At 36.2% G+C, this 144,179-nt stretch overlaps 2 protein-coding genes and 1 long non-coding RNA gene across 4 annotated transcripts in view; all 3 read left to right on the top strand.

Moving 5' to 3' along the window:
- The first annotated feature begins 28,298 nt into the window (after positions 1-28,298).
- LOC149796775 (allene oxide synthase-lipoxygenase protein-like) lies at positions 28,299-92,774 on the top strand. Its single transcript, XM_089960644.1, has 13 exons — positions 28,299-28,763; positions 60,106-60,203; positions 61,667-61,799; positions 70,393-70,488; positions 72,073-72,169; positions 74,093-74,210; positions 75,418-75,510; positions 76,900-76,960; positions 82,174-82,279; positions 87,257-87,348; positions 90,431-90,607; positions 91,502-91,665; positions 92,359-92,774. The coding sequence occupies exons 1-13, from the start codon at positions 28,299-28,301 to the stop codon at positions 92,471-92,473; spliced, it is 1,815 nt and encodes a 604-aa protein (XP_089816770.1). The 3' UTR covers positions 92,474-92,774.
- A 31,566-nt stretch (positions 92,775-124,340) lies between these two features.
- LOC149796774 (uncharacterized) lies at positions 124,341-127,415 on the top strand. The gene is made up of 3 exons (XR_016421456.1): positions 124,341-125,236; positions 126,690-126,863; positions 127,299-127,415. It is a non-coding gene; the product is annotated as an uncharacterized LOC149796774 (long non-coding RNA).
- Positions 127,416-140,556: 13,141 nt separating this feature from the next.
- Positions 140,557-144,179, top strand: part of LOC149796773 (uncharacterized) — a 6,346-nt gene continuing 2,723 nt past the window's right edge. Inside the window, exons 1-2 of one of the 2 annotated variants that reach the window (XM_089961426.1) lie at positions 140,557-140,715; positions 141,852-142,254. In XM_089961426.1, the coding sequence (XP_089817552.1) occupies positions 140,584-140,715; positions 141,852-142,254 (535 nt within the window). In that variant the 5' untranslated portion in view covers positions 140,557-140,583. Of the gene's footprint in view, positions 140,716-141,851; positions 143,094-144,179 lie in introns of those variants that run through there. The other variant, XM_089961425.1, reaches the window with a different exon arrangement.

The following is a 144,179-nucleotide window of genomic DNA, read 5'->3' as shown; positions in this document are numbered from 1 at the left end:
TAAACAGTTTCCCCCACAGATCTCACCTATATGCTCTTGTTTTGATTTGACTAAATATTATTAAATGATTTGATGACTGTTCTATTATTTCATTGTGATATTACAATCTAATTAATTAATGTACACCATATATTGACGTTTTCATTTTCATTTTAATATTTGATATTACATACTTTTCGCACATTAAAATGTATATAATAATTTAATTGATGCTATATCAGTTCTTTGTAATTAGCATTACTTTGCACAAGCTGGTAAAATTAATATGCTTGCAAAACCTTTTAATTAGTGTTACTTTGTACAAGATTGTAAAATTAATATGCTTGCAAAACCTTTTAATTAGTGTTACCTTGCACAAGCTTGTAAAATTAATATGCTTGCAAAACCTTTTAATTAGTGTTACCTTGCACAAGCTGGTAAAATTAATATGCTTGCAAAACATTATAATTAATGTTACCTTGCACAAGCTTGTAAAAATAATATGCTTGCAAAACCATTAAATTAGTGTTACTTTGCACAAGCTGGTAAAATTAATATGCTTGCAAAACCTTGTAATTAGTGTTACTTTGCACAAGCTGGTATAATTAATATGCTTGCAAAACCTTTTAATTAGTGTTACCTTGCACAAGCTTGGAAAATTAATATGCTTGCAAAACCTTTAAATTAGTGTTACTTTGCACAAGCTGGTAAAATTAATATGCTTGCAAAACCTTTTAATTAGTGTTACTTTGCACAAGCTTGTAAAGTATGCTTGCAAAACCTTTTAATTAGTGTTACCTTGCGCAAGCTTGTAAAATTAATATGCTTGCATAAGCTTGTAAAATTAATATGCTTGCACAAGCTTAAAATGAATTAGGCATGCTTTTGCAAGCTTGCCACAATCTTAAAATAAGTTTGGAATTTTGTTTTGTGGAGACCAACAATTTAAATGTTTTGGTATTAATTGTTACTGCATTGTTCAAGGTCTTTTTAGAAGCTCTCATATACTGTATATTTTTAATTGATCTCAAACTGAGCAAGCAAGCACTTCCTCCTAATGCTGAACAAAAAACCTACTGCTTAAAAACTACGAGACTTTTGAATACATCTCAAGTCCCACTAAAGAACTCCTTCCTCAGAAATATTGGAAAGTACTCTTGAGGCATTCAAAACCCATCCATAGGAAAATTTAATCTGAAAATATGCTGGCTGAATGTGTTTACTTTTATATTAATTCCTTTGTTTTTTGTTCTGGATGAAACTAGTAGACACAAAGGGATTTATTTCAATTTTCTGGGAGAGTTGGACCCACCAGAGTGTTCGAAAGCTCCAGAAAAGTTTTGGAATACAATGCCTGCAAAGTTACTTAGTGGTGAAAGGGTTAAATGTGAAATTCAATAATAAAAATGAAGGTTACGAGTGGTTATCAGTCGGTGATATTGTGAAGAAAACTATAAATTCTAGTGGGTTTCATTTTAAAAAAATTCTTTGCAATAAACTAGGATAAATGCAACTCTTACATTTTCATTTCATTGATAATATGCCAGCTTGTATTAATTATTCTTGCAATAGTTTCTGTTTTGTTATAGCATGAGAGAATGCATATCACAGAAAATGCACTTGTCTTTTCGATCCCCTAAACAAATACATGCTGATAAAAAAATCTAATGATTCAGATGCCAGTCTACTGATCATTGTATGCAAATCTAATGGTTCAGATGCAGTCTACTGATAAATGTATGCAAATCTGATGATTCAGATGCCAGTCTACTGATCAATGTATGCAAATCTATGATTCAGATGCCAGTCTACTGATCAATGTATGCAAATCTTCTGATTTAATCTGTTTCTGTTATATATTTCTATGCCTGTCTCAAACATTACAAAATTAGGCTAAAATATATTATTAAAGCAGAGAATATCTCAACATACAGTATTGTAAAAAAAACTTTCAAAACAACACCATCTCAATATATTGCAAACTATTTTTAGAAGCACATATAAGGTGAATGCACTTTGTATTCCTAATGGAAAGTTTAAAAACTAATATTAGATTCTTTTAAAGACTAATCCAAACTTGCAACTGAAGGACTGACCAAAATTTTGTACATAATCTTGCAAATCCCTTCATTTGTACAATATCATAATCACATCCGCATTAAAAACAATTTGACAATTCTAGAACTTATCTAAGGCAGCTAATTTATTTGTTTTTTCTTCCCTCTAAATTTTTTGTTTCTATGCAGGTCAAGTTGGAGGCTTTGCAATGAATTCCTTCAGTTTGAGAGCTGAAGTATTGAATCCTCCCTGAAATGTCTTGTCTGCAGTGTATCACAAGCAAGATGTGGAGTTTTAATAGCCTATCCCTATTCAAACCAATCCACTTGCAAAACCCATTTTATCTGTATCAACCTTGGAGTTTGAAAACCATTTCATAGAAACAACTAGCAATATGACAGCACAGACATTGGTGAATTTACTGAAGAATGATCGAACTTACTCCCTTACTAAATTGATCTTTTCATTTTGTTATTGTGGCTTTTCTTAAGGTATTTTTACAAATTTCTCAGATTTAAAAAACAATCTATGACCAAAAGTTAACTGTATAAACGTTTCCACAAAAGTTGCTTGTCTGCTGATATTTTGGTTTGCTTGTCGCATATCTCCACATGAGACCAACATGAAAATCTGACCAGACTGAATGTGGAAAAGGCATCTTTAAATCCTACCCCCAAATTCAACTGGACATTTTGATGGACTTAAAATCACCCGTTTGTAATATATATTCATTTATAATAAAAAAATTGCAACCCCTAAATATGACTCTTCAAATAGGAGCAGCAAACACAAGTTTATCCCTATTATTTTCGATCCATTTTTAGACAAGTTTTTTCTTTCTTAGCAAAATCTATTTATAGTCTTTCTGTCAATGATCACTATCGCCACATCTGCACTATTGTGAATCTACTCGCTTAAAGCTCATCAGTCAAGTGAAAAAGTTCTCTTGCTGTGTTGTTATGTACATCAGTTTCAACTTAGTTTCCACTTCCTCAACACCTACAAGGTTTGTTCTCTAAGTTCAAGAGGCTAAACACTCAGCCTGCACTGCAGAATTGTTTCAACAAATTTGGGGTGTGAAAATCTGCACTGCATTCCATGCTTGACACTGGCAGTACTTGAAGTTTTTAATGAAGCACATTAGGGTATTGTCCTTTCACTGACTGCATTCCATGCTTGACACTGGCAGTACTTGTGAAATTTGTAATGACACACATTAGGGTATTGTCCTTTCACTGGAACTGTCCATATTTCAGCTGCTGTTGTCCACTATTATTCTTTAACGCAATGTACTTGAGAATCATTCACTCATTCCTTTGTCGGCACAGATGATTCCATCAATGTTGTTTCCTGGTTAACCATAATCAACAATGAAGTGTCAACATAGCGATTTTAGGCTCACAGTGAAAGCATTAAATTTAAATTACAAGGTCCTGGAATCTGTCACGTACACTTGCATGAATAATCTACATAAACTGCACTGCTCTGACAAGGCTGTCAACAAACACTTCAGTTCTAAATCTTTGACGTGACTTTCTGTCACACTGGACCGGAAGAAACACTGCAGGAGCCTAAATTATGGTTCATCTCCCAAAAGCACAGCATCCCATGACATAAAAAATCCATCAATGTGTTGCATCATGATAATGTACTGTACAGTGAATCTCATCTGACTACAAACAATGGTCCAGAATTACATTTCTCTTGGTATGCTTATGCCTTGAATTGAGTATGATCTCTGAAGCAGCAGACCTGATACATATATTTATTATAGACTAATTGTGGCATATATATGACTACCAATTTTAAAAAAAAATTAAAATAATGAATGCAGCAACTAATCTTTAAATATACTGCACTATTACTGACTGAAGTGCTTGGCCGTGATCATGGGTCCCAAAAGTGTTACATATATGCCAAAAATTAAATTAAACATTTTGTATGCACTGGTTATATATCTCAGAACTTATATTTAATGAATATTTATAAAACTGACCTCAGAGATTCATATTTTGACTTAAATCACATACTGAAAAAGTTAGGCATTTAACTTGGATGTTGATTTTTGCACAAATTACAAGTGGGTATATTGGCACAAACAATCATACTAATACACAATATCTCATTTCACAGCATCTTTAACTGAAGCTTTCTGTGCAATTTGACATAAAGGGGTAACGTGACATATAATGAACATATATAATTGGATATTGTTATCTGCAAAACATACACAAGATGAACATTTTCCTATTCAAATCTTCTGAAGTTCTTTTGCCAGTGATCTGTGGTCAGGTATATGTTTTTTAACCATATTTTGTTTAAAAACTACATTTCTTGCGCATATAACTTGGACACCAAAATCCCAACTAAGATGGCAAATAATCAATAAATTTTCAAATAAATTTAAATAAAACATATCTGATGTTGGAAAATGCTTAACTTTTTTATAAAAAAAAAGTAAATAGAGGCAAAATAAATACATGGATGAAGAAATATATGTATTTATGTCAAATGGTTCTGCACATAACAGGAGATAAGAGAGATAATGTATCTTTGTCTTGGTTATGAGCGTTACCAAAAACGATAATGCTGCATTGACTGTATCTTCTGGACTAAGTACAAGTACCAAAGCCATTACTAAAATCCAAGTTAAATGCAGCTCTTATAATGCTGATGTAAGAAAATGGCGGTATAAAAATAGCAAAATATTAAGATTTATTTTATCCTCATCAACGCATGCAAAAATTATGATAGCCAATTCATGCTGGAGGTATTTTAATTATTACTGCAATTTTATACCTAAGTCGGGCTGCTCTAATATAAACTTTATTATAATTTTTTCACTTTAAATTGAGTAGCAGAGCAAGGTGCCGCTGATCTCGGCCAAGCACTATAGAATTAACATGACCTTTTCTTATCCCATTTAACCGTATGAAAGCAGTACAACCAAATGGTAAACAATCTAGTCATTTATATCTCTGATGACTAACAAAGAAACTATGTAAAACAAGATCTAGCAACTTGAGAATTTAGTCAGCGACCTTTACTGATTGTCCAAGAAGAAAAATGATTTGTAAACAAGACAATTATAGTGACATCTGATTTTTACTTCATTTGGGTTTATTTGAAAGTGTAATGGATAAACAAATCAAAGACAATGTTTAATAATATAATATTTGGGATATCCTATGACTGATGTCAGGTTGCTCTGACTATGTAGCAGTCAAAACCTTCAAAATGTCCGGAACACAGAAATTCAAGTGTGTGTGTGCGTATGTGTGTGTGTGTGTGTGTGTGTGTGTGTGTGTGTGTGTGTATCCTTATCAGCAATTAATTAATTTGCAGGCCTAATATGCATACAGTATCCTTCAATGAGGCATTTGTACTATACTACATTATTTTTTAACATGATAGTGTACACAAGACTGACTTCAAACGACTGCGCCAAAACCAAACGTTTCGCATGAAGTTCCTTTGTTTCTGCCTTTTTACAAACTGAGCGCTAGCTGACATTCAACTGTATTACAATCAGAATGAGCTGTTATTCCAGTCATAGTGTATTCAATGGGACTGATGCATTCATGCCATCCCCTGGAGAAGCAAAATCCAAGTGGACGAAAAGATTAATCCAAGCAGAAAGAGTAATCCATGTATAACATTCTAAAAATTCAATGACCATTTGTACCAAGTGATTTATTTGGTCTTTTAACCTCATTTACCGATTCAAGTTTTCATATGTAGATGGCAACAGACTGTCATGCCGCAGTTCAAAACACTCTGTACCAGCTGCTACCATGAATGTTTTGCACACCACTAAGCACTGGGTTATAGAATCTGGATCTGAATTCAGTTTTATTTTTCTTAATACTGAACAATCTTTTACAGTCGGCACTAAAATGATAAAGAAGCTATATTCCTTTCATAACCTGACATCTTCCAACTGTGACTGGGTCTTTTAGCTGGGAAATAAGGTGCCATTGCACATCAACTTTGTCTGCGTGAAGTACATTGTCAGGTAGAATGCCAACTTGATACTTCTGAAATTCTCCTTCCAGATGATCCAAGGTAGACATTAGGGTGGCAACAGAAAGGGATATATATCTCTTTACAAAGAATCCTCACTTTATTGACTGTCTAATTTACATGTGCACCTGTAGCACTTAAAAACACTTCATCTCCATATAGGAATTTATGGAGCACTGTAACCACAGACCGTAGAATGATAATCTCTAACACCTTCACAGCAAGAGTAGAATTGTGTTCAGTGAGTTCTCTTGCTTCTGTACGAATAGCAATATCATTTTGGCTTACATGAGAGTCTATATCAGTTAAAAGCTTGGCTCATGATAATATTTGCTGCATCAAACAATGAAACGGCACTCTTCATAAACAAGCAATACAGCTTTGTAACTGGATCATTGTCAACATTTTTGAAAACCATTTCACTTTTCTTGCAAAGAGTGAACAGATTTTGTTTCTTTTGTGTGACATCTTAGTATCCATTTTGCTAGTTTTGAACTTGAAGAATGAGAAGATCCAGCATGCTTCTTACTAACTATATTGGTACTAAACATATCCTGTGAAGATCCAGCATGCTTCTTACTAACTACATTGGTACTAAACATATCCTGTGAAGATCCAGCATGCTTCTTACTAACTGCATTGATAATAAACGTATCCTGTGAAGAACCAGATCCAGCTGGTTCATTTAGTTTACTAACAGATTGGAGTTTTATGGAAGGAAATAGACTTCTCAAATAAATATACCATGAACGTAATTTCTTCCTTCCTGATGAATCAATCCTGTTTATTGTTAGTATTTCTACCTATACGTTCATTATGGTTCACTGTCCTAAACGGTCTGATGTACACTAGGTTCAATAAACTGACAATCTTATATTTATCAATATCTGTCCATTATCCGGCATTCTTGCAGTGACATGAACACTTCTAAACTTTAAAAAATACTACAGCATGCACTGAGATTGTGCATGATGATTATAATACAAGCAGCTATCATAAACTCTTACTTATGGCAAAAATGCCAACCCTCAAGTTGTGCAGACTTCGGGTTAATCTTCTGAAACTTGAATAAAATTCTTGCTTTCAAATGTTTGGATGATTTAATATATTTTACTCACAATAAATACAATATTAGATATTCATAATTATTAGTCTCAAAAATTTAAACCTCGTCATTATCTTAGCACAAATTTGTAGATGCGCCAGTGCCAAACAATGAAATGAGCTACCTATTCACTTTAGAGCAAAATTTTAATTCATTCAGACCAATACTTCCACCCTGGAGTGGTAAGAACTGCAGAATGCAATATTTGCAAATAATATACCTCACCCCCTCCATTCATAACAAGAAGTATTGATTGTGCTACCATTGTTTTTCATATCTTTGTCCCGTGTTCTATCAAGTGCCTTACTGTTAGCGTTAAAAAAATGCTAGTCCTACTAAGTAAGATACATCACCCGATATTTTTGTTCCGGCAATAAAACAAAACCAACATGTGCTATGTCTTACACTGTAGGACTAAAAGTATTGCATATGCTGTATCAGAGCATGCGGTTTAAATTTAAATTGTGGTTTTAATTTATTCAGATTCTTAATTTAATTTTAATCACTGCCTTTTAATATGCTTTGCTTGCTCATGTTTAAACTTGTGTGCTCTGTGTTTTATCCAGATGTGTTTTATAACAAACTAATCAGTGCTCATCTTGAGTTGTTGTTTTAAACCATGCCTACTTCAAATCTGGTCTTGTTCCGTACAAAAGCGAAATTTCATGTTCGAAAACTAATTCTCATATATATATATATACAGGTATATCGAATAAAGAACTTGATTTGAGTACAAGTAAACGACAGTAAATTTTGTACGCGTTGAATTCGAACCTGTTTCTTGCATTCTGGGCACTTTTTCACAAGAGTTCTATCGAATCTTCGCCGCACAATCTTTCCCATTTTTTCACACGTCAAAGATTCATACTCAACGCATTTTGGTATAATAGTTTCAGCAAATAAAACAACCGAAGGCAAATTTCAAGGGAGATTAAAAAAATGTAAAATAAACAAGGTATTAACTACGAGCTAATGAACTGTGCGGAATCAGAGGACGCGGAGCATATATTTCACTGAGGCTTCAAAGTCGAATTAACGTCAGGACATATTTTTTAAATTCCTTCAAATGTCATAAACATAAAATGAATACTTGCACAAAATACATTTACTACAAAAATCAGCATCATAATTACAGAAATTTAGATAAAATGACCATTGAAATGTTGATGCTTTTATAAATAGCTCACCTCCCATTTATTTGTACCCTCTTTGTACCCTCTTTGCTTTTAAAAACACAAATTCATAAAGGACATTTTTTAAAATGCACAAAACGTAGTCATTTCATTCACTGATTTGTAATTTCTAACTGATTGTCGCCACGAAGTCGCCAAACTGTCGAACTATTGGCTTTTCAACGCAAACTGAAGCTCCCGATATAACAAAATAAATAAACAAAAATAACAAAAAATAAACAATCCCGCTATCAATTTCCGGTTTCTGGAATTGTCACTTTCAGTAAAACCTGCGTCGACTGCGTCAATTATCTATGATGTCCAGTTGTAATATTTCTAAAATAAATGAAATAAGAGGAACTATTGTATGCATATGGTCAAAGATATCTGAATCCAAATTTTACGGAATTATCGAGATTTTCCAAGACGGTGAACGACATATGTTACTTGGAAAGATAGACTGGCCCAAGCAAACATGGCGATTGTGTTGCTAAATAATCCCGTCCGAATCGAAACGCCAAATATTTGAGAGTTTGCTGGAACCCCCCTTTAAAAATAAAAAAACAAGCAATTACAGCATGACTAAAGATGCATTAATTAGGATTCCATAATTAGGTATTACAAAATTTGGCTTTAAAATGACAGGAGTGTTCGTTTGTTTTTATATTCATGCTTTCACACAAACATACAATCGCACACAAGGAAAGGAATTGCTTATAGACTCACCACTATACTCTCTCATTCACGCAAGCATAATACCACACAGAAGTGACAAGGGGTGAAAAAGGTATCAAAATGTAAATTATTAACAATAAAGACACAGAATTACGTGCACAAAGTTTCAGCAAATATGGTTATTATCTCTGCTTCAATACTTCTGAGTGATACCGAAAGGCCCGTTAGGGTTCGATCACAAAAGGCGATAACATAAGTGTCTTCGCTTCACTGATTTTTGCCTCTTTGGATCGAGTTTCGTCAACCAGCAGAAATAACAAGTTTAACATCACCGATGGAAAAGTGAATCTTCACATGCCCCACCTTTCACATCACACAGGCAGCGGACCACGTAGAAAAGTGTAATTAGTGGCCGGAATTTGCATTTCTAAGCTCAGTATTGTTCAAAGTAACTACTTACAAGACTATACGTGCTTAGCCCGTACCATAGTCGTGGAGCGAACATATGCAGAAAACAACGAGACCGCACAATTGTGTGCAAAGCATCATGGGAGGCCAGTATAGAAGGCTAAAATCTGTGGCTAACAGCTAGGACTAAGATGCGAAACTATCATCCTAGGGTGACAACGATAGTAGCTTTAAAAATGAATCCAGTTTGTAACAATAACGATTGACATTTTCAGAACACGTTGATTACACTATGCAAAACAATTGTTTTCCTGGGTAGTAAGCGTTATTTCGTAATTGCTTATGCCTAAAAAGAATGGAAAATGGTATTATTCCCCACAAACTTTGCTTTTGTGATCAGGACAGTAATATTTTGAAGTTTACATATTTTCAATGAGAAAACGGGCAATTTTGTGTCTTTTCGTTCACATAAAGTCAGAAAAAGCAATATATGAATACAAATTGACATGTATTTATACTAAAGTAAAACAAAAATAACCAAAACAAGATTTAGAAGTGAGTAGTTTTTCGAGATTTGCGATTATACTGTAGATCAATTTCAGGAATCAGCCCCAAAATGTAGTCTCCCATCAGGTTCTCGTTATACTGTCCATGGCTGCGGCGTTCAAAGTCAAATGTATCCTGGTGGAAGCGCTTGCCTTGCTCCACTAAGTACGCTCATATGTTCTCCTTGAATTTATCAAGATGAGCATCAATGATATGGACTTTGAGGGACATCTTGCAGCTCATTTTGCCGTAGTTCTTCAGAGCCAATCAGCTCCAGGTAGTTTTTGGCCTTGTGATTGCCCAGGAAGCCCCGAACCACTGCGTCAAAGATGTTCCAAGCCGCTTTCTCCTTACCAGTGAGCTTCTTATGGAATTCATAGCACTCCATGATCTTCTTAATATGTGGTCCGACGAAGACACAGGCGAAACAGACCAAATTAACTTCTGCCCAGATTAAACCCGGGTATAGTTTGGCCCAGGCCAGAGTATACGCCGATGGAAAAAGTATCCTAGGCTAAACTATGCCCGGGGGTGTAAAATAGCCTGGGCCAGACCATACCCCTTCAGGCCAGAATATGCCCCACTTGTATATTAAATTAATATTTACTTTTCAATTGTCAACCATGGAAGAATGCCAAGTCTCATTTCATGTCTACGTAGGCATCCAAAACTGATATTCGTAACCGTGCCTTTTCTTCTACTTTAATTTTTTGGGGGGTTGGGGTGTTTGGGGTTTTTGCTTTGGGTTTTATTGTTGGGGGTGGGGCATCTTTGCTAATATTCGGATGATTGTTTAATGTAAGTGCAAAATAGCAAAAACAGAAGTTTCTTCAACTAAACTCTTTAGAAAAAATATGAGACTTTAGCAATATTATGTTGTTACTTCTTGGGTGTTACCATCTGAAGATATACATGTTTTGCCATTAACGGGCACTACCGTCAAAAGATAAAATTTTTTTGCCACTAACTAGATACGACCGTCAGAAGTTATAAATGTTTTGCCACTAACTGAGGATATAAATATTTTGCAGCTGATGTTGTACTTCTGCAAATAAATACACACTTCTATTTATGTGAAATATCTTATTCATTCATTTAGCTACGCAGGATAATAAAAGTTTGATTTTTTCAAATTAATTGATAATAGTATACAACTAGCGTGTGTAAATTCACCGATGACACTTTGCATGCATTGTGGGTATGTTAATTAAGTGAAGACATTAAGTATACAACGTGTGAACATGCAGATTGACAAAGATACTATGTAGGCGATCTGGGACTGTAAATTAAAAGAAGATATTGTGTGGTCGATGTAGGTACGTAAAATAGGTGAGGACATTATGCGGGCGATGTAGGTATGTCCAATAGTAAGGACATTATGTGGGTAATGTAGGTATTTTCTATAAATGAGGACAATATGTAAGCGATGTATGTTTGTAAAACAAGTAAGGACATCACGTAGGCGATAATCCATACGAGCAGCTAGTGTCAACCCTTACACTCGGGGAAGTAACCGGTTAGGGGCTAAAACACTGGGGAGGGTATCAAAACATGTAGGCCCAGGAATACGTAATTTTATTGCAGTTTTCGGTATATTATTGCAGGTAATTTCTTATCGTTCTGGTCTTTACCTGTAGCAGGAAAACATGAACAACAATTATCACCGCCTTTTCTGAGTTTATTGAAGCATGTTTTAGCTTCAGCTTAATAAATAAGAATACCATTGTGATTTAAGAACTAGAACATATTGTTGGGAGTGTTGGAAATATAACAGTTAATCAATATAATTGGACTGGAAGAATGTGAGGTATATATTTATTAGGACAGAACTTTTAAGTAAAAGTATTACGATTGAAATTTATTCTAAATTGTATTAAAAGTAATTTTTCATTAATTTGCATTGAAAATAATTTTGCACTAAAATATATGGAGATAAAATTGATATGTCTGTGTAATATAACTGTATGCTATTTTATAAAGATTGCACTTTACAAGCAGGTGTAGAAACCCATACAATAATACAATACATTTCGCTCGTAACTAAATATCAACAAATTGTCAGCACAAAATATACAATACATTTCGCTCGTAACTAAATTTCAACATTTATTAGCACAAAGTACATTTTGCTCGTAACTAAAATTCAACAATTGTCAGCACAAAATATATTTCGCTCGTATCTAAATATCATCAATTTAGATTTGGAGGGAAGCTGCAGAACATACAAATTATTATTATATCAATATTGGATGCATTGAGCAGATGGTTCACACGATCGCCATGGAAACGTTCAAAGGGGCATGTTCTCACTAAGACTGAGCAAACGAAAAACTATAAATAGCGAATCAGGCTTTCGAAGAATTAATTCGTTGCTCGAATCAGAACAGTTCTGTCATTTCCTTACATCGATTCCTTACCTCATTCCCCAAGATGTAGTCTTATCTTCACGATTATTGGTGACACCCTTGTTATGATACAACACATATCATAACAGTTGGTGGAGAAGAAACAAAAGAATAGTGAAGATTATCACGAATAAGGGTGTCACTTCTCATAATTATAATCTACGGAACAGACTCACACCGAAACTCTTGCAACCATCAGACTTCACACCGCCGCCCAGCTATGCTGCTGCATCAACTCCGGAGCGACTGGACAACTCTTCTGTCATTTTCGTTCATTTTGCCCACAAGAAGGGTCTATTCTGAAACATCAACACCAGGTACATCAGAATTACTTAGACGATTTCCAGGATAAAATTTATACATCGCCGGTGATAATTCTTCTTGCAGTAACACCTGAAATTCCCAACATATCGTATGCATACTATTCCTAGTCCAGCCCCGAATTCGAGCTACCTACAACCCAGGGTGAAATACATATATCCATGCAAAAAATAGATTTCCATGGGTCCAACAGCTACATCTACGCCAGGCCCCAAGTCAACGACAGCCGCATTGACAGTTTTCTCCCCAGTAATAGTGACTTTAACTTTTACCCATTGTACTCTTTCTATATTACAGACAATACGTGTATTGTTTACTGTCCATTAACATATAATTCGTTTCTTAGGAAGAATATTTCTGGGCTGTGGTTATTTTCACATAGGTATGTTTTTGTATCATCATATTTTGTTTCTTGAAATGTAAAATTACAAGGTTAGTGCGTTAAGTTCAAAATATTTCCAAAAGCGTATCTACTATATGCTGTATTTAATTTGTTATTTAGTATTAATAACATTTTTTATACCTACTTCAGTAACATTTATCGCGTTTGCTAAGGTTTCTACTACAATGAGTGTACATGAACCCACTTTTTTAACACGCATTCCATAGACAAAGCTTTTACATCAAACCTGTTCGTACTGAAATTTAAAACCAGTGTATACATATTTCGCTGCATAAACACATGACAAGGTCGTACCGTATTTGCCTATCTTATGGAGAATTGTAATTTCCGCAAAGCCGTCTCAAACATATTGATGCAGATGTTTATTTTGTCAGCCCAGTTGGGTTCGATAATGTTATTGAGGTTTCTTTCTCATGTTTTCATACGAATCGTATGAATGTGTACCTTATGGTAATGTGTCTTGGCGATACCGCCATAGAAATGGCTCGAATGTCTTCAAACCAGTCGGAAGAGGTGCTTCCTTCCCTGGCTTGGCAACATCGAATGATGTTGTCGTGTTGTTCATTATATATGTAGATATGTATGTTAAAATGCTAAATTAGTCAAAGTGCCGAAGTGGTTGCTCGAAACCGAGTTTTCCGCGTTGCATAGCTCTCATAAGACATGAGCAGCTATTGGCCTAGGGGGCCCCGAGTGGCCGATTTTCTAAAGCGTACTCCGTTACGGATCACTGCCATCTCATCTCTGTCTGCGTAGGTTCGAGTCTCGGATTCGGCCAATGTGGGTATGTGAGAAAGCTTGTCAGTAGCTTCTCGAGGGTCAGTGGTTCTTTCAGGGGTTTTTCCGGGTTCTTCCTCCACCATTAATACTGGTCGCCATGTATAGCCTTTCGTGTGCTGAAAAATGGCGTTAAACCCTACAACAACAACTACAAAAGCTATTGGCCTACATACGGACAGTTTCTAAGGCAAATTTATTTGAAACGATAACGGCGATACATTCTCTTTCATACGTCACAGGTAACGTCGGTAATGTAAGTCCATTTCAAAGTTGCACTGGACCTCACCGAACCAGTGTTACGATTATAATGATATGTTCACTTATTACTCTTCGGTTGGTTTAAATGTGATTTCTATTTCATGCACGCGCAGGTCCAGGTTTGATTGCAAGTGAACAGAGGTCATTGTTATTAGGGTAGGACTAACACAACACTCACATTTTCACTTTCCTTACTCTTGGTTAATATCAAACGGTTAATACACTCAAATTTTCACTTTCCTTAATATTGGTTAATAACAAATTCTTACGCCATTCTGTTCGCAAACATTTTACTTCAATGTCGCTGGTATCTCATTGTTAATAGTATGTATGCATTAGGACGATAAATTCAATATCGGTTCACTAGTAATACCCAGAAGAATGAGAATTCATTTCACAACACGTGGCTGAAGCAAAAATAATTACAGCAGTCACCCATAAATATGTTCTGCTGATGTGACACAAGTAAAAATGATAATAACAACAACAAAAACGAGTAAACTAAAATATAAAAAGAAAAATAAAGAAAACAAGAACTGCATATTAATATTAGTTTAATAATTATTTAACAAGACAAAGTCGTAATGTAAATAACAGAATTTTATTGTAATATTTAAAACTTTCTTTTGTTGTCATTGTATCTTTTCAATTTTTATTTCTGTCGTGCCATGCTTTTTTGCTTGTAATTTTGAATTTTATTGAATGTCGTGAAGTGTCTTTTCCATTCTATTTTTATTTGAATTTTACTAAATACTTTGCAATGTACTTTTCAATATATCTATTTTCTTCTTTTTTGGTTGCATTACAATGAGTATTTTGTAGCTTTCTCGTTTTATTTCTGAACTTCACTAAATGTCTGGCAATGTTTTTTCCATTGTATATTTTGGATTTTACCGACTGTTTCAAATATTATTGTATATTTGATCTTTCACCTTTTTGAATATAATTTATTTTTCCTCTGTCGAGCCTCGAGGACTCGGCTCAGACCCTGAAGGTATTATTAGGACAGAACTTTTAAGTAAAAGTAATACGATTGAAATTTATTCTAAATTGTATTAAAAGTAATTTTTCATTAATTTATATTGAAAATAATTTTGCACTAAAATATATGGAGATAAAATTTATATATCTGTGTAATATAACTGTATGCTATTTTATAAAGATTGCACTTTACAAGCAGGTGTAGAAACCCATACAATAATACAATACATTTCGCTCGTAACTAAATATCAACAAATTGTCAGCACAAAATATACAATACATTTCGCTCGTAACTAAATGTCAACATTTATTAGCACAAAGTACATTTTGCTCGTAACTAAAATTCAACAATTGTCAGCACAAAATATATTTCGCTCGTATCTAAATGTCATCAATTTAGATTTGGAGGGAAGCTGCAGAACATACAAATTATTATGATATCAATAATGGATGCGTTACGCAGATGGTTCACACGATCGCCATGGAAACGTTCAAAGGGGCATGTTCTCACTAAGACTGAGCCAACGAGAAAACTATATAAATAGCGAATCAGGCTTACGAAGAATTAATTCGTTGCTCCAGTCAGAAAAGCTATGTCTTTTCTTACAGCGATTCCTTACCTAATTGCTCAAGATGTAGTCGTATCTTCACGGTTATTGGTGACACCCTTGTTAGAGAGTCTGAATTCCTTCTCTCTCTCTCTATCTCTCTCTCTCTCTCTCTCTCTCTCTCTCTCTCTGAACGTGGTCAAAGACATGTCTTATCTTATGAGTAAGCCCTTCTCATAGCAAGAGATGAGAAGAAGGTTATGATGAAAATCATATTATAACATATCGTATCATGATTCTTGATTCCTTCTTCATGTTATGTATGTATGTATGTATGATCATTCCTTCTTTAAAGTTTCCGCGAATATCGATAAATGGCTATGTATTGACACTACCTTACCGTGTGCCACATGATTAACCCTGTCTCTGGACATGAAGAGTATATATATATATATATCCGTGCATGCCTCAACCAAGTGCACTCCATTTGAGGTCATGTATGGACGGAAGGCCAAGCTTCCTATAGACCTCAAACCTTCAGAAGATGACAATGTTGGCTCCATGCTCCTTTCAGATGATGCCTTCACTGATGCTTGCTACGTTGACAACCATCCATAAAAGCTCCGTTCAACAGTCAGTACCAACATCCTCTCTGCCCAGGAACACCATAAGCGTGCCTTTGATCGCTTACACAACAGAACAAAGACTTCACTGCTGGTTCCACTATTTATATCAAGAATCAGCGCCGTATTTATCGCATGTGTTCAAAGATGGAACCACCCACTGTGGAATCCTTGAGCAAGAGACGAGTAAAATTTAAGAACAATAAGACTGACAAGATACTGAGCAACACCTACCACGCCAGCAACCTTAATATTTACCAGTATGAACAGGCTTCTCCACCACTCCAGTGCCCCGATGATTGTCCGAGTGGCCCTGCCAATGACTGCCCAAAGCAAAAGACACTCAAAAGACCACTTGAAGAACCAGACAATGATGACATCTATATCTCACTGAAACACAAGCAGACCAAGACTTTCAACCCACTACCAAGTTCAGGAAGAAAGTATCTTAGCACCACTCTTGGCCTTACGCTTGGTAAGGTTGTGTACTATGGACGAACAAGGGACTTTTGACAACCACGGCGTATATACAAAAAAAGGTGATGGCAACTGCTACTTCCGGGCCATCAACTACATCTTAACAGGATCAGAAAAGAACCACTCCCTTGTCAGAGATAAAGTCATCCACCACATGAACACAGACTTGACAAAGAACTACAGGAATACTTGAACCACAATGTGAATGAATATGTAAATACCTCTGGCATCTCTCGTGATGGAGTCTGGGAAACAAATGCATAGGATCATGGCCACAGCGAATCTATTGAGTTGCGACATCGTCATCCACACAAAAGTCGGCAACTCCATGGATTGGTTGACTGATCCCGCAAGATTCAATCTGCAGTCAACAACAGAACATGCACTTAAACAAGCATGATCATTTTGATGTTGTTATCAGTGTTTAACTTTGAACATTTATAATATAGCGAGGACTTGCCAGTCTTAGTAGTTGAAGTTTCAGGACGTCATGACTTTTATTATATTATGAATAGTCAAATTAATTGAGCACTATGTTACAATTGCATTATAATATTTTAGATATGTGATTTTATTTTAATGTGTAAACACTACTGAGAAGTGTGGTAGTAATCTTTGATCTTTGTGGAAGTCTAATATTTTTTACTGATTAAAGTTTTTCTGGTTGACGTAGTAAAAGTCTGTGTGTAGAGTTATACGATTTTAGTTCAGTTAGCTTTCTCACTTAACTTATCTGACAAAGCGGAATCCTTGTGTATATCGCTCAACACTATTGATATCATGGGGGTATAATTTGGCCTGAGGGTATGAATTGGCCTAGGCCATAATATACCCCAGGGGTATATATTGGCCCAGGCCATACTATACCCGGGTATAATCTAGCCCAGGACGCTTTAACCCCAGGTATACTCCTGACTGGGGGTGTATACTATTGCATGTTACACTGGCTTTGACTTTTGCCCAGACAGCTTTGTGAAGAAGTCTCGAAAGTACTTGAAATCTGCCGGCTCCTTATCTAGAGTTCTGACCAATTGTTTCATAAGGCCCCGTCTGGTGTAAAGTGGTGGCACTGCCCCTTACATGGGTCCATCAGTGTCATCCATTGGACTTTGTTCCTCCCCATATATAACTCGGTCCGCTGTGGCCAGTTCCGCCTGTGGTAGTGCGCCTTGGTGTCACTGCTATCCCAAAGGAAAATATATCAGGGAAACTTGGTAAAACCGAATTGGAGACCCATCAAGAATGGCACCATTTTGAAGTCTCCGATGATCTCCCAGCCGTAGGCATCATACTTGAAGGCGTACAGCAAATTCTTGATGTTGTTGTAATCCTCCTTGAGGTGCACCGAGTGAGTCAGGGGAAGGGATGGGTACTTGTTTCTATTATGGAGCAGCACGGCGTTGAGGCTCCTGGATGAGCTGTCAGTGAAGAAGCGCCACTCATTCTGGTTACAGACGATTCCAATTGCTTCGAACATACTGGTCATATTGTGGCAGAAGCAGAGCCCATCTTGATGGGTGAAGAAGCTGAAAAAACCTTTGTGACCCTTCCTCTGATCTGCTACTTGCACACTTTCATCCTACAAGTTCCACTGTCTGAGCCTAGACGTCAAAAGCTCGGTATTGGACTAGGTGAGACCAAGATCTCTGATCAAGTCGTTGAGGTCTTTTTGGTTGGGATAGTATGAATTTCTCTCCTCTAGCTCCACCGCTGAAACTGTCACCTAGATCTACAACATATTCCTCGCTCTCTGACTTGCTGGTCTTTTTTAAAGACGACTGTTCTCTCTCCGGAGGAATGGGTACGGGGAGCTCAGGGCAGTGTGGCGCCGGGGAAATGGACGATGGAAGGTCCGGAAACTTGATAGCAGTGCATTTTTTCCAGTCCGATGTTTGGAAGGGTCCACTATGCAGAAGTAGCAGTTGCTTGAGTGGTCAGTGGGTTCCCGCCAAATTTTTGGGATAGCGAACTTCATGGTTCTCTTTTCCCCTCTGTACCATCCTACAAAAATACATTTATTTCACCCATGGCTAACGTGTAAGAGATTCTCGTAAAAATTTTCATATATGATATATTTTTTCAATAACAGTGAAAATTGCAAAACATTTCAAATTTAAAATCTTTTACAATTGTAAAGTTTTAACAAATTTTATAACATAAAATTCCGAGCAACAATTGTCAATCTTACCTTCCAGAGTTTTTGCAGTGCTCGCAGGCAGGTGAAATGAGGTGCCCAGGGTTTTCTTGATCCTGGACTGGCATGCCAAAATATGCCTTTTAGGCTTCAAACATCTTAGCAGATGTCTCCACGGAGTACTTTTTCACTCTTGTCTTGATAAACTGGCCACAGACATAGCAAATTGTGTCTGCCGGATGCTTGAAGCCACTTAATGTTATATGAGGAAAATGCATCTATGTATCCACTTATGCAGCTGGAACTAAACTGAACTGGTTGGCTTAAGGCCCTTGCATTTATACTACTGGAATGTTCTAGAAAGTTCTGGAAGTTACCCCAAGTTTACTCAGCACTGAATCTATCTGGAATGTTCTGGAAAATAGGTGAATTTCAAAATATCACTGTCCTTGTTACAAAAGCAAAATATGTGGGTATTAATAGCCATTTTCTATAATTTTGAGGCATAAGCAATTAAGAAATAATACTAACTACCCAAGTAAAACAATGTTACAAGGTATCATTATTATTATTATTATTATTATTATTATTATTATTATTATTAAACAACGTTTCGTCAGATGACGTCATAATATTGGAATGTAAGCATGATGTTTTCCTCCCAATGTAGGTATTGTATACATTTTTGTTGTCGTTGAGTTTAATTATAGTGACGTGCGCACAATTGTGCATGTGCCACTTTTTTCTGACTGCACCACAGCATGCTAGTTGTTCCTGGGGAATGGAATGGTGTCACCTCCCCCAGGCTTTTATGGGTTCAAGGAACCCTGATAGTTTGGCCTCAATATGTGGGTCCATAAAGATCCCTTACAGTTGAATGGTTGGCTGTCATTAGTGGGAAGGAGAGCTAGGGAACGGTCCTGGTTGCTTCAAATCGTTGGTTTCTTGTTGCATTTGCCTGATGTTTTTTGCGTTTTTTATGTACTATTTTTCTTTCTTTTTTTTCTATTCTTAAAATGTTCTAAAAAGGGGGTGGGTGGTGTTTTATGCTGTGTATAGAGGTTGTTAGTATAAATCATGTCTGAAGATAGATTTTCAAGGTCATTGTGGTATTACTAATCGAGGTGTTTAGTGTGTGCTTCCTACGTTATGTTATGTATAAGTTTTTAGATATTGCCTCATTAAGTTAGTTATTTATTAAAGTTATTAGAGATTGAATGTTATTTATACTTTATTTAGCAAGAGACCGGAGTCGTTAAGGACATCTAGGACCGGAGTCCTAGCTGATTACTTGGTTCGTTAAGGACATCTAGGACACCCGATTTTGCGGTTTTCTTAGTTTCTGATAGCTGCCTCGTAAGTGAATTATTTATTAATCTTTTTATAAAATTGAATGATATGTTTTGGGTTTTTATGTGGGGGCTTCTAAATTTATTTAGCTAGTTACTGGGGGTCTTTTGGTTTTGTGGGGATAGTAATTATATTTTGTTCCTAAGTCCTGCTGAGTCTATGAATTTATTTATATTTTTATATGCTGATTGTTTATTTTTTTATTAGAGTCCATAACTAGATCTGGGTATGTGTGTTGTGATCCAACATAGTCCGGGTATTTTTGGTTGATTTCGTTTGCCAGTACAGGTTTTAGTACGTTTTCTTGTCCTTTTTTATTGCCTAATTCGGTAGCTTCAATGTTAATCCTTGTTGGTTTTTGTAACCATGGTGATTTGTTCTTGTCTGTATTGTTTCTTACTTGTTTTTTTAGTAGAGGTATCTTTTATCTTAGTTCAAGGATTACATTGCCACTTGGTGTGATGGGTATGATTTTGGGTTAGAAGACATCTTTACACTTGTTTATAGCTATTTTGGTGGGATGGTTGTCTGGGTGGGTATCTAATCGAATGGAGTATCGGAGGAGTAGTTCTTGCCTACGTAATTTTAAGGTTAGATATCCTGTTAGTGTTTGTAGTTCTTCTAATGATGTTGAGGGGAGTGTTCCTGTGCATAATAGTAAGGCTTTTCTCTGGATAGTGTCAAGATTTTGTAATACAGCTTGCTTAGCAGAGTTACATGTTTGGCAACCGTAATCCAGTTTTGATCTAATTAGGCTTTTATATATCGTGAGGAGGGTTTCCTGGTTGGATCCCCAGTCAGTCCCTGTGACGTTCCTAAGTAAATTGAGATCTTTGTTACAATTCTGGATGAGTTCTTCAATGTGCTGTTTCTATGTGAGGTGGTTGTCAAAGAACATTCATAGGAATTGTTGTAATACTGTTACGTATTTGATTAATTGATTTTGTATATAGAAGTTTGGATAGACTAGGTTGTTATTTCGTTTGGGGGTGAATATGATTTCACAGTTTTTTCATGAGATATTTTGAAACCCCATTTGTCCGCCCATCTCCCTATGTTGTCTAGGCTCTGCTGGATTTCTTTAACTACTGTTTTATTGGCAGGATTTCCATTCCTCCATATGCCACTATCATCTGCAATTTGTGACAAGTTTGTTTTATGTGGAGGCTGCATTGAGGTCAAGGTCGTTTACCATTAGGTTAAATAGTAGGAGACGTATTATACTGCCTTGCGGTGTTCCATTGTCAAGTGAAAATTCTTCCGAATGGGTGTTGCCTATTCTTGTGGTAATTTTCCGGCCTGTGAGGAAATCGCCTATCCAGTTGAACAAGCGTCCAGTTATTCCATTAGTCCATTGGTCCATACTAGGTCGAACGCTTTTTCTAGGTCTAGAAAAACCGCTATGATATTGCGATCGGTTTTCCTATGTGCGTTAAAAGCGAGTTTGATATATGTTTCCAATCTGAGAAGTTGGTCAGTGGTGGACCGTTTGTTCCGAAAGCCACATTGATTTATGGAGACTAGGTTATTGGTTTCTAGGTGGTGTTTTAACCTCTTTGCGATTATTGTCTCCATTATTTTGCAAATATTGTTCGTAAGGGAGATGGGTCGGTACGAATTTATGTTGTTGGGATCTCTACCTAGCTTTGGGATTGGTATTACTATGGCCTGTTTCCATTTGGTGGGTAGTTGGCCTTTATCCCATATCGTATTAAAGAGTTTGATTATGGCTATTGTTATATCGATAGGTATTTTTTATATAGATAATGTAACCATCCCTTACCACGGGATGTTTCGTTTTTGGATCGTAGGGCTATCTCCCATTCGTGTACTGTGATGTCGCTATTTAGGTGAGATTCTTTTGTTCCTTGGTTTTGAAACATTTGAGGTTGGGTTCCCTCCATTAGTTTTTTGTGTTCTTGAAAGTTTTTGGTGTGGTTATTGTTGCTACTCATGTTCGAAAAATGCTTCGCTAGGATGTCTGCCTTATCTTTATTTGTTATGGTATTTTTAATTTTTGGGGCTGAGGTAGTTGCTTTCCTTTTTATGGCTTCTATCTTGTCCCATATTTGTTTTGAATTTGATTTTAGACTCAGTTTAGAGCAAAAGGTTTGCCTTAGATTAATTTTAGCAGTTTTTATAGTTTGTTTTAGTGCTTTTTCTTTATCTTTATCTTGCTGGAAGTAGATAGAATTTTTGGTGCGTTTATATTTATTTTAGGCCCTTTTTTGTCTTTATGTGCTATAGTGCACTGTTTAGTCCACCATGGTACAGGGTTTTTAATTTGGATATTAGTTGTCTTTGGGATGCATCGGTTTGCTGCCTCGATAATTGTGTATGTTATGTTATCATAATACAAGTCAATATTTGGGCTTTCTAAGTTATCTGGATTTACTCTAGCTAGTAATAACTGGAATTGGCCCCAGTCTGCCTGTTGGTACCTCCATTTAGGTGGGGTTTCGTTTGAAATGTGTTGAGTCTTTGTTTGAATATTGATTGTGATGGGGAAATAGTCACTTCCTAACGCATCTTTTTGATCCACCCACCAATTTGTGATTTGAGCAATTTTTGGGGTAGTGATGGTTAGGTCTATGGCTGAGAGAGTGCCATCCTCAGGGTTTAATCTAGTGTTAGACCCGTCATTTAAGATGACCAGATTATTCTCAGTTATCCATATTTGAATCATTTTCCATCTTTGTGCTTTCTTTTCACCTCCCCATAATTCACTGTGTGCGTTGAAGTCGCCACAGATAATTAGATTGTTGTTGTGATTGCCTTTACTGAGATTGCGTTGGTAGGGCAGTTATTATTTCATAGTAGATTAGTGTATCTATAAAATAAATTGCTAGTCCACCCCCTTTCTGCCCCTTGGGTCTGTTTTTAAAGATTCCCTGGATATAGACTTGTTGTTTGGGCAGGCATTTGTGTTCTTGTGTTATGAGGGTTTCCTGTAGGCAGATTACGTCTGGTTTTACGGCCGTATTATTCAGTTTGTTCTGCAGTTCTGATAGGTTTTTAAAGATTCCTCTGCAGTTCCGTTGCCAGATGGTGTTTTTATTATTTTTTGTACTATCCATTTTTGAAGTTGTCTTTATCTGTTAGTCTTGTGGTCCAGTCAGCTAGTATGGTGAAAATGGTTTTGAGAGTTTTCATTATGCTATTGAGATCTTGTATTAGGGTTCCTGTTGTTAGGTTCATTACTTCCTGTATTAATTCTGTGTTGGGGTGTGTGTTAGGTTTGGGGATGTTTGGGGTGACAGTTTTGTTTGTATCAGGAGTGTTATCAGGGTGGTCTTGGTTTGTTACAATGTGGGTTGTAGTTTTTGGTTCTTTTGTTTCCTGATTAGAGGGTATGTTTTGTGGTGCACTTTTTTCGCTTCTGATTCTAAGTGGAGAGTTTTTATGCTTATTAATTATTTCAGAAGTAGATTTTGGTGTGTTGGGGTTGTTTTTACAAATAATGTTTTTTGGCAGAATGGTAGGTGAGGTGCTTACATCTTGGTTTGAATCTACATCTGAGGGCATAGTGCAGGCATTTGGTGCAAAATCTTGGCCTATTTATGTAGTTTTCCAGTTGATGGTACACTCCTGACTGTCCTAGTGTTATTATTGAGTGTATTGGTTCGGTAGCCTCTATAACTGCTTTGTTTGTTTCTTCTCCCTTGTGATCTTTAAGACGATAGACTTTGGTGGTCTGTGTTCCATTTGCCGTGAGTTTCTGAAGTAGGAGTTCATTGCTTATGTCCTTGTTGTATCTGTTTAGTGCTATTACTTTTTTAAAGATATTGGTTTTAGTGGGTTCAGCCAGATTAGTTGTGGTTTCACTGTGTTTGGAGTTCGAAGTGACTCGTGTTTTCCTTTGAGTGCTATGTTGTCTCTCTACTTTGATCTTTATTGGGCCTATAGTTTCAATTTGGATAAATGTTTCCACCTGTTGAATTGTGATGCATTAGGCAATCAGGTAGTTTCGCCTTGGTCTTATCAGTTTGAATTATCCAGTGTGAATGTTGGCCAGTGCTGTCATAATGCTATTGGTACTTAGACTAGTAATTATGTTGCACCTTCTGCTTATGTATATGATGTGTTCGATGGAATGATAATTGTGAATTTTATTTTGGGGGTTCTGTTGTTGTTTTATTTCCTGTTTTGAGTTTGCCTTACTTGTGGGGTTTTGGTTTGGTTGTTTTGGGGGTTTTAGCCGGCCCTTGCCTTTACATGGGTATGTGTTTTGGTGGTTTTGGGTTGTTTGGGGTCTTTGGGTTGCCTTATTAGTGATGATGCTGGGTAGTTTGGTAGTGTCTAATTCATTGGATCTGTTCCCATAGGTTGGTGGTTCCCTTGCTGTTATTATCCCAGATGGTCCAGGAGATTGGCTTGAGTGTATAGTTTCTTTCCTTATGTTTTGATTTATTGTTGTTTGCTTGATTTCCTGTTGTTGGTTTGTTTGCATGTTTCTAGAATTGGTTATTTCATTTTTGGTGAATTTTGGGGTGCTGGTTATGGTTATGTGGTCTAATTGTGGGGAGTTTAAGGTAAGTAGGTTACTATCAAATTCATTTGTTAGGTTTGGAATAGTGGTGTTCATATCTTCATTTGTGTGTGGTTTTTCCGCTTCCTTGAAGAGGATATGCGATAGTATTGGCATTGTATTTATATTGTTCCCTGGAGAGTAGTTTTGTATTTCTAGTAGTTTCTGTTGGTGGGGTGGGGGTGTTAGTTATGTCTGCTGGTTTGTGGTTTGTTTGGTCTGTGTTTGTGACCAGAATTTGGGGTCCCAGTGTGATGTTGGTTGAAGTGGAGTTTGCTGTTGTTGGTACAATGTGCTTTAATCTTGCTTGTTTTACATGATTTATTGATGCTGTCTGGAGTTGTGATACATCCATTATTTTTACTAACTTGATGATAGGGTTTGGTGGCTTGTGTGTTTGCGTGTTTGGATTGAATAGAGCCATTTGTTTGGACCTAGTTTGCATTCTTCTACTTAAATTGCGTCTAACATTGAATGATGACTTATCTTTTGTTTTTGTCCTAACGCCCAGTCTGCTGTTCCGCTCCATGTCTCTCCTTTGTTCCTTTGTTTTCTGTTGCGTGTTCCTATCGTTCTTTTGTATGAGAGTTCCTTTGTTCTGTGCAATTCCTTTGTTCACGGCTTGGCGGGTTGCAGATCGTTTCCTCTTCTTAATCTTATTTCTTTGCTCTTGTTTTCCTGTTCCTTTCTTCTATGTTAAGTGGTGGTGGTGGTGGCCGTACTCATTAGAACTTTTAAAATTATACATCAAGCCGGTTTTACACAGTAAACAAATCAAGCAAACTGAGAGATAGTTTTCAAACTTGATTGTATATATGGGTTATTCATCAAAACCTCTCAAGGTAGATGTTTAAGAAAGTCACGTGCTATAGCCTCTCAATGTCGATGGGTATTTATGTCATCGAAGACCTTTTGATGATGATATAGTTTTAAAAAATAAAAGTGCTTAGCGAGGATGAAAAATCAGTGCTACTAAATTTTTGTTGTTGTTGATAAAGCAATTTTGGTTTCAAAGATGTAATGGAAACATATTATGATTTCGGTTTCTGAACTTTTAAATGTAACTCTATAGCTAGTGGTCTTTACCCTCATACTTACCCAGAAACAACAACAATATATATATATATATATATATATATATATATATATATATATATATATATATATATATATATATATATATATATATATATATATATATATATATATATATATATATATATATATAAGCTGTACCTCGAAATGCCGGATAACTATGGCTAGAACTTCACCGCGAATTCATTTATTTGACAAAATTTTAGTTTAATACGTGATTTATGAGGATGCGTATAAAGTTCCAGCAAGAAATATTCACAATGGGCCAGGAAGCACACAACTTCCTGAGAAAGAAAAACAAAACCCACACATACAAGAGGAACACAAAAGGACAAATACAAGTCGAAATTATCTGGAACGTTTATTGCTGCGAATGATGAAGTACTTTTTTTAATACAATATGAAAACACTATCAGGTCATAAAAACGATCGATTTAACCGCCTATTTTTTATTGTTTAGCATATATATATATATATATATATATATATATATATATATATATGCGAATGATGAAGGACTATTTAAAAAATTACAATATGGAGAAACTATCAGGTCATAAAATTGATCGATTTAACAGCCTATTGTTAAATATATATGTACCTGTTTTTATTGTTATCCTTATTTTTAAGCTATGCACCAACTGTGGAAAATTATTACTTTGTTCTACCTATATTTACACAAGTGAAATAACTAAATGATTTCCACACTATTGTAGCTGTATTACATTTTTTTTTAAAGTCTAACTGAAATAATACTATCTTACTCTTGCATTCTCTTCTGGCCAAACATTTTACCGTTAAAAGGTAAATTCTACATTTGTTCCATTTTAGCAACCGGACCAGATTAAAGTCGCGCAGATCGTTGGAATTTAAAATTAAATATTATCGCAAATGACTATATGCTGAAAATTACACCGGCAAAGTTAACGAAATTCAGCGAATCGAGATCATTTGGAAACATAATAAATCTTCATATATTGTAGAATTTTCTAAGCCTGAATCTGTTTCAAAAGTGTCAGAAACACCCATCCTTTTTTAATATGATACATTAGTTTTCATTCTTTGGTTCATTTAAAATTTATATTTTAATACGAGGAAAAGCTATACAATCCAAATAAGGTAGAAGCAATAACAATAGAAAACGAATTGCTGGTGAGTTTATGAATTATATAATATTCTTAGATTATGATGAACATACTGGTGTCATGCATAATCATTGCTGATTGTGAAAACTGCGCATGGAGAAAATTAAGGTTTTGTGTTTGTTAAATGGCTAACAAGGTACGTAGAACTACGACTAAAAGATCAATAAACACGAGCGCGCTTGTGTGTGTGTGTATGTGTGTGTAATTTTGATTTTAACGTGGCTTTAACAATTTTACAGTCATAACGCTACGATGTCTTCAGTGTGGCAGTTTATAGTGTGTCTAGCACTGGGGTATCTTGCCGAAGACATGTAAGATGATGTCACACCCAGTAACATCTTCCTGACATGAGGCCGATCGGTCCTAACACTAATATCTTAAGGCTGAACGCCAAGCGAGGCAGATGCTAGTACCATTTTTAGAAGTCTTTGGTACAACTCGACCGAGGATGGAACCTCGCCCATCCGAGGCTAACGCCCTAACCACTTAGGCCACCGGGGCGGTCAATAGGGACGAGTTGAAACAGCTACAATCAGTACGTCATTTACTGGTCTTAATTACGGGGTTATTTAAACTAGACATTACTACAATATATGTACACGCTTCATTAAGTTTAGAACTGCACAACTAGAAGATTGGCTAATGAAGACTTTGTCAGTAGCAAGAAATAGGTGATGGATACCACTCTCTTCCATCGTGTTCTTATGCTTTAGACGAAATAAAACATTATACCTCATTTTCTTTTCAGGTGTAACGTTTATAAATATAATCAATTAACGAATACAGGTAACCCGCGATTCTTTAAAACAAGTCCTTCGATTATGTTTTTCGAATTTTGCTATCTCTGTTAAGCATTATGTAATGACAGTTCGCTCTATATACATGTTGTTTTTCTTATATAAGTGATATATTACAGCCAGAGTGTAATACATTTCGTCGTACATTTGATAACGATTGTGTATTCTTGTCATAAAAATAAATATAAAAGACACACACACACCCACAAAAACCCAACGTAAGTAGGCCATTATGTTATATGGACAGCATGTTATATATGCATGGTGTATTTAAATCTATGTTAGTCCACTATCGTCTGGCTGTTTACTCACATTCCCAAGGCTGTCTTCGCATTCCACTGTTTGACAATTCACTTTGTTGACGGTCTGTTGGCTTCTAGTTCAATTCGCGTTTAACCGTCTATGCGAATGACTTTACGTTGTCGTTCAAAACAGACCGGCGTAATTTATCTTGAAGTAGTGTTGAGATTGGTGCAGCCATCGAGTCATGGAGAAAGTCCAGTACAAGCTGTTTGTTAAAACTGGAGACAAGCTGTATAGCGGTACCGATGCGAACGTTTTCATCATTTTGTACGGGAAAAATGGAAAGAAGTCTGACACTGTTGCGTTAGATACGTTTTTACACAATGATTTCGAGCGAGGTCAGCTTGACGAATTTACAATTCAATGTGAAAACCTTGACGAAATTGGCATGATAGAGTTGTGGCGTGATGATGCGGGCATTGGCAGTAACTGGTACGTAGAGACGGTGAAGGTGGTCAACCAAAGGACAGATGAGGAGTTTATTTTTCCAATTCTTCGGTGGATAAAGGCTAACTATCATTACAAGATTGTGCATATTGATACAAGTCTTCCCGGGGATGACCCTTCTAAGGAGCAAAGAGAACAAGAACTGTTTGAGAAAAGAAAGGCATATATCTTCAAGGACGGATCATACCATCTTCCTTCTCAGGTACGTCAGCATATGATAGTTAGCGTTGAGTGCAGCATATACATTCTTGCTTTGAGAATAATTAGTGTCATTAAAGGGAATGTAAGGTATCTAGTACTGTGGGAAAGGCATTCCCTAACTTTTGTGCGCGTTCCCATTCCTTTTTTTTTTTTGCGATCGCCATTGTCCCCAACCCCGAACTGAGGAACATGCGTTCCCTCATTTCTTTATTGCGTTCTCTCACTTCTTTATTTAGCACTACACGGGGGAATGCTATCCTTTAACTATCTTGTAATATCAGGTGCTCATCTTATCTCCTTGCAGTGGCCACTGGTGTTTATAGGTCCCATGATTGAGTACTGACTATTCCGAATTAGGGAGAACTCGGCGTAAGTCTAAGTTAGGAACAACTCTGACTCAACCCCGACTCATCTCCGTTTCATGTGGTTTGATAAAGAACAACTGTGACCAATTTTTATAGACAAGTCAGACGAATATTTCGTAGACAATTCTGACAGAACAATATGGAGCCACAATATTATTAAATTACGTACCTTTGTTCAAAGGATTAATATCACGATGTTGATGAAAAAATATAGGAGGTAAGTACCTATTAAGACAAACCTGGCATATGTAATAAACTTCCTTGCGGCAGTGTACTTGTCACAATGTTTCGTATTTTATTTGGTTATATTGCAATTAGTTTTTATTTGGCTGCCATATCGCAGAGCGTAATTCAGTACAGCTCAAATGATTTTCCATTTCCCCATGCATCATTTCAGGGCAATTAATTCAGTAGCGTACTAACCAGGGAGGTGGGGGAAGGTGGCGGATGGGGCGGTTGCGCCAGAGGTCTTGGGGCTCCAAACTTCTTTGGGCCTCCATCATCGCTCCGGGCGCCTTTTTCCCTTAGTACGCCACTGAGTTAATCGCATCCATGTTTACTCATGGCAGAGTGTCACGTACGTGGAAAATAACCACCGCCACTTCACGTGCACATATTGAGCAACTCCACCGCTGAGGACATGTAAGACATTATCGATTGATATATGATTAGCTTAAAGCTTGATTTGTTTACTGTGTAAAACCGGCTTGGTGTATAATTTTAAAAGTTCTACTGAGTGCGGCCACCACCATCACCAATTAAAATAGAATAAAGGAACAGGAAAAAAAAGAACAAAGAAATAATACCAAGAAGAGGAAACGATTAGATAACCGCCAAGCCGTGAACAAAGTAATTGCACAGAACAAAGGAACTCTCAAACAAAGGAACGATAGGAACACGAGCAGCAGAGGGGGCGAATCCCACAACTTTTAGAAGCCTCCAAACGCCGAAATAAACCCTTTAAACGCGTTGACGCTGTAAACGTAATTGTCGCGGCGTTTTTATTGTCGTCGTCAGAAGGGGCGCCGCCTACAACTTCCAGACGCCGAAATAAAACCGCGAGGGTGCATCGTTGTAAACGTAATTGTCGCCGTTGTTGCTGCGTGCTGTTGTCGTCGCCCCCTCTGCTGCTGTGAATTAAAAATTTAAGTTAACAATAATGGCCAACATCGGAGAAGCACATTCCGCTAGACTAGCTCGAGAGCGACTAGAAGCAATAAAAAAATTTCTTCCTATGAGAGATTCTGTAAGACAAAAATTACAAGCGCGGCAAGAAGCACAAGTTGAATTTGCGACAGGTGTGGAACAGTTATTTAAACCCGTTACAACAGCTACTGAGAAAGCTGCGGCGGTCACTGAAAGAGCTTTACTGGGAGATGCTAGCGATGAAACAAAAGGTATTCTTCCAGTGCTAAAACAAACTGTCGCGCAGACAAAAAATTGCTAGAAGAACTAAAAAAAAAAACAAAAAAAAAACTTTTACAAGACCTTCCAGCTGACATAGCTGCAGCTCAACCCAGCGAAGAAATACTTGAAGGTATTGAACAAATTCGTACTGAACTCGCGTCTAAACCAATAAAGGAAAATACTGTACTGATTGCAAAATTTAAGAAGAATTTTATTGAAGATATTAAAAATACTAAAAGAGAAGAATTGCCTGAAAAAATATTAATTAGTATATTTGATAAATCTAATATTTAAAACCCGGTTCAGAAAAAGTATCCGACGACAATATTATTAAGTGGATATATCGCATATATAAAAACGAAAAACAGGCCAGAGATGATGATTTAGAATACAAAATTCTTGATGAAGAAATAAAGAGCCTTTAAAAAAGAAACACTGAAACAAATAGCACCCTAGCAGGAACCTTCATATCAGATTCCTCCACCTCTGCAACAGATAGAACAACAACAGTCTTCTTCGCCGGAACTTAGAAAAGAGGAGTTTCTTAAAAAAGCAAGATCCTTATCTAAGAAAAGCACAGCAGAAGAAGGAGCAACTGGCAGTGGTTTGGGAATTTGGTAAATTCGCGATATCCTGTTTACAGTGCATATTATGGAGATGGACTTGGAAATATTATTCAAGGATTGTTTATAAGAATAGCTCCAAAGGCGGGGCCAATTGCAAAACAGTTATCATCAAAAGCTATTGATATTATTAAAGATAAAGCTCCTGGAGTAATCAGTGATGCTGCCGGCAAAGCGTTCTTGGCAATCAAAGAGAGACTAGCACGACTAATACGCAGAAAACCTCAGATGGTAAAATTACCAAGCACCGTGACATGCCCGCAGATGTTAGCAAAATAATAAACGAAAATGCAAATCGAAAACTAGCGTCGCTGATACCTTCCAAAGAAATAGTAAAAGATATAGCTTCAAGTTTAATAGCGGGAAGTGGTCTTCGTTTTAGATAATAACACATTACAATAAGATGTTTCAACGCGTATCCAACGTAGCATTTGATATGGATAAACCAGTGAGAATGGATGAATCCTTGCGCGATTATCAATATTATTCCTATGACGCAAAGACACCCAACGCGCAGGGGAGAATTGAATTTCAAATTCACGATGAACGCTGCTGGGGATGCAGTTGTGTCCATGAACGAAAATTTCAACTTGGGTTTTGCCGCGCGTCGAGCAATGCTGAACGGCAACGAAGAGTTTTCCTGTGCTATTCCACTATCTCATATTTTTGGATTTTGTAGAAATGTCCAAAGGGTTATATTTGGTGCCAAGCATACAGTAGTGCTCGTCAGAAAAAACTCTGATAATGATGCAATATGGCGAGCTGATGGAGTTGATCCTGGTAAAGTAGTGTTAACAAAACTATATGGATGCCAACAATGACTCCATTAGTCACTGAAGAACAACGGTTACTTTCTTTTATGGATCAAGGTGGAAAATCGTTGTTATCATGGTTAGCAATGACAACAGATAGCACTTCTATTAACTCTGCTGGATTGTTTACGTGGCAATTGGGATGACAACAGGGAATATCATCATATATTTATCGCGTTTCAGGCAAATTCTAGAATAAATAACCAAGAAGCAAGTCCAATGATATTTGACACATTTTGAGTTTCTGAAGTTTCATTAAGAATAAAGGGACATCAAGAACCTGCTGAGGACATTAATCTAAATTTTGAACAAAATGATGTTGTACGGGCATATTATCGATTGATGTCTTATGATGGGCGTGATCAAAACGTTGACACTGGGTTGCAGATATCTCAGCGTGATTTTACAACGTTGTATCCGATCTATTATTTTTCGCTGGAGCATTTGGATTTATTCAGAAAATCTGTCGTTGATATAGTTTATCGAGCTCGCCTGGCTCGAGTACCAAAAGCAGTAGTTGGTCCACCAGCAGTTCCTGGAGGTGCTAGAGCAATTGCGGTCATCCTCAGTGACAAAGCAATGTTACTTGAAGGTGCTGGTGGTCGAATGAGAGTCGTTGATGCACCAGTGGAAAACATGTAGACAATTTGATCAATCGCAAAGTTATAAGAAATGTCATACAGTCACGTTAATGTCACTCTGACTCCTGGTCAGGTCAAGAAATTACAATCGAAGAACGCGAGCACATGTGGGACAAAAATAACACTAAAACACGATCAAATCGCTAATGGTGGTCCAAACAAACTGTCATTAACTAAAACACAACTTCATCATTTCAATAAGGCAAAGCAAGCGAAAACTGGGAATAGCTGCTGCCGCCCCAGCTGTTGCCAAAGCCTCCGCGCTAGGAGCTGTTGGAACAGCTGCTGGAATGGCACTAAAGAAAGCCACTGGGAAAGGATACAAAGAAAGGGACGCTGGTTAAGACTTCCAGGAACTCCGCCGTCATGGTACCCAAAACGGTTCTAAGTGTTTTTACTCCGATGTCCAATTTTGATTTGCTCGATGCTGTTAAACAATTAAATATAAAAAAATTCAGAGGCGTCTTTATGCGAGATCAACTACCACGACAACCGAATAATCCAGAAACCGGAATTATTAATCTTGATAACAGCGATGGTCCAGGAACTCACTGGGTCGCTTACGCGATCGATCCACGTGGAATCATCTATTTTGATTCGTATGGGTTAGCACCGCCAGTTGAATTTCTCCGATATACAAAAGACGTCCCTGCGAAAGTGTGGTACTCAACTCTACCAACACAAACACTGACCGATCCTTCGATATGTGGCCAACAAGTATTGAATGTTCTTGATGCGATATCAGCGTCAACCAAACCACCTCACAAAGTTGTGCACGAGTATACCACGGGTCGATTTGAACAGTTTCCTATTAAATGATGGTTGATATCTACGGAAGATCTCTTCTCAACAGAAAAGTGAAGCGCGCTGATATAGATTTATCAAAATATGCGACCAAAGATGAAATGATAATCTTTTAAGTCTGACTGGGATAGACCCAGATGAGGTTGTTATTTTTCAGGACCGGCACGGAAAACTAAAAACCAGCGATATCAAATGACATGAAATAATTCGTAGGGTTATTGGAGCTACTCCGGGTAACATCCCTGTGTTCACTGATAGTGGAAAAATCAGAGATTCGCTGATATCAACCGCGGCGCTTCGAGATGATATGCAGAAAGTTGCAGTAAAAAAAAACGGTGATACAATGACAGGTGAACTCAGCATGAACGGAAACAAAATAATCGTTTTAAGAGATCCAACATCCCCGGAAGATGTTGCAAACAAACAATATGTTGACACAGGCGCTAGCGCCATTGACGATAAACTAACCACGTTGCGGACTGAGTATGATGTTCATGTAAACGCGTTTGCAAGACTTCAAAGAAACTTTCAAAAAACCGATGATGCCACGGATAAGTTCTTTGGAACTCCTCCCGTCATCGACATGAAGCTTTCTGATATCAAGACCAACATTGACACAATCAAACAAACACAGCAGGATATCGTAGCGGGGATTCCTGATATCGTTAACAAAACCAGTTTGATTAAAGTCCCCACTGGAGTTACTCCCGGGCATATTGCCAACATAGTATACATGATATCATCTGGATTTGCAACATGGTCTCGACAAAATAATACTATCAAATATACAGCAACAGTCACTGGAGTGTACAGACTGTCTGTGTTCAGTACCGCTAAATTTGAAATCTTCACAACATATCCCTGGAGACATTCCACTGACAAGTATTCCTGGGTTGTAACTATCATATTAAACAAGGGAGCCGAAGAAACATTTATACTGGAATCCGCCGACAAGAAATTAACCGCAACATCTTACTGGTGGTGTTTGGAATTTGTAGCTGAAACGCCTCAATTGGTTACTGCGTAAAATAATAAAATGGCATCGGATGCGCAACAATACAGATATGATCAAGTACGCGAATGGCAGTCAGAGTTACAAAATACTATTAACGAATGCACAGCAAAGGTAAAAAAATACAAACGGCGTGTAACCATGTTAGACACAATAGTATATTCGGTGTCAGTGTTAGTTGCATCCACAGGAGTATTATTGTCTGCGTTAACACCAGTGACAACTGCAATCGCGGTCACAATTACAGTTTCAGCATCAACGACAATTGCAGGAGTTGCTAATATTATCGCGAAAAAAAATATCCTCATGTGCGCTAACAAAATTGCACGAGTATGAAAAGTTAAACAGCGCGGCCACGAGCACCTATTCGAAATTGTCGTCGCTGATATCATCCAGTCTTGATGATACAACAATATCAGATTCCGAATTCGCGCAAATGGCAAGGATGTATGAAGACTACACTGGTCATCTGAAGCGACAGCAGATAAATAACAATGTCAACGGAATTACTTCAACAGATAGTCACAAATACAAGCCCGGCGCGAACATCTTTGTTAACAGTAACCTCAACTAAGCCAGAATTCAATATTAATTTTCCAACTGCGATTCCAGTAAGCGAGATCGCGTTAGCACAATTACGAGTATATCACAGTTGGCCCAATATCAGATCAAAGTCGTTTGGTGGATTGCCAGCGAATAATTCGTTTGTGTTTGCATATAAAAATAAACCCGATGGTACACCAGACTGGAACGTCATTGGGTTATCAACCGGGTCTTATCAAATCGGAGAAATCAATGAAGAATTACAACGTCGAATAAAAAATATTACAACAAAGGAGTCCAAAATGGCAATAACTGTTCATGAGCCAACGCTGTCTTCTGCCATTGAAATAAACACCCCAGACTACGCCGTGGATATATACAATAGTTCGATCAGAACAGTGTTAGGATGGCCTGAAGTTGCCGCACAGACACGACCAATACGATAAAGTCTGATTAAACAACGAACACACAATCATACCATGACATTACACCATCATACAAACAACGTCTGGATGGTATAAAAAATGCAGCGTTGGGTAGTGATTTTGGCTTCTACCGTAAGGACCATTTTCGGTGGATTTTTATTTATGAACAACTTCTCACAGGAGGAACTAAATCCGTTTTTATTGACCTAAGAGATATTATTGAATATTTTAAAACCATTAATCAAGAACATAAAACACAATTAGAGCGACTACGGCAGCGCTTCCAAGAACATCTTTTTGATATAACAAGTTCACGCAGCGAAATCATTACGCGGATTGAAATATTAAATCAGCCTGCCGCCGACATGGAATATATTAACCAGCGAGCAATTCAGGCAACAATTGATCACACTGATGACATAAATCGCTATAAACAACAATTTCTAGCCCATTATTCACTGACAGAAGCCACTCTGCCAAATTTTAAACTTCCCGGATATAACGTGCCCGAGTTAAGAAAATCCGTCACCGACCTCATCAATGAGTTCTTTGATGACATACTCGCACAACACAGAAAAACATTACCGGAGCCAACTATCCTCAGACACAATAATAATATTTCGGGTGACGGCCGGCATGTATCCCCGGGCATCGTAAATATAACCGAAGTGGTCGTGGTCAATCTTGTGTGTGATGTCATTGATGGCAGTTACAGCACGGACACGACAGTATCAAATCAAGCCCAGCAAGGATTTATTCTTTATTCATTTACTCCGAAAGATGTACCACCTGGATTTCTGATTGTGCAAGAGCCGATCAATCCAATCCGGTTTATCTGCGATGTCATAATCCGTGGCTGACCAGAATAAATTTCGCGCTGACAGACCAGCGTGGTCATCTTCTTGATTTTCGAGGTGAAACACTACATATTAGTCTGCTAGTAAAATGATTTTCAATCCTAGGGATTTTTCAGTGAAAAATTAATTTTATTTTATATTTTCTGCAACGCTGGCAAATTCACTGAAATTTATAGGGTAATTACTAGTAAAAATCACAGAAATCGTCCAATTTGCTAATTTGGAAAAGTAATTTACTAGTAAAATCACAGAAATCGTCCAATTTCTCGATTTTGATAGGGTGTTTACTAGTAAAAATCATGCGAATTTAGTCAAAAGCAAAAAAATATATATTTTTACTGAAAAATTGTTTACGATTTCACAATTATTTAAGCAAGTATTATATAATGTATCACCGCGTAAAATGTTTCATACATAACAAAGAACTTATTGATGAAGCTGTCAGCGGGGGGAAAGTTACCCCGGAAAAAATGAATACGGCAACGACGATTTTATACTGACTGATACACAACTACAGCAACTAGCAAAAGATCATATTGTGATCGCGCATTGCTGTATACATCAAATCCTCGAATATATACGCGTATTTAGATCTTAGATTTATGAATATGTACCACCACATAAATGTTTTCGTGTATGACAAACAAGCGATCGAGCAAGCAGTTAGGACTGCATTTGCACAATAAAAAATTAACGTTAAATTCATTATTGACGAATACGGAGACGAAGACTTATTACTAACACAGCAACAGTTAGATAGTCTCAGACGCGAGCATATTATTTCAATTGTATGCGACAGAGATCAAATTCTCAAGTATGCACACTCCTGCATTAAACCCCACCGACTAACGAAAATACTATCTCCTTGATGAAGTCAAGGCTGATGCAAGTAAAAAAAGTGATATTTTTTTTTTTACTTTCAATTTCATTTCCAAGTACGTGACTTCTAAGTAAATCAAAGTGAGATATTTACTTCCTTGATGCTTGACTTTGTCAAGGTGAGGTATTTACTTCCTTGATTTCGTCAGCGTTGATTTCATCAGCGGACATACAATCCTTTAATCTCCTTACACGAGTATTTATTATCTTTTTTATTTCATACTCTTGAGCTAATTTCAACCTAATCTTTTCAATTGCACGAGACAATGAAACAAATTCATTTATTTGTGCTTCTTCTGCTGTAGCCAGCGATTTATAGAAATTGTTCTGAATTCTTTTTATAAATCGATACTGAGCAGGAAGAATATAACGCCCTGCGCATTTAGCTTCATATAGTGATTCAAAATCAGACATACTTGTTTCAGGATTTAGTGATATATTAAATCCGCGCTCTTCTAATTTTTTAATAGCAACAATCACATCATTGATATTTCCGTAATTCATATATATAACATTATGTATTTCAAAGAAAAAAAATGGACACCACATCTCCTTGAGTCTCTGGCTTATCAAATGATAGGCTACCAAACTCAGGAGCGGAAACACGACACCCATGTGAGCCCCTAACCTGTCAAATAACAGTCTAGAGAGCCCAGAGGGTGTGTTTGCGAAAGACGAGACATTCGCCATGTGAGCCCCTAGCTTACCTAAATGATATGCTTGCAGGTTTATATAGGGACAGTACAACATATAGTATTTACACTATTATACATAATATTTACATTTGTAAACTCCTAAAGTGCAACAGCATTTTAGCAAGCTTACAGTAGGACAGTACAACATATAGTATTTACATGTACTTACAGTAGGATATTGTATAGTAACTAAGGACGGCACAGACAGATACGGGGTTATATTCTACGCCCAACAAAGTTGCACACCCTCCCCCAAAATCAATCCCGCTGAGTGGCAAAATGTCACCCGTTAGGGCGATAACGCAGAAAGTTGTGCAACTTTGATGGGTTTCGAAAACCCCTTACATAATTCGGACGCTATAGTATATAAACCGACTGATACTTGGAAGTTCAAAAATAGCTCACTCGGTTTTACGTACTTGTTTTCTTAAATATAATCGCAGAAAAAATACAGATGAACCATAAAACCAAACGAATGTAATAAAACAAGGATTTTATCCGTGAAAAAAATATTATTTATTATACGCCCGCCCGTGTTGACAGTTTTTGATAAAGTCACCTTGACGAAGTCAAAGGGGAAGTACTTGGAGACCGTATAGGTAACACGGAGAACCGTTTACCCGTTTGTAGTATATTATCGTTAACAAATTCTAAATTTTAACACAGAATTTGAAAAATACCTGTACTTGTAAACGCGGAAGTGTTATAGACTGTGACTTAATTGTTATGCCGCTCGGGTATTGCACAATCTCAAGGAGTGTTGCGCAATCACACTGACGAAGGGAGGCAACTAATTGCATGAGATATGCTTAACGGAGTTATCTTCCATTTTACATTAAAAATCCTCGGATTTTAGTGAAGTAAATAATGAAAAACAATCCTTTGTTTATATGCTTTTAAGATGGCAGACTTGTATCTTTTTTCTGCGACTTTTCGTACTGAGGGTTCACCAATATCAAAATATTTGCCGGCTGAGTTCATCGATTGAAATATTATTTCTTCATTCGTATCTAAGTTTATGGATACAACTCTCTTGGCGCTCTTATTACTACAGCCAGTATTACCAGACCTTCAATTTTGGCTTTGTGTGACAACCCTCAGATTGGATAAACTATTGTCGGTTGTCCCACCGTTGATGTGATCGATAACAAGATCGTCTTGGATCACTCCGTTAAATACCTCGAACACGAAGCGATGACAAAAATACTTCTTTTCCCCAACAGTAAATCTGAGATAACCAGTATTACTAACAGCACCAACTGGTTTTTTCAACTCGCAATGTCTGACTATTCCCTCACGATTTGCTTCGTAGTTATCAGTGATAGGATGTGAGACAAATTCTTGGCTCATTTATATAATAATATATTTGTCTAATTTATAATTTGTATGAAAACTTAGTTATATAATCGCGCTCGCATTTTAGCGCAACGTTGTTATTTTTTTTTTGTTATAATATCTTTCAAGTTCACGGTATCTCTTTCCTCTGAAACTTGCACATAACTGTGTTTTACCCTGACCCCAACACCACATCGCAGATACGGTATTGGTCCTAAACTTCCCCTTCGGACGCTTTGGGAATGTGTCCCGCAGAATTCTTTTCTGCAGAATTTATTACAAGGAATTACGGATCCGACTTGAAGCCACTTGCATTTATTCATTCTATATCTAATATTTTCTTATTTAAATGTTTGTCTTAAATATAATATGAAGGAGTTTGAAAGATTATCTGCCATTGGCACTAGGAAAGCTTCCAGATTCGATCTTGACAGACTAACCCCTGACTCGCGGAGACGAGCCCTGACTGATCTGTTTGATATTATCAGGAATGCCAAAAAAGAATTTCGTAACGACGGTGCATCTCACGTGTGGTCGTCATTTAAAATTATACCCAACATTGACGAAGTCAGTGTCGCTGACTCTGTCAAGGACGCTACAATGAATGATGCACGAGCGAAAACAGTTATTGATTATCTCTTTGATAATCAGAAATATTTTTTCAAAATAAAATTTATTGTGCAAGCAGAGTCCGATACTTGGATTATCCGTGACTAAAATGACCCTATCCTTGCTAGCGGAAAGACTGTTCTGTTAAGTAAAGATTCCAAACCAGGAATGCTGACTGGGATTGATAAACCATATTACGCTCGAGCGTATCCTGTGACCGCAGTCATTTACGGAATCTATCCGACAAAAAACCAAAAATCAATAAACTTACCCCAATGAGATTGTCAAGGCTGAATTGTGTAGCCGAGCGAGTAATGGAACATTTTAAAAATGCGATGCGCGGAAACGGTCTGACTGCGTTAAGACAGTCCAAGATATCAGCGTGGGCTGAGCGAGTGAAGGATATAGGAGCATCAATAAACGATGTTGCCGAGCTAGAAAAAGCTTTAAGATTTCCCATAACCGTAACAACGATAACAGAGGAAGTATTATACAAATCGAAATATAATCGATACCGAGCTCCAATAAATATCATTGATCATAACGCTCACGCTTGGACTAACGCAGTTACGATATTTCTGCGGGATCGTGTTGTGAAATATTATCAGGGGAATATATTTGATTTTATTAAACAGATAAGCAAAAACGACCCTGTGTCGATGTGGTTGTTTAAAAGTTCCGAAGATGGCGAGTATGATCAATTAGTAAAACCTAACGGTGACTCATTCCGGACGGAATCTCTGCAACAACAAATGAAAAAACTCGCAGAAAAATATATGAAAATCGAAGATTTTATAAACACTGAGCAGTTATTAACTAATTGTTTTACAGTTCCGAGTGTTGCCGCTCACACCGCCAGAGAAAGAAATTCGTGGAGACCAACCCGAAGTGAGTTTCTCGAAGACATACAATTGAGGTGTGTCGAGTATGGACATGGCGGTTTGTGGAATACCGAGTATGACTACAGCGAGATGATATCAGTTGATACGATTGCGTGTTATCCGGGAAGCTTTCTCGGGATGGGCGAGTGTAACGAATACTTTAAAAGATTTGGACATCACACGAACTCGGTGACACGAGTTGCTATAAACGGTCCTTTACGCGATTTTTCCCTGGCAGGATTTGCTCGTGTGACGTCGTTTGAATTTGCTAAAAAACTTCATCCATGCTGTTATGTTTGGTTTGGCAGACAGTTTAGTGAAAAGCGTTGGGCACCAATAGTGTTATTGCGATATATGCTTGACAGCCGAATACTGGTCTCGTTGACGGTCAGTGAAGCAATTATATCATATTGACCGCAGACTTCAGTTTGGTTGCCAACACCGGAGCGTATCAGTCTTGATGAAGTCATTGAAGAGTATGCACGAGAGAGCCCAAATACTCCCATGGGTGTTATTGTCGGTGAGGTTCCTAAAGTTCTTAAGATTAAACTCAGCAATAGTGAAAAAACAGCAAAAGATCTCGGGAGAAGAATAATCGGTAATTTTACCCAAGGTGGTGCATATGATGATAAACTACATCACTCACGATTGATTATCGATGACGCTGAATTAAATTTTATAATTGCTGATGCCACTGCGAGAAATATATTTTGTAATCCGGAGGACGCACTCTTGTCCGACGGGGGAAAGTTGGGCGCAATTGTAAGTTATATTAGCGGAGAGTCACCTCAATACACACATTTAAGATCTTCGATGCTGGCTTATGTTTCTATAAACTTGCATTCAATGATAAATCGATTTCCTGACACTGCAGTTAGAGTTGCAACGGATTCATTTTATATCAGTAAAAGATATTCAGAATCACTGACTCGTTTTACAAGCAATGATGAATCATGGAGTTCGTGGAGAATAAAAAAGGAGATGTTACATGGATATTGTGAATCCGCTGATGTTGAAATTAAGGATGATTATTGCAAATCAGAATTATCAGAAATGTCGAATGCACCATCTGTAAATGATCCAATCACTAGACACAAAACCGTTTATTTGAACGGAACGGGTGGTTCTGGTAAGACAACTCGAGCGATTGAATTATTTCGAAATTCAGATATGATTGTGCTAACACCAACACACAGACTTGCCAGGGAGATGAAACAACGAGGAGTCAATTCTTGCACTTATCACGGCTTTTTCAAATGCAGCGGTGGTGTATGGACTCCAGATCGAATGGGAACAAAATATATTCCTGGGAAAATAATTTGGGATGAGATATGCACAGTGTCGTTAGATATATTAAAATTGTTCCTGGATTGGCTGCTAACAAAAAATACAGCTGTGATAATGTGCGGCGATCACGGTCAGCCACCACCTTTTCTTGGTCCATCTTCGCATTTATGGTTAAAAGATTTTGTTGATTATTATGAAGAAGTGTCTGATGATCATAGAGCACTTGACGCAAAGTTGAAGGAATTTAAAACATTAATCAGATTACAACCGAATAAAATTTAATGTGAAATCATGCGCGAAATGATTCCTGAAACTTCAATGAGCGACTTTTGGAAAACATGGAAACCAGACGATTTGATAGTGGCAAGTAGAAAGATAGTCAGAGACACACTTCAAAAGCAGTTATTTCAATTACAGCTGGAGAAATTTCCAATGTTGCCAACGCCGCTGTGTCATAGACCAGCTGATACGCGGTTACAGAATATAGATGTTGATATTCCTGGAAACATGATAGAGTCAAGGGAACAGAATTTAGTATTGAATGATATTGTGCTAGTTGACATTGATGCTGTCAAAGAGGCACTAAAAATGAACAAATCCCCGTAGACGCTACGATACAAAATGACCATACATTCATCTCAATGACTGACTATCAGTGATACAACTGTCTGGATCGTTGATGATCGAATTGAGTGGTCAAACTTGGTTTACTTGGCTGTGTCCAGAGTCAGAAGAATATCTCAACTGCGAAGAATTGTCTTGGAAGAGTCAATAACTGATAGCGATGAGAACAACAGTGACATAATAAAAAAAAATTAGCCGGTTACAAACAGAGTGACAAAAAAAATTAATCGCGATTTCGACCTTGATGTTGAATTTATTAACGCGTTAAAACAACAGCAGAATAATCACTGCGCGAGCTGTAATTGTATAATGTTATGGCAGTATTCGAGTAAACACCCAAGACAATTCACCGTAGACAGAAAAGATAACAATCTTGGTCATACACGACAAAATGTGAGGCTGACCTGTCTTGAATGTAATCGACGTAGAGGCGCCAGCGCCTTGGGTGCTAGTTAAGTGATCGGGGCGGCAATTGTGTGTCCTCGAGAATTACTTGTAATTGCTCACGTGTGAATCCACGTTGAGGAGCAGTCGAATCCAACCTGTAGATTGCTGGTCCACCAGTAGATCTAGTTATGTTAGATATCTTGTGTGAGGTAATACTCCAGATAGGATCAGTCGCTCTTTTTTTACCACCTTCAAGTTCACCTGGTTCATATAAATATCTCACAGTGGCATCACCCAGCGCTGGCTGCGCTGAAATACCACGTCGTTGCACAGGTATATGTTTTTTAGTGACCGCGTTGGCAGGTTTCATGTTGGTTGTTCGAGTAATTTCATTATTTAACGCAGCTATCACGCTTGGTAATTTTGCACCCATTCGCGCGATCTCTTGTACTGAATGAATTCCTTCTCGTACTGATATCCAAATAACCGCTCAGCAAGTGTTCGATTAAATCGCTCAACAATTGCCTGCTCACGGTGAATTGCAGTATGCCCTCGTCTGATGGTAACGTTATGTTGTTTCATCAACGACGATACTGCGCCTTGAAATTCTTTGCCAGGATCAACTTGTAATAGATTTGGCCATCGCAGACCACCTTGTGGTCCAGGTCCTCGTTGATAAATTCGTTCAAACGCAGAAGCAACCTCAGATGCTGTTTTAGTCGCTAATGGTTCCGCATCTTTGTATCTACTTGCAACATCAACTACAGTTAACGCGTACTTGTATGTTCGACGACGAATGGTATCATGTGGCAGAAATAATATATCAGCCTGATGAACTTCATTTGGCACACTAACATCGAAATGTGCAAAGTGAATTTGTTTAGGCAGTGGTTGGCAAATTTGCCATATTGCCTGTTTGGATAACCAATTCTTAGCAGTATCGCGTGTAACCGCTGCTACGTTGGCAACCTTGCCGATTGCTGCGCTACCTCTCCAGTATCCTCTTGGGGAATAATAAATTGACTCCATTATAATTAATTATCAGTGCCTAATACAAGCTTAGATTTCATCGCAGATTTTATTAACCAGCTATCTAACTTTTCTTTGAAAGATTTATCAGTGATGGCATTTAACGCGTGAATTAATTTCACATCCGCGAGATGCCTATCTTGTAGATCCTTACTTCGGTAAGCTACATCATGGACATGGCATGCGCTATCGATAGCATTTATCGGGTACTCACCTGGATTGGGTTGATTTAAGGCATCAAGCCTGATATCAAGTCGGGTTCCAGGACCACAGTAATTATATCCTGGAAGATGTTTTTCTCCTGGGTGTTTAGCCCACATAGCCCCTGGTAATTTTCCTAACTTGGCCGCGATATCACCTCCATTTTTTTTTACTCGACGCTGATTTTTGTTTCGGCGCTCCACCTGACGAAATAAATTTGAACTTCGCTGTGCCACACCGCGTACATTTGCCTGTAAGCGCTTGTCGATTATTTTTTGTTGTAGTGGTTGTTATGTTTGCTGTTGGGGTACGTGTTCTACATTTCACACAATATAAATCTATATTATTTTATAATATATCTAATGGAGATCACTGACTTTTCTGCTACAAAACGACGAGAGCCAATCAAACATAACTCGGTGCTACCAAATTCAATTCGAATGATAATTATAGGCCCAACTGGGAGCGGTAAGATGCAGTTGTTACTTAATTTAATAATGAAGTGGATGAAGTGGGATAAGTTGTACTTGGTAGCTCCATCTGTGGACGATCAGCGATGCTACAGCGTTTTAAAAGATTTTAACGAGAATGCAAAATCGATAAGCGGCGACGATGATGCTGTTGAATTTACCACTGACATCGATGAAGCACCAAGTATTGATGATATTGACGGGAGCATCAATAATTTAGTCGTGTACGATGATGTGATGTGGATGAACAATCAAACCCTGCCAGGATACTTTCACGCGGTAGACATAAAAACTCTGATGTGATTTACGTAACCCAGCGATATACACAAATCCCAAAAGTGATCAGGGATAAATGTAACATTATTGCGCTGTTCAGCGGCGTTGACACACACACATTACGAAATATACTTCAGACTTGGTGCAGTGGTGATATGGATGTAAATAAGTTTAAACATTTCTTTAGTCGTGCTCAGGCAAAACCACATGGATTTGTAACGATAAATTTACATGATCCTCGAACTCGGTATGGAGTTGGGTTAGATACAATTTTCAGCTAGAGAGCAGCAAAGGGGGCGACGACAACAGCACGCAGCAACAACGGCGACAATTACGTTACAACGAAGCACCCTCGCGGTTTTATTTCGGCGTTTGGAAGTTGTAGGCGGCGCCCCTTCTGACGACGACGACAACAAAAACGCCGCGCCAATTACGTTTACAGCGTCAACGCGTTTTTATAAAGTTTTTTTTCGGCGTTTGGAGGCGTCTAAAAGTTGTTGGATTCGCCCACTCTGCTGCTACACGTAACAGAAAACAAAGGAACAAAGGAGAAACATGGAGCGGAACAGAAGACTGGGCGTTAGGACTTAAACAAAAGTCATCATTCAATGCTATACGCAATTTAAGTAGAAGAATGCAAACTAGGTCCAAACAAATGGCTCTATTCAATCCAAACACGCAAACACACAAACCACCAAACAACCCTATCAATAAATCAGTAAAAATATTGCATGTATCACAACTCCAAACAGCATCAATAAAGTATGTAAAACAAGCGAGATTAACCTAGTCGTACCAACCACAGCAAACTCGAATCCAACCAACATCACACTGGGACCCCAAATTTTGGTCACAAACACAGACCAAACAAACCACAAACCAGCAGACATAACTAACACACCCGCACCCCAACAACAGAAACTACTAGAAATACAAAACTACACTCCAGGGAACAATATAAATACAATGCCAATACTATCGCATATCCTCTTCAAGGAAGCGGAAAAACCACACACAAATGAAGATATAGACACCACTATTCCAAACCTAACAAATGAATTTGACAGTAACCTACATACCTTAACTCCTCACAATTAGACAACATAACCATAACCAGCACCTCAAATTTCACCAAAAATGAAATAGCCAATTCTAGAAACATGCAAACAAACCAACAAAGGAAATCAAGCAAACAACAATAAATCAAAACATTAGGAAATAAACTATACACTCAAGCCAAACTCCTGGACCATCTGGGATAATAACAGCAAGGGAACCACCAACCTATGGGAACAAATCCAATGAATTAGACACTACAAAACTACCCAGCAGCATCACTAATAAGGCAACCCAAAGACCCCAAACAACCCAAAACACCCAAAACACATACCTAGGTAATGGCAAGGGCCCGATAAAACCCCAAAACAACAAAAACAATCCCACAAGTAAGGTTAACTCAAAACAGGAAATAAAACAACAACATAAACCCCAAAACAAAGTTTACAATTATCATTCCATCGAACACACTATATACATAAGCAGCAGGTGCAACATAATTACTAGTCTAAGTACCAGTAGTATTATGACAGCACGGGCCAACATTCACACTGGACAATTCAAACTGATAAGACCAAGGCGAAACTACCTGATTGCCTAATGCAGCACAATTGAACAGGTGGAAACATTTATCCAAATTGAAACTATAGGCCTAATAAAGATCAAAGTAGAGAGACAACATAGCACTCAAAGGAAAACACGAGTCACTTCGAACTCCAAACACAGTGAAACCACAACTAATCTGGCTGAACCCACTAAAACCACTATCTTTAAAAAGGTAATAGCACTAAACAGATACAACAAGGACATAAACAATGAACTCCTACTTCAGAAACTCACAGCAAATGGAACATAGACCACCAAAGTCTATCGTCTTAAAGATCACAAGGGAGAAGAAACAAACAAAGCAGTTATAGAGGCTACCGAACCAATACACTCAATAATAAAACTAGGACAGTCAGGAGTGTACCATCAACTGGAAAACTACATAAATAGGCCAAGATTTTGCACCAAAATGCCTGCACTGGGGACACTATGCCCTCAGATGTAGATTCAAACCAAGATGTAAGTACTGCGGAGGTCAACACAAAGGAGAATGCCACACAATTAAACAAAAATGTGCTAACTGTAAAGAACACCATTATCCTAGATCGGCAGAATGCAGATTTGCAATAAAAGAGAAACAAATAGTGGACTTGATGAACGAAAAACACCTCACCTATCATTTTGCCAAAAACATTATTTGTAAAAACAACCCCAAAACACCAAAATCTACCTCTGAAACAATCAATGAGCACCAAAACACTCCACGCAGAATCAGAAGAGAAAACATTGCACCACAAAACATACCCTCGAATCAGAAAACAAAAGAACCAAAAACTACAACCCACATTGTAACAAACCAAGACCACCCTGATAACACTCCTGATACAAACAAAACTGTCACCCCAAACATCCCCAAACCTAACCCACACCCAAACACAGAATTAATACAGGAAGTAATGAACCTAACAACAGGAACCCTAATGCAAGATCTCAGTAGCATAATGAGAACCCTCAAAACCATTTTCACCATACTAGCTGACTGGACCACAAGACTAACAGATAAAGACAACGTCAAAAATGAATAGTACAAAAATAATAAAATCACCATCTGGCAATGGAACTGCAGAGGAATCTTTAAAAACCTATCAGAACTGCAGAACAAACTGAATAATACGGCCGTAAAACTAGACGTAATCTGCCTACAGGAAACCCTCATAACACAAGAACACAAACGCCTGCCCAATCTACAAGGCTATACCCAGGGAATCTTTAAAAACAGACCCAAGGGGCAGAAAGGGGGTGGACTAGCAATTTTTTTAATAGATACACTAATCTACTACGAAATAATAGAAGTACCCCCTAACCTAAACATCAATAATAGCATCGAAATAATGTCAGTAATGATAAATATAGGAACCAGAAACATTCAAATAATAAATGCATACGACCCAGGGGATACCTTCTGCCCTACCAACCTAATCTCACTAAAGGCAATCACTAATAACAACAACAACAATCTAATGATCTGTGCCGACTTCAATGCACACAGTGAATTATGGGGAGGTGAAAAGAAAGATCAAAGAGGGAAAATGCTTGAGAAATGGATAACTGAGAACAATCTGGTCATCTTAAATGACGGGTCGAACACTAGATTAAACCCTGAGGATGGCACTCTCTCAGCCATAGACCTAACCATCACTACCCCAAAATTTGCTCAAATCACAAATTGGTGGGTGGATCAAAAAGATGCGTTAGGAAGTGACTATTTCCCCATCACAATCAATATTCAAACAAAAACTCAACACATTCCAAACGAAACCCCACCTAAATGGAGGTACCAAAAAGCAGACTGGGACCAATTCCAATTATTACTAGCTAGAGTAAATCCAGATAACTTAGAAAGCCCAAGTATTGACATGTATTATGATAACATAACAGACACAATTATAGAGGCAGCAAACCGATGTATACCAAAGACAACTAATATCCAAAATAAAAACCCTGTACCATGGTGGACTAAACAGTGCACTATAGCACATAAAGACAAATAAAAGGGCCTTAAATAAATATAAACGCACCAAAAATTCTATCTACTTCCAGCAATATAAAGATAAAGAAAAAGCACTAAAAGAAACTATAAAAACTGCTAAAATTTATCTAAGGCAAACCTTTTGCTCTAAACTGAGTCTAAAATCAAACTCAAAACAAATATGGGACAAGATAAAAGCCATAAAAGGGAAAGCAACTACCTCAGCCCCAAAAATTGAGAATACCATAACAAATAAAGATAAGGCAGACCTCCTAGCGAAGCATTTTTCGAACATGAGTAGCAACAATAATCACACCAGAAACTTTCAAGAACACAAAGACTAATGGAGGGAACCCAACCTCAAATGTTTCAAAACCAAGGAACAAAAGAATCTCACCTAAATAGTTACATCACAAAACATGAATGGAAGATAATCTACGATCCAAAAACGAAACATCCCCTGGCAAGGATCAGTTAGGTTACATTATCTACAAAAAACTACCTATCAATATAACAATAGCCCTAATCAAACTCTTTAATAGGATATGGGATAAAGGCCAACTACCCACCAAATGGAAACAGGCCATATTAATATCAATCCCAAAGCTAGGTAAAGATCCCAACAACATAAATTCGTACCGACCCATCTCCCTTGCAAACAATATTTGCAAAATAATGGAGACAATAATCGCAAATAGGTTAAAACACCACCTAGAAACCAATAACCTACTCTCCATAAATCAATGTGGCTTTCGGAACAAACGGTCCACCACTGACCAACTTCTCAGATTGGAAACAGACATCAAACTCGCTTTTAACGCACATAGGAAAACCGATTGCAACCTTATAGCGGGATTTTTAGACCTAGAAAAAGCGTTCGACCTAGTATGGACCAATGGACTAATTGCCAAATTAAACCAATTTGGAATAACTGGACGCTTGTTTAACTGGATTGGCGATTTCCTCACAGGCCGGAAAATTACCACAAGAATAGGTAACACCCATTCGGAAGAATTTTCACTTGAAAAGGGAACACCGCAAGGCAGTGTAATAAGTCCCTTACTATTTAACCTATTGGTAAACGACCTTGACCTCAATGCAGCCTCCGCAAAAATAAACTTGTCACAATTTGCAGATGATAGTGGCATATGGAGGAATGGAAATCCTGCCAATAACACAGTCGTTAAAGAAATCCAGCAGAGCCTAGACAACATAGGGAGATGGGCGGACAAATGGGGTTTCAAAATATCTCATGAAAAAACTGTGGCAATCATATTCACACCCAAACGAAATAACAAACTAGTCTATCCAAACTTCTATATACAAAATCAATTAATCAAATACGTAACAGTAGTAAAATTCCTATGAATGTTCTTTGAGATCCACCTCACATGGAAACAGCACATTGAACAACTCACCCAGAATTGTAACAAAGATATCAATTTACTCAGGAACATCACAGGGACTGACGGGGGATCCAACCAGGAAACCCTCCTCACGATATATAAACGCCTAATTAGATCAAAACTGGATTACGGTTGCCAAGCATATAACTTGGTTAAGCAGCCTGTTCTACAAAAACTTGACACTATCCAGAGAAAAGCCTTGCTATTATGCACAGGAACACTCCCCTCAACATCATTAGAAGAACTACAAACACTAACAGAACTACCCTTAAAATTACGTAGGCAAGAACTGCTCCTCCGATACTCCATTCGATTAGATACCCACCCAGACAACCATCCCACCAAAATAGCTATAAATAAATGTAAAGTTGTCTTCAAGTCCAAAATCATACCTATCACACCAGGTGGCAAAGTAATCCTTGAACTAAGAGAAAAGATACCTCTACTAAAAAAACAGGTAAGAAACAATACAGACAAGAACAAATCACCATGGTTACAAAAACCACCAAGGATTAACACTGAAGCTACCAAATTAGGCAATAAAGAAGGACAAGAAAACTTACTAAAACCTGTACTGGTAAACGAAATCAACCAAAAATACCCGGAATATGTTAAAATATATACCGATGGATCAAAAAGAAACAACCCACCAAGAACAGCAGCAGCAATAGTCATTCCAAAATTCAAAATACAAACGGGATCCAGATTACCTGACTATTGTTCCATTTACACCACTGAATTCTTGGCTATACTTGAATCACTACAATGGATCAAAGACATCCAAATACCTAAAGCAGTCATTGTAAGCGATTCCCTAAGCGTTATCAAATCGATCCAAAACCGCAATACACACTCTAGGGAACAATTCCCCGACAGACCATGCCAATTAATCGACGATATCACCACAGCACATCAATTAGTCGAGCTCATGTGGATACCGTCGCACATTGGAATCTCTGGCAACGAAACAGCAGACAAAGTTGCAAAAACCAAACTAGGAGATCAAAACTCTATCAAGCTTAACTATAGCTCTACAGAAGCAATAAGCTTCGCACAAACATATATAGACCAAACATAGCAAGATTTTTGGAACTCCTCCACAAAAGGTAAAAAGCACCATGAAACCAAAAAAAAAACGTAGATAGGAACATACAGCTACCTAAGGGTACCTATTTAGAACAGAATACCATAAACAGTATAATAACTGGGAAAACTAAACTAGCAAGCAGTTTTGGAAGGTTTATTGGACCCAAACCAGCAACCATTAACTGCTTTAACTGCCACACCACCGAAGATCTACACCACGTATTCAATATATGCCCAAAATATCAACCCGCTCGGAAAATATTTATCAAAAACCAAAAAGAGATTGGATCACCACACACATACCCAGAGTTACTTATGGACTCTAATAAAAATAAACAATCAGCATATAAAAATATAAATAAATTCATAGACTCAGCAGGACTTAGGAACAAAATATAATTACTATCCCCACAAACCCAAAAGACCCCCAGTAACTAGCTAAATAAATTTAGAAGCCACCACATAAAAGCCCATAACATATCATTCAATTTTATAAAAATATCAATAAAATAATTCACTTACGAAGCACCTATAAAAAAAACTAAGGAAACCGCAAAATCGGATGTCCTAGATGTCCTTAACGAACCGAGTAATCAGCTAGGATTCCGGTCCTAGATGTCCTTAACGAACCGTGTAATCGGCTAGGACTCCGGTCTCTTCCTAAATAAAGTATAAATAACATTCAATCTCTAAAAACATTAATTAATAAATAATTTTAAGAGGTAATATCTAAAAACTTATAAATAACATAACGTAGGAAACACACCCTAAACACCTCGACTAGTAATACCATAATAACCTTGAAAATCTTTCTTCATACATGATTTCTACTAAGAACCTCTATAAACAGCATAGAACATCCCCCCCCCCCTTTTTAGAACATTTTGAAGAAGAAAAAAAAATGCAAGAAACACCAGGCAAATTCAACAAGAAACCAGCGATGTAAAGCAAGCAGGACCGTTCCCGAGCTCTCCTTCTCACTAATGACAACCAACCATTCAACTGTAGGGACCTTTATTGACCCACAGATTAAGGCCAAACTATCAGGGTTCTTTGAATCCATAAAAGCCTGGGGGAGGTGGCACCATCCCCTTCCCCAGAAACAACTAGCAGGCTGAAGTGCAGTCAGAAAAAAGTGGCACATGCACAACTGTGCGCACGCCACTATAATTAAACTCAACAACAAATGTAGATCACTTATGGAAATACTTAAACGTCGGAGTGATTGCGAATCGGGTACCAAATGAATACTCATCTGTATGGCAATTGTATAGTTTGCCCAATAAAAATCATTTTAATTGAATCTTGTATATTCACTGGTTTCGTCGTCTCATAAGATGCATACGTGTATCCTATTATTAAAAGAAAAAGAAGATATAATGAGATACGCATAAATAAATTCCAAATGACTACCATTCTCAGATAATGGGAAAAATAGAAATTACATATTCTGAACTGACATGTGAACCCTGAAGCGTAATACCAACAACAACAATAACACCAACAACGCGTGTTTATGAGATTTTGAAATACACACTATCGCGCGAGCTTAGAATCTGATACAGTAAAGAATTCTGCGTGTGGCACGATCACGGACATCAGTGGTTATTGTAAAGAAATCGAAACCTAGGTGGATACTTGAACACTCTAAGAAATATTGTATCTTTTGATGTTGTCAATCCGTCCGACAGTTCACAGTTCATAATATTGTTTCCAAACATTAGTTCAAATTATCCAGCATATATCAACATGGAAGTGATTATACAGTAATTAAAAGGCTCCGAAGCTTCTTAAAAAGTAACGAGGCGTAGCCGCTAGCTAGCGGGCCTAGCAAACCTAAACGACCTTACATCAAGACATATCTAAGTGAAATCGATATGACCATGCTTTGATGTCTCAGAAATTGTTAGTATAATATTCATTGTGTCTTTCTTCAGCTGACAGACAAGACAAAACTACATCGTTGATGAAATTTAAACGTGGTACTTTCCATCTATATTGCTAGTCACATGACTACCCAATCTCGTAAGCTTATGTCCATGACATCCGAACCCCAATAGGGACGTGATATCAACAAGCAAAATAACTTTCCAGTATTGTAGAAAAATTCAAAAATGTTAAAAGAAAGTCGGGTAATGTTTATAAAAAACCGAAGAAAACAAAAAACTCAACATATTTTTTTTCGAGAAAAATTACTAGAAACCTCTTTCATAGCCTGGAGAAATTTCGATTCGTCAAGCAGAGAACAGATGTCAACGGGTTAGTCACGAGACACGTAGTTGAATCTGTCTTTCTTTAGGCTGATTTGATAAAGGTTTCTCCCGAGAAAGCAATTTCCTACAGGTATAAGCTATGTGTAACTTCGTCCTCTATTGCTTCTGTATTGAAATTGAACCTTATCCCGTGTCGGACGCATCAGTTCACAACACGACCTATTTAGGCAGCCCTGGCAACTTTGGGATTGGTCAGCTGATCAACGCTTTCATTTTGAGCTTTCAATTTTATTTCTTGTCATGAAACCCAGGCAATTTTATTGCATTGTCCTTCCCGAGATAAATCCGTCAACGGACAAGCCATGACGGAGAAATTTGGAACGCATTACTTGTAAAAGCCTATTAACCCACGGAACGATCGTATTTGTTTCTTGATTTTAGGTCTAGTAACATCTCTGAGTGCTTCAATTAGGTCAGGGTGGGGTTTTAACTGCACTGACCCGCTTACTTGTTGGACTTCGTATTCCAAGTTAGAATATGCTATGATACATATGGTGGGTTCCGTTTTGATATTGGCCTTGCGGAGTGTGTCGAATAAGGTGATTAGGTACCTTCAGTTAACTCTGTAAACAAACTGACGTAATCAATTCTCTCTTTTCCAACACCGATGGAGCACCCTGGGTGAGTTTCGTACTGGTATCTACTTTCGGTTCCTCACTTGACTGTTCTTGGAAGACCGCAGTACATATTATGTTCAATACCCATTTGCCTGCTTTTTATGGCAAACACTCCACGGTCGGCAGAATCACGCCGGGCCTATACAATTATGCTAACACGTTGTCAATCGTCTTTTACATACTCAATTGACCTACCCAACTGGATTCGTGCGCCGCCGTAAGCAATTTAAGCTTGAATTTATGAGACAATAAATTGAAAGAATGTTCTACCTTCAAACATGATTAACTGCCTGTACATTAACCTTTGCCAGTGCACAATTTTCAAATTTCTCCCTCATTTACAATGTTTAATGGCACCAGACTCATTTTTCTCCGCAGTTGCGCTCAAGGATGCGTCCTATCCTTGCTCTCGCGTAAAATCATTGCGCGAGATAACAGTCACAACTTCAGGAACTTTCAACTTACGCTATGGCATTTTCTCTATCCGCGCTTGATACCAAGTTTTCACCGCTTATATAATGAGAAACCGAAAATCTCACACGGTTCAGTGTCTGGAGTCCTCGATATTTCCGATCGTTATGCGTTGTTGATCTGGAACTATACCATATAATCATCTCATCCGCGTAGAAGCCGTGCAACGGAGCTATAACTTCTTTCGAAGATGCCTTTGTCGATCATATCAACATTACAGCGCGAGGGCACCTCTGGGGTTTAAACTGGATATGCTTTTTTGTGTGTATATGATTATGCCATTGACCTAGATGAAAAACTTTATTGACCAGGAAATGTTTTTAAAACACAACCCCTTGGCTTCTAAGTCGTCTAAGTATAATCTTTAAAGCATGAAGAAACTGAGGTTATTATTGATGAAATTAATTCTCAAGCCATTGGAGAAAAAAAAAAAAACACCAACGCAGATTTAGGGCAAAGTCATTCCAGATGCAAGAAAGTTGAGCTTGATATTTCACGTTCGAATCGTTCCATGTGTCGAGGTATATTCCACGCCAGATTATGTTCCGTCGTGGACGGCATTAAATGTGAAAAAATTACGACGACTTATGTTTCGAATGGGCTTTCGTATTTGCGCATTCCGCACGCGATAACACAGATTAGCGTTGAAAATAACAACAACAAAACCGGGGTAAACTCAAATTTGATAACAGAATTTCCCGAACCGGTTTCTGAGGCAACGTTCCGAACGTTCGATGAATTCATCTCCGGAACCGCTGTTAATGCATTCGCTTGAAACAACGGCTTTTATGCGAAGCAACCATTCCTACTGTTACAAAGCAAACATTCATAATTTCAGACTTCAGCTGATCAGTTGTTGCTGAACAACATCGATGGACCATTACGTGCGGATCAAATATATTTCCCGGTTGCTTTGCCTGAATGGCAGGCATAAGATAAAAAGTTTTAACGAGAACATTGCTTATATTTAATCATCACGCAGCAGTTGCTTGACGACGTTGACGTTTATTGGGGGAGGGGGCGCTGTAAGAAGCCACAGCGTACGGTCATGCCAGAATCCGGCAAAATTATTTTGAAATTTACCACTGTTCAAGTTTCGTATGCGATGTACGCGGACGTTCAATGACTGAAGGTTTACGTGAAGCAAACTTCCTTACACCCCTCGCATTGCGGGTCTGGTACACTGTTGTCAGATGTAAATAGTAACTGAGCCTCAAATTTAATATCGCGGCCAGCCTCAGTTGAGGTGTTTCTTAAATCGCTTGAGCTTTACGCTAAATGGATCCTAAAATAGCTCGTCTCGCCTGTGGACATAATTATTACCCTTGAGGACATGAGCAAGTCTTGTTGCTGAGACTAATTGCTGTATATACGAAGAGACTTTCAGTTCCACTGATGAAAAATGCATATCCATGTGACATCACTGGCACGTACAGAGGAGCCGTGCACGGTGCATGAAACCTAGAGCCGAGACAATACTCCATTACAACAAGAATTCCAGTTGTGCTTAATAAAATGCGCCGTGTACAGTGACCACTTGATCATGCAATTAGTCGCAACGGCAAGGAATGCACAAATAAGTGTAATTCGTATTCAGCATGGAAAAATAAGTGTCGTTAAGGCTGTCCCAGCTTCAGTTCCTTGATTTGCTATAGTTCCTCAATTCCACCTTGGACAAACTCGTCAACAAACGTGCGTCTGGATTTCTTTACAAGCGGACGTCAATCTGTTCAAGGTTCGTCGCTGTGAGTTGCCTAGGATGAGCTGCATTTGAGTTGGAACTTCTAACGGACATCAATCAATATCTGTTTGATAAACGTGGAGTCTGTGGAAATGATTTTAATGCCAAGACACCGTGGCTCACGTGAATAACCCGGGCGTGGATGGATACCCCACATTCACGAGCAATTACCTTCTGTACCTGGATCAAAAGAACATGTATACATGGGCGATGATGCCACATATACCAATAGTTGAGTTTTTCAGCGGATCGATCCCGCGCCATGGATATACAGAAACACGTACATGGGTACAATAGCATCAGCGAGATCGGATACTTCTTCGATGTCGACCTGGATTATTCGTACGAGTTTCACCACGTGCAAACCGATTATCGGTTGGCCTAAGAATTGATGTTGATGAATCAGTCGTGGCTGTCACTGTGTCAGTGTGCTGTCGTGTACGATACATCGAGCTTCCACATCGGTAATGTTCACCGAATGTACCAAGCTGGTTCGAAGTTTGAGCCAGAAACTGAATTTTAGTGTCCATGTACGAGTGTGTGTGTACGATATCTGCCGTGTGACAGTTTATAGTGATGTCTAGAGCACTGTGGCGTCATGACGCAGCCACGTAGCATGATGTCCCACCCAGTCACATTATCGTGACACCAGGCCGACCAGTCCTAACACTAACCTCTTAATGCTGAGCGCCAAGCGATGCAGCTGTTAGTACCATTTTTGTAAGTCTTTGGTATGAAACTGTCGGGGATCAAACCCACGACCTCCTTCATCCGAGGCGGACGATCTAACCACTAGGCAACCGGAGCGGTGTCCATGTACGATAATAAAATATTAAGGAGGCAAAACGAACTCCACGCGTGGCTGTAGAAAAATATATCCCGCACAAAAAATACTTTGAATGTCTACATCAGCAGCGCAAGATTACACATACGGAAAACATGGCACTGACGTGTATGGGTTTGTCCTCGTCGATTCTCAAGCACTGAATTTTAAATTTCCCGGCGAAGTCACCAATTTTGTGTACGGGCATCACGTGATTGAAGTCCGAGAAGGCTTGGCCTAAGTTTTTTATTTGCGAGAACGATTCCCAACTCTTCTCGCACCAATGCTCCTTTTGAAGGCTTTACCTCTCGTTGTTGGACTTCGGATGGGTCTGGCGCTAGATCATAGTGTTTTTGTTGTCCTGGAATAATAATCCGATGCGGGATCGTGAATGGATTGACGGATCATACTGGGTCAGTAGTAACCCATTGTCCGTTTTTAAGCTTTCCCTGGGGTGTACAGATGCCCAATCAAATTGTCTTCAAGTAAGTGAAGCGCCGTGGTTGCGGTGGCATCGCTCTCATGACCTCCACGGTTTAAGTCTGCATTTCATCAGATAATTTCAACCCGATTGTGTGTGGAATTTCATTGTTCAACACGGCTATGACAGGCGAAGGCACTCCATCCTCTCGCGAGGTCGATCAAAGAATGAACAATTCTTGCATGTACTGGAACCCGAATGAGCAAGTATGCCGTTGAGTCATTTGACGATAACGTGGTCGTTCTGCACTCTGATGTGTCCAAGACGAATCGGCATATGGTGTTTTGCCAAAGAGACAGGAATGGTTTCAAGAAAATGCTTGGATCCACGTGCAACAGCTAGTCACGTGAATAAATACGTTCGAACGTGTGTGCGACACGTGTTAAATCTTTGAACGTCAGCGGCTCCGTTTTTCTATGTGTATCTTCTGGCTACATACGCGACGGTTAACACATATTTGTATTTGGTCCCGTGAAATCGATCATGTCGGAGAACAGGATATCCGCCTGGTGAATTCGTTTGGAGCTCTCGCATCAACAAATCAACAGGAAATATATCTTGAGTCAGGTAAACAAATCTGCAACAACGTTTGTTTGGCCAGCCTCACTCTGGCAACGCTATTACTAACTTTTGCCATACTTGTTAACTTACCAACGGATGCTTTACCCTTCCATCAACCTGAAAGACTGTAACATATTGCGGTCAAATTCAAGTCAGAATTCATGTTTGTTTTATCGGGGCTTTGCCTCAAATGAGTGTAATTTGTCCAACAAATGCAACCTTGGCCTCAACGACTCATTTGATGATTCATTCTTTATACGATAGCCGGTTCCATGATCGTGTTCAAGCCATGAATGAAACCACATTAGCGCCTCGATGTACAGCGATTTCTTAAATATTTTGTACTTTATACCATGCTTATAACATGCAGCATCTACGAGATTAACTGGTTCTTGTGCGTGCTGCACCTGGTAGTGATGCATCTGGATAAGGTTTGCCTGTCGAGCAAATGCACAACTCTGGTGTAAAAAGTGGTTAGAGCGTCCGCCTCGGTTGCGGTAGGTCGTGAATTCGAATCCCTGCCAAGTAATACCAAAGATATCTGAAAATGGTTCAAGAATATGCATCACCAGGTGCTCAGCATTATGAATTTAGTGTTATGACTGGTTGTACTGATGTCAGGATAATGTGACTGGGTGAAACATGATGATATATGCCTGCATCATGATGCCCCAGTGCTAGACATCACTATAAACTGTGACACTGCAGACATCGTAGCGATATGACTGAAACATCGTTAAAGCTACGTTGTAATCATACACTCGCGTACATAGCGATCACGTTATTAATTGAACTGTGCTGGATACTCACAACGATCAACGCTAAAGAAATCACGGAAGTGGAACAACAGATGTGAGATGATACCACTTAAAGAGCATATATACTTTCAAAATACGAGAGCATGGATAAGGTTGTAGATGCTATTTGCAGAATCGTCACCGGAACTGTTGGCATGGGTATTGGTAGAATTTGAACTATAGCAACTGTCCTGGGCATTCCAGGTGGCGTTGATGTCGGAGTTATAGCAATAACAACTGGTATTGCTGATGCCGCTGCAAACTAATTCATTACAACCATCCCAAACGAGTACATATCTATTCAGAAATACTTAGAGCAGAAGAAATTAGTCTGAATACAAATACTAAAATATACTCAGTGGTCGTCGAAGATAAAACCACTGCCACGGCAAAGTTCGAGATGGTGGTGGTGGAATGGAAAACATCAGATGATTCACAAAAACACAAAACTGCAGGGCAGTACCGAAACAGGGGTGGGATTTACAAACTGTACAAATCTAGTAAACGGTTCAAAACTAATTTGCCATGATAATCGCAGAGGGGGTTTCACTCGCGCGATGCGTTCATTGGCACGCACTCGAGTGAACGTTTGTGCCGAGAGGCAAAGTCGTTGCGGCCGGGGGTGGGGAGGGGTGTGTTTGAAGGCTTTGACCCAGATCGGTATATAAATCTAAAAGTCCTATTATCAAACAACTGGAATTTGGATGGACCACAAAGTCACTGCGAGATGCATGTAATTATTCATCTTTTCATGCCAAGCAAGTGTATATACTATTATTAAGTATTGATCTAAATAGTTTCCTTATTATGACCCAGGGGCTATATGACTATTTCTTGTTATGACCCAGGGGCTATATGACTATTTCTTGTTATGACCCAGGAGCTATATGAATATTTCTTGTTATGACCCAGAGGCTATATGACTATTTCCTACGGGATATCGATTAATGGTGCAATTAGATTTTAACTCTTACGGGTGAGGTACCTACTCCTTATTTCGTCTATCCAGTACGGCCATACCGGCAATAAACGTCTTAACGGCTCGACCTACCTGACCATAGCAGCTTACATGGATACACACACATGTATATTCACAAATATACACACATGAACATACACGTATTCTTCAACTGTGTTCTTTCTTATATGCATAACAATTTATATGGATTCAGTTGCTTTGCTACATTTGTGAAAATTGTTTACTCTGACACGTTTGTTGTTCGTTATTGTTCTTACCAAAGACAATAGATTTGCATTTGACTTGCATGGTGAAAAAGACACTTTTTACTTCTAGGGGACAAAACGCTGGGGGAATGATCTGTGTTTTGGACAGCAGCGGATTGCTAGTGTGAATCATTCATTGATTGAGTTATGTACGAAACTTCCAGAAAAGTGAGTATAGCCATCATCAGTTGGACAAGTGATAACTTATTTGACGAAGGATAAACATTTCTGTTCATTAGCGTAGCATTTTCCGTGTATCTTGCAAGTTTTTCACTGGAAAATTATACCGCTTTCTTAGAGGACATTTTAAGCTGATCGTAAAAGAGCACATAAAATTGGATGAAATATAAGCAAATTATTACAACTTAAAAGTTATACATATTACAAAGGGAAAAGCTGTCCAGTTGTCCAGCAATTATTAAATTATGCATCTCCTTATCAAAAATGGTAAGTGCAAAATGTTATTTAAGAAACATTTACTTTAAAAGAGGTATCCACTTCAATAGATAAAACATCTGTTTTCGATGTGCAAGTGTGGTTGATGTATAAACTTACAACATTATAAATAGGTCGTTATATAATAGATACCTCATGATAAATATTTATAAAAAAATCAAAAATAAAGAAATACATGGCCTATTTTACACTTATTATACAATGTTGACCAATAAAACATCTTAATCAACATTTCTACAATGATATCGAAATTTTAAACCATACTTTACTTTATTAACTGTGACATGCATTTCTCAAAGTGTATTGTGCGACATAAAGACCCTTTTTGTTCTCCATGAACTGAAAAGGGAGACACTGAAAAGGGAGACAAATAAATTAATATTGAAAACTGACCAAGATAAGTTCCGAAAATAAAGAGAAAATGTAGCCGAATTTATGGTTCAAGTCTGAATAATTATACAATATCTGACATTATTGAAGCATAGCAGATGTCACTATGATTTGAGAAAATTTATGTAAATAGGAATTCAGAGAGCTTTATAAAAAGCAAGATGCCGAATAATTTAGAAACGATTGAGAATATGTTAGACTTTATAATCATGTCTTTAGGGAAATACTCTTTCAAATTGATGTTCCAAATGCAACATAAATGTGCTATCATGTTGATTCACGAAGCTACAGTGGGTCGTGACTATAATGCTATTTATAGGAGACAAGATAGGTCTACTGTGATATAGATCTGGTCATCTAATACATTATATAAAAAAAACATACTTCAGCCAGCATAATGAGACCCATGACCATACCCATCTTATATCAGTGCCCGTGTTATACCGATGCGCATTATAATAGGATCACTATACCCGAGTTATATAGGGCCGCATTATAAAGGTTTCTATTCATATTGTAAAAGGTAGGTCATGGTGACCCACATTTCTTGCTCATTTGATGATTGTATTTTTGTATGATTAATTAGCACAGAGCAATCATAACATATTGCATTTTGTGGAACCATATTAAACTGTGAAATTCTCATTTTCAGTTCAATTTGCATGATATTAAGAATCACGACAATTGAATTATTTGCACTTGGTAACCATTAATGTAGTCATTATATGGCTTAAGTGCCTTCCTTATAGTATTTTGATAGTGTTCATACATGTAATTTTGAAAAGGTTAGGTGTAACAGATGAAATGTTGCGACCATTGCTTGAGGGCTGTACACTGCAGCAAGTCATTGACGCCAAGAGACTTTTCATTTGTGACCTGAAAATTCTGGATGGCATAAAACACAAGAAAGGCTTTTATGTAAGTATTTCATTACGTATTTACTGTACGATAGATGAATGGAAAATGTCTAGAATCCCATTCAAACTGATTTGTTGATCACAAGCAGATGTAGAATGTGTAATTACAATATCCAAAAATGTTTTCTATCTAGTAGAGAGCTCTGTATCAGAAAGAATATTTTATGTCCATTTATCCTGAATACAGTTTATGTTGTGATCGGGTAGGTTTAAGTATTTAAGACAGAGACATGTGCATCTTTAATCTTGTAGATATCCTTAAGGTTTTTTGCATTTTTATTTCAACATCAAAATACCATTTAGCCTCAACTGCATATTGCATACCGTAACTGTGACAGGTGAGTAAATATACAGCATTACGTGTAGTATAATGACTTTTTAACTCGAAAGTATACTGAGGTTGGTATAAGTGCTTCCAAAGATTTTAGATTTATCTATTTTGATGCAAAAGTCCAGTTTATGGTATCAATATGCAGTTCTTTATTTGCGACTAATTTACTCTTTCCCATTACAATAACTTTTCATCATCAATGGCCTGCCGTTGTGTCATATGTGACGTGCAGTCAATCTCTGGAGTAATATACAAATATTGTCCATAATGGTTTAAAAGTTTCTTGTCACCAATGTCCGAAGATATACAGAAGAAAGGAAGTCCTAAATAAACTTTTTGAGAAAAGCCATCACAATCCGACGGATGCATCCACCAATGGATCCAAAGGTCAGATTCCATGGAGTTTGGCATTTTTGTTCTCAATGAATACTAATGCAAGTTGAATATACTCTTCTTCTTCCAATTGTTTGAATACTGCAGATTATGAAGATACTAATTTACTGATGTCAGGAATTTCATTTGAGAATATACCGAATCCAACGATGAAACGAAATCCATCACCAGTCGATATGAATTCATCCGACTCAGCCTGCTCCACTCCTGACTGGCTCTGGGAAATAAATGTCGATTCATCAATCTTTTTGGACATCTTTATGATCCCACTAGAAACTATTTTATCAACAATACGCCAATCCAGTTAATCCTGAAACAAAAAAAAAAAACTTGTAAAATACCACGGTGGTGTTATACTTGTAGATTTAAAAAATTGTTTAGTTTTTATCATATAATAAATAATTCTAGAGTTCTGGAGGCATTCTTGTACCCCTATTCTCACGTAAGACTTAAATTTGGTTTGGAGTTTAACTGCTAATATAAGTTGAATTCCAGCTACATGAACTATTATGTCATCTAAAGAGAATGGAACGGCTGTAAACCTTATAAGGTGATATTAAACCGGGAATGATAATTTAACAAGTTCCAAAAGCGCCTGCACTGGCATCTAATGCGTATATAACCTCACACCGACAAGACATGGTGATCAGTTGAACCAATGAATCAACAACAAATGAGTTAGTGAGAAATGGATAACGAAACCGATAAAGGACAAGAGGTGACTGGATCACCTCAGCAGATGGCAGGGAACGACTCCATATTCCTTCTGGCATTAAAATCCCTTTGAAATAATGTAGTTTCTAGCAGCTATTTTAAGACCGAAGCTATCATGTGTTGCATCATATTACTGTCTTTATAAATGAATCAGTGGAATGACTGCTTACTAGGTGCATTTGTAATTGTGATTTGAAAATCATCCGACTTTTTCCGTTAACTCTGAAAACCGATTATCTTCAAGATATGCCTTAGAAAACGTAGAGGGTGGTTTAGTTATCACTGTCTCTTTATCCTGTTGTAATACGTGATCAAAATTACACATATTTTGCAATGTAGATTTCAAGCGATTTCAATGATCTCAAATTACATCAGCCATACTAATGTGTATAGTTCACAATATCTATTATTTCTCTCAATCCAGATATGCCTACCTGTCACATCTAAACTGAGCAAATAGTTTCCTAAGGAAATACGATAATCCACTTGAGAGGTATTTTTCCGGTCCTAATTCCTTTTATGCTATAATACCCATATGTATGTGGGTTGTTAATATTACTTTGCCAGTTTTGTAGTGTTGAATCCTTAATCCTGTGCCAAAAATAGTGCGAAAAATTGTTTTTCGTCTCCAACATCTTGACTTAGCCAAACATACCCAAAACCGAAACGAAATAACATGTCATTAACTTCGGTGCCCAGGTGACACGGTTTGTTTCATCTAATCTATTCAGCATTAAATAACATTGGTGTGGGTATCGAGTTGAAGGCATTCTTACGATCTTCAACCAGTATTTAACGCGACGTAAAAGATACGAGGTACAAGTGGATAACTTCCGCACTCCTCCAACACAATCGCATCATTGGTAGATTTAGGAACACCTAAATACTGTTTGCAAAAAGTGTGTTGCACAATTTCAATATCCACTAAATTCATATCCCCAATTTCTGACCCATGACAAACAATTGGTTTTATCACCCAATCAACATTTTTAAATGCATCCTCTACACTAAAACAGTCGAATCGGTTTTGCTAATTCATAATCTTTGAAGTTGCTTTCTTTGCCTCAGCTGCTACTATTTGCTTTCCTTTCGTCCAAACCAACTTTGGGATGAAAAATAAAACCATGTATTCGTAATAAGGTACATAATTCAATACGACCTTCTTTTAAAACCCATACCTCCTTTTGCTTGAGATATCCCCCATTTCTGAAAACAATGATTTTACTTTTATTGAGGTTGACCATCATATCAGTTTTATCACAAAAGCGTTCGATAACATTTGTTTGGTTTTGAAGTAGTTTTACTGTATCGGCGCAATTAGCAACATCATCAGCGTAAAGTATTGCGAAAATATCATCAATATCTTCCAAAATAAATACACCTCTGTTGAATTCTAGCTTCAGTTGTGTAATCAATCATTAATAAAAAGGGAGAAGGAAACAAACATGATTGGGCTTAAAACACAACCTTGCCTTGTACCTGATGTATATTTTAAATAAGTAGTAGTTAGATTTCTATGCATATCTATCAAAATGTTTACTATTTACCATTCATACCCTTACCTATTATTGACGACCATACTATATCATGCTCTAATTTGTCTAAAGCTTTTAAAAAATCTATAAAAAGACAATAAAATCTGCCTTTTCTTTTGGATATATATATTTCTGAGCTGAAGCCTGAATAATAAAGATATTGTCACATGCTGAGTATTTTTTTTCCTAAAGCCTGCCCGTGTTTCGTCTAAAACACAATTATCTTCCGCCCACGTGTACATACGAGTATTTAATATATCAGTAAAGACTTTGCATAGAGTATCAATAAGAGAAATACCTTTGTAATTGTTTGGATCGTTCTTGTCACCGCATTTATATATAGGACAGATGATCCTCTTCTCACACTGTTTGGAAAATTAACCGGATTCAAATCTTGTGTTGAATAGAGCGTTATGGTTGGTAAGATCGTTTCCTTCGTGCACTGATAAAAACGAGTAGGTATCATATCAGGTCCAGGGATTTTGTTCTTTTTTATTTTAAGTAATCTTCTCATAATTTCATCATTTGTAGTTGTAATATTTAAATCAACATGCAAGTGAGGTAGTTCTTCACTAACAATATTGTCAGAGTCATCCAACTCACACACAGGCTCCATCAATAAAGATTTAAAGTATTCATACCAGGTTTTGGGGAAGATATATTCTACTTCTTTTTGAGAATAATGCATTTCCCGTTTCAAAATATGCCAGAAATGTCGAGCGGTTTTCCTTGCTTGAGTTAATTTGTTCATCTGGAATTTTCTAGTGTATTTTTTATTGAGTGCGATTCTTTCTTTAAAAGCTGTTTTATACTCTCAATGCAACTTAAGGTCAGCTCCAGCATTTGAGAATCTAAATCGTCTTTGCCAGTAGTTTTTATTATACTTCGCCTTATTGCATTATTTATACCATCAAAGTGGTTCCTTCGTTATTATTTTAAGTGCAGTACCTCTGGTCTGCAAAACTGAACCTATATTCTGATACAGTTGAACTAATATTCTGAGAGAGAAGTCAGTATCAGCTTCAAGATACCTGAATACATCATTCGTTATGTCTTCAAAGGCTGTGCTAAACATTCTTACAAATGACCGTATATTGTCTTCAGTAAGACGAAAATGTTTCCATTTAGTAACAATACAAGTATGAATATTAATTTTCTCAACATCACAATAGGTTTGATGATCATTAACATCCAGAGTTTAGGAAACATTATCTTCATTTAGCAGATGCTGAGCTAATCTAATTGAACAGTATATTGGAACATGTATTGATTCATCTCTAGTACCTATCCCAAAGCTGGTGATATACCTAAATAGTTCAATGGAACCTATTATATAGTCAACTATGCTGCAACCGTTATGAGTTATGCGTGTGAGCGGATCGTTGTTATCATTAGAGAACTTTCCATTCATAATATGAAAATATTAAAATTTCCACATAAATCTATTAACGAGAAGCCAAAATTGTTATACACTTTATCGTCTTTTGAATGCATCTGCATTGAAAAATTATCTGTATCATAATCAACACTGCATCCATACACAAAATCAACATTGCATCCATACACAAAATCAACACTGCATCCATACACAAAATCAACATTGCATCCATACACAAAATCAACACTGCATCCATACACAAAATCAACATTGCATCCATACACAAAATCAACATTGCATCCATACACAAAACCAACACTGCATCCATACACAAAATCAACATTGCATCCATGCACAAAATCAACATTGCATCCATACACAAAACCAACACTGCATTCATACACAAAATCAACATTGCATCCATACACAAAACCAACACTGCATCCATACACAAAATCAACATTGCATCCATACACAAAACCAACACTGCATCCATACACAAAATCAACATTGAATCGATACACAAAACCAACATTGCATCCATACACAAAATTAAGAGTATCTTCAGGGTTAAAAATCTTCAAAATTAGTAATTCTAGCATTAAAATCTCCCGATAAGAAAGATAACAATTTCTATATTGGCTTTTGATCGTAAATAACCTCTGGCTTAATAATTAAATTCCATCTTTATTAATATTGTTATATATTGGAGAATATTCAGGGGAAATGTATGTGAATACCATAATGCACCTATTATTGGAAATTATGTATCTATACTCATGATGAACACCATATTTAACTTCTTTAAACCATGGCGCACATTATATTGACTTGTATTGTATTTTGTAATATGGGCAGGTGGATTCAATTACTGAATAAAGTATTATTATTATTATCACGAAGAATTTCGACTCGAATTCGCTTTCATAAATTCGCCATTGTCTTTCCAAATATGGAATTATTCATGGGCTTGAAAAAGTCCTCCTGAAACTAATTTGTAGCGTCCGTTTCCTATTCATCTGTATGTAGGGCGTTATCCATGCTTTGTTAGTGAAATTCAAGTATTCGATGGACTTTACTTGTGCGTATTCCTAATCATAAATAACACTGCAGATGTTGTACACGGACACCATATTTATTTTGTGGTCAAGAGATTTAGGACAAGATTGGTACATTTTGTAAATTTACGTACTGATTCGTTCACGGATATAAACTGACGTCGGAGCACTGACCACGGTTCCAATGGTAACAGATGTGTTTCGTTGTTTGCGCGCGTGCATTGTGATTCGCCACTGCAATTTCACAACGAAGTGAGTCATCGACAAACAGATGTATGTCAACATCAGTGAGAAATTTGAGCTCGATTTTAATTTTTGAGAACAATGCAACCCAGGCCATTCGAGGTGACGTAACATACATAATGTGCAGGGTCTAACTCATATATCAGTGTCACAAAATGCTTCAAAAACATCAGCAAGCAACAACACGTCAGTGTCACAAAATGCTTCAAATACATCAGCGAACAGCAACACACCGGTGTCACAAAATGCTTCAAATACACCAGCGAGCAGCAACACAAAAGTGTCACAAAATGCTTCAAATACACCAGCGAGCAGCAACACATAAGTGTCATGAAATGCTTCAAATACACCAGCGAGCAGCAACACATAAGTGTCACAAAATGCTTCAAATACACCAGCGAGCAGCAACACATCGGCGTCACAAAATGCTTCAAATACATCGGCGAGCAGCAACACATCAGTGTCACAAAATGCTTCAAATAGATCAGCGAGCAGCAACACATAAGTGTCACAAAATGCTTCAAATACACCAGCAAGCAGCAACACATCGGTGTCATAAAATGCTTCAAATACACCAGCGAGCAGCAACACATCAGTGTCACAAAATGTTTCAAATATATCAGCGAGCAGCAACACATCAGTGTCACAAAATGTTTCAAATACATCAGCGAGCAGAAACACATCAGTGTCACAAAATGCTTCAAATACATCAGCGAGCAGCAACACACCGGTGTCACAAAATGCTTCAAATACATCAGCGAGCAGCAACACACCGGTGTCACAAAATGCTTCAAATACATCAGTGAGCAGCAACACATAAGTGCGCAAATAAAGATCATGATAGTAGCCCATGATTGTTTGTTCAAATGTGGATTAACTTTCTTTGCATACTTATATTCGATAGTAGAAATACCGTCACGCAACGATATATTCCAACATAGTGTGAGCCCAAATTACCCATTACTGAGTATGGTACCAACTCGAATACGATCAGACATTGTGCATTTGTATCCAATAACATACAATGCATTGAAGCATTTGTAAATACCATCAACAATTTTTGTTTCGTTGTTTTCAGCAATAGGTTCTGAGAATCTTGTCTAATGTTTGTCCAACTCCAATGATTGCGTTGTTCCACTTCTTCTGCTCTGTTGTACATTATTTCGTAACACTTCTGAAGATTGGCGAGTGTGGATGCCATCGCGCATTAAAATATCAAATTCATTTACCCTTTATGATCGTCACTACTTATGCTACTATATTCGCTTTACATTTCAATTTCATCCTCTTTATCTATTTAACTATCTGTATTTATTCTTGTCTTGAAGAATATAAACTAATGTATTGTCAGTTTTTTTTTCTGATAGTATTCGATAAGTTGACATCATTGCTTCTCCAAAATAATTCCTATAATTCCTACGTTAACAAATTTATCAATATGTTCAGAAACTCCTTTCGGAAATCTTTTATAATTATGTCTGGTGCATTTAATCGAAATAGTTATTTATTCTTTTCCATAATATTATATACATTCTACTGATCTGAAGTAGTGATATCACGATTGTACATACCCATAAAATGTTTCAAAATACTACACGCATCTGTATACATTTCCCCATTTATATATTCCAATGTAATTGTTTAAGATACATGGAAATATCACCGCTGGGTTTGTATTTGTGAATTGGTTTGTTGGAGATTATTAGGACGCTACCAGTTGTAAGCTCTTGCATGCTAATTTCTTATGATTAAGAAAACGCAATCAGTCCATATCAATTACAATGGTTTAATACAACCCTGTATGAGCCCCTAGTGTGTCAAGCGACATACTAGAGGGCCTATATGTTAATAAAACCAAACATGTCTCAAATTGTTTGCGTGCCACGCAGGGACGTCATTTCAACTTTTTTCGGAGGGAGGGGGACAAAACTTGATGGGGGGGGGGGGCAAAACTTGACGGGCTTATTAATTTTTGTATATGGGCTAAAACAAGTTTACAGCACATGCAAACTGGGGGGGGGGGGGGCAAGTGCCCCCCTGCGACCTCCCAAAATGACGTCCCTGGTGCCACGCACTTGTAATTTACAACAAACTTACATCATCAAATTCCATTTTTTCATGTACATCCAAATTCGGCATCGTCATCTCCTCAATCATTAAGAAACATTATTTTCCGACAGTTGGACTAAAAATGTTAATCTTACCATCGGTAGTTTTTGGCGCCTTTTCTCTCTCAGCCACTGACTAATAGTATGCTTAGAAAGTAAAGGAACAACTCTTATATGAAGTAAAGAGGCTGATGGATAAATATGTGCGCATACCTTCCACAAGAAGCGAATATACAAGCCACACCATTTTAAATTACAACTGCATGACTTATTATATAACCCCTTGTAATAGTAATCTTGCATAGCCAGTGCAATAATTCAAGTAGCTGCGATATCAGTGAGTCACGATTTTGGCTGGCTTCTGTATGAAGAGAAGCAATAACACTTTGAGATTTGGCTCGCCGGTATTACTCATTATTTCATTAAATCAAGAAAACAGCTTATTTCTAAATAAATATACAAAATATACAAAATAATTGACTACATCTCCATACAGGAGTCAACTGATTGGCCAAAATACAACAGACCGATTCAGTGTAAGGCTCCTTATCGACGGCCAACCATCACAAATGCTGCCACCATGTACAGCCATTGTTGAAAATGTATTTGTCACACCACATTCTCAAAGACATGCAAAATATTAGTAGTGAAATGATCAGGTCCCTGCCTCAGGACATTGAGTCATTGGCTACTAATATAATTTAATATAATAGCGGCATTCCATGATACATGTCGATGTACGTTCAGAAATACGGCAGTATATATATATATATATATATATATATATATATATATATATTGTTTTTAATTTTTAAACTCTATCAATTTTCTCAGATGTGTGTTCCTATTGCATTATTCCTGGTGAATGGCAACCAGGAGCTGGTTCCTATAGCAATACAACTGTACCAGCAGAAAGGACCAAACAATCCCGTAAGTTTCTTTTCTGTAGGCCATTGGCCCATTATACAACAGTTGCCTAAGAGTTTTTTTGCAATGTAAAATGCCATATTATAACACAATTACCAGAGAGTGAGTTGGAAAGAAAAGAAATATGAGCAAGTACACTAAAACTTTGATTAAGATGAAACGGGAATAACATCAGAAAGCCCTCATATTATTTATGGGTGAAAGAAATATTGTTTTAAACACATTACTTGTCTTTAATTATTGTTGATAATGTAGTTAAATATCCATTTGATCTCTTCCATCGAATGCTGAAAAAATATTGTGGTAAGTGTCTCAAATTGTGTGTAAAATTATACCCAATGATATACTTTGTCTGCTTTCATTTTGAAGTAATGTAATGTATTTGCTGTCATTTAAATAACATAATCTCAATATGTTATAAAGTGAAACATGAATATATCAAACTTTCAATATATCTATTGCTAAAACAAATCGTGGTCCATGTTATCATTAAAAGCTAGTCATGACCAATGTTATCAATAAAAGCTACTCATGTACCATTTTATCATTACGAACCATTTCATGACCTGTCATTACTGAACCTACTCATGACGGATGGTATAATTAAAAACCATTCATTGCCCATGCCATTATTAAGCACAGCTCATGTCCCATTTTATCATCAGGAAACACTCATGGGCCATGTTATCATTAAAACGCACCAATGGCCAACGCTACCATCAAAAACCATTCTTGGTTCGTTTTATCATTAAAACAAGCACTCATGGCCCATACTATCGTTAAAAGCGACTCATGGCTCATTGCATCATTAAAAACAACTCATGAACCACGTTATCACTAAAAAGAAACACTCCTGTCTCTTCCATTCCTTAAACACCATTCATGGCCATGTCATCATCAAAAACAATATATGACCCATGCTAGAACCATTCATGGGCAATGTTATCATTAAAAACCACTCGCGGACCAAAAAATCCACTCATGGTTCATATTATCATTAAAAACCACTTGTGGGCCATGTTATCACTAAACCCCACGCATGGCTTCATGTTATCATAAGATCCATTCATGTTATCATAAGATCCATTCATGTTATCATAAGATCCATTCATGTTATCATAAGATCCATTCATGTTATCATAAGATCCATTCATGCCCAATATCACCATTAAAAACTACTTGTGGGCCATGTTATCACTAAACCCCACGTATGGCTTCATGTTATCATAAGATCCATTCATGCCCAATATCACCATTAAAAACTACTCATCATTAACAACCATTTCTGACCCATGTCGTCATAAAAACCACTTGTGGCTCATGATATCATTACAAACAGGTATGGACCATGTTATGATTAAGAGTCTCTCGTGGTCCATGCTATCAATGAAAACCACTAATGGTCCACATCATCAACAACATATCTTGATAAACTTCGCATATAGATGAGCACTGAAGTAAGATTCTTTGTCCATCTTTCGCTACTCGGTTCAGTTCTCTTCTTTCTGTCCATTTATTGCTCAATCCAAAGGATTCTTATCCTTCGTACATCATAATGCTGATATATCAAGTGCATATCGTTTACAGGTTTTCCTGCCGACAGATCCCCCATACACCTGGATGCTGGCGAAGATGTGGTACAACAATGCTGATGCAGCATACCATCAGGCTCTCACTCACCTGGGTAGGATAGCAGTCATTTCTTAAAGCACTGAAATCTTTATTATCTCATTCACCTGGGTAGGATAGCAGTCATTTCTTAAAGCACTGAAATCTTTATAATTCAAGCAAACTGCAAATAATCAGACATGTGACCAAAATTGGACAAAATCTCGCCCTCGATAACTCGCCCATATTGGGGTCCAAAAATTTAGACTGCAATATACCAAGTGCACTAGTTACAGAGGAACCGCAACAAAACGACAAAGGGGATGCCATTCCTGCTGGTCATCGAAAAAAAACAAGAGATGGGGGTTGAGTTACAGCGCTGTTTAATGATTCAATACTCCTTGTATAATATCGTTGGGAACAGTTGTCAATAAAGAGTTTATCTAATGAAATCCTTTGCTCTTTTTGTATAAATTACCTTTAATTTCAATTACCATAACCTATATTTTCCACGAGGTCTCACAAACATCACATGTATGCAGAGAAATAGTGAATTACGTCACTAGTTTTTGATATTGTTGACTTCTAAAAAAAGATTTCAGGGACATTTGTTTTGTTAAACAACCGTCGACGTCGAAATCCGGTTTTTAAAAATTACTTCATTAGTAAAATATTGATACCGTGATTTGATTGCAATTTATTGTGAAACTTCTCATCCCTGAGGAAATGTCTTTGTGTCAGTTCAGGAATTATAAGCTGATTATAAATGCAGAAAATCGCTTCTCCATAGAAAAACGTATCTATGCATTCTCCATAGAAAAGCGTATCTATGCATTCTCCATAGAACAGCGTATCTGTGCATTCTCCATAAAACAGCGTATCTATGCATTCTCCATAGAACAGCGTATCTATGCATTCTCCATAGAACAGCGTATCTATGCATTCTCCATAGAAAAGCGTATCTGTGCAACAAAGCTTCTTATTCACTGCTCATTTCTCTTGTTCAAAATAATGGCCTTACTGTCTTTGATCATATTTGTGAATAAGTAGGTTAATTTCAAGCAGTCTAATTATAGTACTTAATAATAATTAGAACAGTTTTCGATTGATCAATTGAAATGAGTTGACCTGACACATGACCGTGACCGCTAGCTCTTATCCAGGTAGGATTTTTGCCTGTCTTTATACTTTTCTTTTAGTCCATCCTGTTATTTGATTTGATACAACAAAGGTACTTACAGTGTTAATACAAAGCAAGTACACTTTTAATTGAGTGTAACAATACAATACAACAAAATTCTTCCGCAAGTCGGAGATCAAAACAAGGTCGTCACTTAATTAGGTTCCCTCAGAAATGTGTGTGTGTGTGTGTGATTTGGATTTTTAACGTAGCTTTAAAATGGTTTCAGTCATATCGCTGCAATGTCCACAGTGTGCCCGTTTATAGTGATTTCTAGCACTGGGGAATAATGCCGCAGACATGTAGCATCAAATGCTGCCAGCAATAGGCATTGGTGATGTTTTCATTGATAATAATGTTTTCGAATATTTTTATTTATAATGATGAAGATTTTTGTTTGGAAAGAAAATGTAACAAATTATACCACTGTTTTTAAAGGTTGAAACCTTCATGACGTTGATGCAAATTTTCCGGTACTAACACCATTTCTAAAACTAGCGATATATCACGGTTTTATTTCCCAATTTTGATCACCAGTTTCTTTACCTCTAACAAACAGAGGTACCTGTTTTTTATTTTATTGCAAAACAAACAAGATCCATGCCTGGCCCCACATTAAAAGCGTGTTCGCGATTTATACTGGATTGAGTTATCGAGGGAGTCACACACACACACACACACACACACACACACATATATATTCTTATTCTTGTTCTTAAAATTTACAAACAGTTTCTGATGAAAAAGCAAATATTTATTGACGGTTTTGAAATTTGAAATAATAATAATAATAATAATAATAATCATTTCATTTTTCAGGTTTTACTCACTTGCTGATGGAGGGAATTGTTGTAATCACCCACAGAAATCTGTCGCAGTCTCATCCACTATTCAAGCTGCTTGCGCCACACTTCCTATATCTTATCGCTATCAACACGTAAGATACATTTATTTCTTTCTTAAAATATTTGGTGTCAAGGTAGACACGTAATTAGTATATTGCACTTCTATGGGTGATGCTGGGATTTCACATAACTTAAGATAATTTCATTTGGTTTGCTGCTATGGAGCACAACAAAGTTGGACAATTACAATTATATTGTAGCAAGGCTGTTGGAGAAAGGTTCATTGCTCCTGAACACACCAGGGTATCTAACCCAGAATCATCTGACTGTATGATTCATACCCACACTCAAATGTTCATTAAACCAAAAGAGAAGATGTCCAGAATCTCCACAAGTGAAATACAGCAAAATCCCCAAGCTGAGGAGTCTCAACTTCGTTGCATGTAATTGCCAGTTGTTTTGACGTTCAGAAGATCTTGTGAAATTTCCATTATTTCATATATCCTGCAAAAATGATCTACTTATGTTACCCCAAATTGTTTACATGTAATTTGTTATAGAGTAAGGTGAATCACTCTCATCTGTGTAAACATTTTGGAGAGAAAACTATATAAAGTTAAAAGACCTTTGAAGGATAATTAGAAAATTATCAATGTTGCCAATTTCATGTAATTCTGCAAAGTCAGTGAAGAATGGTATAAGAACATCAAACCTAACGCAAATACAAAGTTATAACGGAATAAATTAAGTATAGCACTGTCTATATATAAATGTCAATTAATACATTGACCATGTATAAGGTAAATGAGAAAATAATTACACAATGAAAGAATGCAAACGCACAAAGGCTACATTATGTGTTCACTTTACGCAGATACATTGCATTAAGATACAAACAAGATGCAGATTAAAATAATAGAAAACGTTTAAGCTAAACAGGAATGAATTAAGTTCACTTTGTGTTCCAAGAATCTTGCCTCATTTCTTTGTAAAAAAAGGGAAACTATTTTGGCTCCAAACTAATTTGCAAGGATATACTTAAATATTCATATGTGGGCTAACGTAGTTTTGCATTTTCTACAATACAGAAGCTTTTTAATTATTCTGTGAACTGAAAAAGAAATGTTTGCAACGGCATGGGATACACCTGAACGGTTGTTGTTGAGACACCCAAATGTAACACCTTTAGTACATGTACCACAAATTACAAACACTCACCAACTTACCCGTGAGGCCCATTATATCTCATCATTAATTTTCATCAATTTGTCGTTGTTGGACATTGTTTCTTTTCTACAGTCGTGCTTTTGAGTTATTGGTGGCTCCAAATGGCTGGATAGACAAGACCATGAACGCTGGATCTGACGGACTATTGGACCTCGTCGCAAAAGGGTTAGTATTCAGTGCAGAATACTTTTTCTTCTCTCAGAAATCAAAGGTTACTTTTTTTTATAGGAGTCATTAGTAGATGCATGTACATATTTCGACATACTGCATGCAACATGTTATCTTAATTACTGTTGATGATGTTAGGATCAAGTTTATTAGGAAAATACTCTGAAACTCTGACGTTGTTTTACGGAAGCATAATTCATAATACTGCCATTTGAGACTAGTGCATAATGCATTGTGTAATTTGGTATTAAGTTAATATTTGTTCAGCTTAATTTAAAAGTCTACAAACCAGCAAAAATCAGCAACATTACTCGTCATTCCAAAATTTTAACTCTTTCTATGTTCTACCCAGACTAGATGGAGGATAGGTCAAGTTGAATCCCAAGTACAAGTTATTTTACTTGCATATGGTCACAGGTAACTAAGTAATTAATGAGCTGCAGAACTAGTCTATTTGTGGTATGATGGTGGTATATTAATTACTTTATTTTAGAAAATGAAGCCCACTCACTAGTTGAAAATAATTACTGGAATTAATTAATCTGTTTTCAAACGAGGTTTGCATATCGATAATGTATGCATATTAGTAGGCTTGAAGTCACAGCTATTCTTAATCTTTTTCCATTATCGCACTGAAACTACTTGATGTAAATGAGAAAATAACAACAAATCAGATTTTTATTGTGGGCACTAGAAAGAAATTTTTATCAAAACAAGTCATGCATCATACCATTTTCATTTTTGCTTGAAAGGTTCCTCTCAGATCAATCATTCTTAAGATGTAGGACGGATCTGATTATTTTAATATTTTCATGATGGTCTGTGGGAATTTCGTTTGATTGTCTGTGACCACATATCCTGTACGGTTGGATTTCCAGCAAGTTAAAACCTGTGTAGAAACTGAATAATACTTAAGACCAAGAGAGCGTTACAAAAAAGGGGTATGGGGTGTAGAAGAACTCCATCTCAGCCCATTTCATTGAGGAGTGTTAATTATTATTGTGATCTGATTGACTGATTTACATTGGTAACAACCCTAAACAGATATTGACACTTAAAGCTCTACACCTTCATATCTAGACCATACACATGGGTGGCATATTTAAAACTGTGTTTCATGCGGACAATAACACAGATATACCCGATTCCGAAACCTCAATACATGTATTATGGTGCTGAGAGATTTAATATTTCAGTATCTGACACCATACATCAAAAGAGAAATATCTTATTAAATCATGATATATACCATCTTGATAGATACGTTATATTAAGGATTAGTTTGTTACCCACAAAGTCAATATAAACCACAATAAATTTACTATAAATATCTTTTTACGAATCTTAAACCATTGACTAATTATTGAAGTGTTTTTAACGTTTCAGTTTCAAAATGTGGAGGATGGATGTACACGGCACTTTGCCAGAAGATCTGAAACGGAGAGGGGTAATTTGCATAAGAATTTTCCAGTAATCTACTATAGAGTTTAGAATATAGATAATATAGATGCTTTTGTTCTTTTATGATTATGGTGCAGATACATACTCCATGCAAGTATGTCATAAAGAAAAATATGAACTATTTTTGTCTTGTAAATCTTGGTCTAGGTTTTATTGAAACTGAGCAACATATCTTCATCTACTATTTCATTTTTATTTTCACAGTTTTTATTTCGCATTTATCTGAATATATTTAAAAGTAATTGATACATTTGAAATTGTAACGTACATACTATTGCTTTCATCATATTTATAAAAATAAGATTTCTTTTCAGATTAACCTAATTTAAAACCCAGAATTTTGAAGAACTTTCTGAAAGGATATTCATTGTAATATAGTCGTATTTACCCATTTATGATATTATGACATATAATCGTATTTACCCATTTATGATATTACGGGATATAATAGTATTTACCCATTTATGATATTACGGAATATAATTGTATTTACCCATTTATGATATTGTGAGATATAATCGTATTTACCCATTTATGATATTACGGAATATAATTGTATTTACCCATTTATGATATTGTGAGATATAATCGTATTTACCCATTTATGATATTGTGGGATATAATCGTATTTGGGGGCGCTCACCATTATTATGTACTTTTGAGAGAGTGACGTATGTAAGGTGAAGTTGTTTGCATTTAAAACATGCACAGTGGAGAGAATGTTGGCATACCTTTATGCAACATTAATGTAATGTGGATGATATTTCTTTGGATATTGTACCTTTGGAAATTGTACATGATTTAAACACACTGCTAACCAAAATGACTGCTCCCTTGTGCTAAAAAATCAGCCTGAATTAGTATAAAGTACACTATCCATAGCAGCTATTAAAATAGGGAAAATGAATTTTGCCAGACTAGCCAATACCAGCTTCTGAAAGTGCAATGAATGAATTACCAAATATATAAAATGTAAAAAAAAATGTTATCTGCTCTTTTTTATACAATTTACCTCTGAAGTTCAGGAAGTGAAAATGACCAAGTGGAGCTAGCACTTTTTGAAAGGTACACATCTGGAGTAAGGCCAAGCTGTATACTCTATAACCCATTTTACATCCATCAATCATACACCAAAATAATGGGAATTAAAGGTTCTTTGAATTATACCTAAGATATACAAGGTCTTTTTAAATAGCCAGTGAGGAAAGCCGGGGAAATTCTTATTCTTTAAAATCCTAACCTATGCAAAATATGAAACTGTAGAGCGCCACCTTTACCCATTTATGATATTATGGGATATAATCGTATTTACCCATTTATGATATTATGGGTAATCGGTTCATCTTCTCTAAATTTGTCTGCCTCCCTTTTGGAAATAAAAGCAGGGAAAACATGTTATGTGTGCCTTCATCCGTCACACTGTTATTTAACGTATTTAAAACTTCCCAGCCATTTCAGCTTAGTAGTTAATGTATATAACATGTAACTAACCCTTACCATCATCAATATAAATTGTATGAAAAAATATATCCTACTCACCCACCCCAAACATATTTTTATAAAACGTTTTTGGTTACAGAACACAATGCTACTGCACCTACCAGAAGATTTCATAAACATTTCCCAGCACACAGCCCTCTTCTAACACCAAGTTAAAAAAAGAGAGCAACACCTATGCCGGAGCATTCACCACACAAATTTTCTTATCAAATTTCAAAGTCTCATAATTCTAAAATCTAACCTTCGAGCTTTCATTGTTGTAGCTTGAACTCGTATTGGAGATGAATGCATGAGAGCTGGGTCTGAAAAATCACACTACATCGAAACTTATTTTACAAACAAGCCAGTCAATATTCTTTGATAAATACAGTTTAAAATTTGACACTTCGGGTTCATTGAACAGATACCGGAGTGTGATATCAAATTTCGCCAGAATCATTTAAACAGCACTGCTGGCAGCAGCTGGGATAGAATATCATAATGGATAATAACCATATCAAAGTATAAATGGGCAAGTAAAATCAATATATAGGTTTCATGTTAACGTTCAGATACAATTACCTGACCTGTTAATCAATCATTTAATGGAATGCACATTACATAGATGAGAAACAATTTAACTTTATCAGCAATAACTATAACATTCCTGCTCATCATGACTACATACATATTAATGAAAACAATCAAAATCTTCTTGGCAATGGGCCTGAAGAACATACAACTGTCCATCAGGATCTTATTGATAATGTGCCTGAAGAACATACAACTGTACACCAAGGTCTTATTGGCAATGGGCCTGAAGAACATACAACTGTACATCAAGGTCTTATTGATAATGGGCCTGAAGAACATACAACTGTACATCAAGGTCTTATTGGCAATGGGCCTGAAGAACATACAACTGTACATCAAGGTCTTATTGGCAATGGGCCTGAAGAACATACAACTGTACATCAAGGTCTTATTGAATATGGGCCTGAAGAACATACAACTGTACATCAGGGTCGTATTGATAATGGGCCTGAAGAACACACAACTGTACACCAATGTCTTATTGAATATGGGCCTGAAGAACATACAATTTTACAATAAGGTCTTATTGATAATAGGCCTTAAGAACATACAACAGTACATCAAGGTCTTATTGGCAATGGGCGTGAAGAACATACAACTGTACATCAATATCTTATTGATAATGGGCCTGAAGAACACACAACTGTACATTAAGGTCGTATTGATAATTTGCTTGAAGATCATACAACTGTACATCAATGTCTTATAGAATAAGGGCCTGAAGAACATACAATTATACAAAAAGGTCTTATTGATAATAGGCCTGAAGAACATACAACTGTACATCAAGGTCTCATTTATAATGGGGCTGAAGAACATACAACTGTACATCAAGGTCTTATAGGTTAATGGGCCTGAAGAACATACATCATATCTTTGCTAAAATGTACATGAAAAACATACAACTGTACATCAAGGTCTTATTGATAATGGGCCTGAAGAACATACAACTGTACATCAAGGTCTTATTGGCATTGGGCCTGAAGAACATACAACTGTATATTAGGGTTTTTAATTGATAATAGGCCCGAAGACCATGCAACTGTATATCAGGGGTTTGGAGAACCTGCTCCAGTTTATATGAAAGATGCATATAAAATGATATTATACTTATAATGCTGTGACATTTAAATACTGGAACAAACTGAAAAACTGAAAAAATACAATGACTGATGACAAATCATGCAATAATAGGATGTGCATGTTCCTTCTCTGAAAGACAGTAATGGTTGACAGAAAAGGGAACACATTTGGACTAAGTCAGATATCAAGTCTCTTACGATATGTCTGTTAAATGCTCTTTACAAAATAGAAGATATGCCATAGAGTCAAGTCTTATACGATACGTATGTTAGATGCTGAAGTACCAAACAGAACATCTCTTACATGGTATGTTTCCATTTTCAAGACACTGAGATCAACGTTTTTGAAAAATGAATTCTTGATGAGCAAGGCTGAAATGTAGAATAACAATTAAACATTACAATATGATTTCAGCAATATGATTCTGGTTCAAGCATTAGATTATAGCAAATGATTACGGAATTTCGTATGCCTAGTGATATGACGATTAAATCTGCCAATATTATTGGATTTTTAGAAAGTAATTAGATACAGTTCAGATAGAAATAAACACTGCTATCAATGCCGAAATGGTAAAATATTTAATACCAGCAGCTCATTAGCAGCCTGTAACAGTTCTTTAAAAGAGGTTGTTAAGAATTATGTAGACAAGAAATGCTACCAATCTATGTAGTGCTGTTTATTTAGTTAACCGAATTGTCGTCAATAGTATTAATTACTAGTTGAATCTCACCACAAATTTTACTATGACCTTAATCACTATCATTATTACCATTTTCTCCACCTCCTGTTAAACCTTTATGGATTATATAAGCCAAGACTTATACCTGCTAGCACACACACACACACACACACACACACACACACACACACACACACATATATATATATATATATATATATATATATATATATATATATATATATATATATATATATATATATATATATATATATATATATATATATTACAGTAAATCTTTCGTTTCTTGGTTTTGAGAGTTGTTTTAACTTTTTACCTAAGGGTAACAATTCTCAGACACTTAAAATAATGTTAATAAATGTTCTCTATTGTTATTTTCTAAAGTCGTTGAATGTCCATATGCTTGTACTTTATTAATTTCATGAAATTGTAATAGTGTTGCATTTAAGTTTTGTGATTTACATCTTCTGATGTTCTGCATTTGTCTACTTAGTCTAGATAGTTACGTACCAGCATTTGATATCACTGGGTCATTCTAATGTGACTATTTTAACAGTATTATATAACCAGATAATTTCTATTTTGTGCAGCATGAATAATGTGTGCTTTGTCGATGGAAATTTTCCACTTAAAATTATTTCATTGTAGTCAACTATATAGGCTTGCTTTTGTCCTACTTGCTGGTGTTAAATGGTTAATTTGTTGTAAGTGCTTCTGTTTCTTTGGAATTTGCATTGGTTGTATGACTGTAGCTGTTGATTCAAGCAGCTGTTTATTTTATGTTTCTTGCAAGAAGAACGTTTCTTTATCTCCCTATAAAGAGCTGTCAACGTTTGTCCTTCTTGCCTTACATGTTTCAGTCTGTATTTTTTAATTTATCCACAAATTTAGAATCTGAATGTTGACTTTATCTTGAGCTAATTTTTAAAACTACTTTCCACCTGAACGAGAAATATGTAAATTGATTGGTCTCGTTCGTCATGAATATAATATAAATGTTTTCATCATTAACTTGGTACAGTTTCAAAATATTTCTAGATAAATTACTTTTTCCCTAATATTGCATTTTTTTTAGTGCAAAAATTGCATAATAATTGAACAGCATTTTTTGAAGAGTTTCAAATCTTTTTTCTTTATTTGTTCTCATTGATGAGATATATCAACTTGTTTACTTTTCATGCATGCCATTAGCTCTATTACTCTGTCACTCAGGGCCACAGCTCGATGTCTTCACTCTATGTATTTTGGTGTTTTCATTACGGTGGGGGGGGGGGGGGACAGAAATGACATACTTCACTTTGTTTTATTTCAAATTATGTAAGAAAAAGTAATTTTTGCAGGTGTACAGTCAGAATGTTTTACCAGGGTACCACTTCAGAGACGATGCCCTGCTCTTGTATGATGCAATCAACAAGTATGTTTCCAAATACGCCCACCTCTATTATGGTAAGTGTTACTATTAGCAACGAAAATATATCCATTCTGACTAGGCTTGGTAAATCTTTCTTGCTCATGAGAGAGATTTGTTTATGAAGGTACACAAAAAAATCGAAATATTTGCATTCCAATTGTATATAAAAATCCGGGCAAGTTGAATAAGATTTTACTCTGTCAGCAGGATTCTTAGTTTGTCATGATTGCCAGACATAGGATTTGTAACTTACTGGACATGGGATCTGTAATTTCCCTAGATTGCCAGACATATGATTTCTAACTTGCTGGACATGGGATCTGTAATTCCCCTAGATTGCCAGACATAGGATTTGTAACTTACTGGACATGGGATCTGTAGTTTCTCTAGAATGCCAGACATAGGATTTGTAGCTTACTGGACATAGGATCTGTAATTCCTCCAGATTGCCAAACATATGATTTGTAACTTACTGGACATGGGATCTTTAGTTCACCTAGATTGCCAGACATAGGATTTGTAACTTACTGGACATGGGATCTGTAATTCCCCTAGATTTCCAGACATAGGATTTGTAACTAACTGGACATGGGATCTGTAATTCCCCTAGATTGCCAGACATGGGAATTTTCAAGCTGTACCCTCCAATTGCGAGTAAAACACATCTCCGATTGCCTCGGAAGAGGATTTTGGCATCAGTCTTATATACGTCGTAAACTGATATATAGTAACGAGCTGTGTTCAATAAGGGTAGTGCTAAATAGTTAGGCATAAAAATGCTCACATTTATTTTGTACAGCATTGAAGCATTAAACTAATACTAATTAAGATGGCTGACTAATTGCGTGCAGGATGATAGTGCTCAAAAACATTACTTTTCATCAAATTTCCAGTAGACGTAATGGATAAATTCTTGAGGTTAGCATCATCAACCATCAGGAAAAATATCTAACAAGTTTTTAATTTACATGAACGTGTTACCGATAAGACACTTTGCTGAACTGTTTTGAACTGGATTTTATGCTATGGAAAACAAGAAACATGTTAGGAGAGTGAATTAAATTGGAGTTTTATCCATGCTGCATTTGCTGTTTTCCTATGACTTTACTGTCGATCCAAGAGATGAAATTGAGCACATCATTGGTACTAACTTGCAATGCAATGTATCACCCTGTCAGGAGTTGTGTTTTGTATGTAGTTTCGCTATACAAATGCAAGATATTGATTTATATTTCACTGTCTGCGTTATGTTCTAGCACAACCAATGTGTAAATGAGCAGTACATTAATAGCAACAGATTATTAATTAACAAATAGTATTGCGATAGTTATATTAATAATATTGCATCATGTGCGAACAATAAACCAAAATACCCTTTAAATACATCTACAGATATTTCGAAAGGAATGTCCACAAACCAAAACACCATTTAAAGCAGGGGTCTCAAACTCAAACCACCCCGATGGCCGCATGAGAACATTTTCGATGGTTCAAGGGCCGCACCACCTTTGTTATCTCTCATGACGTCTTGCAACGCCTATCATTTTGCGGGCCACAGGATACGGCTTGGCGGGCCACGTATTTGAGACCCCTGATCTAAAGACACATAAAAGACCTTCACAAAGAATACTTGATGAAAGGAGTATAATTAAACATTTGATAAACTAAAATATATTCCTACAAGTTCTGTCATCTGCAGTTTCGAAACTGTTGAAATATTGCTACGGACCATCATGCGGAACGGATTATACGCCATGCATTACGTTGTATAGGTCTTAGTGACCAATATCCTCGACCAATTATTAGTAAACCTACTTACCGATCTGAAAATAACTTTGACGGTAAATGTTTAGGTATTGATGTACCCAATTTTGAACATCAATCAATTCTACAAGGATCTTGTTGAGATTCCTTGGACACCGATAGATAATGTCACTCAGTGACACTTGAAACAAGCTAGACTGCAAGTCTAGAATAAAGAATAAGAGATAATATACATGTGAAAATAAAATCTCAACATTCTTCTAAAACGTAGAGGAATACTGTGAGCAGTCTTATTCAAAAAGGAAAGAAAGGTCTATAAGATATCGTAGGTCAATGCGTCAATACAAAAATGAGTTTTGAAAATATTCTAGCATATAGTACCAATCCCCAACTGTTTAACAGTTGTCAAGTAAACAGTTACAGATAGCAAAGAAATGTAAAACCTCTAATGCGAGTGCACAACCAATGTTGATACAGGATTCATGAAAGTAACTAACAGTTCTATTACTGTTTTAACTTCGATATTTAGATAATTTGTATCTATGAAATAAGTAGAAGCCACTCAGTCTGCAATTCGACCCATTAAAAAATTAATATGTCTGTCAATTTCTGAAATCTTTTCATCATACGAAATCTACTGGTAAAGCTGGAATTTGTGCTTAATTTTTAAAAATTGGCGTTCACTGTATCAATAAAAGCATTGCAATGATTATGAACTTTGCTATCAAAGCTGGGTTGCTTCAGACCAGTATAAGTCAGCTCAAGTAACTGCTGTCTTCAGAAAGATGGCATGAAATGATAAATCAAATTATAGGTCGATTTGTAGTTCTTTCCATATCGTCCAAAACTACTAGGATAACATGTTCGTAGTGTTACAATCTCTAGTGGCTTAAACTGCAAAACAAGGAGGAGCTATAGTCATCAAGTTTTGTATAATTTAAAATATACATTATTTTCCTAAAATACCAAATAAAGAATTAAAATAAGTTACCTTGGTTAATGAATTCCTTAAACTCCTAAATGTTCTACCAATTCCAATACATCCAAATAATCCGAATACTTTCCAAATGTATTCCGATGAAAACTGTGATGTCCTTATTTACCAATATCACAGGCAGAATCACTATGTTTATAAATCTAAATGTCCTTGAATATTTCACAATAAATCCAATTAAAATCCAAATATCCTTGAATATTTCACAATAAATCCAATCTAAATCCAAATGTCCTTGAATATTTCACAATAAAAACAATATAAATCCAAATATCCTTGAAGGTTTTATGATAAATTCATCCAGCTAAAATTATCCAAATGTCTTTGAATAAATGGTACAGAACTGTATTTCCAACAAATGATATCAAATTTAAACAAGTAAATCAAACTATCGATTTTTCTCTTCCATGTCCAGTGCAACGTCAAGAACAGTAAATTCTGTATAAAACTGTCTTTATATAGGAAGACAGTACAATGTAGCAACAAAATAAAATACAAAGCTTTAAAATGAATCAATAAAATTTCTGAAATGCTCAAATTCATTTTTAAAAAAATCAGCTATTTCAGTCTACACAACAAATGTTCTCCTTGGATAACGTGATATTATTTTGAATTGTTTCAGTACATCGACCTTGGACTTTTATGAATGAAACCAAAATACGACCTACATGACTCATCTGTAAGAGTACAAACTATGATGTTTAGAATGTCAGCATTACAAATGTTATTAACTAAATGAACCCAAATACAATCAGTATAATGAATTTAATACACACAATACATATATACATAGCATAAGCTACTATGATTGCTTTTTATCAACACATAATTTGTTATCTAAACGTCAAACAGGTTTTATAAACATCTGCTCCTGCATAATGGTTTTATAAAATGTTGCGCAAACTTGGTATCAAGAAACTGATAACGGGAATCTTATTGCTGTGTCACTGCAAACTTTAGGAAGGGACTTTACCTGGTCAAACTTTTCTACTACAGAAATTGGAAATATATAAATTTTCAGATAGACCACCATCTTTCTTGAAGCTCATTTTCAATAAATAGATCTCAAATTACTTGTTTTAATAGCATTTTAAGAGATCAGCTCTCCAATCAAATGTGCAGAAAAATTTCATGCAAGCTATTTCATTTCAACAGAATAAAACATTTTTATAAAAAAAAATCGTTATGCCGTCCATTTCAGTTTGCTGTCCAGCAGTTTATCCATCCAAGTTTTTATACTAAAACTTACTAAATGTGGTTATCTATATTCAGATTTTCATTTAGTAGGATTGTATAATGAGCATTGACAAAGGAACTAATATTAGCATTATTATTATGTACGGGATGTAACTCAGATCAAGATAAATCTTGTAGAACGTGATATGATATAAAGTTATCCAATATGTGGACCAAGTTTTGAACGATGGAATGGGATTGAGTGAGGGTGGATTATTTTGATTTTGCCCTCGTAATACACCCTTATTAGACAATATGCATATCTGCAGAGTGACACAAGAAAACACAAATCATGTTCTCTTCAAAGGGTACTAGAAACCATTTTTTGTTTGCATCGTTGATCAGACATCTGTGTATTATAACGTACGAGCGGAAAGTGATTCTTTCATGTATGTGAATGGTTTATCAAAGTCACAAATTGTAATTTACACTTTTAAAGAAACTTTTGCTACTTTGAGTCTATGTAAACCTTTTATACTGATACATTTTTACTCTAAAAGAGTCGTGCATTTTTAAGGCCAATTAGGTGGTACACTAGATGGTCACAAGCTTGTCTTGATCAAGCTGGGTTTTTGTTGCCAATGATTTTGTTGAAAGAGGTCTTGGGTTCAACCTTGTTGGCAACTAGGCCTGCTTGTTTATTTTACATGCTTAATGTATACTTGTCAGAGTTAATACAATACAAAAAACAACACTTCAAATATGCTATGATTTGAAGACCACGTGGCTTTGTAGATCAGGCCACTGGGTAAAGGGAAAAGAACTGTCTCTATATACTAACAATTTGCAACCAAATATGCTCTTTCATGATGGATGTTGTCTAAACATAGATCTTATCATAAAGTAACTTAATAAATCCATACATTAAAATTCCGGTCTTAAACGAGAGAAAGCCTTCCAAAACAGTGGTCTTTCAAGCAAGGATTTTCTGTATTAATTCCTTGAGATGAATATTAAAAAAAGAAACAGTAACAAAGAAAAAAGTTGCTATTTTGTATTAAATCTCCTTCCTATGCAGATACACCTGAGAAAATAGCAGGAGACTGGGAGCTCCAGAACTGGAGGGAAGAAATGACCAAGCCACGGGAGCAGGGAGGATGTGGTCTGCAGGTAAATTAGTACTGTGCTTCTTTATTGGAATGTTGCAACCATATTACAAGTGAATATAAATTTATTAATGGACATACACACTGCAAGTGAAAGTAATTATATTCAAGGGGATAAAAACTTAACCACGTTGGAAGCGTATATAACATTATTAACGGTCACACAAACTTTAACAACATTACAAGTGAATATAATTCTATTGATGGGCACAAAAACTATAACAACGTTGTTAGTGAATTTAATTCTATTAATGGATACAACAAATGTAACCACATTACAAGTGAATTTAATTCCATTAATGAACACAGAAATCTAACCACATTGCAAATGAATATAATTCTGTTAATGGGCACATACATTGCAAATACATAGCAAGTGAATATAATTCTTTTAATGAGAAAACAAAAAACTGCAGCCACATTGCAAGTGAATATAAACCTATTAATGGGCAAAACACTAATCAAATTGCAAGTGAATATAATGTTATTAATGGACACAAACATTAAAATACCACATTACTAGTGAATATAATTCTATTAATGCGCACAAACACTGCAACCGCATTGCAAGTTAATATAATGCTATTAATGGGCACAGAAAACTGTAACCACATTCCAAGTGAGTATCATATTGTTAATGGTTATCATAAAACCTTAACCACATTAAAAGTGAATATGATTTTGTTAATGGGCACAACAACTGTAACCACATTTCAAATCAATATAATGTTTTTACTATTCATTATAAAATTTAAGCACATTGCAAGCGAATATAATGCTATTAAATGACATATTAAAATGTAACCACATTGCAGGTGAATATAATACTGTTAAAGGGCACAATACAGTCTCATCACATTGCAGGTGAATATAATACTGTTAAAGGGCATAATTAACTCTGATCACATTGCAGGTGAATAGAATAATGTCGAAGGGCACAGTTAACTCTCATCACATTGCAGATGAATATAATACTGTTAAAGGGCACAATTAACTCTCATCACATTGCAGGTAAATATAATAATGTCAAACGGTCACAATTAACTCTGATCTTATTGCAGGTGAATAGAATACTGTTAAAGGGCACAATTAACTCTCATCACATTGCAGGTGAATAGATTACTGTTAAAGGGAACAGGCTAAATCGAACATACACCGTTCGTTTTGGTAAAGTGATGGTAATCACCAAACACCATCACCAAACACAAAGTCTACTAGATTGTGTTAGAGCACCTTGATGTATATAATGGCCTGAAGTTATTTCTTCAGTTCTATTAAAGATTAGACAAGCTTTTTTCTATGCTTGGATATATTTGATATGCGTATAGATTGTAATATGTCACTAGTCCTAATTGCACTGATGAATTTATTGACTAAATCTGTTTTCATACACGTCCAAAATGTTGTGGATATTTAATTCATATTGTGTACCCGAGCTTTGTCATGATTCTAACAAATAAATAATATGTTTACTAAACTTCAGATCATTACCTGATCTTGTTTAGGAGTTAGTCAATTTTTCCTTTAGAAATGAACAGTTTTGCAGAACATTATTTTGCCAGTTAGATCACATGACAGACTGCATATACTGATAAAGAGGTTTTTGATCAAATATTATTTGTTCCTCTTTCGTGCTCAGATTTTGTAATCACTTATTGTTGTGTTCAGATATAATTTGAGATGATTTTTTTAATAAAAAATATTCATTTATAAAGTACTGACTGACGTTCTGGACTAAAACACTAATTTGGGATTATAAAGGACTCATTCTACGAAATTCGGGATTATATCATTATGATACATTACGGCACACAAGATTACTGGAATTTATTTCTACATATTCTATACTTTTGGACACTGATATGACATTCATGATTATTAGATATTTAATTCACAATCATGTAAGAGTCTTTGAATCTTAACTTTGTATGTTACTGAAATAAATTATTTGTTAAATTTTACTCAAAATGTTCGTTTGTATCATTTTTGTTATACAGTTTAAGATCACAGAGTTGTAAGAAACATATAAGTTGTTATGCTGTGTTTACGTTTATACTTCGTTGAAAATAATCATCTTTGAGTGCCCATGTATATGCACACGTTTGTAGTAATATATTCTGCAAAACTGCCATGATGTCTAACTTATGTGTGAAATGTAATGTCCAGATGGAGATGTGGACATGCAAAAACAAAACTAGAGATAAAGAATTGTGAAAGAGAAAGGTTATCAAGATTGTTCTCTTTTGCGGTCTGTAAGCAATTCATGAATATTTTCTCAACCAAGATCCGATTTATCAAGATTTCGCTACGTCAGATCCCTGTTTGGTCTATCCATCACAAGAAACATGCTGTCTAGGAAATCTTTAAGCATTGGTATTTCTATTGGGCAATACTGAGATGGCCACTTGTTTAGATATATCATTATCATCAGGAAAATCAACGTGTACTGGTTAGTTTACCATGATGAAATGATGAACGTGAGGGCATATGGAGTTTCTCGTGTCTGTTCATCAGGATACAGTTTATCAAACAATCTTTAAAACAGAACTAGTCCCACAGGTTTTAATGGATTGCCATGAAACTTGGTAAATATAATGACCATCAACAAAAGCAATGTACCTCTTAAACATGTTTTTGAGAATTTTTTCCTTTTGTTAGCTTAAGCTGAATCTTGTGAATAAATCAATTCTTATTTTAGATGATTTGTCGTTTGACTTGAAGCATAGTATATTACGAACTTCATCAGATGGTTTGTATGTTGACCAATCATTGTAGCCACGTTAGTTTTTGGAAAAGTTACAGGACATCGACAGTTCAACAAAGTTGGCTGCATTATATGACAAAATCTTGTTATTTCAGCTACGATGAATTTCAATCATACTTGATGCATGTTATGATCATTGTCTTATGATGTGCATATATTGACTCCCACTATTTTTGTAAGATTGTCTGCCCTTTTTGATTTATAGATATGTAGAACGTATGACACTCTCTTTTGACACACCATTACTTTAGTGTTGTATTTGTTTCTTTGTTTGTTTGTTTAAGCTTTTCATTGCAACCCAGATGACTATTTCATTTTATAGGGTGTACCAGGAGAGAATGACAAATTCACAACAGTTGATCACATTATCCAGACCCTGACCTGTATCATATATACATGCAGTGTTGCTCATGCTGCCGCCAACTTTCCTCAGTACGATGAGTATGCTTTTCCACCAAATTATCCTGGTCTGATGAAAGGAAAACCCCCATCATCTAAGGTATGTCTCCTTAAATTTATCATCGTATGAGCTTCGCAACATGTTTTCAGGTGGGTTAGCTCCTTTGGCAATAAGAAAGAATTTTTAAAATTATTGTGGCTATCTTTAACTTACATATTTATAACTTGTGATGCTGGTATGATCATCCACATATAACACCCTTGAGTCTATATTTCTTGCGGTAACCTATGAAGGTAAGATTCGTACAGGCAAACGTTCTCACATACCCACAGTGGTCGAGCCCTGAGACTTGAACTCACGCACATAGAGGTGAGATAGCATCCAGTATAAGATTGTTTTGAGCTTGTATATACATTTATACATTAATATACAGTTGGATGTATTCAAAAATGGTGAGATGCTGTTATACAATAATAAGGCCAGATGTTATATAACACATTTCTTACTATTGTACTGCTCCGGTGGCATAATTTTTAGAGCGTCCACCTCGGGTGCAGGAGGTCGTGGGTTCAAACCCCACCTAAGTCGTACCAAACATATATAAAATTGGTACTTGCAGCTGCCTCGTTAGGCGCTCAGCATTAAGAACTTAGTGTTAGGACTGGTCGGCCTGGTGTCAGGGTAATGTGACTGGGCGGGACGTCATGCTACATGTCTGCGGCATGATGCTCCAGTGCCAGACATCATTATAAACTGCCATACAGCTGATATCGTAGCGATATGACTAAAAAATTGTTAAAGCTACGATAAAGATCCAAATCACACACTCTTACTCTTGTAAGAGCCTCTGATCTCATATACCAGATGTTATATAACCTACATGTATTACTACTGTAGCGACCCCTGACAGCAGTTTATATAGCCCACATTTCTTACTCCTATAAGATCTCTTGACAGAGCAGGATGCTATATTAACTACATTTCTTACTATAGGAGCCGCTGACAGAGCAGGATGTAATTAATAATCTGCCAGACAAACCCACCACACTGGACATAATGATTGTGACCAAGATCCTCAGCAGTCATGGAACAAAACAGCTTGGAGACTTTGAAGTCCAGTACATATTTGATCCCAAGGCCATGAAAGTCGTGGAAGAGTAAGAATTGATTATCAAGTGGACTCAATAACCTCTCATTCTTTTTCTTATGTTTTTTATAACCCCACCCTCCTCCGAGCTATTAGAGAGAATTGCTGCTGTGAAGGTTGTGGTGGTAGTGTGAAAAACGTCAAACACTTGCAAAAATTAAAAAATAGTACTCAAATGTATATTGCTGATAATATGAAAAACATCAATAACTGAAGTGGAAATAAAATATAGAAGTTAAGCATACTTCTTAGAGTGCTGTTGTAATGTGGAGTCAATATTCTTAATTTGAGAAAATAATTTGAACCTTTTCTTGGAAACCTTTATATATATATATATAAATATATATATATATATAAAATTTTCAATATTTTCAGCTGTTAACAGCAGATGCTGGATCACAAAATGCAGATTGGACATGCAGAAAATAAATATGACTGTTTTCATTCATGAGCATCTTTAGCTATTTATAGAAATTATATTAATAGGTTGGAACTTATCTCTGACTCCCTGCCAGATAACTCATTTACATAATATACACCTAAATATAACAGTGTATTCTCAGATCTAGCATGACATAATCAGAAACACATTATATTTAGATGATAATCCCATTGGGTAGGGGACAATTTTACTCAGATGGTCAAAGTACAAAATAAGATATTCAACATTCATTTGTAGTCATTTCAATTTTTCTTTTTTCAGGTTTCAGAAAGAACTGGCAGAGATCAGTATAACAATCAAAGGAAGAAACAACCAGAGAAACCCACCTTATCCATTCTTGGACCCAGACCTTGTACCAAACTCGATCAGCATTTGAAATTTCTTTTCAGTTTGGTTCATTTTCAATTCAATGTTTTCTGTACACTCTCTGATTACGTGCACTGACCTGATTCAAACATTTGCTGTCAAATGTCTGAGGAACTAGATTGCCCGATACATTCTTCTTATAATTGGTTTCCTCCCTTCGATTAGATCATAAAGCCAAATAAATGTAGATACGTTTTAGAGAATTAGCAGCCAATATTATTATCAAATTTGAATTATAAGATTGCTTCAGGTTATATGGCAAATATTAAAAAGTGTGTTGAAGAAAGCAATACATGCACTCCAAAAACGGATTTATTTGTGGGAAATGTCAGAATTTTATGACACTTTATTTTTTGTCTAGCTTGACAAGATATTTGATAAAATATCCTTTTATTTATACTGTTATCAAAAAGGTATGTTTATTTTGGTGATTTAGTGCTAAAAATGGATGTAATTCTTTTTTATAATGGATTTATTTATATTGCAAAAATGATACATTCTGATTCCATTATTACAAACGCAAACTGCAGACAATGTGAGCCTATTTCTCAATTCGTCTTTATGTTGCTTGTTGAAATTTGTGGGAAAATGAGAAAAGACAATGATATGAATGAATTACTATAAATAACACTGAACATACATTAAATCAATATGCTGACGATACTAATATATTTTTTGCTTGTTGTGAAATAATTCTTAATAAAACTGACAATTTGTGTTTGGGTATTATTGAAAACTAATCTTGGACACATTGCAATCATGAATCATTTAAAGTTTCTGATGTAATTATTTAAAGTTAGTACATGTTATTTGGGATTTAAATTTAACTCGAATAATTCAAGTGACAGATCAATGCTTAAAAGTTGGAAAAACGAGAGAATAAAAACTTTAATTGGAAAATTAGTATAAATAATCATTCTTTTATTTAGATTCATTCTTTGCTTGATTCACACCAATTTCTCAACAGAAAAAAAATGAACAAGTGTTGTTTTCTTAATAGATGTTATTTGGAAGTTAATAACAGATCATGTTAAAAGACGGGTTCTCCCATGATTATATGTTTAGAGGAATAAAGATTATTCAAGTTAATACTTTTTACTGCATTGAAGATCTTGTGGTTGAGAATGCCATTTATGATGAAAACAATAGCATGTCTTTACTGTGCACTCATTTTTAGAATATATTTACTTGGTCACATTAACCACCTAGGGGCCATCCATTGACTACTTACTCAAAAATTTGGCAAAGTTTGACCCCTCCCTTTACACATGCATACTTTTTTACACACCCCACCTCCATACGTATGTTTGACACACACACACACACACACCAATTCTATGGAACGGCCTATATTTAATCCACGCAGAAACTATAAAGGATTCATAACATTAACGTGTTTAATAAAACGGATAGTCCACCGACATTGAATGTCTGGCTGCATCAAAGATATAAACTGCGTAACTTTAAACAGTTTGTCTAGTGTCCGCTAAAATTCAAACGCCAACTAAACCAGTCGAACAGATTGCTTATTAGACAAATTATTATCGAGGTTTCACCTCCCCTTTTCTATGCGTACATACATTTTCATTAAACCCCCCATATGCATTTGTGTTACCCCCCCCCATCCCCTCTCCATGCATACGAACTAAATGGACAGCCTCTTACTGCTTCAAAACTTTTAGCAACAATGTTTGGAAAAATGTAGTCAATTCTTTTTGTGCTTCTAATACTAACTTAAAAGTCAGTTTTGTATCAAAGACTGGCAAACACACATTTGCCATACATTTTGAAAAATATAAAAGGGTGCATATATTCTTAGTGTTATTGCTGAAGAAAAGAGTATGTGTCTAGACAGGAGCAGGTAGTTTGGATATATAGATACACTGTTTTATTTATTTGATGACATTAATGATGTAAAATTGAGACAGTCATTTTAAAATATTGCATCAAATATTTGTGTACAAAATTAGTTTTACAAAAAACCAGCTTATTTAATAATAATAAACGAGTTATTTGTCAACTGAAATGCAATCAGTTATACATGTTATTTTGACACAAACAAGGTAAATCATTCATGGATTGTTAGAGCATTGATTGAAGAATAATTTCTCTATTAAAAAAAATTTGTCAAAACTATAACATTTGGAACAGATTATCCAAATATTATTTACATTTTTTTACAGTTATAAAGGCATTTGATGCACATCAAATATTTAAAACCATATGTTGACTGAGAGTTTGCTAATCTTGTTCATATGTCAAACTCGAGAAATGTATCTCCAATGTAAAACAGATCAGTAAAAAATTGTATTGTACAGATGCCGGACATGCATACTGTTATGTATAACTGTATTATGTGTATTCTTTTTTAGAATAATAGTTTTTGTAAGAGTTATTTAGCCAATTACATTTTAATACTAATAGCTGATGATTGTAGTTTGCCCTTTAAAGATGCGTCATGTATCAAATGCATAGATTCATTCATAAAGTTCCACGGTTGAGTCCTATTGTGAGTACAAGTAAACATCACGTGATCTGACAAAGACAAGAGTTTTAGTTAAAGGCCATGCTGACCTAATTTCCTGATCTTGTTTGATCGAAAAGCCAATACGAGTCATTCAGGCCTCATATTGCATTTTCTCTAATGCATTTTACTAACCTATATAATTATTTTATATTAATTAGCCACTCATATTAGTACCACCAGTCTTGGAAGTTATAGAGAATTCATTTATTTAATTTAAGTTTTTGTTGCAATTACAGTGCTCTGTGTATTCAGTTTAAGTGGAATAGTAGCTGTCAAGGAAATACTGTGAATTCACTTTAAAACATTTGGAAATTTAATAGCTGTATAGAATTACTGTGAATTCATTGAAATACATTTTGTGATTATATTATAATTTTCTTCTGTTATGTTTACACATCAGTACATTATTGACCATCATTCAGAAGAAAGTAGTGAATGAAAATACAAGCCGTTGTATACAGTATGTCAACTAGCCAAATGAAAGCATAAATCAAAACACAAGATGCTGTATACGGTGTGCCAACTAAACAAATAAAATTAGCCAAAATAACAAGATTGTCTTGCACAGTATGTCAGCTAGGCAAATGTAATTGAATGGAGAAAAAAATTGTTGCATACAGTATGTCAATCAGAAAAATAAAACTGCCTGAAAATCCAAACTGAATCTTAACAGAATGTCAGCTAGAGAAATGAAATTGAATGAAAACACAAACAGTATGTTCAAGAGACAAAACGGTGAAAATGCAAACTTGTTCAACAGTCTGACAGATAGGAATATCAAATTGAATAAAAACGCAGGTTTGTTCTATACAGTAGGTCAACCAGACCAACCAAATTGGTAAAGACAAACAACTTAACGTAAAAGGCAATGAAAATTTCACAAGTCGAATTCCATAGTTAACATCAGTGCTCCCCAGCCAGACTTTAGCAATTTTCAAGCTCAAACATTTATTATCACTAATATAAATGAATACAGTACACCTCAGAAAACAGATTACAGGTGTAATCAGAACTCAGAAAATTGGTGATCATTGTACAGTGACGGTCTTGAGATACTCTTGCATTGTCAAAAAGCAGTACTGACCTTAGGTAATATAATACTATATTCACTGATGAATCACTGCGGCAGTGCTCATGTTTAATTAATCTTAGACTATATTCACTTATAAATCATTACAGTGGTGTTGGCATTTATTTAATCTTTGACTATATACACTTATAACTCGCTGCATTGTGCAATCAGCACAGATAACTTAAAACTATCTATATAGCAACCCATCAACAGAATGAATTTGGAAGTAATAAAAAAGACCAAGTCATACTATTAACGTGTGATGTATCTAATATTGTTGCAACACCCATTTTCGAGTATTATGTACTCATTGTGATATTAATTTTTAATATTAAAGTAGAAAAGGAAAGAAAAGAACACATTATTGGCAAGGTGATGCTATATAATATTAACAATGGGGTTTACTGCTAAAGCATAATTTTGAGGTACTCCTAGTACAGTTACCAGCATTTGTGCACGTTTAGCCTTTGGTGAACTTTGGCTCAGCCGTTCGCATTTTATCAACAAAACAAAGTTTCTCTATGCCTTGTTAAGAGACCAAGGTTTGGTTTATATATACTAACATAGCAATAAAGGCTATTCCAAAGTCATCGCATTGTGCATGAATGTCGGCAACTGGAACTAGGTCTAGAACAAATGCTTGAAAAAGGTTTAATGGGATTGTTACTATTGTCACCCAAGTTGTCGATTCGTGACTTCATTGAAGATTTCTGATTTTACACGTAAATGCTTGTTAGGGTACGAGGGTTTGAAGGGACTACGAGGATCCATAATTTTAGTTATGAAAGCTCTTGCATGATACTTGCGTAACATTTTCAAGTATTTTGCCTAAATGAATTGATGTTTGCATACTGCCTTTATGAATATATTTTGGAACTGAGGTTTAATGCAAGAATTTGATGAAAATCTAATTGCCAAAGGAACCGAAACGGTTCCTTGGAAAAGCAAAGTTTCAGATTTATGAATGCTGATCAATTTTCTGTGCTAATAGTACCATGTAACTTTTTTTTTCTTTTCGATTGTGGTATTTATATATTTTGATACTACAATATATTAAAATTTGATTTTTCACTATTCTTTATTTATTTATTTAATCTTTCACTTGTTCCAGTTTACCAATACAATTTGTATTGCGATATAATTCTAGCAAGTGTAGTTTAATTTATGTTGATGGAACAGACTGGGTCAAAACATTTTGTTCAAGAATATTACACAGAACTATTCACCGAGGACACGTTTACTGGTGGCGGGGGGGCATATTCCACTTCCATGTCTTAATGGAATTTTCAGAATTTAGGCCCAAAATATCATCAAGATTCTTAAAGTAGGATATATCTCATGGGACTGTATCTAGGTTGTCATGGATATAAAAGCCCCATAAAAATGTATGCATGATCTTCATGCCAATGTTTAGAACGTTGTCCTGAAAAGACTATTTTGAAGGTAGGGAAGTCCTAAAGTGACTGTTGCCATGTCGTAATGGAGCCATAACTCAGTTACGACACCTATTCCAAGCCACTGCATGATATTTTAAGCAATCCTTAAATGGTTATTTTGAAATGACTCTTACTATATCCCTGTAGAGTCGTATTTAATGTATATTTGCGAACAAGCATGTGAACAGACCAAAAGAATGAGATTCTCAGATAGACGGTTCTTATCTCTTAAATCTTGCTTAACAAGTTTGGCACACACAAATAATAAAAAGAATGGCAACTATTTATACAAAGGGTTATGATTCGGCAATTTTTTCAAAGAACATTGTTTTTCAGAGATATCTTACACTGGTGTTAAGAGTATTTTCATTTAATATATGGTACAAATGATGAAACAAAACTTAGATAATTTGATGAATTTATTCATGTGCGTAGTTGCAGCTTTATAAATAACAAACAGCAAACATACATAGGAACTAATATGTATATAACTGTCTTGAATGATGGGGCATTGTTGGGTAATGCTTCAGATTCGATCGCTTCTATTGTTTCAAGATGATTCTATGAAATTGTGGTGGGTTTACCAGTATTCGTGTAAATCAGGCATGAGCAACTCTAATAGGGCATGAGCCGTCTAACTCATTTTTTAAAGCCACAGCCTATTCTAGGTTACGTGCTGGATCTGGCCCTGCGTGCCATAGTTTACCCATAACTGATGCAGTTGATGCCTGCTCGGAAGTATGCAAAGCTTCTCTTTACAATGGATTTTGTTGCGGAATGTTCTGGATTGGATTCCTTGTGTTTGTTCCATTCCATGGTCAAGCATATTGATTCTGATGGGAACTGTTGATCTTTCCTTTGTGAGCAAAGATGGTGGATAGCAACGCGTAATTGAGTAGTGAATTCAATGCCTATTTTGAATGGTCAAAAATGTGCTTAGTTTGATTGGCAGGTCAGAAATATCTATTCAACGGCCAAATATAATGAATCATTACAATAACTGAAGAAGATGCATTTACATTATTAATTTATTTTTGTAAACACATGAAAGAAATAGTATATACAGATATATGAAACGAGAATAATAAATTCCTACCAGCAAACAACATTGCATTTGTAGCCTCCTGACCACAGCATAAAATAAATCATGCTATCATGTCCTGACAACTGAAATATCTGCTGCATTGTCATGTTGCTATGATTGGTTGTCCAGACTGTGAACTTGGTGAGCAAATTAATTTGTTGGATGCTGTCCACTGGATTTTGAAAGCCTGGTCAGTGACAACACCTGATACAATCAAGAAGTGCTTTTAAGTTGCCTGATTCCCTATTAATGTGGGTTCGATCCCCGGCCAAGTCATACCAAAGACTTACAAAAATGGTACTAGCAGCTGCCTTGCTTGGCGCTCAGCATTAAGAGGTTAGTGTTAGGACTGGTCGGGCCGGTGTCAGGATAATGTGACTGGGTGGGACATCATACTACATGTCTGCAGCATGATGCCCCAGTGCTAGACATCACTATAAACTGCCACACTGCAGACATTGTAGTGATATGACTGAAAAATTGTTAAAGCCACATTAAAAATCAGAATCACATCACATCACATGCTTATTAATGGAAAACAATGACGATTGTCATTGAAGATGATGATGATCCCTTTGTTGTACATGTAACTTGTATTGTGTGCTTCAATTTTGTCGATGATCAAGAACAGAATTTTGAGTTTTTTATGTTTTAAGTTTTAAATAATATGTTTTACTGATATTTGTGTTCAAATTCAAGCCTTATTTACAAACTCAGAACATTCTGGAAGTAAATTTGTGAGCTATATCCTGGGCATTTCATTGTGCCTTAGGTCAAGTGAAATTAGCAAGAGGCATACAAAATTATTCATTCCTCTTATCTGTGGAATCATTTACAGTGTGATCTGATGTTGTTGTTGTTGTTGTGGGGCTTAACGCCATTTTTCAGCATGATAGGCTGTACATGGCGGCCAGTATTAATGGTGGAGGAAGAACCCGGAAAACCCCGGAAAGAACCACCGACCCACGAGAAGCTACTGGCAAGCTTTCTCACATGCCCACATTGGCTGAATCTTAGACTCGAACCGCCGCAGACAGAGGTGAGATGGCAGTGATCCATAACGAAGAGCGCTTTAGACCACTCGGCCACTCGGGGCCCCGTGATCTGATGTAATTTGAGAGGACACGTATGAGAAACCAGAGACTTCAATATTATCCTGCTACAACAAACTCACAACATGAATGAAGTGAAAAGTATATAAAACACGGTAACACTAACAAACAATACAAATGACATATAGAAGAGTCTAAATTCTGTACAAATTATCTAAATTGATGCAACAATAGGAACTGGCAGAATACTTTAACGGACGGTTATTGCATGTAAAAAGTAATGGATCGCACTACTAAATATATATGCAGCGCAATAAAAAAAACGGTCGAGTTTATGGAGAAATTATCAGATTATACACAAAACTACTCCATGGAATTTTACATCTTCTAGCAATTTTAACTCTGTGAAAGCTGAAATAGGAGTACTAGATTTTTTGGAAGATATAATTTTAAGCTTTTAAAATGAAAACAAAATAACCAATACATACAGAAAACCTAAGGTAAAAATATACTTTTATATAAGGAACAATAAGCGGAAGTAGATTCAAATGCTATTACATATCCAAAAATAGGAAAACGTATGCTAAAGAATGCAACTTGCCTTATTTAAAGTTATCAGACCACTATGAAGTTACACTCTTCGATAAAAGAGTAAAATAGACTTGAATTTATTTGTGTTGAAAAATTACGAATTTCCTAATAAATTCTGTTGATGGAAAGAATATCTTTACTCAAATGTATACTTAAGCATACAAGTACATGGAGCTAGGACCGAAACTTTCACTATAAAAACATCTCTGCCAGGGTTGAGCCCATCCATGCTCCTTTATGTGATCACAGTAGAGGTTTTATGCAAAAAGAATAACAATCATGATAATATGAAAATAGTCAAAAATATCAAATCTAAAAAATAAATTAAAATTGCCACAGCATATGTGTCTGTGCAAATTATTAATAAAATTAATTTTTTAATTTCTCTTCAAAACAGTTCGAGAATTTTTTTGGACAACTTTAGCAAAACATCTGGTTTTAAAATAAATCAAGAAATATTACTAACAGGAAACTGGATTATAAGGAGACGTACTCTATCCTGATAAATGTTATAGTTAAAAATATTTTATGATGTGGTCAATTGACCACAGTAGAACATAGACAACATGTAGTTAATATTATATATTGAAAATTACATCCTTAAAAAAATATAAAAATATAAAAACCAAAAACTGATAAGATTGTTGGCAAGACCAACACATTTTTGACTCGTAGAAGATCGGTCATTCTGTAAATGTTCTGACCTTTTAAGGAAAATTGAATTAAAATGATGGTGAGGCAAAGACCCAGTAGATTTCTCCACTAGAAGAGGTTTACATTATGGGCAAATAAACACTGGGATCAAATCGTCATGCTTTTGACACGTTTAACAAATTAAGTGTGTCGGTCATTAAATCTCTTGGTTGTTTACCAGCTGTATTTAACAATCACTGTTTGATTTTGTTGTTGTTGTAGGGTTTAAGGTCATTTTTCAGCACAAGATAGGCTATACATGGCAGCCAGTATTAATGGTGGAGGAAGAACCTGGGAAAACCCCTGGAAAGAACCACCGACCCACGAGAAGCTATTGGCAGGCTTTCTCACATACCCACATTGTCCGAATCTGTGACTCAAACCCATGCAGACAGAGGTGAGATGGCAGTGATCCATAACGGAGAGCGCTTTAGACCACTCGGGGCCCCTATCACTGTTTGATGATAGCTGTACAAATAAAGTTGATGCATTTAAGTTTTGGGCAGTATTGGACTGCATTAAAGAATAAAAGGTGACATCAATTATTTGTTCACTAGCAGCTATAACAATTGTAAAATACGATGTAAAAAGCACCGTATTTGATTAACTTGCCATAATACATTTAACTGCAAGGTATCAATTTGTATTTGTTGTATTTATTACATGTATTATGGCAACACCACCAAGCAAGAGGAGATGAGCGGAGATCAACCAGCGTAAACCAGATTTGCCTGCAACTGTTTGAACTAATATATAAATGCATATTATAATAAAGTGAAATAAATACAAGTGAATATATGTATTAATTTATTTCAACCATTATTGAATATTTAGAGAGAAAATACATGTACATGTATACGGCATGAAAACATAGTAAAATAAAAATGTGTATCGTGTAATTATCTGGAAAACTCCAAAAATTGGTCATATTCACTGGGAACAAACGTGGCTGGATTAACGAGTTCGAATTGTACAATTAACAGAAACACAGAAGGGAAAGTAGATTTAGAGAACATAGATATAACACACAGATAGCTATAAAATATTATACAGACAGGGACCCATGCAACCTTGGAAAGTAAAGGGCTCAGTAATGTGGCACACAAGAGGTAGACAGGCCTGCAGAGGAGACAAAGGAAATCGGGTACATAGCACATGGACAAACAATAGTCTCCACACCCACACAAAAAATGTACATATACTATCCACAAACACAAATGTTTCCTAACAGATAGTCGACTTCATCTGGATATAAACATATCCCCATTTAATGAAGTGGAATACTTCCAATCTTTATTTCAACTTGTGGCCATTGTTTTGGGTTTTTCTTACATGCATTTTAAAAAGTTAAAATCATAACAAGTATTATCTCATACGGAGACAACAAATCGATATCGTTCTCTCCAAATTGGAGGAAAGTGATGTCAGGGTGCTGCCCCAAAACACAAGACCATTCTGGAGAAATCCAAGCATCAGAAATGAATGGCCCTATAAAACAATTTCTACAAATGTCCATATTGAACAAGGAACAAGAACAAGGAAATTTTGAAAACAATGGAATATTATTTCATTTTCTTTCCATTTTCATTTATTGCTCCCCAAACTATTTTGATGATGGGAGGAAAATACAGAAAACAAATTTAATGGAAACCCCTTCCACCTATAAAACAGAACCAGCTGCAAAAACAAATACGTACAATACAAAATGAAAACAATTTCCTATTCATTTTTCTTTAACTTTGTACTTTTTTGATTCATTTTTTTTACTAAAAGGTATGTCTCCTCAAAACCTTTCTCAGTATTAATATATCAATATCTCCCATATTGTGAGACTTCTCTATGCTACAGGTTTTCCTATCTTTGTTTTTTATTTTTATATTAAAATTTAAAAGTAACAATGAATGAAAATGAGACATAAAAGCCAGTTTAAACGAGAATGGGATACAGCAAATGAAAATACGATACAGCATATAACATACACTGAACAAAAAAGGATCAGTGGCAAGGATACCTGGTAGTAATAGTTTACAAATGACATGGAAAACAGCCAATAGGTGCAATGCAATTCAAGGAGGTGAGTACCGTCTATATTTTAGAAATGAAAACATTACAACCAAGGAGCAGAAGGAAAAGGAACATTGAGAAATGGACCGATACCAGGATAAAAAATTACACCACTCCAGCAAAAAACTAACACTAACAAACAAACCACAAGACATACCCTATTCAAAACATATATTTAAACCAATGTTTGCTCAAAATTCTTTTCCTTCGTGGTTTATTTTTTTTTTTTTTTTTTTTAACAATACCTGAACCAGATCTTGTTGGTGGGATGGGGGTCATACAAATGTAAGAAAGCTTACAAGTTCTGGATGAAACGGGGCCACCTTAAAGACCTTGTAGCTCAAGGTCAGGAGGGGTGCACAAATAAAGTCAAATTAAGCAAACGATGATATGTCCTAGAGGAACCATCCCATGAAAACTTGGATGTCTCCACATTGACACTTAACTCCGTAGAAAGAGAGTAAACAAAATGTGGAAAACAAGTCAGACAAAATTATTCAGATCTGGAAGAATTTTTCACATTTCATCTCCAAAAACAGAAAGAACAAGCACACAACCTGGTGGAATGGCCAATACAAGGGGACACACACCAAATGGCCAATACCAAATGCAACACCACCATCGATTGCTAAAAAAATAATTACTAAACCCAAAGCTTTGAATCCAAAGGGAAAATGGAACAAATGGGAGAAATGGAATCTCAACGGAAATGAATAGGAAAGTAACAGAAACTCTTTGGAGAAAAACCAAAAGCAGGAATTAGTACAAAAAGAGAAGACATTTGAAACAAAAGAAAACATAACAGCCAAATATGAGACGAAAATGTACATTAAACACTGATCTTTGAACCATATCAAAACTAAAAAAATTTGAATACAAAGAAACAAAACTGTCTCCAATGACATCATAGAGGAACATATCTTTTGAATGATATTGCTGAATGCAACAATATTACAAGTAACAATATAATATATACATCATAAAACAACCTTGTGGAAAAATCGCAATACAAACAATTGAAAAGGTTTTAAAGATAGGCTAGTACATGCGAGAAATGGATGACATACTAAATGTGCATATGTCACTGTAATATCATAACATTAAAATTTATTGAAAAATTTCAAGATTTTACTATTCAACAGAAAATTTTATAACTGCAGGTAATTTAGGTTGAATCCAAAATGGAAAACTTCATGGGTTATCAGAAAAAGATAAACTAATACGAGAGCCAATTTTAAAAAAATTCACTAAAAATATATTAATCATCCTAGTGAGAACAGAATTCACAAATACATATGAAAGAACTAAAGATTTAGACTTGACAGATTTTATATATCTGAATCGGAGAAATTACGTGTAAAAAAAGATTGTAGTACGGAGAGAAGTAAATATATCTGATCACAATGCATTCACTTTGGGACTAAACACAGAGAAGGGCAAATAGGGCCCTAGGAAATGAAAACTAAGCAATTCAGTTTTAAAAGATTAGCATCAAAAGAAGATATGTATATGAAAAGGAAAAACATTATGAAAATTGAAATGTACAATGTTCTAGATGAATGTAAAAAGTACTAAAGAAGGAACTTTTAAAATAAATATGTACAAAATATAAATAATAATACCTTTTGTATCAAAGCAAACAATGAATATAATAAATGACAGGTAGTACTGAGTGAAAACACTCCCACTGTCATCATGGTACCAAAACTCCTCAATATGTAACATCAATTTTCCCGTGTCCTAGGATCCTTGGCAGTATGACTTCTTCTGTAAACCATTTCTATTGCTTTCTATAATAATATAATAATAATAATAATAATAATACCACCACCACTACCTTTCAGTTAATATCTCTAGTATCATTTATCTTTCTAAAAAGAAGTCAAAAGTACTGTGTACATGGCCTTGAGCATACCTGTAAAAATGAATATTCCCCACATAACCTTAGATAAAAACAATTTTTAACTCTTAATGAATGAATTGCAGAACACACCAACACATCAGGTTAGTAAGGACAGGTATGCCACACTGAACACACCAACACATCAGATTAGTAAAGACAGACTAAGTCACACTGAACACACCTACACATCAGTTTATTAAGGACAGACTATGCCACATTGAACACACCAAAACATCAGATTAGTAAAGACAGACTATGCCACATTGAACACACCAGATTAGTAAGGATAGACTATGCCACACTGAACATACCAACGCATCAGATTAGTAAGAACAGACTACGCCACATACAAGTATCAAAGACTAAATACATAAAAGACAACAGGCCAAAAACATGCAGGTATGAACACTTTTGCTGCATGTCAGCACTTTTAATATTTTTTTAAAATATAGATTGGTTAAAAATCTATTGAATTCTGCAAATAAATATGTACCGGAAGGCCACTCTTTCCAACAATTGATGCCATTTTCCTTCATAAATTTTATTTGCCAACTCGGTCACCTACATGTAGCAAGAGAAAAGTACCAGTGTTTAGGTTCAAGTTAATAAATAAGTGCTTTTATTTTATGCTAAGCAGTGAATTACTTGATTTTCTAATTAAAATAATACTGATATTTCACTGTAGTGAAAAAATAACTTTTTTCACTACAGGAACTACTTTTGTGGGTCAGAACATACTTACCTCCCTTTGATTTTGTTCCTTAGCAAATTTTAATCATTAGTAATTAATTATTAGCAGATTGATTATCCACGTCTGTTATCCTTGAAACTTGTAGTTTGTTATTCTGGAAATATCAGTTAATTTTGATCATTCTGACATGGAACTAATTTTGTGCGCAGGTACACATAGCACAGCAGAACATGCCCGGTAAACAGCTGACATTACCGTAAGAAGTCTGCTAATTCACTGTGTCACAAACTTTAGGCAGCCAACGTATGTGAGCATAAAATAAAAAGAATATTTGCTTGAAACAAGTGAATAACGGACACATTTCATCTTGTGGGTGAAAACCTCTACTATTTTCAATTGTGGCTTTGCCACTCGTGAAAATGCTGAGTTTTTCATCTACTCGATGAAATATATCCATTATTCACTCGTTTCAAGCAAATATCCTCTATTCATTCAACACATATCTCGTGAAGGAAATGGTCTAAATTCACAAAAGTATGTCAAGCACATTTACATTAATTTTAAGCACAGGGTAGTATCAAATGTAAAATCTGTTAAGAGAAATTAACAGATTTTACATTTGATACTACCCTGTGCTTAAAATTGTTTTTCTCCACTCCCCCCCCCCCTTTCAAATTATTTACATGTATCCTTTCCCCCAAGAAAATGAAATGATCAGCCTGTAAGTATAATCTAAATGCAGCTCACATATAAGCACACGACTGTTGTTGCTGTTGTGGGGTTTAACGCCATTTTTCAGCACACAACAGGCTATACATGGCGGCCAGTATTAATGGTGGAGGAAGAACCCGGAAAACCCCGGAAAGAACCACCGACCCACGTTAAGCTACTGGCAAGCTTTCTCACATGCCCACATTGGCTGAATCTTAGACTTGAACCGCCGCAGACAGAGGTGACACACATGACTGAATTTACAACGTAACTTCCTGAAATAGCATATAAAATATTGTTAAGTATATACAATTAACTGATAACCAATCGATATAGAAATTTTTAAAAAAATTCCATGTGTGAACAGTCCTATCAATATAAAAGATTAAATAAAGTTCATAGGCAGAATAATTTTGGTGAGTAAATGCAAAGTATCAAAAATACACAATGCATACAACACATTTCATAATCCATCGACTTAAATACTCACTACCCAGTCTTAAAATTGCTTTCTCTGGTGCCTTTGGATAGGTAGTTACATCCGAGTGATAATCTGCTGTATGTCTGAGGTCTGGTGCTCCAGAATGTGACAGATGTCTGCCCCAGCAGGGTATCGTCATATTTCTGGCTTCTAGCCACTACCAGGTTGCCAACTACATCATCAACTCACCGGGTCGCCTGCTCAATTGCTGTCCAAGTCAATAACTGGGTTGTCTTCTGGATCACAGTCTAAGTCATTGGCTGGGTCATCTTCTGCACTGCTAACAAAGTGGTAGCTTATGTTGTCAACTGGTCAATTTCAGGAGTGCCGACTAGATTTTTACCAAAGTCATCTATGTGATCACCAACTAGGTCACAACCTGTGTCATCGCTGTGGGTCACCACTCCCTCAAGTTGACAAAGAGGGGCAGAATAAAGAGAGAAGAGATATCTTTAGTTACTGTCTATATACGTGCAAGACCATGATAACATTTTAAAGATTTTCATGCATTCTGAACAGGCCTTGAAGCGCCCCTACTCTGGTCAATGAAAGACAAAGTTCCTATCTTTTTCAAGATTCCCCTTTCCTGCCTTTTCCTGCATGTTCACTGAACTAGGGCCAAATGTGCTTGCTCTGGCTGGGTGGGTTTTCCTGCTTCACTTGGCAAGGAACTTCCTCACACTACATTTCATAATGCCACACCGCCAGTGCAACCATGTACAGTTGGCCCATCATTTATTTACCAGCAGGGGGAATCATGTGACTGAAACGTAAGACACTAGATGGCGCAATAAAGCCTGCTAACATTCACAATCAAGAACTGAAACGTTATTGAAATGAAAATTATCATCCATGTTTTCTCCTTACAGAACATGTGCAATACATGCTTTAACATTATAACAAACAAAAAGCAATAAACAATAAGCATTCACAATTAGGTCTAAGATCAAAATACTACTACTATTTATACTAAAGATTTTATTTTAAAGGGGTCACAGACTTGATTAGTTACAATATAGATTTTGATAGAATGCAATAATTCAAATCTGCACTGCAGCCCCAAACTTGACTTGTTTAAAGGTAGGGATGTGTGAATGGATAACTTAATTGAACATAGATATATTTACATGCATATTTAAAGTTTTAATGACACTAAATTTTTATTAAATTCTTTTGTAGCCCTTGTAGGTACTCTTTATTTCCAATATATAAACTGCTTTTCAGCACATTATTTAAAATATTTCTCATAACTATAAATAACGAAAACGAATTTATATTAAAGAAATGTTATTACCTTGATGAAAATGATGTCTTACCAAAAGACAATTGTTGACATTCTTATTTTGAACATTTTTATGACTGAATAAATGAATATATGGATTAAAGTTGAAACTAAAATTAATATCTTAAACATTTATTTTACCAACAATATTTGCAAACACTAACGAGTTTAATACTTAATGACTGGGAAAATTACCTGATGTCCTGCATCAGCAGAACACAAACAAAATATTGATCAAGCAAGCAGTATAAGCTACCACCTTGACTTGTTGTGTAACTGAAAATTAACATGCTTATCAAAGCTTAATTAAGAATGTTATTGTTTGATTAAATGCTGCCTTTTTATGCAACCCACAGCAAAGTCTTTAAAATATTTCTTATACAGTCCCATCAATGACTGACAAATCCCTCCTTTCAACTCCAAAGAAGTTAACCCCAAAAGAAGAGTGCTGCTGCCCCAGACAAGATGGCCACGCCAAAGATAGCACCAAAGAAAATGGCCACTCCAAATAAGATCACTCCAGAGAAGACTCGACTCCTAACAAGAAGTCACCCAAAATGGATGGATTGGTACCACAAAGTTTGAAATGCTTCCTTGTTTTGTATTCTATCTTTACACGCTTCCTTGTCTTGTATTGTATCTTTACACGCTTCCTTGTCTTGTATTCTATCTTTACATGCTCCCTTGTCTTGTATTCTATCTTTACATTTTTTAAAGGTAGCTACAAATTTACTATCCTTAATTTGCTAAATTTAATTGGATTCTGCCAACTGATTTCAAATTCGTCAAGTTTAAATAACGTTTCCCAAAGTGCAAACTCGATTTAGTCATTTGTCTGGAATTTTCATTCTGGGAGCAAAGTGAATTTTTCTAAAACTGCGAATCCCATTTCATTTCTGTTTGTCAGAAATGTTTTTTATGTCACTCCGCTTTAAACCTGCAAGTTTCATAATATTCTGATATCCAAGATGTTACCAGGGGGTTGAATATTTTACATTGATTTTATTGGGAGTTTTCTTCTATCTACAGAAATGCTATAAAATGAGTAAGAATAAAGCTTGACATGTGTATGTGTATTGGATTATTTAATGTACATCAGATTTGAGATGACATATATTGCCCCAGGGAGAAGCCCTATTGTTTTGGGGGGTCAATGGCCAAGCTTTGCTATAACCTCATGTGGACATAGGCATTCTGTGCAATAAACCAGGATATATAACAGCCAGGGTGTCATGTTTACCCCGACCCAGAGTAGCCCAGTTTGAAACATGTATAATCAAGGTAATTCTGACGGGTCATTGTTTGATGTCGAACACTGCCGAAGGCTAGCACTAATCCGTTACGTAAGATTGTTGTGGCTAGAATAGAAGAACCGGACATCGGAGTTGCAAAGTCACAGACAGCCAATTATCACCTAGGTGTCGAAATGTTTCCAAGATTGCCTGAAGAAGTGGGAGTGTCCTAACTTCTTTTCCCTGCAAACAGACAGACAGGTTGAACTGGCCGCTAAGACGATTGGACAGGGGCACAGCGCCACCCAATCAGAATCGAGATGGGGGGGAGACCTTGATTTGGGTATAATGATATCCCTGCGTTTTCCGGCAAAAGTTAGTTCGCTGAGAGAAATTACCCAGAGAAGAGGTTAGCGTAACTCCGAATAGCCATTCGTTATTGGCGGGAAAACCTTCGAGCGGGAAGGTCTAAGTACAGAAAGCTTCAAAAGGTCAGTAGATATTTGTTCGGTCTTTGTGGAATGCGACTGCATTTTAATTGTAGGTCGTATGTATACTTTATTAGTACTAGAATCGTAGTACGAAGAATTACTTTGTTTTGTTAATATGTTTGCATTATTTGAAGAAATGAGTTGATATTTGTTAAGAATTATATAGCTTGCCAGCCGTCGTAAGAGTTATATTGTAATTTACTATGTGGGTATTTTATAGTAGACTAACACGTATGTTCATATGATTATAGATTTTGCCATTGTTGAATATTTGTAATGTACAGACATGCGTCTGATTTTGTCAGATTGTAGTACGATGAGATTAAATATATATGTGTATATACTGACGTGACACAATGTATTGATGTCTGTATAACAATTCGCTGATATTGTGTTATTACGCCATTGTTTAGCCTGCAAGAAGTGTGTGGGAATTTCGATGTGTATGCATGCATGGCCGAAACAGTGACAGCTATCTGATGGTTAATTGTCGTTATAGTGTGAGGTGAGGTTCGATAAAACATTTGTTAACGCCTTGTGGTTTTTCACAGGAAGCTTTGAGGGACAGACCAGTTCAGTTTGGTCCCGTAGTCTCAGATAGAGAGACGGAGGAAAAGAGAAGAAAGGAGAGAACTCAGGACAAGTTGAAGTCTAGGAACGAATTGGAGGAGGAGATAATAGAGAGGGAAAGAAGAAGAAAGGAGAAGTTAAGTCTGGAGCGAAGCTGGAGGAGATAGTAGAGAGGAAACAGAGACAAAGAAGGAGTTAGAGGAACGGAAAGAAGGAAGAATCAGCGGGAAGAAATAGATGAGTAGATGCAAGGACAGGGGGAAAATCGAACTCACACTGTAAATCACAGGATGAATTAGGCTGTCACTTGGTCAAGGGAAAGACGAGTGATTGGAAGTTATCGTTTTTAAATTATCACATTTATTAAATTGTTATTGATTGAATTTCATCTTCGTGTTCTCTATAATTTAACCGTCGGCATTGCTGACTGGGGGCTCAGAGCTGTAAATCTACATCATCACTAATTTAACTTTCTAACCTAACGAGCCAGGGTGGAACTTTCAATTTAATTTAATTAAATTATATTGGGAGAACCCCACCCCAATACGACAGAACGTCACACAGGGTCATGAAACTTCATAGTACACTGCCCTTGGTGACAGGAGGAACCCTATTATGATTGACGCCTTGAAGGAAAACATTGGTATACAGTGACAACATGCATGTAATTTTCACAGTATTCTGGTCTTTATTTTCATGAGTTATGGAGTGGGTGGAGTGCTTTACAATGAGATAAAATACAAACTTTTATGCACAAAAAACTACCGGTAATCAGCAAAATGTCATTTAATTCTCCGTTAGGTAAATTTTTTATACCGTACATACATAATGGTATGGCTATTTTATCATCCCTCATTAAATCCTGACCTCTCTGGCGAGATTTTCCTATTCCACATTGGTACTTCCTGCTTCAGATTTTTATTAGAATAAGCCAGTTGCTACCCAGGTTCGGCTGAAATGTTAATAGTGGGCTCTAGCTGTATTAGAAATCTGTATTTTGCATTATGAATACTAAGTTTTGTGAAATCTGCAACATTTAACTGTTTACACATGATGACATCTAGTAAATATTAAGACATTAAACAAAATAGTATCATTGTTGTTTATCGCTTTGTATCTAATTTTATACGGGGATAGACACATTAGAAAGCTGAAAGATGTTAAGGCTCTCAAGGAAGATAATAAATATTTACGACAGAAAGTAAGAAAACTTGAAGAGAGATATTCTCTGCAGGAAGTATATGGAGAACAGCAGTCGAGTGTTCAAGAAGTCAAACAGCCTTCAGCAGAGGGAGAATGCAGCAGTGTTTCTGCTCAGCAGGAAGATACCATTGACAACCTAAAAATAGTGTGCTTGAAATGCGATCAAGACATTTTAAAAGTTTCATGTCTTAAGATCTTCACTAAGGATGAGGTGAAGAATTCTTCAAGAACAGGAAAGAAAGAAAAAACTATTAAATGAGGGGGCACTGTAAGACCACCACTTGATATGCAAAAACTGACCTAGCTGGAACTGCTAGTTCTTTAGTGTACCACAATGGACAAGGACTTTGTCAATGAGTAATAAACATGTGCTTCAATTTTAGAAAGGATTGGCATAATTGTATTTTGACATTTGTTTCTAGAAAACTAATCTGCAATGCAACATTTAACCTAAAACTGTATACACCCATCTGCAAAAGAACTGTTACTATAAATGTTGGTAGTCGAATGGAAAGTTATTTTCATAGGAAAACTATTAAATGTTTTATCAAAAGCTTTCCAGAGTATCTTTTCATAATCATCATCTTCAATCTGAGCTTCAAATTCACAGAAATAGGTGATGTTCTTGAATTTCATGAAATTTACTTCCATGAACTGTAAAGAACAACAGAGTTCATAAACAATAACAATAGTTCATAAACTATTCATGTACAGTTCTTGATTTTTTCACAGGGGAGGCCACAGTCCCAAAGACTGTAAAAACAAGCCAGCCATGCAAACAGATAAGACATCAAACCATCAAGTGAACTTAAACGAAAACTATGACATGCAAACACAGCTAGGGAAATTAATTGAGCAAGTTGGGAAAGACAATGCAACTACAAAGGACACTGTTGTAACAGATTCATAAGAGTCGGAAAACCCCAAACAAACTGGAGAAAATATAGTGACAACTAACATAGATGGAGCAGGGATGGTATATTTATATAGTACACACAATACAGATATCCCCAATATGGATGATTCAGCCATATTAGGAGAAAATTTTGGAAAAAAGTCTAGAATGGGACAATTTCTTAAGCCGTAACAAAACGGGGAGAATGCCAACACCCATTAAGGAAGGGGACTTGTCAAAAAGCAGATTCTATGTATTGACAGAGAAGAGCTCCCTGGGGGTCTTAGTAATAGCTCTGGGTCATTTGTTAATTGAAGTATGGGGGTTGCATACCATGCAGACTTTTGTTAATTTGTTTTGTTTTGCCCCAATATACCATGGCCTTGACGAACGTTTGTCTTCAAACCATAATTCAATAAATTTCTTGGCAACAGAGTTCTATGCATATAATCTATCATCACATTTGTTGTTATAGAGAAAAATGGCAGATACAACTGAAGACTTTCTCCATAAAAACCATCCACACTCTGACCTGTTCTTTGAGCTGCAATTGCAATGACACTTTGGCATTTTGATCAGTGCAAGGGGTGGATGGTACATCCATAGCTGGATATGCTCTACAACAACCTTCAACACTGGGGGTTATTTCACCTTGTTAAGACAGTACAGACAACCAAAGGCACCAATGTGTTGCATCATATTCAAAACCTACGCTCTTGCCTGAAGATCCATGGTAGCTCTAATCAACATATCTCCTCACTTTCATGCCTGAATGTAAATCCATGGCTAAATACCTCTAACAGATCTTTTATCTTCTGCCAGTTAAGGTTTTGCTTTGAGCAGAAATGACATATTTTAAAATACAGATTATATCTACCCGTACGAAAAGTATGGGCGTATTGAGCCTGTACAGGAGCAGTGCAAGAGGCATAACACGCTCAATTTAAAGGTGTAAAGCAACTTTTACAGGCGTACAAGACCCAGAAGCATAATATAAGTATGAAATACAGGCATCCTTTGTTTAAGAGTTTTGAAAATTACAGGTGTATTCCAAAAGCAATGCTGGTGCACTGGCAAGAAAGGGCGTATTTTGAAACTTAGCTAACTGTAATTCACTAGTTACGGCATAGTTTGGAACTTAGAAAATTGCAGTATGGTAGATGAGGTGCAATTTCGAACTTTGAAAATCTGCATGCTGTTGATGAAGTGTTGCTGTTGTTGTGGGGTTTAACACCATTTTTCAGCACATGATAGGCTATACATGGCGGCCAGTATTAATGGTGGAGGAAGAACCCGGGAAAACCCCAGAAAGAACCACCGACCCACGAGAAGCTACTGGCAAGCTTTCTCACATACCCACATTGGCTGAATCTGAGAATCGAACCAGTGCAGACAGAGGTGAGATGGCAGTGATCCATAACAGAGAGTGCTTTAGACCACTCGGCCACTCGGGGCCCCCTTGATTAAGTGTAAATAGGACTTTGACAAAAAACATGAGGTGTAAACTTGGGCAGAACTTGTGTCCATTTGGCAGAAGAAATGCAATTATTTGCAGTAACTGTTGCATACCATCACCAACACGGTTATGCTTTGTTGCAAAAATTGCTAAAAGCAACATGGCTGCAAAAAACTGTAATGCCAGCACCTTCATATAGTGGTATTTTATTATTAATTGATTCTTCAGGAATGGCATCTGTGTAACAGGTTTTCATCTTCAGTACTGTCTATATCCTCAGTAAACAAATCTTCATAACAATGAATTCCATCATCTGGGCTTAATGTCAAATCACAGTCTTTTTCTTCCTCAGTCTCTTGGTCTGTCAGTCCACAGTGTTGCTTATACACATACCTTGTACTGACAACAACTTGAATCATTTGGCATGTGAAATAAGTTTTTTAAAATAGTTTTATTTGAAGCTGGCAAATAATTACTGTAAAATTGTTATAATTAGTGGTGTACCCATTTTGAAGTAGTCTATGTGCTTCATATTAATTTAAAAAACAAATGAAAATTGTTCTGTCATGATTGAAATCATGCATGTCCAAAAAAATACAAAAACCCATGAAAAGGTCAATTTACAAGACCATCTTTCCAGCAATCCTATTTTTTTATTTTCCTTCTTTTTCCTACTTTTTGTCAGACTCTAATTGTTCCTACTTTTTTAATGAATTGTTTTAAAATAGATATAGCATCAAAAGGACAAAATACATGTTAAAAGTGTTTCCAAATTTATACAGAGCAATATATAATGTTCGGTTTACACAAAAGATTTACTGTAAACTAAGAAATGTCATAACTTCAGGGCTGAGCAAATTTTTTTTATAACCACTAGTCCAGGACAAGTGGTTTCAGAAAATTCACTAGTCCCACCTTTCTCGTCACTAGTCCCAGCTTACTCGTCACTAGTCCCATCTTATTTTTCACTGGTCCCAAAATGGTAATCACTTGCCGAGATTTGATGAGACGTATGTGTTTAATCCATAGAAAAAAACGATGAAAAAAAAAAACGATACACAACATAATTATTTCTTAAAAGAATTTAATTTTTCAAAAACATTGGTTGTTATACATTTGGCTTCTTCAACTTCATGTACATGTTTTAGCTGATGGATTTGAAAATATGTCCATGTATATGTATGCCACCTGCACCAGCACTAAGCCAGCAGTTGATAGCTGTGTCTGGGTTAAAGTCCTCAAGCTCTGGTCCATTTGCACAAATGTTCATTAGCATTTGTAAACTCTTTTGTTTTAAGGAATTCCTTAAAGTCTTGATTAAGTTCACTGAACTAAATCCTCATTCACACTCAGAAATAGCTACCGCACACTTAGACCAGCAAGTGGAGAACAACGTGCTGGTTTACCGCACACTCAGTATCCATCTTACGTTTTATCCCTCCATTTTCAAACAAATTTACCTTTGCTGAATCACCGTTATTACCTTACTTGCGAAAATAATTTAGCAAACTCATTTTATCCACAGAGTAACTATCAGCTAGCTTGACAACTACTTCTAAAGTGATCATAATATCAATTTTCTCTTTTAAATACGAACTGAAACAACTCATTAATAAGCGTAATTGTTTTGCTTCAAACACAATATCGCACGTGGAAGTTAATCATCTGTATAATCAATTTTAATTAAAGAATCATTACTGTCATTTAATCAGTTCATAAAGGAAACCAACACTGATGTCGGTAAAGCACCTTTCATTAATTTAAATACACTGACTCGCTGGATTAAAATCATAGTGAGCCGCTCATTATGATCTAGATTGAGTAAACTCATTGCAATAAAACCGCTTACAACACTGCTAATTGATCATATTGGCTTTCTTTTGTTTGACATGTTTTGATTTGCCGATAATTTGGTCACTTAGCCCAATATGCAGTCAAGCGGTAAAAGGATGTAAATATATACACGAAGAGGGGTAGAATCAAGTATTCAGTATGTCCAGAGGGCATGATTGGCCTTATAAAGGCAGATATAGTGATTAAAGCACGAAAATAAGGACTAACCTGACTTTTTTAAAATGCACTTGTCCTGGACTAGCGACTTGGAAAATTTTACTTGTCCAACTTCAAAAATGACTAGTCCGGGACATCGGGCTATGGGATTTGCTCAGTCCTGAACTTACAAACACAAATTCTAATTTGATTTACAATCATCATGGTGAAGATGTTCAAATCAGGAGACTTTCAGTTTCAAAACATTCTGAAGCAATTAAATGGCTCAACTGAACAAAAGATATTAAATAAATTTCATAAATATTGAGAGACATTTCACGAATGAAAAGAGGAAACTGATATGTAATGGCTAAATCTCTAGCTAACAAGAAATTTTTGCTCCGATTTATTTGCAAATATTGACCGACTATTATTGCTAAACTGATTTAAAACAATATTGTTACAAAGTCTCACCAAACTTGTACCACAAGTAATTTGCTAACAATAAAACCATTTAAAAAATACAGTAGACATAATATTAATGCCACCTTCTTACAATAACAGAACATGAATGAAACCCATACAGTAATGTCAATGTTCTTGAAAGGATTGCATTTTAAGTCAGTGAAATATTGCACAGGCAAATACTTGTGCCAAATTAATATTTGTACAGTGGATGAAGGAATAAAAATATCTGACTTTTTCTTTTACATGCAATGTGATCATAACCATACAGAATTTTTGCATGAAAGTCACAATCTGTTCCAAATGTTCTTTCTTGAGTTACATCATTTCAACAGTACTTACAGTCAGAGGTTCAGCTTGGTGACTGAGGTGTGGATCAGGATGTGGTATTTCAATGGCATAATCCTGTACCAACATCGTTTGATCCATTTCATTACGTTCCAGAGTTGAGTTTCCAGTATCTTCTTCTACTTTTTTTCTTTTCTTTTCTTTCTATAAGGTCCTCTCCTTGCACTTTTGAAACTTAGGGTAGCCATTTTGTCCAATTACACACAAGCTAGCTATACTGTTCTACTGGCCAGTAATTACATAAACACATGTCCATACTAAACTATACCAAACTGCAGTAACTTTATAGGGGATGAAGCCACGCCAGTTTGTTCCTCCCAGATTGAGGTCAGAGTGTGAGGCAACTTTAAGGAGGTACATTAATTCTTGAAACAATTACAATTATATTTATAAACATATTGAAAGTATTCTATTATTACCTCAAAGACAGAATTTTACATTGCATACATTTCACAGATTGAATAAAAAGTTGACTAGCACTGAATCCATTCTACAATGAAAGTTTGTTTAAAAATACTCAAGACCCCTCAGGAGGACCCTATGAATCCCATAATGCATCAATAGTTCAAAATTTGAAATAACTGTAATTTTACTCCTAGCATTTTCCAAATATACACAATGTTTTCTTGTATTTACTTTCATGAAGATAAAACCTTTAGTGTTGTATCAAAATGCAATCCTTCTCTGAAAATGAAGACCGATTTCACTATAAAAGGAGAAGTGGGGATGAAAAGGGATTTCAAGTTCTTCAGTGGAGTTATAGTAAAAATAGGTGGTAAGTAAAACCCTATGTACCCTTTGCATATAATCAATCTATTCAGTGGCTGTCATTGACTTCTAGTTACATCTTAGGTAAATCATGGAAAACTCTTAAAATGTAGCCAGTAACACTAAATTAAAGCTTATTTCTACAACTGGGAGCATCATTAGATGAAAAATATATAACTCACCAAACCTTGGTCACTTTGTCCTCTGACTTCCAACATTTTATATTAAAAAGAATGCTAGAATAGTATAAAAATGTAAAATATCTTGATATTATTTGCCACCCAAGTTATAACATCTCTAATCTATGTATGCATAGTCTGTAAAACAATATAACATACTTTGTAAGTTTGATCAGTTATTTCCAAAAGTTTGTTAATAATATTTAAGTTCATACAATTCTTTTTCATTTTCTGAAAACATCATCTCCGAAGTTCTTACGATGTCATGGTGGACAGTATCAGACTGAGGCATGCCTTGAACCATGCCAAGAAAGCAAGCCGTCCAGGATATGCCCTCATGAAAAAATTGCTACCGCTGGTGTTACTGAAAAGGAAATGGCCTTTTCCCAAGGTCAAGGGCTGCTGAAATCTAAGGAAGGAGATCTAAGGTCTCCCTTAAGACAAAACACGCAAGTACTGAACCCTATGTAAAGGTGAGATGCATTACTGATGAGCATCTTTATCCACAATTTGTAAAAGTTTCTTTTTCAAGTTCTATTTGTATAATTTGTTTTTGGTTTTATTAGAAATATATCATTATCCGTAAATGATATTTGGCAGCAAATATAATTAATGCATGAACCTGATATTTCAACAATATATGCTTTCTCTGCATATGTTAATAATATTGTAATAATTGATTTATCTGATTATATTCCTTCGTTTTGAACCATGGTGGCTTATTTGTTAAGGTGCTGGTCTCGTTCCATTAGGGTGGGAGTTTGATTCACATGTATGTGTCCTTGGCACCTTCTTTTCCCTCAGCACAATATAGCATTAAACATGTTGCTGTGCTGTAAAATCACCAAACCCCAAAACTTTTTTTATTTAAAATTTGTCAGAATTGATATGCTAAAATATGACTTAGTTTTGAAAAGTGAGCCACTGTAGCTCAGTGGTTGTAATCCAAGAGTCACAGGTTTGGTACTCCTTACTAGGTCAGCTGTCTTGGTGTCTCCTTGGGGAAAAGTACTTAGCTCCCATTTCCTTGACATAATATAGCCAATAACATGTGTAATGTGCCATTAAACAACAAAATCAACCATCCATTTTCATAACATATTCCCTACAAATTAATATCAAATACATAAGTTACAATTAATATTTTTACTTTCTTCATTAAATGAATTAAATTCATTTTTTTTAACCATATATATCTTTATTTCCAAATATGTGAATGCATGGTGTAGTCAATGTGGAGTAACAAACCCATCAATGACTGATTTGACTGATGCTGTGACTGAAACCGTTAGTTATTCGATAAGAAAATGTAGACAAAACTTGATCAGTGCAGAATCACAATAAAACATCTTTGTTCAGCAGACAAAGAACATGGCTGTATTGCTATGAATTATTCTGCCAACAACTGTATTTGTGTTATGATGTTATTAAAATCAACTACACTGTTCCTCTATTTTTTTTTTCATTGCTTCACTAGTAAATTAGCTGGATGTACATTTTTCAAATAATATGCCTCTTGCATAATAAGCTTTATTTGAAATGAATATAAAATATGCCCATACTCAAGGTCTGGTTTATGCCAATGTTTTACGCCTACAATTTTGGGTTTGCTTTACACCTGTACTTTTGTATGGTTTACATCTGTAATATTACTCTGATATGTTTTACGCCTGTACTTGAATGTTTTACGCCAGTGACTTACACCTGTAATACACCTTATTATATTTATGTATCTGAATACAGGCATACTAATTTAAATAATTTGCCTCTGTGTATGCCTAAAGTACGCTAGTATTACACTTTTCTCATAAACCAAAGAGAACCCATATTTTAGGCGCAGAATATGTCTGTAGTACGCCTATGATACAGGCACATGATTTCGTATGGGTATCAAGTGTGAATTATATGGTTTTCCGGCACTAATGACCTGAGTACAAGTTAAGGTCTAACGAGATGGATCCTACAGAATAAGTACAAAACAAAATAGATTTTGTTCCGTGAAGACATTATTTTCCAGCCAATAATGAAATTTTGATTGCCTTGAACAATTGTAAATTGTAAATCTTCTAGAACTGTTGTCCTTGTAAGCATAGGGTAACTGCCCTTGAAGCTGAAAATAAGAACTTGCAGACCAAATGCCAGACTCCAGAATATGAAGTCAGGAACATCAGGAGCTGGATTCATCATGCGAGTGCCATGTTAAAAGTTCACTTTGTTCAACTTCTTATGACAATAAGTCGGTTACCGTAAAAAGAGGTGTTATCATACTTATAAATGATGCTCAAGAAGTTTAAGTCAGTAAAATTCAGACTCATTCCATTATCCTGACCTATTTATTAATACAGATATATTCACCACTTGAATGTTAATAGATTAAAAATGGGCAATGATTGGTTATCTTAAAAGATATGCTGTAAAAATAAATTTTTTATATTCATACCACCTAAAATACAGACCTGCCAATAAACATCTTGTTTTGCTGTTGTTGAACGATAAACCATTTTCAATTTGAACGTGTTAACATAATGTGAACTGGTAGAATGCAATGATATTTTCTGAGTAACAGTAAATAAAATACACATCAGTAATTTGTCTGATAATAATAATAATAATGAGGACTTTGTATAGCACCTTATCTTTAGAAGCTCTAAGCACTTTACAACATTAGACAACATCTATAAGATAATAAAAAAAACAATAATAATATTACAAAACACTATAAAAAAGGATTGTTCACCTTTGTGGACAAGTGAAACAACTATGTGTTGAGCTGTGTGTCTCTCATGTAGCATCATTAAAGATGACAAAACTACAACTCAGCCATTTCAGTATGTGAGTTTTGGTTTCATATATTTCTTCATAGAATGTTACTTCTGTTTCAGCTCAACCAAAGAAATGTAGACCAGAGAAACCAACCCTCATCATTTTTTAATGTAAGATCTTTTATAAGAAATTACTGTATTTAATATTGGGCACTTCCTCCACTTTCGAACTGAAATGCATGTTGTGAATGTGAAGTGTTAGGTCACTTTAAGATATTACATAGGATGAATCAAAAATTGTTTTTAATCCTTTCCTCATTATGGACCAGTTTTCCGGTCCAGGGGAAGTAAGTCTGCAAACACTATGTACCGCTTTACCGGTCTGGGGCAGTGTTCTTCTCTAACATTATAGTACCCAACTATACAAATTTTGCGGTACCTCTAATAACTTCCTACTTGTAATGTGGATATTATATTTGGATTATCTCTCGAGTTTAGCTAGTATACAACTAGAAATACTGAACAAAGTAGGCACTTTTAATGACTTTTCCGAATGGTGAAATTTGTCTCCAAAATGGTGGAGTTCGAAGATCAGATCACATGAGAGTGAAGTGTCCGATTTAGAATTAGGATTTCGACCTAGTAAAGTTGGATGAAAATGAGAGAAGGCATCTGGAGAGGCAATGGAATGCGCTTGTGGGTGACAGTGATGACGATGAAGAGGACACTGAAGGTTTTGAACCGGAGGAAGTGTACGCTCCATGTAATTTTGTTTGGATGAAGTTTGAAAACCAAAAAGATTTGTTTCAGTTTTATTAGAGAGTTGGACCCACCAAGGTGTTAGATGGCTCAGGAAAGCTGTGGAATATTTTCAAATATTCTATTCAGATGAAGTTTATGGAAACGTCCGTCTGATAAATTTGAATGCGACGATCAAACGTGCCAGAGGCGATACAGGTGTGTGGACAGATCTCACCTTGGATGAAATCAAGGCATTTTATGGAACATTAATTATTATGGACACCTTGAAATTTGCCAGGGATGACTTGTATTGGTCGGGAAGTAACAAGCACTGGCTTCTGGGATCCAAAATTGGCCAAGTTATGTCCAGAGATCGATTTTTTCAGATCAGATGCCACCTGCACTTCATTGACGACAGGTGTGTTGCAAATGACAAATTACACAAGATGAGATATTTGTTAGACCATTTAAGACATGAATTCCAGTCTGAATATGTCCCTTACAAATGAGTTACAGTTGATGAAGCAATGGTACCTTTTAAAGGGAGACTGAGCTTGAAACGATACATGAAAGATAAGCCAGTTGAGTTTGGAACAAAGATATGGGTTCTGGCAGACGTTTTGACGTCATATTGCTTTAATTTTGACGTTTATGTTGGAAAAAAATGCATAAGTTGTGAATGGAAACCTTGGCCTGTCATCTAAGGTGGTAATTGCTCTTACCAATCCAATTGACAATTTCTATACAAGCCCTCACCTGGCTGATTACCTGGGCTCATGGTCATTCCATACCCAAATGAGTCGTTTCGTACCCATGGTGCTGGTCATTTCGTACCCAGTGATATAGTCATTTCAAATGTAACCACAAATATCATAAAAAGATATTTCATACGTATTTTCTATGTTGCTATATTTGTCATTATAATGTGTTATCTTATTAACAAATTGCTTTCATTATATGTCTCTTTTTCAGGTGATGGCATTACCATTTTTGCTTGCAGAACATATAGCCCCTGCCTTTGCCCATCTTAAGGATCAGTCCAAGATGATTCCCTTGTTATATAGTTGGGTTGACTATGTAGAGTCAACCTGGATTACGAACATCACATTCCCAGTCGACTCATGGTCTGTGTTCCGAAAATCTGTACGAACCAACAACGATGTAGAGGGTTGGCATTGTAGGATCAATGTGAAAGCCGGCAAAGCCAATCTTCCATTCTATGTGCTAGTCAGTCTTTTATTTGATGAAGCCACTTCAGTTGTAACACAGATTCAACTGGTATCGGAAAAAAAGCTAAGAAGATACCAGAAAAAAATAACAAATGCAGGCGAGAATATTCTCGGTGTGGGAAGAATATCAGAACGGCGTCATCTCCTCCTCACAATTACTGAAACGTTGCAGCAGTATATACGGCCCAACAACTGAATGACAAGGCAATTTAATTGCATGATTATACCATGCATATTGTAATTGTATTTTCTTCATGTATGCATGTAATAAAACTCTAGAATGTACATTTCGGAATAATGTTGTTAGTCTTTTGTTATTTAAGAAACCTTTTCGAGCTATTCTTTCGTCTTACTGAGACATCTCCTTCAGTCATTCTTTGGATGGTAATTTTTACTGTTCTAATCTGGGGAAAAATATGCAGTATTACATAGGGTGCTGTATTGAATACGTTTCAATACTGGCTCAATCAAAGCATGCATACATATCTTCAATTATTTAAATAATTAAATCTGTTTTAAAACAACAAAGTAAATATATGTAAAATGCAGTGCAAAATTAAATCTCTCTCTCTCTTATTTATGTGGAGGATAACAAAAGTGAGCAAAAATGTGCACAAGTATGCCAATGCAATCGGCTGTCTCCCCCCTCCCCCTAAAAATGGCTTGGTTGCCCGTATAATATACCACGTTCGACACCTTTAAAAGCTGGTGACAAAAATTGAAATTAACACCAGTATTGGGTCTTGGAGAAGAGAAACTTACACAAATGACACTATTGTATCTGCATTCAGCCCCATTATCAAAAGATCGCAAAATGTATAGTTATTTTGAGGGGATAACCATTTGTAATTTATCGGACACGTTAGTCATTACTAAATAATACCAAGAAATATGACAATTGTTAATTGGAACTATACAAAAATAATGGACTTATTCAGTTATTTAAACCTGGCCAACGTTTTTTTCTTCTTACTGGCAATGTGAATATTTTTTTAATTCCGTTTTACTTGTACACTTGTAAATTAATTGGTGCGAAACGACAAGCACCTTGGGTACGAAACGACCAATTTCCACTGGGTACAAAACAACTTGGGTAGGGAACGACCAGGTACCGAGTACCTGTACCAAAGAAGAACATACCTCTGTGGAACAATAAGAATAAATCAAAAGATATCCTAAAACCCTGGTACAATCAAATGCTGCTGCAAGAAGAATGTGTAGAGGAACATCAGACTGGCTCATGAGTGGGCCATTGCTAGAATCCTACTGGAAAGACAATCGTATTGTCTACTATCTTTCATCATGTCCCCGACTAGTAGCAGATCAAACTACAGAGCGGTGGAATAAAGATGGAACAAGGACTCAGCTTCCTTGTACAGATACAGTGACAGAATATGCCAAATACATGGGAGGTGCGGACAGGTTAGACCAGAGCACAAGACTGAATAAAGAAAAGGAAACCATGCAATGGTATTGTCGGATAGAGATAACATAGAGAGAGTGTGCATTGTACAATGCCTTCGTCTTTAAGGGTACAGTTGTGGATCATAATCCACCCGGAAGAAGGGCAAGAGACTTGTCATTTCTCAAGGATGTAGCTCATGAGCTGATTGGAAATATTCATCAAGTGACAAGAGCCTTCAAAAGACCAAGACAACTGAACAATGATGAAGAAAGACTGGATGAGAAAGCACACTGGCCTGTGCCAAGTGTGAGTGCTGACAGACTGTGTTAAGTTTGCAACAAGAAGCACAAAAATTACAAGGCCAGCCATCCAGGTGTGTCTATGACAGATAATCCCTTCAAGGGTTCCAAAACTACACTGATGTGTGACAAATGCAAAGTTCCACTATGTCTTAATGCCAGGAGCACCTGTTTTGTGGACTTTCATAGAATTTTGTTGTTGTTGTGGGGTTTAATGCCATTTTTCAGCACACGATAGGCCATGGTCAGTATTAACCCATTTTATCCTGAATACGACTGCGGTCGTAATACCTCATTCTATCCTGAATACGCCTGCAGTCGTAGTATCCCATTTTATCCTGAATACGACTACGGTCGTACTCTACTACGTATGTGTGTAGCGTCTGTAGAAACACGTGTTATACATCACATATATATGTGTACTTCTTCACCTGCACAGGAAATGGTTAAAGCACGCATGCGCGGTGAAATTTAAAAAAAAAAAAACGTGGTTGGAAAAGAAATTGTTGACTTGAAAATCGATCGATAAAATGATGGCCGACAACTATGATGTAAACATGGATATTGATAGCGAGGGTAGCGACACCGAAGTTGACGATTTGGATGATTCCGATGATAATATTGACTTGAATGATGGGTTAGAATTTAATGAAGTTGATGAAAGAAATGATGCATGGCTTCATGCACTTTTCGACAGCGATTCGGAGAATGAAGCTGACTTTGAAAGCTTTCAAGAAAAATGGGTCCGGGATGATTTTTCACTTCGGTTGCAGACAAGATTTAAATTTAAAGAAGGAGCAACACCCAGGAGAAGCCGATGCAAAACATTATTTTGAGTTACTTTGGGATGATTTAATCTGGAAAAAACTTGCTGATGAAACAAATTGTTACGTTGAAAGATTTCTAGGATTAATTTGTGACAAGTTTTCATGAGAAACTGCACGCTGAAGTACATGTTCCAGAATGTGAAGTAAACAAATTGTTCCTTGTGTCATGTCCAATTTTAGTAAAATTATTATAACTTTTGAACTAACAGTGCTATAAACTTCAAATTTGGACCAAAATACTAGAAATTGAATTATCTTTATTTTATTTGCATACTATTAGGAGCATTTCCTTAATTTTCATGGACAAAAGATTCACTGAACATCTTGGTAAGTTTTTTAATTTGTTTTTTTTCCTTTCAAGTCATTTCAAAATACATTTGTGAGCATGTACATTGGTAAATGATAAGAAAACATATCACTGTGTTGCAAATTTTATTACCTTTTCAGAGATAAATAGTTTTACATGCTTTATAAAAGAAATAACATTGTTGCAACATTTTTAGTAAACATGGCGAAGGTAGTCACAATTTCAGCAGCTGCTGCTGTATGATGCTCTGTTTTACCACAACGTATTTAGAATTGCTTCTCAGGAATCAGGCACTGCAGTTGAAATTGGTAAACAGGATAAAATGGGTTAATGGTGGAGGAAGAACCCGGGAAAACCCCGGAAAAAACAACCGACCCACGAGAAGCTAGTGGCAAGCTTTCTCACATAATGATCTATAATGGAGAGCGCTCTAGACCACTCAGCCACTTGGGGACCCTTAGACGTTCATACAAAGGTGTATTACTGGCAGTGAAGACTTACCTGTGTAGTCTGCAGGTGACAAATGAATAAATATTACATGTACAGACATTACAAATGATAGATTCTTCTATACATTCAATTATTATGCTGGTGTTATTAGTTTTATTTTAGTTGAAGATAAAAGAAAAACAGCTTTGTGATATTTATTGTTTTACTTCCGATTAACTTTAACTAGAATATGACTAGCTTCTACCTGTCAAATACCTGAAAGAAAGACTTGTGTTGCTACTGGAATTATTCACGAGTACATCTAGGGCCAACTGAACAAGTTTTGGAAACTTTCTAAGTTTTCTAAGAGGTAAATAGATAATTACTTGTATTTTACCTGTTGTGTTGCCTGTTTGTACCTGTATTTTAACAGTTGTAATAGATATGCATATTTTAGTCAATTAGTCATAAATTTTATTTTTAACTTTGATTTTGACACCTAATCCAGCCAGATATCTTTAAAATTGGCAAAGTTGTGTCATTTCAAAATCCACAAGTCATTTTGCTTTACAACTCCAAATGTACTTAGTGTTGATGCTACCAAAGTTTGTCAGTGATGAAAGGGTTAATATTGATGGGTGTAAACAGTGTTTTCTGAAATGTCTGTGAGCTATGTGATTTTGAGATATTTTGATAAAGCCTTTAAAAAAATATTTGGACTTGATCATTTACAGATCGTGATGATGCCCCAAGTTTCATTGTGGAGAAGTTACCTGTGGCACTTTTAGTCCATTTTCAGGAACCAAAGTATAAAACCATCTTTCTAAAAGCAACTGCAAACATTTACCTACTTAAGTATAATTCTTTTTATTGTATACTGAAAGTTAAATTCTTTCAAAACTTTATGAAGGGGATTTTCATATTACAACACTTTGCATATATTTAAGATAAATTTTGGCTTTCTGAATTGGCTCGTTATCAATGATGCAAAAATATTAGATGCATAAATCAGTTTGGGGGACTTTTAAAAAAATTATTTTTTAGCCAGGTGGGGAAAAAAGTACTCAAGTCAGGAACAAAAGACAGGGATAGTCTGACAGGAATCTTGAGTTCAAGATACACCTGATGTTCTGGCTGAAAGACAAACTGGATATAATTCTAGCAACAGAACTGGATGCATGTCCTGGACTTACAAAAACATATGGCGGTTAAATAAAGGTCAGCTACATTTAGTTTTCAGTGCCTAACAAATAATTTCATCTTCAAGATGCTTGATAGATATTCTGAAATGCTTTGAATAATTACTTGAAAATTCATACTGTAGAGCATAAGTGTTTCCAGAATGACTCGTCTCATTTTAGATCATTGTTTTCCATTACCCGAGTAGGTGACATCCAAAGGTTCTGTCACATGTTTCTCCTATATTTAGCAGGTGCAAGACTACTTGGTAACAAATTAAATTAATCATAAAGCCAAGTGACTCGTTAGAATTGCCAACCTCAGAGACTGAAAAAGTACTTTAACTGCATGAAATGTTTCAGGCATAACTCTCATTCTCTCTCTTTCTTTCTCTCCCTCTGTATGTGTGTGTGTGTGTGATTGAATTAAATTTGAAATCTTGCTCTGGATTCTATTAATTGATTTGTATTTCAGAAATCATCAAGGAGAAGTTGAACCATCAGGAGGAGTACCATGAAACATGAAAAATTTGGATAATGAACTTTGAAACAACACTTGTAACATTTTTTTAAAACATCTATTAAAACTTAGAAATTAATGTGAATTTCTGTTATTTTGTTGTTAAGATTACTTCAGAACAAATTCATACTATAGCTAGAGTAAGTATTTATAGGAACTCGGATGATATAAGGAGCCAGTAATCTGGATTTTATGACACCATTAGCAGTGTAATGACATTTGTTAGAACTTAAGCTACGTTATCCACTTAATAACTATTAACCTAACCTATGACAAGTATAGTATTTAATTTGTTTCCTTGTTCAAAAGTTACTAAACACCTCAGTCCCTATAAGGAGCTGGATGGGGTAATTTGGATCATGTTCCTCTTGAAATTATCAAACAAAAGTTGCATCACTGTTTTCGTGGGGGGAAAAAAATCTGCGATTTTCAGCAAAATTTTAGTGTTGTCGAGAGTTTTCCATGCTAGAATTGTTCAGGGTTTTCCATGCTAGAATTGTCCATGGTTTTTCAGCCTACCCTGAACATAGCCTGGAATATTAGTCCAAATACTCCAGCATTTTCCATGCTATTCCAGCCTATCCTGGACATAGCATGTAATATTAGTCCAAATACTCTAGCGTTTTCCATGCCAGAATTTTCCAGCATTTTCCAGCTAGAATTGTCCAGGTTTTCCAGCCTATCCTGGACATAGCCTGGAATATCAGTCCAAATACTTCAGCGTTTTCCATGCTAGAATTGACCAGGTTTTCCAGCCTACCCTTGACATAGCCTGAAATATTAGCCCAAATACTCTAGCATTTTCCATGCTAGAATTTTCCAGCTTTTTCCATGCTAGAATTGTTCTCAGTTTTCCAGCCTACCCTGGACATAGCCTGGATTATTAGTCCAAACACTTGAGTGTTTTCCATAGATTTTCATGGAATATGATGAAAAATCTACAGCCAGGAGTTCATCTCATCAGTCTTTGTGTAATAATGAGGAACCCACATCAGAGAGTGGTTTGTTTGGGATAAACTCCCAAAATGCTTGAATACTACAATTTTAAAATAATTTATACTCTGGGACAGTATGGGTACATATTTGTTAGGGGCTGGAACTAGGCAGGGCAGATACAATGTAAACCAATGCCAGAGATGGTAGAACAGGAGGAACTAAGCAAGGCAGCAGCTACCCAAATATCAAGCATTCTAGAGCCACAAATAAATCAGGTATTATTATATCGGGTAGAAATTGTCTTGTCTAGATGAAAGGGGAAAAAAACTGACAGATGACCCCTGGATATTGTAAAAAGCATGTGTTTCATTTAAAACTTATAAACGTATTTCAACAGATACAATACAAGATGGCTGAAATGTGGGAATTGATACCAAGAAATTCAAAGCTCAATCTACAAGAAGTGCTTCAACTTCAAAAGCCTATAGCTGATGACTGACTCTAATAACCATACTGGATGCTGCCAAGACATTTCATGTATTTGATTGCAGAAACGCATACAAATCTAAAGCCCGGATATCCTTCTGTTGATTGCTTTGAGATGCTTACAGTCCAGGATCAGACTGTAATATAATAATCTTATTACGACTACCCTTTTGTTGACAAGCTATGAAGTATGCCAATTGAACCTTTAACAATTTTTATCGTATAGAAAATAATGGACCTTTCATCTGTGCATTACTTTCAATACCTGACAAAGCTAGAAGGGTTCAATTCTCACCCTTTGAAGACATTATTTATACATACATACACAACTCCAGTGGCCTAAGTGAGCATCTGCCTCAGAGGCAGGAAGTCGTGGGTTTGAACCCCGACCGAGTCATACCAAAGACTTATAAAAAAATGGTATTAGCAGCTACCTCGCTTGGTGCTCAGCTTAAGAGGTTAGTGTTAGCAGAGGTCGACCGGGTGTCAGGATAATATAACTGGGCGGGACATACTACAAGACTGTGTCATGATGCCCCAGTGCTAGACATCACTGTAAACTGCCACAATGCAGACATTGTAGCCATATGACAGAATTTTTTTTTTAAGCCAAGTTAAAATTCCAAATCATACACACACACACACACACTATACTTTGCTGACTGAATGTTTTCATCAACAAAACAGATTTCTTTGAATACAGGATGTGACATGGGCAACGCTGGGTTTTACAGTGGCAAGGTGAAAGGGCAGGTCAAAGGCATCTTTTTCCTTTCAAATCTTCAAATTTAAGCTAAGCTTTGTCTGGTATTCAAAGAATGTCCTTCATCCATCATATTCTGAGGATTGCTCGGATGAGGGGTCCATTTTCCTGTTCATTAGGTAAATAATATCAGCACAGCAACTACTGGAGGGTACCAAGAGTTTCAGCGTACTCATCAATACATTTTGTTGGTGTTTTTACAAGCCACAAGTTTATTGAAAAAAGCAGAAGATCAATCATACATCCAGCATCAATACTTAATTGTACTATGTTTCTATCATACCTGTTATTCTATCAGCAGTTAGACAAAAATACCATTTTAAAAGGTGTCTACCACACCTGTTTATAGTTCAAAGTACCACTGAAAAATTAAAGACACTTTTAAAATCAATAAAGAAAATTAACAAAAACTTTAGTTTTTACTTCGTGCTCTATATCCACATTGCAGAAACCAACATGAACCAGTCTATTGTGAAAGGATATTTTCCAAGTCTGCAAACCTGTAATAATCAGTCATGAAAGTAGAAAGACGGCAGCTGTGCATGAGATCAGTACTTCTGAAATGTTGTGACTATATTATGTGCAGTATAAAAATCTAAAGTCAAATTAAAATCTGTTTTTTTTTAAAATTCACATCATTTGATCATGCACCTGAGTTAAATACACCTGAGTTAAATAATATTTTCAATGTTGCAAAAATGCAAAAACCTGTAATTACTTGTATTTAGCCATTTCTTTAAATCAACGATGAACATTATTAATATATTTCAAAATAAACCAATTCCTTGTCTTATGCCAGAATCTGAGAGATAATTTGAAATCAGAATTATCATCTTAGTGAGTAAAATTTTGTCAGTTTATGGGACTGCAGTTTGGTGGCAGTGTACTGTTCTACTTTTATGATTTAAATACATCAAAAGACTTTGTAATGTTGCTTCACACAATCAATAGGGTCACAAGATTATAAAACTACAAGCACGCTTGTTTAGCCCATTAACCCTGGAGGTTTTTGTCATTTTCGCCTGAAATTCAAGTAGGAAACACATTTTGAAAGCTATTTCTGAATGCGTTACAATACATCAACTTCCAGGTGATCTTCCAATAACCTAATGCCTAGTTGTGCTTGAAACATCATTTTCCATTGGCTATTTGGCTTGCAAATGAGAAGAAGGGTAAAAGTTGGAGTTCGAGACCATTCTTTATTCTAAATACCCATCTTATCCTAGTTTTTGCAAAGGTGTCATCTATCTGCAGTTCATATCAGTCTGCCTTAGATACGAGACCAAAAAGTCTAAAATCCATACACAAAATCAGATTCTGACCACAGGTGAATTTTGGGTGGAGAAAAAAAATCGGGTCCAAAAAACGAGGTTTATCCCTCTGTATTTTGTAGTGCAACTAGACTGTCCAAATTATTTGGCATGATTGTAGAGTTACATATGTCTACCTTTCTATAATACCACCCACTTTAGTGTATCATACATGACCTTGACGCTACAGAGCTTGGCATTAGGCTACTACCTGCTGCCACATAAACTCGTCACCAGGGGTTAATGTGTTAATCTCATTTCCATTATTCTTAGATCTTTTTTCCTCTCGCATATCAAATTCAACAATTGTTCAGATATTGTTGCATCTAATTCCTTTCATTCTCAAAGAAGATGGCAGTTATTATATTTCAAAATGTCTTAAGGTATCAACTTTCAATGTGTTTTGTGTGTATTATAGCACAAAAGTATCATTCCTTTGACACATGTCACAGCCCTTTCAAAATGGATGGTAAAAACCACAATTTAGGTGCTCATTAAAGGATGATCTTGAATAACACTTACTGATATTTCTTAGACTTAATTGTTAAGTGATTTTTTTAATGCTTTTGCCAACGAGATAAATAGCCTTCCTCATTTTAATATTTGATATTACATACTTTTTGCACATCAAAATGTATATAATTTAATTGATGCTATATCAGTTCTTTTGACGCAGCTTAAGATAGGCCAGCTTTGTTAATGGCAAGCTTGCGAAACCTTGTAATTAATGTTACCTTGCACAAGCTTGTAAAATTAATATGCTTGTGAAACCTTGTAATTAGTGTTACCTTGCACAAGCTTGTAAATTTAATATGCTTGCAAAACCTTGTAATTAGTGTTACCTTGCACAAGCTTGTAAAATAAATATGCTTGCAAAACCTTGTAATTAATGTTACCTTGCACAAGCTTGCAAAATTAATATGCTTGCAAAACCTTGCAATTAGTGTTACCTTGCACAAGCTTATAAAATTAATATGCTTGCGAACACTTGTAATTAGTGTTACCTTGCACCAGCTTGTAAAACCTTGTAATTAGTGCTACCTTGCACAAGCTTGTAAAATTAATATGCTTGCACAAGCTTGTAAAATTAATATGCTTGCACAAGCTTAAAATGAACTAGGCATGCTTTTGCAAGCTAGTGATCAAGCTTGCATGGCTTAAAATCTGAGCTTGCGGCAGGTTACATTGCAAGCTTGCTGCAATCTTAAAATAAGTTTGGAATTTTGTTTCGTGAGGAGACCAACAATTTAAATTATTTGGTATTAATTGTTACTGCATTGTTCAAGGTCTTTTTAGAAGCTCTCATATACTGTATATTTTTAATTGATCTCAAACTGAGCAAGCAAGCACTTCCTCCTAAGGCTGAACAAAAAACCTACTGGTTAAAAACTACGAGACTTTTGAATATATCTCAAGTCCCACTAAAGAACTCCTTCCTCAGAAATATTGGAAAGTACTCTTGAGGCATTCAAAACCCATCCATAGGAAAATTGAATCTGAAAATATGCTGGCTGAATGTGTTTTCTTTTATATTAATTCCTTAGTTTTTTTGTTCTGGATGAAACTCGTAGATACAAAGGGATTTATTTCAATTTTCTAGGAGAGCTGGACCCACCAGAGTGTTTGAAAGCTCCAGAAAAGCTTTGGAATACAATGCCTGCAAAGTTACTTAGTGGTGAAAGGGTTAAATGTGAAATTTAATAATAAAAATGAAGGTCACGAGTGGTTATCAGTCGGTGATGTTGTGAAGAAAACTATAAATTCTAGTGGGTTTCATTTTTAAAAATCTTTGCAATGAACTAGGATAAATACAATTCTTACATTTTCATTTCATTGATAATATGCCAACTTGTATTAATTATTCTTGCAATAGTTGCTGTTTTGTTACAGCATGAAGAGAATACATATCACAGAAAATGCACTTGTCTTTTCAATCCCCTAAACAAATACATGCTGATAAAGAAATCTAATGATTCAGATGCCAGTCTACTGATCAATGTATGCAAATCCTCTGATTTAATCTGGTTCTTTTATGTATATTTCTATGCCTGTCTCAAACATTACAAAATTAGGCTAAAATAGTTTGAAAGCAGAGAATATCTCAACATACAGTATTGTAAAAAAAACCATTCAAAACAACACCATGTCAATATATTGCAAACTATTTTTAGAAGTAAATATAAGGTGAATGTTCCTAATGGAAGTTTAAAAACTAAAATTAGATCCTTTTAAAGACTATTCCAAACTTGCAACTGAAGCACTAACCAAAATTTTGTACATAGTCTTGAAAATCCCTTCATTTGTACAATATCATAATCACATCTGCATTAAAAACAATTTGACAATTCTAGACCTTATCTAAGGCAGCTAATTTATTTGTTTTTTTCTTCCCTCTAAATTTTTTTGTTTCTATGCAATTCAAGTTGGAGGCTTTGAAATGAATTCCTTCAGTTTGAGAGCTGAAGTATTGAATCCTCTCTGAAATGTCTTGTCTGCAGTTTATCACAAGCAAGAGGTGGAGTTTTAATAGTCCATCCCTATTCAAACCAATCCACTTGCAAAACCCATTTTATCTGTATCAACCTTGGAGTTTGAAAACCATTTCATAGAAACAACTAGCAATATGACAGCACAGACATTGGTGAATTTACTGAAGAATGATCCAACTTATTCCCTTACTAAATTGATCTTTTCATTTTGTTATTGTGGCTTTTCTTAAGGTATTTTTACAAATTTTCTCAGATTTTTAAAAAAAATCTATGACCAAAAGTTAACTGTATAAACGTTTCCACAAAAGTTGCTTGTCTGCTGATATTTTGGTTTGCTTGTCGCATATCTCCACATGAGACCAACATGAAAACCTGACCAGACTGAATGTGGAAAAGGCATCTTTAAATCCTACCCCCAAATTCAACTGGACATTTTGATGGACTTAAAATCACCCGTTTGTAATATATATTCATTTATAATAAAAAAATTGCAACCCCTAAATAGGACTCTTCAAATAGGAGCAGCAAACCCAAGTTTATCCCTATTATTTTCGATCCATTTTTTGACAAGTGTTTTCTTTCTTAGCAAAATCTATTTATAGTCTTTCTGTTAATGATCAGTATTGCCACATCTGCACTATTGTGAATCTACTCGCTCAAAGCTCATCAGTTAAGTGAAAAAGTTCTCTTGCTGTGTTCTTATGTACATCAGTTTCAATTTAGTTTTCACTTCCTCAATACCTACAAGGTTTGTTCTCTGAAGTTCATGAGGATAAACACTCAGCCTGCAATGAAGAATTGTTTCAACAAATTTGGGGTGTCAAAATCTGCCCTGCATTCCACGCCTGACACTGGCAGTACTTGAAGTTTTTAATGAAGCACATTAGGGTATTGTCCTTTCACTGACTGCATTCCATGCCTGACACTGGCAGTACTTGTGAAGTTTTTAATGAAGCACATTAGGGTATTGTCCTTTCACTGACTGCATTCCATGCTTGACTTTGGCAGTACTTGTGAAGTTTTTAATGAAGCACATTAAGGTATTGTCCTTTCACTGACTGCATTCCATGCTTGACTTTGGCAGTACTTGTGAAGTTTTTAACGAAGCACATTAGGGTATTGTCCTTTCACTGACTGCATTCCATGCTTGACTTTGGCAGTACTTGTGAAGTTTTTAATGAAGCACATTAGGGTATTGTCCTTTCACTGACTGCATTCCATGTTTGACTTTGGCAGTACTTAGTTTTTAATGAAGCACATTAAGGTATTGTCCTTTCACTGACTGCATTCCATGCTTGACTTTGGCAGTACTTGTGAAGTTTTTAATGAAGCACATTAAGGTATTGTCCTTTCACTGACTGCATTCCATGCTTGACTTTGGCAGTACTTGTGAAGTTTTTAATGAAGCACATTAGGGTATTGTCCTTTCACTGACTGCATTCCATGCTTGACTTTGGCAGTACTTGTGAAGTTTTTAATGAAGCACATTAGGGTATTGTCCTTTCACTGACTGCATTCCATGTTTGACTTTGGCAGTACTTGTGAAGTTTTTAATGAAGCACATTAAGGTATTGTCCTTTCACTGACTGCATTCCATGCTTGACTTTGGCAGTACTTGTGAAGTTTTTAATGAAGCACATTAGGGTATTGTCCTTTCACTGACTGCATTCCATGCCTGACACTGGCAGTACTTGTGAAGTTTTTAATGAAGCACATTAGGGTATTGTCCTTTCACTGACTGCATTCCATGCTTGACTTTGGCAGTACTTGTGAAGTTTTTAATGAAGCACATTAGGGTATTGTCCTTTCACTGACTGCATTCCATGCTTGACTTTGGCAGTACTTGTGAAGTTTTTAATGAAGCACATTAGGGTATTGTCCTTTCACTGACTGCATTCCATGCTTGACTTTGGCAGTACTTGTGAAGTTTTTAATGAAGCACATTAGGGTATTGTCCTTTCACTGACTGCATTCCATGCTTGACTTCGGCAGTACTTGTGAAGTTTTTAATGAAGCACATTAGGGTATTGTCCTTTCACTGACTGCATTCCATGTTTGACTTTGGCAGTACTTGTGAAGTTTTTAATGAAGCACATTAGGGTATTGTCCTTTCAATGGAACTGTCCATATTTCAGCTGCGGTTATCCACTATTATTCTTTTACGCAATGTACTTGAGAATCATTTACTCATTACTTTGTCGGCACAGATGACTCCATCAATGTTGTTTCCTGGTTGACCATAATCAACAATGAAGTGTCAACATAGCGATTTTAGGCTCACAGTGAAAGCATTAAATTTAAATCACAATGTCCTGGAATCTGTCATGTACACTTGCATGAATAATCTGCATAAACTGCACTGCTCTGACAAGGTTGTCAACAAACACTTCAGTTCTAAATCTTTGAACTAACTTTCTGTCACACTCCAGGACCGTAAGAAACACTGCAGGAGCCTAAATTATGGTTCATCTCCCAAAAGCACAGCATCCCATGACATAAAAAATCCATCAGTGTGTTGCATCATGGTAATGTACTGTACAGCGAATCTCATCTGACTACAAACAGTTGTCGAGAGTTACATTTCTCTTGGTATGCTTATGCCTTGACTTGAGGATGATCTCTGAAGCAGCAGACATGATACATATATTTATTATAGACTCATTGTGGCATATATATGACTACCAATTTAAAAAAATTATTAAAATAATGAATGCATATCATTATTGAGCAACTAATCTTTAAATCTACTACACTATTACTGACTGAAGTGCCTGGCCGAGATCATGGGTCCCAAAAGTGTTACATATAGGCCAAAAATTAAATTAAACATTTTGTATGCACTGGTTATATACCTCAGAACTTATATTTAATGAATATTTATAAAACTGACTTCAGATTCATATTTTGACTAAAATCACATAATGAAAAAGTTAGGCATATAAATTGGATGTCAACTTTTGCACAAATTACAAGTGGGTATATTGGCACAATCAATCATACTAATACACAATATCTCATTTCACAGCATCTTTAACTGAGGCTTTCTGTGAAATTTGACATAAAGGGGTAACGTGACATATAATGAACATATATAATTGGATATTGTTTTCTGCGGAACATACACAAGATTAACTTTTTCCTATTTAAAACCTCTGAATTTTTTTTGCCAGTAATTAGTGGTCAGGTATTATATGTTATTTAACCATATTTTGTTTAAAAACTACATTTCTTGCGCATATAACTTGGACACCAAATTCCCAACTAAGATGGCAAATAATAAATTTTCAAATAAATTTAAATAAAACATATCTGATGTTGGAAAATGCTTAACTTTGTTAAAAAAAGTAAATAGAGGGAAAATAAATAAATGGATGAAGAGATACATGTATTTATGTCAAATGGTTCTGCATTTAACAGGAGATAAGAGAGATAATGTATCTTTGTGTCTTGGTTATCAGCGTTACCAAAGACGATAATCCAGAAGATAAAGTCAGTGCAGCATAGTACTTGCTGTACATGGCCAAATTTGGCTGCATTAAGTACATGTACCAAAGCCATTACTAAAATCCAAGTTAAATGCAGCTCTTATAATGATGATGTAACAAAATGGCGGTATAAAAATAGCAAAATATTTTGATTTATTTTACCCTCATCAATGCATGCAAAAATTATGATAGCCAATTCATGCTGGAGGTATTTTAATTACTGCAATTTTATACCTAAATCTGGCTGCTCTAAGAAAAACTTTATTATAATTTTTTCACTTTAAATTCAGTAGCAGAGCAAGGTACTGCTGATCTCGGCCAAGCACTATAGAATTAACATGACCTTTTCTTATCCCATTTAACCATATGAAAGTAGTACAACCAAATGGTAAAGTCATTTATATCTCTGATGACTAACAAAGAAACTATGTAAAACAAGATCTAGCAACTTGAGAATTTAGTCAGCGACCTTTACTGATTGTCCAAGAAGAAAATGATTTGTAAACTAGACAATTACAGTGACCTCTGATTTTTACTTCATTTGGGTTTATTTGAAAGTGTAATGGATAAACAAATCAAAGACAATGTTTAATAATATAATATTTGGGATATCCTATGACTGATGTCAGGTTGAGTATGTGGCAGTCAAAACATTTCAAAATGTCCAGAATACAGAAATTCAAGTGTGTGTGTCCTTATCACTATTTCATTAATTTGCAGGCCTAATATGCATACAGCATCCATCAATGAGGCATTTGTACTAACTACATTATTTTTTAACATGATACTGTACACAAGACTGACTTCAAAAAACTGCACCAAAACCAAACATTTTGGATGAAGTTCCTTAGTTTCTGCCTTTTTACAAACTGAGCACTAGCTGACATTCAACTGTATTACAACCAGAATGAGCCGTTACTCCAGTCATAGTGTATTTAATGGGACTGATGCATTCATACCATCCCCTGGAGAAGCAAAATCCAAGTGGATGAAAAGATTAATCCATGTATGACCATTTGTACCAAGTGATTTATTTGGTCTTCTAACATCATTTACTGATTCAAGTTTTCATATGGAGATAGCAACAGACTGTCATGCCGCAATTCAAAACACTTTGTACCAGCTGCCACCATGAATGTTTTGCACACCAATAGAACACTAAGCTCTGGGTTAAAGAATCTGGATCTGAATTCAGTTTTATTTTTCTTAATAGTGAACAGTCTTTCACAGTCAGCACTAAAATGATAAAGAAGCTATATTCCTTTCATAACCTGACAATGGGGAAAGTTACATCCTCCAACTGTGACTGGGTCTTTTAGCTGGGAAATAAGGTGCCATTGCACATCAACTTTGTCTGCATGAAGTACATTGTCAGGTGGAATGCCAACTTGATACTTCCGAAATTCTGCTTCCAGATGAACCAAGGTAGACAAGGGTAGCTACAAAAAGGGACATCTCTTGACAAAGAATCCTACACTTCATTGACTGTCTCATTTACATCAGCACATGTAGCATTTAAAAGCACTTAATCTCCATATGGGAATTTCTGGAGTACTGTAATCACAGACCATAGAGTAATGATCTCAACACCTTCACAGCAAGAGCAGAATATATGATAATATTTGCTGCATCAAACAATGGAATGGCAATCTTCATAAACAATACAGCTTTGTAACTGGATCATTAATTGTCAACATTTTTGAAAACCACTCTTTTTCTTGCAAAGAGTGAACAGATTTTGTTTCTTTTGTGTGACATCTTAGTATCCATTTTGCTAGTTTTGAACTTGGAGAATGAGAAGATTCAGTAAGCTGCTTACTAACTACATTGGTACTAAACATATCCTGTGAAGATCCAGATCCAGCTTGTTCATTTAGTTTACTAACAAACAGATTAGAGTTTTATAGAAGGAAATAGACTTCTCAAATAAATATTCCATGAATGTAATTTCTTCCTTCCTGATAAATCAATCCTGTTTATTGTTAGTATTTATACCTATACTTCCATCTTTTTCTCTTCCGACTGTTTTAGTGCTATTCTTCTTCACTTTATTCCATTTCTCTCTGCAGACTCGTATTCGGTTCAAAAGAATGCTTGTAGTGCTGTCCAAAGTTCAAGTAAATGGCTAATACATTTGCCACAGGATAACCATCTTCTACACATGCTTTATAACCAATTAGTATTCAAGGTCATGCAATAACTGTACAGCTTGTTTCCTTTTACTACTTATCTCCAAACAATAGTACATGTCAATTAGCAAATGTCCAATATCTACCTCTAATTTATCAGCATCCTTTCACACAGCAAGGTGCAGCAAATGAAAAGGACAACCAGTTGTGTACAATGATGCATCCTATATTTTGAAAATATAGGATACTACTCCTTTATAAATTTCAGTCATCACTGATGCATTATCAGCAGAAAACCTCATATTGTTCAGCCAACTTTGCATTTCTTCAGAGCAGATTAAAAATGTTTTCTCCAGTGAAATCTAATGTTAATTCTAGTAATGAAAGAACACTCGTGGCTTTGCCCTTTTCATTGTCAAAGTATCTGACACAGTACAACTTTTTGTCATCGTAATCACTACTCCCATCTGTGTCAATATTAAACAGCCCAATTTTAATTGCTTCTGCCATTTTAAGTGAAGTTTCTCCAGCTGAACACTGAACAATATTAGATGATTTTGTTCTTGCACATCCATATTTCTTCTTCAAGTTTGGAATCAGGAAACATCTGTTTGAAAGAAGGACCAATGTGGTCTCCTACCACTAGGGGTAGTCAGTGTTCTATGAAGAACTTATTAAGTAACACCTCTGCACTTGTTGCATTTATGTCTGTGCTCGAATTCTGCTGTAAAAAGACATGACCTTTGTATTAGAGTTAGCGAGATGAGCTAATTCAACAGGTTTCTTTGTTTTCAAACCATAACCAGTATTAAAATCCTTTCCACACAGCCTGCAAATGGGCTGGATGCTGCCCTAGTTGAATGGAAGGCTGTATTGTGTCATTCATGTATTCATCTCTGAATCTTCTTTTGTTTTGCTTTTTCTGATCCTTCTGTGAAATTATTTGAAAAGTATTTTTGCTCTAACACACACAATGACTAGAATTCATTTGATTCTACTTTTTGCACCAAATAACTACTGAGTGGTTCTGTAACAAACATGAATCAGAACAATGAATCTGAGAGCAAGGATTCTAAATTAGAAAAGTCCATTTTCTCTTAACTATGCCCTTCAACTACTATAAAACTATTTGCACTAGTGCAAGGATATTTGTGATGAGAGGTGAATGGTCTTGTTATGCAATTGAAACAAAGCAATATTGACCATTGGGGGGCCAGCTGAACCCAGGAATGAGGTCACATGACTCGTTTAGCCAATGGAAGATAGTTAAGGAGTATGAATATATGGGTCAGCATCCTTAGTGTCACTTGCAAAGAATTCTTGGAGATACGGGTAGTATATTTAGAGATCATAAATTTTACATTTTTCTTTTTTTCCTTTCGATCCTTTTAATTGTTCTTGTTTTATTGCACAATTATTTCTCATAATTCTGAGGATCATTTTCTTGCTCGCACTTTGGAAAGAAGAAGGTCAGTAGAATTTTCTTTATGTACATAGCCATCGTTTAAATTTTGGAAAGACAATGACAAAAGCAATTATTATGGGCCATTCACTTTGTAAATGGTTAGATCGGTATTTGAGGTCCGGGACGGATCTTAGACTAAGTCCGTCTTTTAATGTAACGGAAGTTTGTAATGTAAACATGAAGGGTATCGGGGCGCGCACAATCGATAAGTTTTTGCGCCTTGACATGAATGAAGTCCGCTTAAGAAACCCCGATATTGTAATTCTTCTGATTGGGGACAACGATGTAAACGCAGAGACATCGCCAGAGGTAATTGCACATAAGATGGTCGCATTGGCTACGCTTTTACATAAGAAATATAAGGTTAAACAGATCGTTCTGTGTCAGCTTATGCCTAGATTCCCGGCAACGTTACACCAAGTTGGGGTCGCGGGAATACTAAACCATAACAATGAAGCAGCCGATAAAAGCTATAAGGAGATGTACTGTCACTTAGCAAAGGAGGTCAATGATATTGTGCGATCTGAAGTGTCTGCTTATCCTTATTTAACATTTTGGAACCATAATAGCAAATTTGCCTTCGATAGGCCTCATGTGAGGGAGAAGTTTCGCTCAGATGGCATTCATTTGTCCCCTAAAGGACAGTGGCACCTTTATAAGTCACTTCGGGGAGCTCTTCTCAATGCATGTTATAAAATAACACACAATCATTCAACGATAACTAGGCTAGGTTAGCTCTTGTACTAATTTTGCTTTCAATTTTATTTGTATCTGCCCACAAAGGGAGATATCAGGCCAGGTCCCGTACCTGTTCCTTTGTTTTTCGTAAACAACCTTAGTGTCTGCCATTGTGGAGGCACTGGGTCAGGTCCCGTACCTGATCCTTTTGGGACTTGTTCCTGGCAAGCGACTCTGTTCTACATAATAGGGGTTCCCCTTAATATATTTGGTGCCCCCCCCCCCCCCCGTTAAATGATTATATACCAAATCCTTGTTCGTAAGTATTAATTATTTCACAAGGGGTCCTTTTTGAGTGGCTTCCTGGAACATGTTTCAATATCTTTTGTTATCTGCTCACTTTGGGAGATAACAGGCCAGGTCCCGTACCTGTCCTCTTTTTCTTTTGCACTTTTGCATCAGCCGGTTGGCCTGATAACAGGTCTGGTTGCATACCAGACTGCCACCTTCTATACATAAGCCATTTTGCTAAGGACAAAGGGTTTATATATATATATGTATATATATGTATGTATATTTGTGTCTATCAATGAAGAAATTATATCAGGTAACCTTACATGCATTGGTTTGCTAATGATAATATGTTTGTGCATTTTTCATTAAATAATAACATGCCTTGTGCACAGGACCATACGTGGTAGTCCATTTTACTTCTTTCTTACTATTTACTATTATGTTTAATACATTCATTTTCCTAACCTAACCAGATCATGCCACCCAAGCGCAAAGCATCAGCAGGGGTTGAACAGGCTGTAAAGAGGGTTCAGTCATCTGGTTCACGGATTAGAGCAGTTGATCGCCAAAAACAGCAGCATGGAACGGGAGCAACACATGCAGATACAGTAGACCAAGCTACCATTGACCGGATAGCACAGCAGGTAGTACAGCAGATTACACCTGTGATCACTGCGCAAGTGGACAGAAAGCTGGACCACATCTTGGAGATACTGCATGGGACCACTAGTCCACAACAACCTGCCATGTTGTCGCAGGAAACAGAGCAAGGGCCATCTGCCTCCTCAAGAACCCAAACAGAAAGAAATGTTGAAACATCCGTTGGGGGAAGCATTGCACAGGCTACCTCAGCTTTAACTGGAGTCTGTCATACAGGTATAGGTACTCTGAGTGATTTATTAGCACCTATTAACATATTAGATACACACAGTCAGTCCAACTTTGTAAGCACATCAATTGATATAACTGCATCTATAACTGATAAAATTAAGCAGCAGATTTGGGCTGGGACATACATAGATTTTCAAAATCTCCTTTCGACATCCATGGACAATACATATAGATTACAGTGCAATATCACTTCAAACACATCTGAATTTAACCTAGTCCCCATGGCCAGGAAGTCCCCACTCTCGATCAATCAGTGGTTGACAGCATGGAACAGATTTGCTACAGTAATATGCATGAAATCCCCTAGGTTGAGCACAGTGTTATCTCACCACATGGAAATCGTCATGAAGTTGTCTGAGCGCAGGGCTCATTGGAGATACTATGATGAGCAGTTTCGTCGCATGATAGAGAGGGGAGAGGCAAAGTGGGGTTCCACCCACCTTGAACTTTACATGCGAGCTGTTCTGGACAGCATTGGTGACAGGACTGCCACCAGCACTGCCACATTACCGTCTGCAGTCTCAAAATCAAATCCCCCAAAAGGGGCCCGCTTTAACTACCATAAGGGGCTGCAGTGTTGGGCAGGGCTAGCTTGTAAATACCAGCATAATTGTTTCAATTGCTTGGAAGCCCATCCGTTCAGCAAATGCAAACTGCCCATTCAACACCCATTCAAATTGTTGCCAAAATATGCCCCAAAACAAGCTAGAACTGACAGCATGCAGCCCTTTCGTGGTAGCTACAAACCTACTCAGTCCCAAAGACCTACATCAAACTCCCTTCAACACAGCCAGCAAGGAAAAGGGGAACTGCGAAAACAGTAAGCTTCCTACTCCTGTTAAAGCTGAAAGGTTACAACATTGGTTGAAAGGGTACAACACTGCCATGATACAAATTTTGATACATGGGTTTACATTTGGATTTAAAGTGGGGCACGAGGGTTCTCTGTCCCCATTTCAATCACATAATCTGAAATCAGCCATACAAAATCCACAGATCGTGCAAGACAAAATAGACAAAGAGCTTGAGGCTGGCAGGTTTGCAGGGCCTTTCAAGAGCCACCCGTTCTCGCTATTTCAGATATCACCACTTGGCTTGGTTCCAAAGAAAACACCTGGTACTTTTCGCATGATTCACCATTTATCACATCCTCCAGGGTTTTCTATAAATGATGGTATATCCCCAGAAAAAAGTGTTGTTCAATATCAAACTGTGGAACATGCTATTGCAATCATTAAAAAACTTGGTAGAGGTTGTGTTATGGCAAAAACGGACATAGCTAGTGCCTTCAGAATTGTTCCACTCTGCCCGACTCAGTATCATATGTTTGGCTTCTCTTGGAATGACCTATATTATTATGACAAGTGCCTTCCCATGGGCTGTAGCTCCAGTTGTAAAATCTTTGAATATTTAAGCACTGCATTACAGTGGGTGGCAGGACACAAATTGGGCATTGGTCACATGGTACATGTTTTAGATGACTTTCTTCTGTTGGAATCAAACTATAACACCTGTAAGGAGAAATTAGACCAATTCTTAATTCTTTGTGCAGATATTGGGGTTCCCATGTCTGAGGAAAAAACATTTCTTCCCAGTACAACATTGACCTTTTTGGGCTATGAACTGGATACAATCAAGATGGAGGTAAGACTTCCCATAGATAAACTCCAGAACTGCTACAGTCTGATAACACTCTGCCTACAAAAAACAAAAATGACGCTCCTTAATCTCCAATCCATAATTGGTACACTCAATTTTGCATGTGCAGTTGTCCTGCCAGGCAGAGCTTTCTTGAGAAGGTTGATTGATCGGACAGTGGGTGTGTCAAAACCACATCACTTCATACGCATTACGAAGGACGTTCGGGCTGATCTGCAGCTGTGGTACACATTCCTAAGAGAATTCAATGG

This window comes from Sinohyriopsis cumingii, chromosome 6, assembly GCF_028554795.1.
Source record: "Sinohyriopsis cumingii isolate HCF-2022 chromosome 6, ASM2855479v2, whole genome shotgun sequence".
In the NCBI taxonomy this organism is placed as follows: domain Eukaryota; kingdom Metazoa; phylum Mollusca; class Bivalvia; order Unionida; family Unionidae; genus Sinohyriopsis; species Sinohyriopsis cumingii.
This window is presented reverse-complemented; position numbering and strand designations above follow the sequence as displayed.

Excerpts from the sequence above, each read along its gene's own strand:
- LOC149796775 (XM_089960644.1), top strand. The coding sequence starts at position 28,299 with ATGGAGAAAGTCCAGTACAAGCTGTTTGTTAAAACTGGAGACAAGCTG. Across the intron at positions 82,280-87,256 it reads ATACGCCCACCTCTATTATG|ATACACCTGAGAAAATAGCA; the intron begins GTAAGTGTTACT and ends CTTCCTATGCAG. Across the intron at positions 87,349-90,430 it reads AGGGAGGATGTGGTCTGCAG|GGTGTACCAGGAGAGAATGA; the intron begins GTAAATTAGTAC and ends TTCATTTTATAG.